Raw genomic sequence first — 132,599 nt, 5'->3', positions numbered from 1 at the left:
TGTGAACAGGGCTCTGGCTAGGCCACTCCTCAGCAGCTCTTGTTGCTTCTCCCTTGGCCCTGGCCAGCAGCTGGAGTGCAGAGACCAGCAGGCCTTACCAAGCCACAGCTCCAGGCCATGCCCGTCAGCAACGTTCTTCACTGTGACTCTCTGGGAGGTGCCCAGGGCGGAGGGTGACTCCAGGATGGGATGCCTTTGCAGTGGGTGATAGTCATCAAGGACCAGTCTCAAACTTGTAGTGGCAGGCAGGCGCCCTCCCTGGGGAGCCCAGAGCCCATGGGAACACCACAGTGATACTCAGAAGTCCCTGAAGGCAGCTGCCCTCTGCTGCTCACGGCTGTGTCATTCACGCAACAGCAGAGGACATGGCAGGGAGTTGACCAGGGGGCTGATGATGGCAGTCAGCTACTCCAGAACCACTTACTTTCCCCAGGGAGAGGCAAGGGAAGAAGGCAAACCTGACAGTGCAGGGGGCAGGGGATACTTGGCCCAGAGGAGAGAAGACTGTGGGGGTGAAGAGGGTGGTGGTGCAAGAGCTGGATCTCCAGCAGGCTGTCCGGGGCAGGGGACAGGACCAGGTCTCTGGTGCCAAGCCTATTAAGTCCTGTCTCATTTGCTGAGGGAATACCTGCGGGGGACCACCACAGCAGACACCTGGGCTAGTGACCACCAAGACACCACATGCACTCCAGGTTGAGCCCCAGAAAGAACTCTGTAGAAACAACACAGGGCCTGCTGCGGGGAGCTGTACGTCCTCCCTCGGGAGTGCCTCCCCTCTAGAGGTGAGCAGTGGCTGCTTCCGCGGAGGGTGGGAGAGTCTCAGAAGCCAGAGGAGGTGGGTGGGAGTCAGAGTCTCGGCATTCTTCTCCACCCAGAGTCTAGGGTTTAAGGCTGGAAGGATATTTATGGAGGGCAATGACTTTGTAAACAGGACCTAGCAATCTATCTTCCATCTTTGCCCCATGTCCTCTCTGCCAGCCAAAGTATTGCCCTGCCTATCCAGAAAGAAGATGGAAACCCTTCCAGTGAAATTCCACGTGACTCCTTCAAGCACAAAGACTGGAACTGAGACTGATGTGGGGCAGAGTTCCTCGGGATCCTCCAAGGCCCTGCTCTGAGCCACACATTCAGGACGGCTTGCGAGGCAGGGGTCTGGCCAACGGCCGTCCTGGGCCCCACCACCAGGGGTCTGCAGCTCGCCACTTCCTCAGCCACTGTGGAGCTCCTGTCCCTCGCACCTTCCAGGCTGCCCCCCAGGAAGGGGGCCTGTGGTCACTGGCAGTGTGCCCTGGGCTGGAGAGGGCATGGGGCTCTCCAGGGATGAGGGAGGCCTTACGGAGCCACAGAACCGAGCTGCAGCTGGTGGCGACAGGGAGAGGGCCCTGTCAGGAATGAGAAAGGAAGAGAGAACAAGGTAGGTAAGTGTCAGTGGCTGCAACTGTGGCTGGGAACCTCCCTCCCTGGGGACTGACCCCTGGCGGTGTTTGCTGGGAGTGTTCTCTAACCACGTGGCCTAAGTTCTTTCATAAACAAGGCAAGCCCTCAGCAGGGCTCAGAGAGAAGGGGGTTGAAAAGGGAGAAGAGTGCTTGGTGAGTGGGAGGAAGACGCTGACCATGGGGCCCAGGTCGGGGAGCCCCTTGGCACCTCGGGAACCCCAGCCCAGGAGGTTTCACTGGAAGAGGGGCTGGGCTTAAGTGAGAAGTGAGATACACGCGAGTTTCCGGTGAACCAAACACCTCAGTTTGCTGCTCAGATGAGGTGTCAGAAAACACTCCCAGTCACTTGGCGAGTTTCTCCGAGGCTGGCCCCCTGTCCTGCGCAGGATGAGAAGGAGCGGGCCCCAGGGGGACCAGGCCCATATCTTATTTCCTTGTGACAGAGGCAGCAGCTTGAAGCCTGGCCTTCATCTGGCCAAGCGGCTTATCACTTTTTCATTATGGTCAAAGAGAAACGTCTTCTGCTTATGACCTTCATCTAGCTGGCCCGTTGTAACATACTGCAAACCTGTTCCCCACCTCGCCTGCCTCCCTTCTAAGAAGGCCCGGCTGGGGCCAGGCTGACTATGTTCCAGACAGGACTGCCTGGCCAGGGACACACTGGCCAGCTCCTATCTGGCCTTTCTAGGGGTCCAAGCTGGGGTCAGGACTGGTGGCTGTCTCCTCAGCTGCCCTCCCCCACACTCATAAAGCCCCATTATCTTCATTCATTTCTCAGCTCCACCCAAAAGCAAGAGGGCAAGGGTTTGCAACAAACTTTCCCAGATCAACTGATTTCTCGGCAGCAAGGGCGGGCCCCATGACAAAGCCATTTGAAATCCCAGAAGCAATTTTCTACTTACGACCTCACTTTCTGTTGCTGTCTCTCCCTTCCCCTCCACTATACCTTTTCTTGTGGAAAGTGATTCTCTCACAGTGTCGTTCAGAAACACCCCCAGCCATGTGCTGCCTGCCCGGGCAGATGCTGCTGTGTGGTCAGAGGTGACGCAGGCACCAAAATTAAATATAGCAACTCTCGTCAGCTCCGCTCTCTGCATCACTACGGACAAGCGTGTGGGGGCCGGCACCACTTCCCCAAACCCTCAAGGGAGGAAGGCCTGAGCCACCCATGGCATCCCCTGTAGACCCACAGCTCGATGGCCTGTTGGCCACATGGTCCACGACTCCCTGCCCAGCCCAGGGCCCTGTGCCAGAGGAGCTGTGGTGATGCCACATTGGAAAAAGCAATTTTTATTTACTCTTCTTTCTTCTGATCTGTTTCCCACATTTTCTATAATGAGCATGCATTCATTTTCCAGTGGGAGACAAAGATAAATTTCATTTTAAAAAAGCAAAAAGAACAAGAATGTGATGTCTGCATCATGGAGGGAGTGTACCGAGACAGGCTGGTGAGGAGACTTGGCTGCAGCATCCCCCCGCTGGACCAGCACCAGCACCCCTCAGACCAGCCTAAGTCCTCCCTCGGGAGCCGGCCCCCTCAGGAGAGGAGGTGGGGGTCTGCAGGGGCCTGCAAGGCAGCCCCTCAGCCAGGCAGGCCTGGCACTGCAACTCCCGCAGGCTGGCACTTTTGGAACCATCAGATCTCGCATTGCCAAAGACAGGGGAAGGTGCTGCCTTCGTGGGGGTCTTCGCCAGGCCCTGGCCTGCCAGGGCACAGGAGCCAGTGGGAGTGGGAAGGGAAAGGGTGGGCCGCCCATCTAGCTCTGAGGCTGAAGTGACATTAACACTATAGGGACAGATGGAGAGCATTCCTGCAGCCTCCTCAGCAGCTCCGCCTCTCTTGGGAAAAAGATCTTCCACCTGCTTCTGAAAGGCGAGAAGCCAGCGGCCTGCAGAGCTACTTCCCCACAGCTCTGCAAAGCAGTCTACGCCACTGCCTGCCTGCCTCAGCTCCCTCCTCCCCTCGGTCCCTGTGCCCTTGGATGGGGCCCTCCATGTGTCTGTGCTCTGGGTCCCATCCCCTCCCCTCTCAGGGACACAGGCAGAACATACAGCTCAGGGTGAAACCAGCCCTAGCTTCAAGCCCCAGCTGTGTCCCTGACTTCTAGTGTTGTTACTTCAGCCACGTCTCAGTGACTCCGCGGAAATGGAGCTCCACTCATTCATTCGACAAGTATGGATTGAGGCCTGGCCTGGGTGTCAGACCCTGTTCTAGGTGCTGGGGGTCCACTAAATAAAACAAGGTTGCCTCTAGCAGGGAGACAGAATAAGCCAACAAGAGAGCACTCAGTGTGTCGGGCGGTGGTAACCACTACCGAGGGAGATAGAACAGACCGGCGCTGCACGGCAGGGAGGGCGCTGTGTTACACGGGAAGGTTGGAGAAATCCTCCCCATGCGATAAAATGAGAACAGAGATCGGGATGAAACAAGGGGAGGGGACAGCCGTGCACAGATGGGAGCAAAGTCATAAAGGGAAAGGGAACTGCAGGTGCTAAGGTCTTGAGCAAGAGCAAGCTGGGGATGCCCTTCCCAGCACTCACGGGTGACCCTCGGGCTGGAGTAGAGGCTGTGGCGAGGGCAGCAGGCGCCCAGCAGGGCTGCAGAGGCCAGGACTAGGCTTCACTTTAAATGGGATGGAGTGACGTGGTCTGACACGCATTTGTTTTTTTGTTTTTGTTTTTTTGTTTTGAGACGGAGTCTCACTCTGTCACCCAGGCTGGAGTGTAGTGATGTAATCTTGGCTCACTGCAAGCTCCACCTCCCGGGTTCACACCATTCTCCTGCCTCAGCCTGCCGAGTAGCTGGGACTACAGGCGCCCACCACCACATCCGGCTAATGTTTTGTATTTTTAGTAGAGATGGGGTTTCACCGTGTTGGCCAGGATGGTCTTGATCTCCTGACCTCATGATCCGCCCACCTCGGCCTCCCAAAGGGCTGGGATTACAGGCGTGAGCCACCGCGCCCTGCTAGTCTGACTCACATTTTAACAAAGTCACCGTGGCTGCTGTGTGGAGAACGCAATGTCGGGGGGAGGGCGAAACAGGGAGATGAGCACCAAGGCTCCTGCAGAGATGCTGGTGGGGAGCGATGGTGCATTTGGTAGTGGAGGACTGGAGAGGGATGTGTGTGTAAGACACATGTATACATTATACTGCTACTGTATATATTATTTACTTAAATAGTATATTATAAATGCATATAGATATAAATATATAATATATACATGTGCATATATGTTAATATTATTGACATTTGCTACGCAATTACATTTTTTAAATCTTCTATTACAGAAAATTTCAAATATACACAAAAGTCACTCCCAAGCATCCACTGCCCGGCGTCAACAATGAGCAACTCATGGCCAATTTTGTCAATTTTGTTCCATCTCTACGCCTGCCCCTTCCCCACCACCACCAATCCGAGATGTCACATCAGTGAAGGGAGAGGCTTTGGGATGGCCTGGAGGTGAGTGTGTGAGGTCTTCCTGTGTTGTGTGTGAACAACTGCAAGGACGGAGCTGCTGCTCGCTGAGCGGGAGCAGCCTGTGCTGATTGTGTCCCATTCAGAACGCAACTGTCCACCACCGATGCAGCCTGCAGCCCAACACAGCTGCCCTCCCAGATGCCCATACCGAGTTCCACCTCATCTGGCCCCTTCCTGTGCCCCCACTGCACTCAGACATTTCATGAGGTCACTGATTATCAACTCATCACTCCGTGCAGCAATGCGTGACTCACCTACGAGGAACATCGCTGCCACTGACCAGTGCTCCTCCTCTCTGGGCCTCTCTCCTGCTAGGACTGTGCGCCCTGCATCATCACCTTCCAGCATCATGGGAGTCCCCTGGCTCATTTCTTGTCCCCTGTCTTCTCTCACCCCCTGGCCATATCGTTAGGTCAACAGGAGCAGAGGAGAGCCAGGGTGACACCATTTTAAAATCGACTCCATCTTAAAACTAGCTAGGCATATTCCTTGCCAGTCACCACCCATGGTCATGAGATGTTTACGCCAAGGAAGCAGTTTAGTCATGCCCGCAAGGACAAACTCCTACAACAGCAGAATGTCCGGGTGTCCTGAAGTCTCGTAACAGTATATGCTTTCAAGATAGTTACAGTAATGCTTTGATGTACTTACTCACTAAAAGGCCAAGGATAAAACGTTCTTTAAATCCACAAAGTACTACATTTTGTGACACAGTCAGCCCACCCACACACAGACATAACTTAGCTTGGCTTTTGTATAGACAAGACCCCTATATAAGAAAAACCTTTAGTAGACGACGCATTCCTGCTCGTGCTTTCTGAGGATACCCTACTCTGAGTTGCTTTCAATAAACCATCCCTTCTTTACTGCACTCAACGACTCACCTTGAATTCCTTCCTGTGTGAGATCCAAGAACCCTCTCTTGGGGTCTGAACCAGGACCCCTTTTTCCAGCAACACTGTGTTCTTCCCCGCAGCTTAGTCAACCTCCGTGTCTACTGCCTGCAGGCTGGACCCTCCCCGGTGCTCAGAGCATGGCCCGCAGCAGCCCCTTAGCTGGTGGCTCCCACCTGCCGCCTGCCCTCCTCCCCTGCCTCCTCCCCAAGCCAGAGACCTGGAGCCACCTGCGACCTCCTGCTCTCCCTCACCCCCACATTCAGTCACTTCCAAGTGCTATTAATGATGATGGTCGTGGTGATGGTGATAGATGGCATTTTCTGAGGGCTTGTGACATGTCTGTCACCACACCAAACACTTCATATTTGTCACCTTCTGTAGTAATCAGCCCAGTTTTACAGAGAAGCCTGGACAGGGAAACTTTTCCAAGGTAACCCAGAGCTGGGATTCAGAACCAGCTAGGTCTGAACCTGGACACTGTGGCACCAGGACACCAGGTCTTAACCTGGACACTGTGCTGGGACAAATGACGAGAGCCCACAGCTCTCCCTGCCACCGGCCCACCTGATTCATGCCAGCTGCCTCTGTCACGGGTGCCTGCAGTGCTCTGGCTGGGTCCCCTCAGCCCATGCTCCCCTGCTGGGAACCCTCTCTTCAGTGCCCCCGGGGCCTTCCACTGGCTGTCCCCTGCCTGCACTCACCCCACCCTGCAGCCCCTGCTCCTGGCTAAAGCGGCTCATCCCTAACTCTGCTTAAGTGCCCCTCCCTCAGAGAAGTCTCACCTTTTTCCATGACAAAGCCTGTGGGGGTTGGAGGCACTCTCCTGGGTGCTGACCTGCAGGACTGATCGAAGAGGAGAGAGGTGAGACTCACCTGACTCAGGGACCACAGGAATGGCTGGGACAGCAAGCATCAATGGACGAGGCCCATGGAGACTGGGCTGCATTGCGCGACCTGCATTCCTTTCTCCGAGTTGAGTGCCGTGTTTCTGACTCCTTTGAAGCAAGCATCTGGCTTCTCCAATTAGATGAAGGCTGACAGGCTGTGGAGGGGAGGGCAGCAGACACCATGTACCTGGTCATTCAGACTGGGGGTGTCCTGAGCAGACTCACGGTGTGGGGGTCAGGTGGGGGGTGTCCTGGAGCAGACTCACGGTGTGGGGGTTAGATAGGGGGTATCCTGAGCAGACTCACGGTGTGGGGGTTAGATAGGGGTGTCCTGGAGCAGACTCACGGTGTGGGGGTTAGATAGGGGTGTCCTGGAGCAGACTCACGGTGTGGGGGTTAGATAGGGGTGTCCTGAGCAGACTCACGGTATAGGGGGTCGGCAGAGGCAGCAACTTTGGGATCCCGGCACTACAGCTCAGGGGTGGCTCACTGAGCGGGTCAGGTCTTCAGGGTTCCGGGCCCAGCCTGGAGCCTGCCCCTCCAGCCCTCCTGACATTCTTAGAAGCACCTACTTTCCTGCATGAAATCCTCTCCTGACTAAAGCACCCGCAGCCGTGTCTGTTCCCTGTAATGAATCCAGACACTGAAGCAGGCGGGCTGCAGTGTGGGGATGGCAGCCCACCAGAAACAAGGACGGCAGCTCAAAGACGGAGAGGGAGCACATCCAGGAGGAACCTGTGCGGAGGGCCCATCTGGCCAGGTCTCCACTGCCCTGTCCACACTTGGGCTTGCCTAATAGACGAAGCATCATCAGTCATTTCAGCAACTCAAGATACGAGTCATCATCATCATCATAGCACTTACTGTGTGCCAGGCACTATTCTAAATACTTGAAAACTTCAACGTATTCATTCCTCAGAGCAACTTCATGAGACAGGGACGGCTATGACCTCCATTTCACAGATGAGGCTGAGTAGCGTGCCCAACGTCACACAGCCGGGAGGCACAGCAGCCAGGCCTGACAGACCACCTGGGCCCAGCGTCCACGCTCTTAGCCACCGTGTGCTACAGCAGCCTCTGTTAACAGACCCCCTTTCTGGATGACCCATGCCAAGTACTTTCCATGGAACCGCTCACTTGCTCCTCACAAGGAAGAGTCACATTATTCTCATTTCACAGGTGAGAAAACCGAGACCCAGAGAGAGTTAATGATCTATCCATGGTCACAGAGTTGACAAGGGCTCGTTTGCTGGACTCCTAAGCCAGTGCTCATAACTGCTACGTTCCAGGGCCTGAAGGGAAAACTCTGCATCCATAGAGGAGCCAGCGCCGGTTCTCAGCTCTCACACAGGGGAGGGGAAGGGGCCTGTGACCCACACACCCAGACACAGCACAGTCTTCAACCTCCCTCCTGAACTTCGGTGCCCGTCCCACCACACCCTACCAAGACACTGCCCGTGGCCCTGCAGGCTCGGAGACTCCTTCGCAGTGGTTGTGGTGGAGATCACTGCCCTCCTCTTTGTCCCTGACGATGCAGGCACCCACCTTCCCCATTTCTACCCACGTGCCGCACCTGCCATGGTGCTGTCCCTGCAGGTGAGGATGGCCCATCCCCCACTTCTGCCCTCTGGGGAGACTCCTGGTCACTCTCGAATGTTCTGGACAGTTTATCCTTTCATCTTTGGCCCCATTCCACCATTGACACAAACAAAACAAGCTGGATTCTGCTTCTGAGCTAAAGCTGCCCACCTAATATTCCCTTTTCACTCACCAGCTCTGCCCTCAGAGCCTCAAGCCCAGGTTCTGCCTATTAGTGGGTGCTTAGAAAAACACCAGCTGGACACATAAATGGCTGTTCCACTGCCCGCCAGACACTCCAGAATCCTGCCCTCCCCACCAGCTCCCCTTCTGCACCCCCGACTCTCCTTGAGAAGCTATTTGGCAGAAGCCCTCCAGCAAGTCCGCAGCTTGACGAGCTCCCTCCTGTGTTAACTGGAACCGCTGCTCTACTGCATTCCACATAATAGTTCATCGGATTCAAAGTCCCCACCTGCCTTGGAAGCAACCACCTGCTCTTCTCATAACTCTCCCCCAGTGTGTGCAGCAAAGAACCAACTTTACCCAAGAAGTCTGGCCTTTGTCCTAGCTCTTGGGAGGTCCCACCAGCTACAAACCCTTGGAGTAAAGAATGTGGCTAGTCCTTGTCGCCAGTTCCCAGGAGGTAGCCCCAAATTCCTAGGGATTTCCCAAGTGATAGGAGTATCTTACTATTCATGGTAAACCCTGAGAGTTTATGCCAGTGAAGTGACGCATGGTGGGCCCTAGGTAGTTTTTGCTGACAATATGACCATGGAGGGGCTGGCCATGCCACTGAGGTTTTGTGATATCAGCCTGGCCTCCTGGAAGGAAATCTGGAAGATGAGTTCAACCCAGTGGCCAGTGATTCCATCAACCACACCTACGTGATGAGACTCAAATAAAAACTCTGGACCCCAAAACTCAAGTGAGCCTACATGCTTGGAAATACTCAGCATTTTGTCACACATCAAAGTGCTGAGAAGGTGATGCCTCTGATGTCACAGGGGGAAGACAATGCGAGTTTTGTGTTTGGGCCCCTCCTCCATCTCGCCCCTGTGTCTCCTCTTTTGGCTGGTTCTGATTTGAATGCTTTTGTTATGATAAAACTGTGGCCTTACATACAGCACTCTCCTGAGTTCTGTCAGTTATCCTAGTGAATTCTGGAACCTGAGGGATAGTGGAAACTCCCAGATTTGCAGCCAGTCAGTCAGCAGTGAGGGTGGGCTGGGGACCCCTGAATGTGCAGCTGGCAACTGAAATGAGGGCAGCGTCATGGGGGACAATACCCCTCACCTGTGAGGTGTGGCTCATCGCAGGTGCTTTGGCATCTGAAGCCACTGCATTTAGTTTGGTAACTTTGCTGCCCAGTCCCAATGGAAGGATCCTAAATATGGTCTAAGGACCTTCCTGATACAATTATCCAGATTCTCTCCTTCACAGAACGTGAGGCACTGCGATAAGATCCAAAACTATATATACACAGTGGAATACTATGCAGTCTTAACAAAGAAGGAAGCCCTGTCATTCACCACAACATGGATGAACCTGGAGGACATTATGCTAAGTGAAAAAAGTCAGGCACAGACAGACAAATACTACATGATCTCACACATATGTGAAATCTAAAAAAGTCACACTCAGGGAGGCAGAGAGTAGGATGGTCACCAGGGGCTGGGAGGGTGGTGATCAGGAAGATGTTGGTCAAAGGATATAAAATTTCAGTTGGGAGGAAGAAGTTCAAGAGAGCCACTGTACAACATGGTGACAACAGTTGATAACAATGTCTTGTATACTTAAAAATTATGAAGAGGGGCCAGGCGCAGTGGCTCACCCTTGTAATCCCAGCACTTTGGGAGGCCGAGGCGGGTAGATCACCTGAGGTCAGGAGTTCGAGACCAGCCTGGCCAACATGGTGAAACCCTGTCTCTATTAAAAATACAAAAATTAGCTGGGTGTGTTGGCAGGCACCTGGAATCCCAGCTACTCAGGAGGCTGAAGCAGAAGAATCGCTCGAACCCAGGAGGCAGAGGTTGCAGTGAGCCGAGATTGTGCCATTACACTCCAGTCTGGGCAACAGAGTGAAACTCCATCTCAAAATAAATAAATACATAAATCACAAAGAGAGTAGATTTTAAATGTTCTTACCAACAATAAATATGTGAAGTACTGTATAATTAGCTTGATGTAGCAATTCCATAACATATGCACATTTTAAAACATTATATCACACAGCTTAAATATATAGGTAATATTTATTTGTCAATTTAATAATAATAGTGAGGGAAGAAAAGATCCAAAACAGAGGCAAAACCTTGTCCAGGCATGGTGGTTCACACCTATAATCCCAGCACTTTGGGAGGCTGAGGTGGGTGGATCATTTTGAGGCCAGGAGTTTGACACCATCCTGCCCAACATGGTGAAAACTGGTCTCTACTAAAAAAGAAAAAAAAAATGCAGATATTAGCCAGGCGTGGTGGCATATGCCTGTAATCCCAGCTACTCGGGAAGCTGAGGCTGGAGGATGCCTTGAGCCCAGGAGTTCGAGGCTGCAGTAAGCTATGATCACCACTGTACTCCAGCCTGGGTGACAGAGTGTGGGGGCTGGGGGAGTGGTGGGGGGTTCGGGGGGTGGAAGAGAGGCAAAACCTTAGCAACACACATTTTTAGATGATCCTCCAGAAGAAAGTCATAGGGAGGCCCAGGCACAGTGGCTCATGCCTGTAATCCCAGCACTTTGGGAGACCGAGGCGGGCGGATCACGAGGTCAGGAAATCGAGACCACCCTGGCTAACACGGTGAAACCCCATCTCTACTAAAAATACAAAAAATTAGCCGGGCGTGGTGGCAGGCGCCTGTAGTCCCAGCAACTCGGGAGGCTGAGGCAGGAGAATGGTGTGAACCCGTGAGGCGGAGCTTGGAGTGAGCCGAGATTGCACCACTGCACTCCAGCCTGGGTGGGTGACAGAGCGAGACTCTGTCTCAAAAAAAAAAAAAAAAAAAAAAGGAAATTCATAGTGAAAAGAAGGTCAGAGACCAAGGGAAGGGAAGGTTCCAGGAGAAAAGCAGGGGGCAGGCAGGGCCCAATAATCCTGCTGCTCATGAGCCCTTACTGGGAGGCTAGGTGGGCTGTGCACAGGGCCCAGGCACCTGAGTGAATGGCGGGGTCCTTACGTTCACGGCTGGGGTGAGGCAATGAGCACCTTATTGTGTCCACATGAATTCAATAAAAAACAAGCAGAGCGGGTGGTGGGGCACTGACAAGGAGAGCTGATTTGCAGGTTGGTAAGACTGTAGCTCTTTTTCCTAATTAGCTGAGGATGTGTTTAGGTTCCATTCAAAAAGTGGGCATTGTGGCCAGGCATGGTGGCTCACACCTGTAATCTCAGAGCTTTGGGAGACCGAGGTAGGAGGATCACTTGAGCCCAGGAATTTGAGATGAGCCTAGGCAACACAGTGAGACTCTTATCTCTACCAAAAAATAAAAATAAAAATTAGCCAGGCATGGTGCGGTGGCACGCACCTGCTACTCAAGGGGCTGAGGTGGGAGGATCACTTGAGCCTGGGAGGTCGAGGCTGCAGTGAGCCCTGATCACAACACTATATTCCAGCCTGGGTGACAAAGTGAGACCCTGTCTCAGAAAAAAAAAAAAAAAAGTTATTCCTGAAACCTCAGAATAGACTTACCTTGCCAAGGGCTTCCTTATGGGTAAGGACCTTATGGACCTGCTGGGACCCAAACTAGGCCTCACCTGATGTGACCTGTCCTTCTCTAAACACCTAAACTTGGGAGAACACTGTCCCCCAGTGCTGGGGCAGGAGAGTCTGCCTGTTATTCTCCCTCTACGCAGAGAAAGAGCCCCAGATCAGCTTTTCCACGACAGGACAGTTTCCAAGATGCCACCTGTACTTGGAAGAAGCCAGGTTAAAATATTTTTCAAGTCAAACTTTCTTGATATTACTCTATCTTTCCCCAGGAGAACTGCATTACAACAAATTCGGACACCTGTGGCCTCTCCCTTCTATGCAAAGCAAAAAGCCAGCAGCAGCCCCAAGCTGATAAGATTAATCTAAAGAGCAAATTATGGTGTAATTTCCTATGCTGAAACTTTGTAGTTAATTTTTTTAAAAGGTTTCATTTTCCTATTGGTCTGATTTCACAGGAACATTTTACCTGTTTGTGAGGCATTTTTTCTCCTGGAAGAGAGGTGCTGATTGGCCCCAAGTGACTGACAATCTGGTGTAACGAAAATTTCCAATGTAAACTCATTTTCCCTCAGTTTCAGCAATTTTAAATCTATATATAGAGATATCTTTGTCAGCATTGCATCGTTAGCTTCTCCTGATAAACTAATTGTCTCACATTGTCACTGCAAATTGACACCTATTAATGGGTCTCACCTCCCAACTGCTTCCCCCTCTGTTCTTCCTGCTAGCATGTGCCGGCAACTTTGTCCACGGACACAACTGCCATAACGCCTTACGGGAGATCATCAAAACTCTGAACAGCCTCACAGAGCAGAAGGTGAGTACCTATCTGGCACCATCTCTCCAGATGTTCTGGTGATGCTGTCAGTATTTCTAGGCCATGAAAACGTTAACAGTTGCTAGAGAAGTTGGAACTGGTGGTTGGTGGCAGCCCAGGGCACACAGCGAGGCTTCCCCTGCCACTCTTTTTTCTGAGGGTTTGTAGGAAGTTTCCTCAGTTGGAGGGAGTGAGAGATGCTCATCAAGGACTGCTCTGTCCAGTTGGAGGTTAACTCTGTCTCTTGCTCTCTCGTTTCTGCCTGGACCAAGACTCTGTGCACCGAGTTGACCGTAACGGACATCCTTGCTGCCTCCAAGGTAAGAAGCCGCCCCACGGTCTGTTTTAGCAAATGGGGAGATCCATCCCCAAGTGTCTGAATAAGAAACTTGTCTAATGGAAAACGAGCGGGCCCAAATTAACTCTAAGGTGTTAGATGTTTTCAAAGAACGAGAAGTCTGATTTTTACTCTTAAGCATGTTTTGGTCTTTCTGGTTTCACTTGATTTAGAAGATGTGTAATAGAAAGCTTACATGCTATAGTCCTGACTCAGATCCCGGTCAAAGAAAAGCCCTCTTGGGTTTTACTTAGCTTTGGCATAGTGCCTGGAACGTAGGAGGCACTCAATAAATGCCTGTTGAATGGGAGAATTTTTCTGGCCCATACATTTCTGAAAAACCAAATACTCTCACAGAAACAGATATTGAGATGACAGGTTGAGGGAGCTTTCATTTTGTCTAAGAGACTTCCTATGGCAACAGAAAAGGTATCACCAGAGCCCCTCCTCTTCCACAGCCTGGCCACCTAACAGCCCTCTGGGTTCCAGGGCTGGCGGTCCAGGGCCCCTCAGCTTGCTCTGGCAGGCCGAATTCCCCTCCAGCTCGGTCCGGAACCATCCTGCTGGGCAGCATCCAGCACATCCCTGCTTCCGGCTGCCGGGGCACCTCGCCTCTCTGCCTCCTGTGTTGCCTCACCCCCACCCCTCTATCTGTAGTGGGAGGAGATAGATTTGACAGCTGATAGTGCATTTTCTCTGACAAACACATGACTACAGCCGTATCAATAGTTTTGTGCATTTCAGTTCCTGTTTTCATGGAAACACAGGGCTGAGAATGAAAGCCCCAAAGCCTCAATTTCACAGTGGTCTCCTAACTACTGCTTTCCATGCAAACTAGGCGGATGATTTGGCCAGGAGTGAAGCCCTGTGTGTTGGGCAGGGTCACACCCTGGCACCCAGGCCATAGAACAGAGCCCATCCTGCTTCATGAGGGAAACTGCTCTTCGGGCCTTTATCTGGACTATCTCATTTCATTAAAGGTTATCCCAGGAGTTCAATACAGGATGAGAATCCTGAAGGGCAAATCCACACTTTGTTTTTTTTTTTTCTTTTGAGATAGGGTCTTGCTCTGTCACCCAGGCTAGAGTGCAGTGGTGCGATTTCAGCTCACAGCAGCCTCCACCTCCCAGGCTCAAGCTATCCTCCCACCTCAGCCTCCCAAGTAACTGGGATGACAGGTCTGCGCCACCACGCCTGGCTAATTTTTGTATTTTTGTTGTAGAGATGGGGTCTTGCCATTTCATTTTGCCCAGGCTTATCTCGAACTTCTGAGCTCAAGCAATCCATCCGCCTCGGCCTCCCAAAGTGCTGGGATTAGCCACTGCACCTGGACAACAGTTTGTGTGTGTGTGTGTGTGGGTGTGTGTATATACACACACACAAATTTTCTAAGTCCTTCCAACCGAGATGGCTCCTACTAGAAGCCAAGAGTCCACCAGGTTGAGCACTGGGTCTCTGGAGGCCTGTGGCACTGCTGAGAAGGCTCTAACAAAGCCAAGGGAAGGGCCACCTCACTAGAAGCCAGGCCTGGAGGAAGGCTGAGGGTTGAGGGCCTGGAGGTGAGACTGCCTATGGTTTTAGACCCAGCTCTGCCACTGACTAGCTGTGTGGCTGGCCTTCGGCACATCTTCACACCTCTCTGCACCTCAGTTTCCACATGTGAAGATACGAAAGTGATTCTGAAGGTGATTGCAAGGTTGATTGGAATCCAGTTCTTGAGTTAGTGGAAAGTGTTATTGTGAGATGATATAACCCTGATTAAAAGCAAGGACACGTTGCAGAGAAGCGATGATTCTAAGAAGGAGGTGCCCAGGTTGGAAAGGATCGAACCCTCCAGGATGCCGAGCCTGGGGCTATCCATCTGGGCTCTTTCTGGAAGACCTCCAGGCGCAGGCCAGGACACCACTGCCCTCCCGTCCTTAACTCCCCTCTTCACTCAGTCCTCACTCACCTCCCTCTCACACACACAGACATCTCCTAGAACAATCCCCACTGCCTGCCTTTACTTTTACCTGTCTCATTCGCCTTCCCCCAACTTCATCCTCCTGGAGTTCTCAATCTCACTCTTCTACTCTTTCTTCCCCTCGAAGATTCATTCAGCACTGCTTACTTACATGTTAAGATATTTCAGAACAGTGAAATGTTGCTATTTTCAAAAACCTACACAGGTGGTATGCAGAGGGAAAGGTACTTCTTTACGTTCCCAAAGAAACATCTTTCCAAAATCCAGCCTATTGATTTTATTTCTTCGGGGTAACAAGAATTTTAGTATCTCTAAGTTGGGTAGCATTCTACTCTTGGCAGTTGCTGGAAAGAAGGCACTGATCTAGGTCCTGGGCTTCATAAGTAACACCTGTTGGGGTGTCTATGCAGTCAAGGCTGTCTGAGGAACAGCAAAGTGGGAAGAAGCAAGCTGGCTGGTCGATGAAGGGTTTCTTGGGTGGACGAGTAGATGGAGCTATTTCCTACTTACCAAAGAGAGCTAAAGTTCATAATTCTACAGAGAGTTCCATAATGAACCTCAAATATCTCTGTTTTTTGAAGGAGTTTCTCATATAGAGCACCAGCTGACTACCCTGGGCAGGACGGGAGATAATGAATGCGGTGCCAGTCGGGCTGGATTTGTATGGTCCTCAGTGAGGCTGGTCAAGAACCAAGTTAGAACTCTCACAGAGTCACTGCCACAGAAAAAACCTCCCAAGTGGCTGTTTCCTGACATTCCCGGGAGGGACAGACTTCCTTCTCAGTCACTCCCTAAGCAGTTCTGAACGGTGAGGTCAGCCAGGCTGTCAAAGTGCACTCCCTGAGCCACTGGCAGACACACTCAGCGGCCAGAGCTAGACAGGCAGGTGGAAGGAGTCCGGGGTCACGGCAGGGACGGAGTGTCGCCCCCTCGCTGCGATACCAGAGCAACTAAAACGTAAAGGCCTCGCACTAAAGCTGCCCTTAGGATGTATTCTTTTAAAATTTTTCCATTTAATGCAGACTCTTTTCAATTCTTATTTTATCCTTGTTTCCTTTAGAAAGTCCTTTGAAAAATATCTTCAGAGGATTTTTTCCTATACTATGTGGCCATATATGGGTCAAAATTAAGTTTAATTTCCAGGCTCCAAGCCAGCATTTCAGAAAAATCTCACCAAGGTTTGTGGGAAAAGAAGCAAAGGCTTTTTGGCCTTCTTGAATCTCACTGTTCCCTCTGCAGCAGCATGCATGTCTGCCCACCTCCACTCAGGTACCACCTGCCGCCCCCCACCAGCTCCTGTGTCCCCTCCACCTCGACTCGCCCACAAAGCCCAGAGAGGTCTGTTTCTTGGCTCCAAGAGCCCAAAAATACTGACACACTCTTATATTTCCAACTAGAATCAGGAACTAGGAGTGACTCTCAGTCAGTTCATTAAGTAAATGTCTTTCCAACCGCTCTGCCCATGGGACGTCACGCCCCACAAAGGAAAGGGGAAGCTCCCGTAGCCTGGGATTCTGGTGCCTCAATCTGGGTCTAGATCTTCCTGAAAAAAAAAAACGTTAAAATATGAACTGCATTCCTAGAATTTAGCCTATATAAATAAGAGGTGAACACAAAGATTTATATAGTTTACTCACTGCCACTTATTTACAGAAACAAAAAGCTGCTGTAAATAAGGCAAATTACAATTGTAAAGGGGCCTGACAAATGACAGCACCACTATGCAATGCGTTTCTATGCAGCTCTCAAACCCATGTTCTCAAATACCACCGAAGGGCTTAGGAAATGCTTATAGTATATGTAAAGAGTAAAAAAGTTACAAAACAGTATCAACAGTTGATCCCTATTTTAAAAAGTGTTTTTTCAAGTGTGATGATATTTACCAAAATATTAACAGCAGTAGTTACCTCTGGCTGATGGGATGAGTGAATGTACTTTTGTTGAATATATATTAATTTTTTTTTTTTTTTTTTTTTGAGACGGAGTCTCGCTCTGTCGCCCAGGCTGGAGTGCAGTGGCGCAATCTCGGCTCACTGCAAGCTCCGCCTCCCGGGTTCCCGCCATTCTCCTGCCTCAGCCTCCCGAGTAGCTGGGACTACAGGTGCCGCCACCTCGCCCGGCTAGTTTTTTTTTTTTGTATTTTTCTTAGTAGAGACGGAGTTTCACCGTGTTAGCCAGGATGGTCTCGATCTCCTGACCTCGTGATCCACCTGTCTCGGCCTCCCAAAGTGCTGGGATTACAGGCTTGAGCCACCGCACCCGGCCAAATATATATTACCTTTATAGTCAATACATGTTACCTTGATCATCAGAAAAAAAAATGTAACTGTAAGAACTTGAAAGTTGCTTGGATAGTGCTGCTGATAGAAATCCCTGAGGATCTTGTCACTGTTCTGATTCAGAGGGTCTGGGTGGGGCACGGGTGGTCTGAGATTCTATATTTCTAAGAAGCTCCCAGTGATGTCCATGCTTCTGGTCATGGACCACACTTTGAGTAGCAAGGGACCAGAGCATGTCAGGGAAGAGGCTGGGGATAGCTTTATCTGAACTGGAGGAAGGAACTAGGCTCAAGCTAAGAACCCTCTCCAAGTTCTGCATCTTTGTTCTTCAGTGAAAAATGAGAGGACAGACCAGTTCAGACCAAGACAAAATCCCTCTCCTGGGTTCCCAATGACTTGTCTCCCTGCGTGTCCATTCCCTTCTCTAAGGTTAAGGGCCCCAGGAAGAGCCATGTGGTCAGACCCTCACAGTTGCCAGCATTCCAGGGAGATTCTCACTTCGCACCATTTGGGGTGCAGAAACTCTGCCCAATGCTCAGCTCAATGGCACCTGCTCCCAGAGCCTCTCCTGATCTCCCAGGACACCTATCCCCAATCTGTACACTTATACCTTGCTGCCTGGGGTAATGTCTTAGCTCCTCACTTGGACCATGTGCTGCTCTCCTCTCCCATGGGGAGGGCCAAACGGATAGTGCTGCCCAAAGCAGCCGAGTCCAGGCCAAAAGATGTGAATTCATTTATTCAACAGGCAGGCAGGATTTCCAGGGAAAGCTGGATTTTAAAACCTTTGGGAACGAGAGCAGAACCTGACTGAGAGCTCATGTGGGCACTGTCCATAGCAGAATAGCTCATGGGGTATAGAGATACGGACGCGGAACGTGGGCTGTAGCGACAGATGGTCCTGCGTTCTAGTCCCCACTGTGCCCTTTCCTTGTGGGGTGGCTTTGTTCAGGTACCTTTCAGCAAAATCCTCCGAGAGAAAGGAAACTGGGAGGTTCTGGGGAGAAGGCTGCTGCGTTTGCAATTGGGAGAGGTTGTTGACACAGGTTTATGTCTGTGGCAAGCAGCCTTCCTTCAGTGGAATACTTGAAGACAGGTCTGTGGTTGAGCAAACTCACCTCCATTTGTCCCCCTGGAAAGAAGAAATCACGAGGAAAAAATCTCTCTCCCACCCTCCAAATGGAGCTGGCACATGGCTATCTGTGGCATTTGTCTTTCCAGAACACAACTGAGAAGGAAACCTTCTGCAGGGCTGCGACTGTGCTCCGGCAGTTCTACAGCCACCATGAGAAGGACACTCGCTGCCTGGGTGCGACTGCACAGCAGTTTCACAGGCACAAGCAGCTGATCCGATTCCTGAAACGGCTGGACAGGAACCTCTGGGGCCTGGCAGGCTTGGTAAGCTGCACTGTATTCCTAGCAAGCTGGCAGCTTGGCTCCCGGTGGACAGCAGCCTCACTTCTAAACACTCCTCCTTAGGAGCTGCAGCACCCTTGGTCAATCCATTCATTCATTCACTCATTCACTAAGTATTTGCTGAAGTTCCATAAGTGCTGGGTGCGGTTCTAGGTGCTGAGGACGTGTCACTAAAGACACGCAGGCCAAGTCCCTGTTCTCGTGGAATGTTCTAGTGGGAGAGTTAGAAAAACAAACATGTAAAATGATGCCCAGTAGTGATACATGCTACAAAGAAAAACACAGGAATAAAGAACATAAGGGTCATGGGGGAGGGGGCTGACTTAGGAGCTGGTGACATTATCTGAGCAGATATTTGAATTAAGTGAGGGAGCAGGCCACATGACTAACTGGGGAGAGGCCATTCCAGGCAGAAGGAGGAGCTATGCAAAGGCCTTAGGATGGAAATGAACTTCCTGTATTCAAAGACCAGTAGGAAGGCCAGTGTGGCTGGATCACAGTGAGTGAGGGGGAGTTTCTAGGACAGCAGATCACACAAGGCCTTGAGATTCCACCACGAGTATGGCAGGGAACACCTGCAGAGCTTTGGGCAGGGCAAAGACTGTACGATCTGATTTACATGATTTAAAAGGGTCAGTCTGGCTACTGTGTGGTAAATAGGCTGAAAGGGGGAAGCATAGAAGCAAGATGGTCTGTTGGGAGGCTACCACAGTAAACCAGGCTAGAGATATTGGTGGCATGGACAGGATGGGAACAGTGAATAGATTTGGGATATGACTAAAAATAAAACCAGAAGGATTTGCTGACAGATCAGTTGTAAGGGGTAAGATACAGGGGAGGAAAAGATGACCTCTTCGTTCCTGCCTAAACCCCTCTGGCGATGGTCAGTACTGTTTACAGAGAGATGGAAGACTAGGGGCAAGGCAGGGCTGGAGGTTAAGCAGAAGATCAAGAGTTCCATTTTGTACATTGTACATGTAAGGTGGCTATTGGACAGCCAAATGAAGGTGTTGAGAAGATGGTTAGAAAAGTCTGGAACTTAGGGGAGAGGTCAGAACTTGCAGGACAAAAAGGAGAGTCCTTAGATAGATGCTATTGAAAGTCTGAATGACAGAAAGGGAGAGATCAAAGGCCTGAGCCTGAGATCAACACATGGAGGTCAGGAGAGGAGGATCCAGTAAAGGGGCCTGAGGAGTAGACCAGTAAGGCAGGAGAACACTGGAGAGTGGGCGGTATCCCAGGAGGCCGGTAAGGACACTCACAGAGGGAGGGTCGACTGTTTCAAATGTACTGAAAGGTCAGGTCAGGTGAGGACTGAGAAAGGCCCCTGGGTTTGACTGATGGAGGTCATGGCTGAGGCTGATGTAAATGGAGAAGCAGGAAGGAAAGTCCAGCTGGAGTGGGCTCACCGAGGATGGGGCGGTGAGAGAAGCCAAAGAAGGAACAGTGAGGGCAGAATACTCTTTGAAGGTGTTCAGCTATAAGGCTGCAGAGAAACTGAACCATGGCTGCAGGGCGGTTATGGAGTGAGGGAAGCTCTTTTAAGGTGGAGGGTATACCCAGCATGCTAATGCACCTGGGGGAATGGTCTGGTGGAGTAGGGAGAACTGAAGAGAGGAGAAAGAGGAGGAATCATTAGAGGGCAGAAGTCCTTGTGGCCCAGAGCAGATGTTATCTAATATCGAGTGGAGGAATTAATTGGCTTTAGAAGAGAACAAGGACATGTATCCCTTCTTTGGGCCTATCACCTTGTAGACAATGGGATAGGTCATGGGATAGGAACTTGGCACAACACATGTTCTCTTTTAATTCTCTCCATTATCTTATGAAGCAGGCACGTAGGCAAACAATTGTCCCAACTTTACAAAATAAACTGAAGCTTTTATAAATTAAGTAGTACGTTCTCAGCAATACAATTAATAAATGGTAGAGCTGAGATTCAAACTGAAGCAGTGGCCTGGGGGTAGCATCTGGAATCCTTCGCACCTTTAGGGCTGCTGTGTTGCAGTGCTGCTGTTTAATGACAGGAGGGCCACATGACTGAATCTCTCTCAGCAGTCTAGGCAGCCATGCAGAAGGCCCAGTAGAGCACAGGCAGGTCTGAGCCAGCACCTTCAAGTTCCATCCTCTGAGCAAGCACCTAGCTGTGACACACCTCTCCAGAGACTGCACTCCCCGCCGCCCTGCCCACCCCAAAAGCAGATAGGTAATGGTATACAGTAACCATTTCTAGAAGTGTAAGTAGTATGCACCCAAAACAGGCAAAACCTGCTGGCCTAGTGATAGAGACTCCCCCCAGTCAGGCTAGACTGGAGGCCTTGGTTTGGTAAGTGTTCAGGTGGCAAGTGCCAGAGTAGGCTTGATCAAGTAGACAGGCAGGCAAGACAAATGCTTACCAATGCAAGCTAATTAAATGTTTCTTTTGTAGAACTCCTGTCCTGTGAAGGAAGCCAGCCAGAGTACGTTGGAAGACTTCTTGGAAAGGCTAAAGACGATCATGAAAGAGAAATATTCAAAGTGTTGGAGCTGAATATTTTAATTTATGAGTTTTTAATAGCTTTATTTTTTAAATATTTATATATTTATAACTCATCATAAAATAAAGTATATATAGAATCTAACAGCAATGGCATTTAAGGTATTGGCTATGTTTACTTGACAAATGAAATCATGGTTTGCAACTGTTAGGGAAATCAATTTAATATACCAAGAGACTATAAATGCTGTGGGAGCAAAACAGGAAAGACCACTTCCCCCTCAAGGAGTTCCCTCTCGAGTTAGGGATATAACGCACAAGATAATTACAGAATACAAGGCCACACAAGATGTAAATAAGACACTGTGGGTCCATGAGTGCTACCGATTACCATATATTTCTGAACAGAAAAGGTATCAACTGGATGTCTAAAATGTTCTTCCCCCATTGGCACAAGGATTGTGACACTGAGTCTACAGAAAAAAAGAAGCAATCCTCAGTACACCACATGGCTCTACAGTGAATGATATTTAAAGTCATAATAATGTAAATTATCTTGACTCTCAAGTCTTAGAACCAACCAATAGACAAAGCACAGAAGAACTGATGATGATTAGAGAACAGACTACAAATGGCGGAACAATATAAGAACACGGAACAATGTAAGAGCTATAGCTGGAAAAGGCTGGGAACTGAAAGCAGAAGAAAAGAAAGAGAGGTGGGCACTGCTATCTCCAGCTTGCAAGGAAAAGGGGGAGTTAAATAACACTGTCTACGGTGGATGGAACAAGAACACAAGGTTTAGGGATTTATCAAAATTACAAAGGTAATAGAATGAAAAATAATTTACTATAAAAATTTGGAAGAGGTAGAATAAATTAGGTAAATTCTCTTTCTTCAATAGGGAAATAAATATATGATATCTAACACTGATAAAGCAAAAAAACAGTTAGTAAAAGTGGTCATAGATTGACAGTTGTTGCAGCTGGGGATGTGTACAGGGGGTTGATTATACTATTCTGCTTTTATACGTAATTGAAAGTTTTCATAATAAAAAGAAGAAAAAATAATAATGAATGAATCAAGAAATCTTTGGAATTATAATGATAGTCATGGAAAAACTAAAAACAAAAAGGAAGATGGTTTGCTGGGAATGGGACTTGGACTAAGGAGGGGTGAAAGAGGGCTGGAGACTTTTGGCTTTCCATTGTAAGTGTGTGTGTGTGTTACCACGTGCATAAATGAAGTTTTTTCATTAAAGAAGAAATAACATTTAAAAGACAGTAAGTGTTGGTGAAGACGCAGAAAAATTGGAGCCCTCCTACATTGCTGGAGTGATTGAAAAATGGTGTAGTCACTTTGGAAAACAATTGGCAGTTCCTCAAAAGGATAAAATACTTTATGGCCCAGCAATTCCAATCCTAGGTATATACCCAAGGGAACTAGGAACACATGTCCACACAAAAACCTCTCCACAAATGTTCATAGCAACATTATTCATAATAGCAAAAAAGTAGAAGTGGCTGGGCACAGTGGCTCATGCCCGTAATCCCAGCACTCTGGGAGGCCGAGGCGGGAGGATCACCTGAGGCCAGGAGTTCAAGACCAGCCTGGGCAACATGGAAAAACCCTGTCTCTACAAAAAACTAGCTTAGCATGGTGGCACATGCCTGTAGTCCCAGCTGCTGGAGAGGCTGAGGCGGGAGGATGGCTCACGCCTGGGAGGTTGAGGCTACAATGAGCTATGCCTGCACCACCATACACCAGCCTGGGCAACAGAAGAAGACTCTGTCTCAAAGAAAAAAAAAAAAAAAAGCAGAAGCAACCAAAATGTCAATCAACTGATGGATAAACAAAATGTGGCATATCCATACAATGCAATATTATTTGTCAATAAAAAGAAACGAAGTACTGACACAGGCCACAACTCGGATGAACCTTGGAAACAGTATGTGATGGGAAAGAAACCGAATGTGGAAAACCACGTATGGTATGATTCTACTAATATGAATTATTCAGAACAGGAGAATGAATCCATGGAGGCAAAAATAGAATATTGATTGCTACAGGCTGTGGGCGGGGGGCAGGTGTGGAGGCAAGGGGAGTGACTGATAATGGGGGTGGGGTTTCTTTCAGGGGTGATGAAAATATTCTGATATTAGATAATGGTGATGGTTGCACAATTCTATGAATACACTAAAAACCACTGAATCGCACACTTTAAAAGGATAAATTTGGTAGTAGGTGAATTCTATCTCAATAAAGCTGTTATTTTAAAAAATTTAAAAGGGGAAAAAAACCCAAGCGTCATCAAAACTTGCCTTTTGAAGACTTGTTCTCTGCAAGAATATGGATCTAGTAACAGTGATTGAGCACTCTCTTTTCATCCTCGCTTACAGAGATGTGACAGAATTAATACGAGTACTAAAATTACACCAAAACATGTAACATCTTTTTAACCCTTTCAAAATAAGGGAACAAATCAAAAGCTTCAAGTCTCACCCTGACCACAGCCAGTTTCACCCTGCCCACATAAAATACCAGCATGCCAAGGGCAATAAGTAGCTATGAGAGTCATGGAGGCTTCTCAGGCCAATCGGAGAAGACACATACTGTAAATTTTAATTTCCTTTCTTCTTTGATTGAGGCTCATTTGCATTCAATGGCTAATGTGAGCTGTAGTCTGCCACAGGATATGGGTAGTGGGTTACAGTTTGTATATGAGGACAGGATGGTAAAGGAAAGTAGGAAGATTTAGATCAGGCCATGGAAAGGACACATGCTGACTCTAGGCAGGTCTGTCGCCACATAAGCTTCATTAGGCAAGACGCAACTCACATTCCCATTTACTCCCAGTCAGGCAGTCCTGGACTCTGGATGCAAACACGCAACAACAACAATCCTTTGAATTTCCGAAGAGAATGAGAACACAAACTGAGGTGGATACTTACAAAAACAGTGGGTGAAAAAACTTCAGGATTAAGTGAAAGTTAAGATGCTTGTCATCTGAGCACATTTATGTAACAAACTCAGCCACAGCCCCTGCCTGCTTCATGGGACATGCCTTTTGTCTGCCTGTGGAATATGATATCCACAGCAAGACTGAACATTTCCCTCCTGGCTATCAATCAGCTACCTCTACCTTTTGCCAATGAATAAACTATCTGTAACTGGCATCTAGGGGGTAATAATTATTTATTGGATAAATGAATCAAAAAATTATTCAGCTCAAATCTATGGCTTTTATTGACACATTGTTGGGCTACAGTTACAAAGGGTCACCTCTGTTACAAATGCCACAGGGGCTCTGCTTGTTGCTGTCCATGTCATTGACCCTGCTCTTGGTTTTTCTCTGCCCTCCTCCACATAACCTCAGGGTGCCCACATCATCTAAGGATGGGAACCTCAAGGCTAAGTACAACACAGAGCTTTCTTATGGAGCTAGGCACAGACTGGCCTATGACACACAGGGCTGGCTTCTCAGTTCCTAGCAGCTTCCACTAGGAGCAAAGCAGGCACTTTCTCTAGTCTTGGAGCTGATTTCTAGATTTAATTTATTAGCTCAAGTTGAAGTTCCATTCCCAGGGGGAGTACTAAAATCCCCAGTTAGCTGTCACGCCCAGCGTTTCCTCAACTGGGCTTTTGCCCTAAGTACCCAGACACCCTCTCCTTGGCTCTCTAAAGTGCTTTTTTTTTTTTTTTTTTTTTTTTTAATGAGACAGAGTTTTGCTTTGTCACCCAGGCTGGAGTGCAGTGGGGAGATCTTGGCTCACTGCAATCTCCACCTCCTAGCTTCAAGCAATTCTGCCTCAGCCTCCTGAGTAGCTGGGATTACAGGTGCCTGCCACCACGCCTGGCTCATTTTTTTGTATTAGTAGAGATGGGGTTTCACTGTGTTGACCAGGCTGGTCTTGAACTCCTGAGCTCAGGTGATCCACCCACCTCGGCCTCCCAAAGTGCTGGGATTACAGGCATGAGCCACCGCACCCAGCCTAAAGTGGCTATCTTCTAATCCAACCTGTCAACTTCTTCCTACTCCAACTTTCAGTCTCTAAGCTGTCTACTCCTTCTAGTTTCTGATTAGCCAGTTAAGCCAAACAAAAATTTGTTTTGATGTTTTGTCTGCTCACCGCACACCCAGGCAACGTGAATAAGGGGACACATTTGCTCCCTCAGTTTATACCAATCAGGAGTGCAAGCAGAACAGCTGAGAAGAGAGGGCGGTTACTCCTCTGGCTGATGACCCTTTCCACCTCCGGGACACAGGTGTGTATAACATCTGTTCTCCCAACCACCATCCGTGACTTGCTCCCTCTAATCCCTCACAATCTCTCCAGCAGTTGTTTCCCTCTTTTCTTTTTTCTTTTTGAGATGGAATCTCACTCTGTCACCAGGCTGGAGTGCAGTGGCGTGATCTCGGCTCCCTGCAACCTCTGCCTCCCAGGTTTAAGTGATCCTCCTGTCTCAGCCTCCTGAGTAGCTGGGACTACGAGTGCATGCCACCATGACCAGCTACTTTTTCTGTATTTTTAGTAGAGACAGGGTTTCACCATGTTGGCCAGGATGGTCTTGATCTCTTGACCTCATGATCTGCCAGCCTCAGCCTCCCAAAGTGCCAGGATTACAGGCGTGAGCCACCGTGCCTGGTCCAGCAGTTGTTTTTCTAAAACACAAATAGGCCGGGTGCATAGTTTGAGTAATCTATGATTGTGACACTACACTCCAACCTGGGTGACAGAGTGAGACCCTGTCTCTAAAAATAAAAAACAAAACAGGCTACCTGGTGAATAGCATAACTCATGGTGGGGTAGAAATCAAGGCCAACATAGTATTTCTGTAATGACTCTGCTGCTTTTAGGTTGGGTTAGGCAATATCCTCTTGCTAAGATTAGTATCGACTCTGAGAAATACTTTATTCAGTTGTAAAGTCCCAGTTAAATTCCTTTGCACAACTGGAGAAATAAAGCCTTTGATTAAAAACTAAAATTTCCCCAGCCCTCTAAAAAGGGATGGGGGAGGGGAGCAGGTGGAGAGGAATGTGTGATCTGTCATATTCTTTAGTCAGAGCCATAAACGTGTTTGGGTAAGACAATCTGATGTTCTGATAACGTTGATAAAAGTCACTTGAAGATTGGGTCACAGGAAGCCCAAGATAAATGCTGAGAGGAAACAGGTTCTTTTTGAAGTAGCCTCTTCGTAATCATTTTCCCACACATTTGTTCAACTTCCGAAAAAGGACTGAATACCTGATCTGCTTTGCAAACGAAACAGTTTAAGAAAGAGAAATTGAGATAATAATTAATAAATGTGTTTGGAAGGCTCCTCCAGCTTGCTTTAAGTTCAGGCTGTGGCTTCTGAACTGTGTTAACTTCTCCTATAAAGGCACAGGCTAACAGTGGTCTTCAGTGATTTTTACTCTACCTTGTTTTAAAAATGGATTCAAAGTGATTTATTGGAAAAGATTAAGACAGAAAATAACATTATTAGGACGAAAGAAGAAAGGGAGTAGGAGGAAATGATGATCCAGAGAAAAATAAGACTATAAGCAGGTCATCAGATATTACAGTCCTATCAGCGAAAGCACAATGGAAAATGCATATTTTACCTCACTCTTTTTATACATGCAGGGAGAAAATAGTCTGATATAATAATCTGGTACTTAGCTTTAAAAGAAATTTTTCTTGAGAGTCTTCACAAGATGATCGGATGGACAATGTCTTCAGCAGCATCCCGACAACACAGGCAGTAACAGGTTTTGTAGGGCAGTGGCTCAATGGTATTGCTTGATGAAACTGGACACCATAGCTCCAGAACTCAATTGGAGAAGAGGGGCAAAGGGGGCAAAGGCAGCGCAATTTATTATCTTGTACATGCCAGGGCAGGCCTTTAATTCTGTCTTCATGTTCTACACACAGGTAAGAGTTTTACATAAGCTGGAAGTGGTGGAAAGGAAGACCCCTGGAATGGCCAGAGGAGTTTCCGCCCCTACAAAAAACACATTTAAAAAAAGTCACTTGACGCCAGGTGCGGTGGCTCACGCCTGTTATCCCAGCGCTTTGGGAAGCCGAGGTGGACAGATCACGAGGTCAGGAGTCCAAAACCAGCCTGGCCAATATGGTGAAACCCCATCTCTACTGAAAATACAGAATTAGCCGGGCGTGGTGGTGCGTCTGTAATACCAGCTACTTGGGAGGCTGAGGCAGGAGAATCGCTTGAACTCGGGAGGCAGTGGTTGCGGTGAGCTGAGATTGCGCCACTGCACTCCAGCCTGGGTGACAGAGTGAGACTCTGTCTCAAAAAATAAAAAGTAAAAATAAAAAACTAGCCAGGTGTGGGGGCATGCACCTAGTTACTCAGGAGGCTGAAGCAGAAGGATTGCTTGAGCCCAGGAGTTGAACGCACCACTGCACTCAAGCCTGGGCAATAGGGCAAAACCCTGTCTTTAAAAACAAAGTCATTTGAGATACAAAATTACAGCTAGATAGGTCTAGTGTTTTTACAGAACTGTAGAATGACTATTCAAATAGCTAGAAAATACTGAGTGTTCACAACACAAGCAAATAATGTCTGAGAAGATGTACATGCTAACTACCCTGATCTGATCATCATATATTGTATCAAAACATCACAATGTACCTCATAATATAACTATGTATCAATTAAAAAATAAAAATTTTAGGCCGGGCGAGGTGGCTCACGCCTGTAATCCCAGCACTTTGGGAGGCCGAGGCAGGCGGATCACGAGGTCAGGAGATCAAGACCATTTTGGCTAACACGGTAAAACCCCGTCTCAACTAAAAATACAAAAAATTAGCCAGGCATGGTGGCGGGTGCCTTTGGTCCCAGCTACTCGGGAGGCTGAGGCAGAAGAATGGCATAAACCCAGGAGGCGGAGCTTGCAGTGAGCCGAGATCGCACCACTGCACTCTAGCCTGGGTGACAGAGCAAGACTCTGTCTAAAAAAAAAAAAAAAAAAATTTAAGTCCTTTGAAACTTGTTGACAAATCAAAATTTCTCGTTTTCTACTTTGAATTTCTTAAGCCTGCCAATCACAGTGCCTGGTAAACAATGTTTGTCAAAAGAACATGATTAACAAAAACTCAATTGTTACTGGGTTGGAGATACTTTAAGCTTCTGAATGAGATCATGGCACTGTTACCACTAAGTAACGGTACCTTTCATAGAATACATTCTACATACACACTTCCTTAAGTTAAGACCTGAGAATTGGTTTCTGTTCTCAAACACCTAATGAAAAGGATAACAAAACTCAGAAGTATTTTTGGGGCCAGGTGTGGTGGCTCACACCTGTAATCCCAGCACTTTGGGAGGCCAAGGTGGGTGGATCACCTGAGGTTCGAGCCCAGCCTGACCAACATGGAGAAACACTGTCTCCACTAAAAATACAAAATTAGCCAGGCATGATGGCGCATGCCTATAGTCCCAACTACTCTGAAGGCTGAGGCAGGAGAATCACTTGAACCTGGGGGGCGGAGGTTGCAGTGAGCTGAGATCGTGCCATTGCACTCCAGCCTGGGCAACAAGAGCAAAACTCCATCTCAAAAAAAAAAAAAAAAAAAAAAAAAAAAGTGTTTTTGGTGAAAAATACATTTTATCAACGAGAAGAAGCTTATTTAAAAACGTTTGTCCAGCTGGGCACAGTGGCTCAGGCCTGTAACCCCAGCACTTTGGGAGGCTGAGGTGGGTGGATCACCTGAGGTCAGGAGTTCGAGACCAGCCTTAACAACATGGTGAAATTCCGTCTCTACTAAAAATACAAAATTAGCTGGGCGTGGTGGTGCATGCCTGTAAACCCAGCTACTCAGGAGGTTGAGGCAGGAGAATCGCTTGAATCCGGGAGGTGGAGGTTGCAATGAGCTAAGACTATGCCATTGCACTCCAGCCTGGGCAACAAGAGTGGAACTCTGTCTCAAAAACTAAACTAAACTAAACTAAAATTAAATTAAATTAAAAGAACATATTTCTCTAAGGAATCAACCTAAATGTCCATCAATGACAGACCGGATGAAGAAAATGTGGTATATATACACCATGGAATTTTATGCAGCCATAAAAAAGAATGAGATCATGTCTTTTGTGGGAACATGGATAGAGCTGGAGGCTATGTATCCTTAGCAAACTAACACAGGAACAGAAAACCAAATACCGCATGTTGTCACTTATAAGTGGGAGCTAAATGATAAGATCTTATGAACATGAAGAAGGAAACAACAGACACTGGGGTCTACTTGAGAGGAGAGGATGAGAGGAGGGAGAAGAGCAGAAAAGATAACTATTGGGTACTGGGCTTAATACCTGGGTGATGAAATAATCTGTACAACAAAATCCCATGACATGCGTTTATCTATGTAACAAACCTTCACATGTACTGCCAAACCTAAAAGTTTAAAGAAGTAAATAGCATCTCTCCCAGATTTGCTTCATGATTTCTGCTTAAAAGACCCAAAACATTAAGCATTTCTGGGTGTGAAATTACACAGGCCTCTTTTAACCACAAATTGAGATGCAAAGCACAAAGAACATGCTCATTAATATCAGGGTGGAAGTAAACACAAAGATAGTTGAGAAAAGCAGCAGATCACTACTACAGGCATTAGGTAAAAGATTTTTATTCTTATTTAACCATGCTGCATGTATACATACAATATCAATATATACAACTTGAACAAATACAATTTATACATAAAATACAATGAAAGCGTGGCTTTTGAAATTAATGCAACCAACTGTACAATTTGTAATTCTGGCCAGTATACAGTATTATAGTAATGCTACTGAAGTTATTCATTATTTAAATTAGTCAGACTACAGTATAAGTTCAAAGGCACTAGAAACATCTATGTTTTCTTCTAGTATTTTTAAGAACAAAAAATAAAAACAAACAAATGTATACACTAGGAAATTGGGCAGACATTGGTGTACTTAAATGTAAACGTTACCCATTCCTTAATTCACAGCCCTGTAGGAAAGAAGACTTTCCTTAAGAGTGAAGGGGAAGGATATTAAAAACAGACTAAAAAGAAACAAACAAAACAAAAAACAACCAAAAACCATAATCATGGTTTTAAAAACATGTTACAGAGGAAGTATCACCACCCCCTCCCCCAAAACAACCTTAAATGTTTGCTGCAAAAAGAAAACAACAATAACAACAACAAAAACAACTCCCTTTCTCCAGAAAGGAAATGAAATGGCTTGTCAAATGGATTCTATTCATGGGGCAAACATGGAGATGCAACCCTCCCCTTGATTACTCATCTCATGCTTTATAAGAATCTAAACACAAATAGGAAACACTATGATAATTTTAACATCCTATTAGTATATGTAATTGTAAGGATTATTAAAGAAGATACTATAAACCAATAATTCTACCAATGCTCCTTTTAATAAATAAATATTACTTTTTAAATTAAAGGGAAAAGAGAATACCCATTCAATAACCTATTTATATGTATGTGCCACTCATTTTAAATCTGCATATTTATTTCAAAAAATGAGCAAGTATGTTCATCTATATTGTCTCATGAAATTAACACTTCATGAGATACTTCATTTATGGACAAAACACTTCATTTATGGACAAAGACACAGTAAATGTGAGGAAACTATAGAATTGCTATGACTGGAGCTAAATGAATAGCTCTGAAGTCAGTGTCCCATATTTGCATATAGATATTCAGACCAGGCTTGAGGCCAGGTGTGGTGGCTCACACCTGTAATCCCAGCACTTTGGGAGGCTGAGGTGGGTAGATCACAAGGTCAGGAGTTCAAGACCAGCCTGGCCAACATGGTGAAACCTGGTCTCTACTAAAAAAATACAAAAAATTAGCAGGGTGTGGTGGCGCCCGCCTATAATCCCAGCTACTCAGGAGGCTAAGGCAGGAGAATCGCTTGAACCCAGGAGGCGGAGGTTGCAATGAGCCAAGATCGCGCCACTGCACTCCAGCCTGGGCGACAGAGTGAGACTCTGTCTCAAAAAAAAAAAAAAAAAAAAATTCAGGCCAGGCTTAAATATCAAATTTTTGGTATTTCTGAGATGGATATTTAATGTCCATCTGGTATGATCAGTTTTAACATAATGTTTTTTTAAAAAAACTGCTATAGTAGGTGGGGTGTGGTGGCTCAAGGCCTATAATCACGCCTGTAATCCCAGCACTTTGGGAGGCTGAGGCAGGGAGATCACTTAAGCTCTAGGAGTTAGAGACCAGCCTGGGCAACATGGCAAAACCACCTCTCTACAAAAAAATACAAGCATTAGCCAAGCATGGAGGCATACAGCTGTAGTTCCAGCAACTCAGGAGGCTGAAGAGACAGAGGTTGCAGTGAGCCGAGATCATCCCACTGCACTGCAGCCTAGGTAACAGAGCAAGACTCTGTCTCCAAACAAACATCCCTGCTATAGCAGCCTGCTTTAAGAAATTCTCAATTGACTTTCTATAGATCGGCTTTTTATTTAGACTTTTTATAGGTTTCTTTTTATTATCATGGTAGGGTAGGATAGAAAAAATATCTAACATACTGGCTTAAATTTCCATGTTTTAAAGCTTGATTTAAAAGTTACTCCTTTCCTATTAACTGAATTGTAAAGGTTAGAAACATGAATTTTTAAAAAGAAGCATTTTTTTTTAAACTGGTAAAATTAAGATATCTTTAGAGTAATTACTAACAGAGTTAAATGTGTATCATCAAAAACATTTTATAATTACCAAAATATTCTGATTACACAAAGCTTTTACAAGACACATATTTACCTCAACTCTTCACAGTATTTAAACAATGCCCCATGGAGTTAAGTAATAAACTTCTAGCTATCTTACATACCACAAATAAATGCTGCCAGTGAAATGCAATTCTAATCACCTAGAAAATGTTCACCACACACAGGACATTCAGTATTCCAATTATGGAATGGACTTTAAATTTATGGATACATTTTTATTACCACCTCACCAGTACTCCACCTTCACTCACCCCTACTCTATACACAGCTTTGTCATTTAAACTAGGATTTAACAAAACTTATTAAAATAACATTAATTTAATAAATACTAACTTATAAAGTCTCAAAATATTTTCAACCAATGTGTTTCAGGGCTGATTACATAATTTTGAAAACCACAAAACATATATTAAGTGGTTTAGGAGTAGTATAACTTTACTTTATTTTATTTTTATTTTTTGAGGTGGAGTCTTGCCCTATCACCCAGGCTGAAGTACAGTGATGCCATCTTGGCTCACTGCAACCTCTGCCTCCCAGGTTCAAGCGATTCTCCTGCCTCAGTCTCCCAAGTAGCTGGGATTACAGGCGTGTGTCACCACACCCAGCTAATTATTGTATTTGTACTAGAGACAGGGTTTCACCATGTTGGCCAGGCTGGTCTCAAACTCCTGACCTCAAGTGATCCACCTGCCTCGGCCCCCCAAAGTGCTGGGATTATAGGCGTGAGCCACTGTGCCCAGCCAGGAGTAGCATAACTTTAAAAAAATAAATAAAAATTTCATAAGCAGCCAACAACAGAAAAAAATAATTCTATTACAGCTTACTTTACTATGAAATCAACATAGTTTTTATCTGTAGAGGAATATGGTCTAGCTGGATTGCTCAATAGAAGAAATTCAGAAAATAATATTTTATTTTTAAAACAGAAAAACAAAATAAAAAGTGTTTTAAAGGCAAAGTATTTAAAAGATATTTTTCTTGCTTAGCTGTATTTTCTGGAAAATGGAGACCCTTCTCAACTGGGAGATATAAAGTAATTCCCACCAAATTTTAGAACTCAAAGAAAAGCATCCGTAAGTTACACTTCAGAGTGAATTTTTAAAAATACACATGCAGCAAAGGTAACTGAGCAGTACTTAGCTTTTAATTTTCTGCAACAGTAGATCCTTTATATTTACGTACAATTCAATATTTCAAGAGAACATGAAACCAGAACATAAGATGTATTTGATTTGAACTCAAACTGGCAAAAAAAAGTTAGGAAAGGTTCAGATGAAACATTTTCAACTTTTTAAAAAACATGTATACTCGCAAAGATTGTTAAATTATAAAATTTTCTACAGAACATCAGTAAGATCAGTCATCTCATACTTAAAATGCAACAAATGTTAGACATTAGAATGTGTTTAAACAGGCTGGGTGGGTTAGTGTTAGGACGGAATCATTTCTTAGATGTACAGTCCAAACATTCATATATAACAGCGTAACATAGGACAATCTGATCTGCTTCTTTGTATGTGCAAAACAGGACACAGTTTTTTTTTTCTATTTTGAAATTCTAGTTACCTAAATATACAGTAGTTGGATAAATAACTAATCGATTTACACACACATCTAAACTGTAACTCTCTATAATATGAACTGCTCCCCCAACTTCCCTGCACAGTACAATTGTTGAAGAGTAGTAGTACGACAATTTGAACAATCACCAGTTGTACAATTTTAATGTTATATTAATATATGTAGACTAAAAGTTATTAAGCAAATTATTATTTCCAGTCTTATTCATTGATCTACAGTTTCCATCAACTGAAATTATAGAGAAGTCTTCACTGTTTTAATTAAAGATTTTGTACAGGCATGAGAATATCACTAATTTTTATTCTGACTTTAAGTCTGTAACATTTACTGTAGTAAAGAGTCAATTACAGTTTCAGGCTTTGCAGAACGCTTTCTGTTTGGAGAAGAAAAAAAAGCAAGCATGAACGCTTTCCTAAAAGACTGAAATGCAAACATTTTACATTATATAGAAAATATGGGGTGGCCTGTATAGAGTCTGGAAACAAGCCAAAATTTGACACATTTGACCATGGTAAGTGTTCAACTAATGCTCACCTTTTCAGGCTACAGGAAGCTGACTTAGAGTAAATGCAAGAGGATGGCAGCCCACCCCATTATGCCAGATAGTGAGGGATAGGACAGGTGATAATTTCCAAGACTGGACTAGGTCATGTGGCCAGGCCAAGTGAGCTGCATGCTTGCCAGATTTGAACCCCCTGATTATCTCTTCTGAGGTACTCGAAAGGTACAAGTGCATTCAGAGGAAATCAGAAACAAATCATCTCAGGCAACACCTCACAGATGCGTATGTAGGGACTTACGGAAATGCTACCTTAATGTATTATATTTATTGCAATTTTGACCAACCCATCTAATTATGTGTTTCTAATGAGGAACATCACATTGAACATATTATATAATGTAATATAACATCAATAAACCATTTAATGCATGTATTCATCCATGTTTATGGCTATCATTTTCTTAGGGTTTCCATGGTTACAGCAGGCCAATTCTAGTAAACAGAGATGGTGAGTTTGGCTTATATAATATTGGGCTACACGATCTTTTTAATGTTAAACTAAAAAAATGACATATCTTAAAATGGGTGTTCTGGAAAATGTATTCAAATATCTTATCATATTATTTATTCGTTTGCTTTAGGGTCCATATAGTTTAAAAAAAAAAAAAAAAGTAAAACCGAGAGATCTCAAGTAAATAATTCCAATTTCTGGCTCTTCCTTAGAAAAGAGAAGATCCAGGCCAGGCACGGTGGCTCATGCCTGTAATCCTAACACTTTGGGAGGCTGAGGTGGGCAGATCACCTGAAGTCAGGGGTTCGAGATCAGCCTGGCCAACATGGCAAAACCCCATCTCTAGTAAAAATACTGAAATTAGCTGGGTGCAGTGGCAGGTGCCAGTAATCCCAGCTACTCAGGGCACTCCAGCCTGGCAACAGAGTGAGACTCCATCTCAAAAAAAAAAAAAAAAAAGAAAAGAGAAGATCCAGAAACAATGAGCCCTCTATTTCCATAGATAACTAGGAAGCCACTCACTTTAGACAGGACTGCTCACCACTGCCAATTTTTCTCCTACGCTGAGGACAAATGTCTTACCAATTATCATCACACTTGCATTGTCATTTTATTAAAAATGGAAAAGTAAAAGATACATCTAAAGGGACTCGTGTTTCTTAGAACCGATTTGCTTCACTCATAATATGCATGGCATGTGTTGGTATAGGGAAGTTTTTAACCCCTCACCTAAACGCTAAAGAATGTAAAAATTTGTACATTTTTAATATTCAACTGTTTGCCCAACCCTGAGTTCAACTTCCCAAATTTGTAAGTGTTAAGTCATGTCTATGAGATTATGTAACACAAAAATATCAAAACCATACAACTTCATCCCACATGTAACTTGAAAGTCCATGCACTCAAAGTAGGGAACAAAGCAGCTTATTATTTTCTACATTTCAGGAGCCCCAGAGTCTTAAAATCGGCTTAAATAAACTGAACAGTCCTTGATGTAGGAAAGGGAAAGGAAAAAATAAGCTCCATCCCAGGACTCCCATATCCCGATTTCCCTGAGCTTATGTGATGATACATGCAGGCTACCCAACAGTCAAAAACAGTGCCCAAAGGAGAGGGGAAAATGTCCAAGGAAGTTCTCCTTAGCTGGTGACTGAGGAAATCAAGGTTCTTGGGGTACTGTGACAGAAAAACTAACCAGCTGAATACAATACCTTGGGAGACCAAACAGGCAAATTCATTAGCATTTCATAAGAAGAATTAGTCTAAGAATTAAGGAATTAAACCCATTATACATTTTGGAAATAACAGAGTGAATTAAAAATAAATTCTATTACTCAGTAACCTAAGAAGTTGGAAGACCTTAATTCTTTGGCCAGATTTTATTTACTCAAATTCTAATACACAAGGAATTTGATTTTTTTTTTTTTTTTTTTTGAGACCAAGTCTTGCTCTGCCACCCAGGCTGAAGTTAAGTGGCATGATCTTGGCTAACTACAACCTAGGTTCAAGTGATTCTCCTGCTCAGCCTTCCGAGTAGCTGGGATTACAGGCACGAGCCATCATGCCTGGTTAATTTTTGTATTTTTAGTAGAGACGGGGGTTTCACCATGTTAGCCAGGCTGGTCTCAAACTCCTGACCTCAAATGATCTGCCTGCCTCGGCCTCCCAAAGTGCTGGGATTACAGGCGTGAGCCACCGCACCTGGCCAGGAATTTGATTTTTAATAAATCAGCTAAAATACGTATTATGTTTTAACTAAATAAATGTTAACTTCCTGTACATGTATCTAATTAGAATACCTCAATGCCTTCATTACATCAGATTCGAGGACAGTCCTTACCTTCTCCCTGTCTTTGGCCTTGCTTTCCCCTTTGAAGTTCGTGGTCTTTCTAGTTTCATCAAAGACTGACGCAGACTCTCCTCAGTATAGGCAAGATACACATGAGAAAGGTCCACTTCAAAGGGCTAAAAGAAACAAACAAAAAGCACTCTTAAGGGAAAGAGTTAAGCCAGATTTGGGGGAAGATTTAAAATACTGAATAAACTCCCCAAAAAAACCTGCAGAAACTAAAACCAAAGAAATGTCTAACGACATCATCTTCTACTTCCGGTATCTAAAACGTACTCACCAAATGTTGGTGAGTTAAGAAGCCCTGACACACTATAAATTTCCTTCCACACAAAGAAAAACTGCTGCTGTTTTTCTTAAAGCTGCTCCCTCTTCTTTTTTTTGAGATGGAGTCTCGCTCTGTCGCTCAGGCTGCAGTGCAGTGGCACAATCTCAGCTCACTGCAAGCTCCGACTCCCGGGTTCACGCCATTCTCCTTCCTCAGCCTCCAGAGTAGCTGGGACTATAGGCGCTCACCACTATGCTCGGCTAATTTTTTTTGTATTTTTTTAGTAGAGATGGGGTTTCACCATGTTAGCCAGGATGGTCTCGATCTCCTGACTTTGTGATCCACCCGCCTCGGTCTCCCAAAGTGCTGGGATTACAGGCGTGAGCCACCGCGCCCGGCCTGCTCCCTCCTCTTCTTGACCTATGACTAGAACTAGTTTTGAAAAGAAAGAAAGACACATTCTAGTCTCTACCCATAACCCTACGACCCAGAGTGGTAGTGAAAAGAGGACTCCAAAGAGTGACTCCATGCCCTCTTATGGTGGGAACAAGCCTGACATCAAGACTGATGGTAAACAGAACGGTCCTCCTCATCACCCCATCCTAGAGCCTTTATTCCCAAAAGATCAGCCCATTTTTCAGCACAGCTGATTAACAGATATCAGGTTGATAATACAATTTAATGACTCATATTCCTATAAAGAAACAACTGTAGTTTTGTGTTTTTTAAAGAAGTACTCTTACATCTTTCTCCTTTTTATCAGGTACTGGGGTTTGCTTCCTCATGTTATTTCCTGTATAGGCAACACATTTCTTAAAAAAAGAAAAGGGGGAGAGAGAGAAATGTCTTAATTAGTAATCAATACTGTGAGTTAGGCAACTAACTGAGAAATCCTAATATTACACTAGTAAAATATGATTTCAATGCTGGAGCAGAAAGGGTCCCAGAGGTCACTTAGTCCCACATAGCCCCTGACCCTGACCATTTCCACCCAGACCATGATCTGTATGTTACAATTAATTACACAGAATTAGAAAAATATTTTATCTGCCCTACTGGATTCTCATCTGATTCATCCATTGGACCACGTTCCTCCCCGTTGTAGCCAGCACAATATCTAGACCATAGGAAGTACTCTCATGAAAGAATTAAGGTAATACTCACTAGCTGCCATTCTCCTATGTCTTCATTCCAATGGACATAGTTTTCAATCATTTCCTTTTAAAAGGGTGAAAGAGAGCCTATTTTTAATATTTAATAACATTTAAAATATTGAAGTCATAAAACTAAAATCTTAATAACATTGAGTAATAAAAGTCTCAAAACATTATATACTGATATAACCTTTTTATAAATTCTAAAATATATATTTCTTAGGAATGGATGTAGATGCAATAAAACTAAATAAAAATGAAAAAACAACAGAACGAGAAACTCTGGAATCAAGATAATGATTACCTTGGGTTGGAAGAGGCAAAGGAATGAAATAAGGGAAGGGGAAACTGTTTGGTTAGAAGTAGGTTATTACCAGGGTCCTAGCTTTTGTTTTGGGTGATGAGTTCATTACAACATTACAAAAATAACTAAATAAAAGCAGGCCATCCAAGGACCAATAAGGGTAATATACCATGAATCCAGGATTAATTCCATGTACCTAAGGTCCAAAAAAAAAAAAGACTAAGACTTATTTTCAGACAAATTTCTTAAAGTTGCATTGAGATTCAAAACAGATTTTTAAAAAAATTGGCCAGGCATGGTGGTTCACACCTAGTAATCCCAGCACTTTGGGAAGCCAAAACGAGCAGATCACCTGAGATCAGGAATTCAAGACCAGCCTGGCCAACATGGCTAAACCCCATCTCTACTAAATATACAAAATTTAGCTGGGTGTGGTGGTGCACACCTGTAATCCCAGCTACTCAGGAGGCTAAGGCATGAGAATCGCTTGAACCCTGGAGGCGAAGGTTGCAGTGAGCCAAGATCGCACCACTGTACTCCAGCCTAGGCAACAGGGTGACTCTGTCTCCCTGACAAAAAAAAAAATCATAATGTTAAAGTTTACCAAAATGTACTGGAAAGACAAATTTTGGATTAAAAAAAAAATAGAGGCTGAGATTTTAAAATTATACTACTACTAAGAATTAGCATCCATCTGGAGATGAATGATGGTGCAGGTTGCACAACAATGTGAATGTCCTAAATGCCACTGAACTGCACACTTAAAATAGCTAAGATGGTAAATTTCATGTTATCTACATTTTACCACATACACACACACACAAAAGAATCAGCATCCACATCAGGGAGAAAAAGGTACCATTTATTTTACTTGTACGATACTGGGGGCTGAATGTAGGAATGGGACTTACACCTTGATTCTGATTGCATATACATGAATCTGAGTTCATCTAAAAGGCTAAAAAATTCTCATTGAGATCCTTAGATACTCAAACACAGATTATGTATTAAGAAAAGTTAACAACTAAAGTGAAAAGTGATGGCATTTGTTCAAAATATTGTACATTCAATAACTGAAGTATTAAGTATTTACCATCAATTAAATTAGAAATCCTTGTTCCTTAACCCCAGTCAAGTGACTATCTGGGGCAGAGAACTTCCTTTTTACCTGATAATCCCGAGGTATAAAGTTATCAATAATAAGCATCTGAAGTCGAAGCTCCCGGCTAAGTTGCCGAATATTCTCCAGTAGGCCTTCAATTTCCCTCTGATGCTCTTGTTGAAGATCAGCCATCTACCAGAAAATCCATAAAAATATTATGAACAAACAAGACTTTCACTACAAAACAGCACCATCTCGCATAGGACGCTTGTCTAAGAGACCTTGTGAGAGCTTACCTAGTTCTTTTATAAAAGTGATAAACAGCGTGACACTATCAGCATCTATTCTACACTATTTGTTAAGGTTGAAAAGAAACAACTTAGCCTAATAGATAAAATTAAAAATTGCACATAAAGGATAAATATTTTATTTCTTTTAAATTATAAGCTCACATTATGATTACTTATAAATTCTTAATCAAACTCCTTTTTAAAAAATTCAGAACTGCATTAGTAAGTAATTTCTAAGAGAACCAACCTCTGATTTTGCAGCCATCAGCATAGTCCAAACTTTCTTTAACTTCTTGGTCTTTCCCTGTGCTTCCTCTTGCAAGCTGGTATATTTTTCTTCAATATCCAAGCGTTCTTGCTATGATAAAAATTAGTAAACTTCAGAATTTTCTTTGTAAAATCAAATATCTAATTCTTTAACAAATGACATAAATGATCTTAGCAACTCTGATCTTCAAAGCAAACCATAAACATGCTTTAAAATTTCAATACGATTATAGATATTTAGGTTTCCACTAGAAAAGTTAAATCTCTCCGGCAAAATACAGAACTAAAAACAGAAAGTCACATTACCTCTTTTTCCTCAAGTTCTCTGCGAAGTTGCTCTGCTCTTTTCCTCCTTTCTTCCAGTTCCATGTTAGATTCTTCAAGAAGTTTCTCTTGTTCCTCAGCTTTGGCCAACAAATCAACCCCACCAACAATTACCTTCTTTTCCAGGGCAGATAATTTTTCCAGCAAAGATTGATGCTCTTGTCTGTTGATTAGAATGAGGATACTCTATATTCACGGATCATCTATTAGTCTACTAATATCATTTCCCAAAATTTAACAAAAATTTGGATATACAATTTCAAAATACAAATATAATTATGTAACATCTCTACCAAATTATACAACTGTGTAGTATCAATTTCTAATTTAAAGTGTAATTCATTCTAATTCATTGATATGTTCTCCTATCAAGAGGAAATAAAATAATCAAAACAGATCTAGTTTTTAGACATACACTATATACAATAGACCCTTCTATCCAAAAATAGTTACACTGGAGACAAAAATGAAGGTTTTAATTACTATTCAATTTTCCTATTTTATATATCCTATGAAAAAACAGAAATTTAAATCATGAATTCATCTCAATCCAATAATACTCACTGGGCTTTAAGAAGATCTTTTTCTCGTTTCTCTAATTCAGCTCTAGCCTTGTTTCTTTCTTCTTCTTCCATGTCGAGCTTTGTTTCAAGTGCTTTTCTCTCCTCATCAATTTTTGCTTGCATTTCAATCATCTTGTCTGGGGATACTTTCTTTTTCCCTATTTGAATCATTTAATTGCAACAATCACTAAAATGAGTCAATATTTCAGACTTATATAAATTACCTCCTTCAATGTAGAAATGCCTACACTCCTCAATAATACAAAACCAATTATCAATATTTTAAGGAAATCAAACTAATAATACCATGCATTTCCATTTATTATGTTCCTAGAAGAACTTTATAACTCATTACTAAATTCAAACTGTTGTCCAATTGTACAATGATAACTAAGAACAAAAGTGAAAGAGAAGCAAAATAGATGAGCTAAGTAATAGGAAAAGAAAGATTAACAGGAAAGCCAAATTAAAAAAAAAAATTTATGTCCCCAGACAACAAATACAGGTTTTAAAAAAAGCAACATGATTCTTCAGTTACTTTTTCTTGACAACCAAGTACAAAATCAAGCGACTCCTTAAAATATCTTTCCCAATTTCACATAAAACAAGTGAATAAAAGTCATATATAGGTATAAAACGCACAGATAAAAATATCAAGCAGAATTTATATCAAGTAGTTTTAATATATTTTCCGGAGTTTTTCTAAAACTTTTGTTAAATAACATTAAAGTATTTTATTTCACAGCATACTTTCAAAGGAAAAAATTCTATGCTATGTAATTATGTAACAGTTACATACACAGTAATTAACCAAGTATTCCACTCCTCAGCTGAGCTGTCAAGATATATCATCATACACTAAAGGAACAACTAAAATAGCTTGCTATTATGTCAAACTCAAGACTCGAAGGCTCCCTAAGTCAGAGTAACCATGCCAAGTGTCAAATGTAAGTAGAAATGCTACCAAATAATAAAGCTGGAATACGGCTTCCAATTGATTATTTTTGCTAATAATGTCTAATAAAGTATTTTACATCCATGTAATAGGTGCTCAAAGAAAGTTTATTAATGAATTTCAAAATCATAAAATCCAAATAAAAAAAGAGAAAATAAAACTAGCTTATTAAACTGGTTATGAAACTGAATCAAAGACAATTCATTTCTGGTCATACAGTTTCTTAGAAACATACATTCCTTCAGAAAACCAATAAAATTTTTCATAGAATTGGTCTGAGGCTCTCCTAGAACCTTTCTGTCATTCTTAACTTCCTTCCCAAAGAACCACAGAAGAAGAGGGTAAATCATAAGAGTTTATAAATTGTTAATGTCTCCACCCAAAAGCTAACCCCCCACCACCTAACAAGGTAAAAGAACTGAAAAACAATTATGATGGAGATATATAACTGAGTATATTCTTTCAGGAACTATGAAATGAAGAATCATTAATAGGCTTTAACTCTTCAGGACAAAATTATGTAAAAAACTCAAGGGTTTAAAATACATTACTTCTATAGAACTCTAAGTCCAAAGCAAACCTAAGGCACGAGACAAATGAAACAAAAGAGTAAATAAAAGCACTGATCCAAATTCATGCTTTGGTGTGGTGTGATTAATTGCATTCCAAAAGTCAGGATGTAGACTGATTCTATTTACTGGCTTGTTTGGCACAGTCATCCATATTGAATCTTACGAATTAGCTATTAAAAAATAACTTTAAAATAATTTAACTACTATTCCCATAGTACTTCCCATTAGTTATACTATGTCTTAGAAATTTGAAGCTACGAAGTATCAGTTCAGGTATATAGTAAGTATACACATTTTAAAAAGTGTAACTTGCTTTCCACTTCAGAATTATAAGTACTTAAAGACAAAATGGGACATACATTAAGATAAAAATAATAAATGCATGAAGACAGTGATGCTAACAGTATAGAGGAAATGATCTAATCAACTTATGAACAGGAGTATGTACAGGCTTCAAGGGTTCTAATTGTTTTAATAGTTAAAAACAGTTTCAAAACCCATTAAAAAGCAGTAAAATAAAAAGATATTTTTAATAAAAAGATTTTATATGTAGAAATACAAAGACACATAACTGTTCATGAATTAATACATTACATTAGTAATTTAAAACCTTTCAGGTATGTTTCCAAACTGATACTTTAGTAGTAAAAGTCTTATTGTGGTCTTGTAACACTTTCATGAAGACAATCAAAGAGATATAGCCAGGGTTAGTTTCAAGAGCCTAATATTTAAGTAACATATTACTTTAGCCAGAATCACTCTGATACATCATTATATTTCTTCACAAATAGTATTTTAAGCTAAATGTGAATATGTACTAACTCTCCTAACCAGGTATTTAAAAATGTGACATCACTAAAAGTCACTTTTACATGTATTTTTTAAAAGACTTTTTTTAAAAGAAAAACCTTATTAAACAAACCAAACAAAAAAGAAATCTATTTCTAACAATGCATGATAAAATTCAGCACAGAATTTCAGGCAAATAAATATTTTTAAAACTTAATGCCATAAACAGCATTTAATTAAACCAGACATAAGTAGCAACATTTTTTTATTGCCCTTTGCCATGTGCTCTAATATTGTGAAGGTAAACTGGCCAGGGTAAGTTAAAGGGGAAGAACTTCAGGGCAGTCCTAACTGAATTAATTTCATTTTTATTACACAAGCACCCACGGCATAACCAGGCATCTGATTCCTGGCTTTTTTAAAAAAGGAGAAAAATGTTTGAATGTGAAATAATTTACACTTGTGTTTCCAAAATTTGGCTTAACAGGTGTTTAAGAATTTAGGAAAAAAAATAAAGTTATTTTTAAAAGCTAAAGTTGAAAGATTGTTAAAAATACAAAAGATAGATACTTACCTGGCAAAAAAAAAAAAACTACTAAATTTTAAAAATTTAATGTATTTAAATAACATAGTTCTTTATAGGATAAATAATTGTACCATGTGGAGTGCAAATCAATCACACCAACCTGCTTGATCTTGCAATAAGAAGTAGTAAGCAAATCGCAGACAGGAAGCATATGCACAGAGATGAGGAGGAAAAAAAGGAAAACATTATTTCTCTTGTAAAACAAAGAAAAATACATAATAGCATTCAAGTGTAGAAGTAAAAATCAAATCGTTACCAAAACTGAAATAGAGCCCATGTAAAAAGAAAGCATATTCAACACAATGAGAGATGTCATTTAAGGAAGAATATTAAAGTTAACTTAGTCTTAGATTATAACTCAAGCCAATCTCAAGAGCTCACACTGATTCCCCAAGTCCTGCAAAGGTCACAGTTCAACACCATGTGGTTATGCTAACAGTAGACATGAAATTAGGAGCCTGCTAAGATCTGGGAAGTAATCTAAAAGAGCAAAACAGAAAATTAAGCCAATTTTAACAACTAGTATGTTTAAAGTGACAAAATTCACACTGTCCATATCAAAAATGTCCCAATTCAATATTTCTTTTTGTATATGGATCTATTACAGGCATGCTTCACTTTAAGAAAATCTAACACAAAAACCTGAACCAAACAGATAAATTAGATTACAGTAATTTCCCGATTATTTGATTAACAGAAAGGTCCAATGAAGAATTTTTAAAGACAGCAAGTTCTCCCAATACATCCGATTTCCCAACCGGATTAAGGGCTTTTTTTTTTTTTTTTTCCAGAAAATAAAATTATTACGTAAAATGAAGTATACCTGTACAGTGACAAACTTACATTCCTTCTATTAGTAGACTGCTAAGGGTAATTACAAACAATGATTCTATAGGAGTCAGTGTCAATGATTCAAGCAAGAAACACCTTTTAAAAAGGCCATTCAGATATTTAAAAGGGAGGGTACACACCATTTACACAGCAACCACATGCTAGGACAACCACCTCTCCACTCTACCAACACGCCCACATTACAACAAAAAAATTATGTGCTAGATATGCAAATAGGAATTAAAACTTCTTAAACAAAGTACAACTCATTTCATAACATACTTTCACATAACTACTCTTTAATAATTAAGTTTTAAAACAGAAAACTAAATTGCAATGCCTCCCACTCAAATATTTTCTCATATTTCACAGTTTATTATACAAAGTAATACCTCTATGTGGTTTCTAATGCAATTCCAAGTATTTTACAAATTATCCTTTGAAATGAATTGTTTTGGTAACTTGCCTATGAATTGTCAATAGAGAAAGAAATTTCTAATATTTTTGGAATTCTTCTTCTAGAAAGCTAAAAGCATAAGAACAACAAGCAATTATTTTTGTCATTCGTTTTGAAAGGGTAAGTATACAGATAATGCTTTAAAAGACAGTAAGCTGCAGGCTGGTACAAGAAAGCAACACTACTCCCCTTCTGAAAATAAAATATAAATACATTAAGTAATACTTTTCAACTTAATTAAACTAGATTTTAACAAAAGCCTTTAAGTTTGAAATAAGTCTAGATGGATCCTGCATAAACTCGTGATTCTGCATTCGCTAATCATACCTTAGAAAATTTATTAAAATCAGCTGGGCGCGGTGGCTCAGGCCTGTAATCCCAGTACTTTGGGAGGCCGAGGCGGGCAAATCACGAGGTCAGGAGGTCAAGACCATCCTGGCTAACACGGTGAAACCCCGTCTCTACTAAAAATACAAAAAGGAGCCAGGTGTGGTGGCAGGTGCCTGTGGTCCTAGCTACTCAGGAGGCTGAGGCAGGAGAATGGTGTGAACCCGGGGGGCAGAGCTTGCAGTGAGCCAAGACTGCACCACTGTACTCCAGCCTGGGCAACAGAGGGAGACTCCGTCTCAAAAAAAAAAAAAAAAAATTCTTAAAATCTATCAGGTAATTTAGAAATATGGATAAATGTCCATTTGAAACAAAATGCTATTCAATTCATTTTTACTTGCTTCAAGCTTTACATTTTTCTTTATTTGGGAGCCTTTAATCTTAAGCTACCAATAAGAATAGGACACCAAAGTGTAAAAACTTGCAACATTACGACATGTTATAATGGGCATTGGTGTACTTCAAATATGATTTGTACTTTTAGATATGTAAGATTTGATGTTACGTGTCCATTATTCTGAGCAGGATTAGAAATGTGTCATGAAGCCTAAAAAAGAACCATAAGAATTATTCTTTTATACAGCTTACTAGCTCTCTTTACATTATCTCAATTGCAAAAGCATGAATCTCTCTTCCATTGTCTCAAACATAAGCTAAAGCATATGTTTTAACAATTATGATTAACTGGAAGCAATGAAAGGGGGAGGAGGAATCATCACATGCTTTGTTCTACTGAGGAATCCAACATGTATTCTTCAGGTAATGACAGGGAGTGGTGCAGCAGCATTGCTCAAATGAAGCCCATGGGTTATGGAAAAGCCAAAGCTCTGTTAGAGAATGTAAGAGCTACCACTCACTAGGCAAGAACTTATCCAGAGGTTTCTCTATGACAGAACATGTGGAGTCTGAACTACTGCTGCTGCTACTGCCTGGAAAACAAAGAAATGAGCCCAACGGGAACCAAAGAAAGAGGAAACAAGAAAACGAACACATACACAGAGAAAAATTCAGTTTTGAGAAAAAAATTTTAAAGGACAACCAAGCTCTGTATTAAAGAACCAAAATTTACTTTCCTAAAAAACCAGTCTTGGTAGTTTATCCAATATTCTCTACTTTACAAAGCCATACAGGGGAATTAGAAAGTGTACTGCTTTAAGCAACTACTGTGGGCAAATTCTACTGGTCACCTAAAGCCTAATCATTCAAAGGGTTGAAATGAGAAGAGTAAAAAATAAATAAGTCATTTGGTGAGATTTTAGTCTATTGAAACTATTTAGGTTGATAATCTAAAGGAATGGAGTTTTAAAACTTAAAGTCATACGAAATATTATAGGAGTGATATATTAGCCTTCATAATAGGTTAGTCTGTCTCCACTTTCAGTCTCTCCCCACCAAAATATCAAACTATCAAATATGTTTAAGGTTGGATAGCAAAACTTTCAAAAGGCTCATTGAAAATTTTTAAATTTCTAAGCCTGGAAGGAAGATATATTACTGTTAAATGTTTTAACATATTAAACAGTGGCATTTTTCTTTTTAATTTTATTTTTAACAAATCTGTTATCAGCTTCTGCTTTGAAAATAATCTACTCTGTGAAAAACTAGGTGTGAACAAAAAAAAATTTCTCTAAGTCAGACAAACATTTTCTGCAAAAGGACAAGATAAGTGTTTGAGACTTTACAGGCCATACAGCTTCGTGCGAAAGCAGCCATAGAGCATAGGTAAATAAATGAGCATGGCTGTTTCAATAAAATTTTATTTACAAAAACAGGTGGTCAGCTGGATTTAGCCAGCAGATATTTTGCCAACTTTTGCTATAAATCATTATTTTTCTGTCTTTTAAAGTTACAAAATCTTTACATAGTTTTTAAATTTGGGACTTCTAATCAAGCAGTGATGGATTTATTTTCAGCACGATCATTTTAATAAGACAAACAAAATATGCACCAGCTTGAAAACAATGACCACATTAATGGAAGAGAGTTCTGAAATAAATATTTATGGTAAAAAGGTTTGAAATGTAGGCCATTATAATATGTCTATTTCATTTGCATATTATCTATATTCTTATCATAATAAACAGTCTTAATTCACACTTGGCAACAAATCCTCCAACAAGGTGAGAATGAGAATACATTTTATAAAGAAAAAGAACTAAATTTAAAAATGGAATTCCTCATACAAATTTACTATTTAAAAATTCAATGACTTTTAAAGACTAATCTTGTTTGCGGAAAAACTCCACATTATCCTAATTTCCTTAAAACACTTAGGTTTCAGCCAGGCATGGTGGCTCATGCCTGTAATCCTAGCACTTTGGGAGAACGAGGCAGACAGATCACGAGGTCAGGAGATCAAGACTAGCCTGGCTAACACGGTGAAACCCTGTCTTTACTAAAAATACAAAAAATTAGCCGGGCATGGTGGCACGCGCCTGTAGTCCCAGCTACTCGGGAGGCTGAGGCAGGAGAATCGCTTGAACCCACGAGGTGGAGGTTGCAGTGAGCTGAGATCACGCCACTGCACTCCAGCCTGGGCGACAGAATGAGACTCTTGTCTCAAAACAAACAAACAAACAAAAAAACTTAGGTTCCTAACACAGATATAAGTCCCTACATAAAACTAAAACCCACAGGAAATTTTAAAATGGCATACCCACTATTATAGAGTCTTACAATTCTAAATGTAAAAAACAGAACATATTTTCAAAGTCAGCTATAAACAGATCAATACAGGAGAATAAATGCAAAGTTAACTAGGTAAATGGCATACACCTTCTAACTGTTATAATAACAACTAGATAATTGTTATCTAATATATTAAACAGATAACGGCAAAATAAAAGTCATGCACTCTACCACCTTGTGAAACCACCTAATTTCTACAAATCAGAATACTAATCAGAACTTACCCCTTCTTTTTTTCCTTTTCTCTCCATCTTCTCCAATCTCACCCTCTTCATCATCATCTTCCTCTGACCCACTGATATCAGAGCCTGATATTTCTTCTCCTTGGACAGAAATTTAATAGGATGTTTTTTATCCTGTACCAAGTCATTAGCTATTTAGGATATACCTATATCAACTTTCTTCCTTAGGTTTTTGTTGCTGCAAACAAATTTAAATACTATTTAAATGCTCCTAGAGAGTATAACAGATATGCCAATCTCAGACATAGATAAGATGTATAAAAAGACTTTATTTTTCAAGTCTCTAAAGAGAAATTAAATTCTGACCCAATTAAAATTTCAAATCATTCTGGATAGGCAAGGTGGCGCACGCCTGTAATCCCAGCACTTTAGGAAGCTGAGGCAGGCAGATCACTTGAGGCCAAGAGTTTGAGACCAGCCTGGTCAACATGGCAAAACCCCATCTCTACTAAAAATACAAAAATCAGCTGGCCGTGGTGGGCGCACCTGTAATCCCAGCTACTTGGGAGGCTGAGGCAGGAGAATCACTTGAACCTGGGAGGCAGAGGTTTCAGTGAGCCAAGATGGCGCCACTGCACTCCAGCCTCGACAATAGAGTGAGACTCTGCCTCAAAAAACTAAATAAAAATATTCAAATCATTTAGTTATGTATAATTTTAAATATATACATAAATTATGTGATAGAGTTACTAATTCAGTCTTTAAAAATGTGACCACTTTTGAGGAGCAATTTCTTCTAAAACAGCTTCCTGTTTAAGATTTCAAGAAAGTCACTCAATCTGTATTTTTAAGAGACACAGAACTGTCATGTAACAGTGATCCCACTATTAGGACTGTATCACAAGATATTTTCAAAAAAAGAAATGCTTATTTGCACAAAGATAGTGCTAACTACACATTAACTTAAAGATAAAAAACAATAAAAAAGGAATGATTAAGCCAAGAAAACAGATCAGCACTGTATCATCCTCACATTAGCTATTTTTAAATGCCACTGTTAACATATGAAATGTCTAACAAAATAAAAGAGGAGAAAAAAGTAAAATATACTCTAATCACAACCAAGTAATAATTGTACCTGTAAGTACAAGATGGAAAGGAACACAGAGTACTGGGAGAAGGAATCGCTGAAAAATATTTTGTTCTTTGGGCTTAGAAACAATGACATCTTGATAGTAATGAGCATAGCTAGTGCCCAAAACTGGGTTTCTAAATACCACTCTCCTACTAAAGGGACCAAGAGAAGTTAATGATTTTAAGGTTGGGCAAGGAAGACACAAGATAAGCCTTTTGTAGTGCCAAAAAGTAACCAAATGCTCAAAACAACTGAAGAGCACATGCTGAAAGAATACAGGAACTACTCTGAAGGATTTCCTAATAGCCAAAGCTGGGACAATTCAAGAAACAAAATAATGATAATACTGGATTATAATCCATGATCTAAATAAGATAAATACTTGAATAAATAAATAAATGGGAATGAAGGGGCTGTTCTTCCTCACAATAGAATCCTAAACACTAACCAAGAAGAAATGATGAGAATAGAAAATAACATCGAGCAAATGCCACAGGATTATTGTTGCAGGCAAGAACTATTGATGAATACTAAAAATAGTAGGAGAAAGTATGACGAGAAACAGGACCTTGGCAGTCTCAAAGTATCCCCAATGAGATATTATTAATTACAAATGGAAAAAAAAACCAATAGATTTGCAGTGGAGAAACTTTGCAGGGTCATTATAAAAGAAAAGTAGACAAGCCCAAATTAATGAACATTCAACAAATATATGACCAGTACTCTTCAAAAATGTCAAGATCAAGAAAGACCAGGGAATTATAAGAGACTGAAGAACAAGTGCGCTAGACATCGTCATTAAGAAGTCATGACAGGGCCGGGCGTGGTGGCTCATGCCTGTAGTCCCAGCACTTTCAGAGGCCGAGGCGGGCAGATCATGAGGTCAGAGGATAAAGAACACCCTGGCAAACATGGTGAAACCCTGTCTGTACTAAAAATACAAAAATTAGCTGGGCATGGTGGCACATGCCTGTACTCCCAGCTACTCGGGAGGCTGAGGCAGGAGAATCACTTGAACAGGGAGGCAGAGGTTGCGGTGAGCTGAGATTGCGCCACTGCATTCCAGCCTGGCGACAGACAAGACTCTGTCTCAAAAAAAAAAAAAAAAAAGAAAGGAAGAAAGCATGTCAAATAAATGCAATGTGTGATTGTGGATTGTATCCTGGACCAGGAAAAAAAAGGCACTGGAAGGAAAACTGGCCAAATTTGAATAAAGTCCACAGATTAGTTAATAAGACTGTATCGATGTAAATTTCCTGGTTTCAATAACTGTTGTATGCTTATATAAGATGTTAACATGAGGTGAAGCTGGGTAAAGGGTAGATAGGAATTCTCCATATCACGTTTGCAAGTTGTATTTAAGCCTAAAATAATTTTTAAGTTTAAAAATTATTCTTTTAATGCTATGCTTTTTTATTGTTGATATTATCAACTCCATTAACCGGATTATAAAAAGAAATGTCATAAGAGCAAATATAAAGTGAAATGTACTAAAAACAGTATTATCATAGAATCCAGCAATTCCATTGCTGGGTACATACCCAAAAAATGGTAAAACAAGAATCTGAACAGGTATTTGTATACCCACGTTCATAGCAGCATTATTCACAATAGCCAAAAGGTGGAAGGAACCAACTGTCCATTGGTGGGTGAATGGATAACAAAATGTAGTATATACACAATGGAATATTATTCAGAATTAAAAGGAAGTCCTAACACATGCTACAACACAGATGACCCTTGAAGGCATTATACTAAATGAAATAAGCCAGTCACAAAAAGACAAATGCTCTGTGATTCCACTTTCTTTTTTTTTTTTTTTTTTTTGAGATGGGAGTCTCACTCTGCCACTCAGGCTGGAATGCAGTGGCATGATCTCGGTTCACTGCCACCTCCACCTTCCAGGTTCAAATGATCCTCCTGCTTCAGCCTCCCAAGTAGCTGAGATTACAGGCGAGAGCTACCATGCCCAGCCAATTTTTGTATTTTCAGTAGAGATGGGGTTTCACTATGTTGGCCAGGCTGGTCTCAAACTCCTGACCTCAAGTGATCCACCCCCCTCGGCCTCCCAAAGTGCTGGGATTACAGGCGTGAGCCACTGCACCCTGCCGATTCCACTTTCATAAGACACCCAGAGCAGTCAAATTCACAGACAAAGCAGAATGGCTGTTGGCCAGGATCTAGGGGAAGGGAGGAATGGATAGATACTGTTTAATGAGTACAAAGTTTCAATTTTGCAAGAAGAAAACTGGAGATGGATAACTGCAGAACGATGTGAACATAACACCACAGAAACGCAGACTTAAATGTGATTAAAATGGTAAACTTTATGTTGTGCAAGTTTTGCCACAATTTTTTCAAAAGGAAAAAATTCAGGCACTTGCTATAATATGGATGAACCTTCAACGTTCTGTTAAGTGAAATAAGCCAGTCACAAGAAGACACTCTATGATTTTACTTATATGAGGTACCTAGAATAGTCAAATTTATAGAGAGAGAAAGTAGAACAGTGGTTACCAGAGACTAGGGGGAGAAGAGAATAGGAAGTTACTACTTAATGGGCACAGCGTTTCTGTTTGGGATGATGAAAAAGTTCTAGAAATGAAGAGTGGTGACAGTTGCACAACAATGTGAATATACTTGATGCCATTAACTGTACACTTAACTAACAATGATTAAAATGATAAATTTTATGTCATGTATATTTTACCACAACAAAAAAATGTAAAACATAAATTCAGCAAAATAAAAGTATGCACTCACCATTAACATCGCTAAGAAATTAAAAATCTTTAAAACATACTGGCTATAAATACCACCTAGTGGTCACATTTAAAATACCAAATTTCATTATCTAACAGTTCTCTTACTGCTTTTCCTCAATAACTTTACTTGTTTACTAAATAAGTACCTTCTCTAAACATTTGTGATGCTGGCATCTCTGAATTTTACCTCTGATCTAGTCAGTCTCCTCACAGACTACAAAGGTGCTTTGAAACCAAAGCCCTCTGTTTACCTGGTTCACGAAGGAGCTCTGTACCTATCAGAAAGGATCTGTTTCTTGCATTAAGGTGCAAGGAATCACTGAGCACTTAATGCCTGGGAAGCATCTCACTCTCATAAATAAGATCTTCAAATTTTCCAACTTTCTAGCATCATGATGTTAGAAAAAAATTTCCAAAATAGAATCTCATGTTCAAATTTAGGTATGAAAGGATATTGTAAAGGTGACCTCATGCAATGCATTTTTCCTTATAGCAAACTTGGTTTACTCACGACTGTCTAACATCTTTCTTTACCTCAAACAATAGTGAGCTCATATTGACTGCAATGCCAGAATTCTGGTCATTTTCACCTAAATACATACATGGCAGAATTTGCTCTTATACAGAGACAAATAAACACTCATTCTTTAACAAGTGGTCATATGAAATCTATAAAACATCATGGGAATGTTTAAAAACCATATATACAAATATTATGTAATTTTACTTAAGCTTAATATGAAAATGCAAAAGTATGTAAGTACCAAGTCACTTTCCAGAAATATTCATTTAACTACCAATGTTAGAGGCTCAAAAAAGGTTTAATAGAGGGCTTTTGTTACAACACTTAGTGGTTCAACAACATATTTTTAGCCAACATAAAGATTAATATTTTGAGAAAAAGTTACCTTCTTCAAGTTTCTTTTTCAGTTCTTCTATTTCTTTCTGGAACTGACGCAGCAAAGCATCCTTTGGATCTTCATTAATTCTAGCTTTATTTTTAATATTCTTAGCACGATTGGCATACCGTAATGTACTGATCGTTTCATCATAATTGTAATCTGCTGGCCCAATATTTGCACACTATTGAATTAGAAATATCAAACAAATCATTTTACACTTGACACAGTTAAAATTAACACTACCATTACAAATACGTCAAAAGCTGTTTAAAGCACATATGCATCCTTGGCCTTCTTGAAGATAAGAGTGTCAACCACATGGGTTTCCAAACGACACTATTATGGGCTAATACACATGCGTGTACCACAGAAAGGACAACCACAGTCAAAAAAAGGAAAATAATCAAGTTAAAAAAATGTGATACATATCAATTATTGGCATAAATTAGAATCTTAAATTTGCCTGATGTTAACTGTATCACCAATTGAGTCTTACCATCATGGTTTTTGAATTTCCTCCTAAGGAATCCTGAAGAAGACGAGTCAATTTAGAGTTACGATAAGGTACATGAGTGCTTTTTCCATCAACCAAGGCAGAAATTACATTACCAAGGGTGGAAAGTGAAAGATTGATTTTCGTAGCTTCCTTTAGGCGCTGTCCAGTAGCTCCAGTTTTTGCCTGCCTTTCTGAACCCTAGCAAAAACAGAGATGAAAGTAAAGCTAAAATGTTTGAAAAAATAGAATATTCTTCCCAAGGTTTTATTAAAAAGTAATGTAACAGTAAAAACCCTGATACGATGCCTGAATTCACTTCAAAATAATATAGGAAGGGAAGAAGTGGGTGAGAGTACATGAAACAAGATTAGCCATGAACTAATTGTTGGAGCTGGGTGATCAGTGTATGGGGGATCACTATACTATTCTATCTACTTTCATTTACATTTAAAATGTTCCATAGTAAATAATAAACATACACAAGTAACAACTTAAAAATCATATGTAAATTATACCTTTTCACTTCAATTTTAATTCATTTATAAAATAAATGGATCACAAGAAAGAATTATTCCTTAAGCAGCGTCTTGTTACTTACAGCAAGATCTACAAGATGGAGCTTCCCCATCCTGACATGCATGTTACCATCAACGCCTTTTTCACTGCATTCTATAGTAATTGTAAAGATGGCATGGGAACGGGAACTATGTTCATTCATATTAGTTGCACCAACAGAACCTTTAATAAATAAAGGAAATCCTTAAAAAGTGTGACAGAGAGTACCTTTAAAATAAATTAAACATCCCGAACAGTTTAAAATACTTAATTTTATCACAATCAAAAGCCAGAGAGCATGGCTAAATCATAAAGGCATGAGTGTGTACTTAGCCATTACATGAAATTTATCTTATACTTTGTTGATAACAAACAAATTTGTAAGGTTTCTCATATTAAAGATGTAACTTTAGCAAAAAATAATTTCAGTCCCAAGTAACACTGCCTAAAAAATAACTAATTTACACCCAAAAAAACCACATTAAGTAATTGGAAAAAGTATTGCTGATTTAGCTGTCTAAAGAGAATTATGCATGTTGGTGTACTGTAGGAAGTAAAAAATAATAATAAAGGGAATTTTAGCTGTGCGAGAATTTTAGCTACTTGGGAGGCTGAGGCACAAGAATCACTTGAATCCGAGAGGTGGAGGTTGCAGTAAGCTGAGATTGCACCACTGCACTCCAGCTTGGGTGACAGAGTAAGACTTTGTCTCAAAAAAAAAAAAAAAAGAATTATGTTCTGGGCATATAAACCACAGGAACACTTGCATGTGTATGTTAAATAATACAACAATATTCAGTGCAGCATTAAAAAAAGGTAGATCTAAAGACATGGGAAAATGTCCATAACATATAAATTTAAAAAAAAGCAAGTTAGAAAGGAATACATAATCCTACTTCTGTAAAAAAACAAACAAAAAAAAATCCATTCAAAATATGCAAAGTGTTTGCATGTGTAAATATATGAACATATTGTGTAAACAAAAAACATGTTTTTTTACAATAGACCTGTATTAGTTTTTTTCTTAAATTCCAAAGTATTTTAAAAGCATTGTTAATGTTACTCAGTGCCAAAATTATCTTCCTACTATACATTCATGCAGAACTTTTCTATGCAAGCTTTGATTTTAGAATTTAAACATTAAAGGGGTACTCTTTAATGAAGAGACCAAAAGCTCCCAATAACTACCTGAGAATTAAATTAATTTCATTCTATGAATGAAATCTTGTGTTAACAATTTTTAATTAAATAACAAATGATTAACATATTTCTGGTATTTAAATTTTTTTAATAAAAGCATACAGAAAGCATAAAGTGAGAACTCCTGACATTCCTTTTCCCCAATTTTATTTCTCCTTCCCTAAAGGTAACCACTACTATCTGTCCTTTCATTTTGTATTTTATATACACACATGTAGACACAAACACACACACAGTGCCCAAATAAACATATGGTTTAACAATTTTTCACATATAAATAAATGGGGTAAGGCAGTACATACACACTGTTCTACAATTTGCTTTTTTCCCCCACTGACAAACGTACTTTGAAATTCTTCCAGGTATGTACAGGCACATTTAACTGATTGGGGTTTTTTTTGTTGTTTTGTTTGAGACAGGGTCTCATTCTGTCACCCAGGTTGGAGTGTAGTGGCACGATCTCAGCTCACTGCAACCTCCACCTCTCAGGTTCAAGTGATCATCCAGCCTCAACCTCCTGAGTAGCTGAGATTATAGGCGCGCACCACCACGCCCAGTTAATTTTTGTATTTTTAGTAGAGACAGGGTTTCACCAGGTTGGCCAGGCTGGTCTCAAACTCCTGGCCTCAAGTGATCCACCCACCTCGGCCACGCACAGTGCTAGGATTATAGGCATGAGCCACCACGCCCAGCCTGTTTTTTTTCTTGTTTTTTTTGAGACAGAGTCTTCCTCTGTTGCCCAGGCTGGAGTTCAGTGGTGCTACCTTGGCTCACTGCAACCTCTGCCTCCCAGGTTCAAGTGATTCTCCTGCCTCAGCATCCCAAGTAGCTTGGATTATAGGCATAAGCCACCATGTCTGGCTGATTTTTTTGTATTTTTAGTAGAGACGGGGTTTCTGTATATTGCCCAGGCTGGTCTCAAACTCCTGAGCTCAGGAAATCTGCCCACCTTGGCCTCCCAGAGTGCTGGGATTACAGGCATGAGCCACCTCACCTAGCCTAACTCATCGTTTTTAACAGTTTTATTACAGTCTATGGTATTTTTGTGCCATCATTTACATAATCAGTGTTTTGTTGACGGTTATTTAGATTGTTACATCTGAAAATATCTTCCAGAATATGTCTAAAATTAGAAACACAGAGTCAAAAGGAATGTATTTTAAAATGTCAACAGATACTGTTAACATTGCCCTTCAAACAGGCTGCACCAATTTATATTCCATCCTCAGTGCCCATTTCTTCAAAGTTTCACCAACCTACATATCCTTCATCCAATCTGATGGGTGAAACATCTCTCTCTCTCATTTTAGCATTTTCCTGATTACTTGTGAAGTTAAACAGCCTTTCACATACTTATTGCTGTGTTTAGTTCTTCTACAAATAAAATACATATTTTTCGCTAATTTTTCTATTAAGATTTGGTCTTTTTCTATTAATTGGTTCATAAGAATGTAATTGATTTTTGAAGTTTTTTTGTTTGATTTCCTTGGGTTTGACAGATCTATGGTCAAGTCATAGAAACTTATAAAAATTTTTCATTTCCTATTTCTCATCTTTTACCTCTAATCTTTTTTTTTTTTTTTTTTTTGGTTGCTGTGTTGCCCAAGTTGGAGTGCAGTGGCGCGATCTCAGCTCACTGCAACTTCTGCCTCCCTGGTTAAAACGATTCTCCTGCCACAGCCTCCCAAGTAACTGGGATTACAGGCACCCAACACCACTCCCAGCTAATTTTTGTATTTTTAGTAGAAACGTTTCACCATGTTGGCCAGGCTGGTCTTAAACAAGTGATCCACCCACGTCAGCCTCCCAAAGTGCTGGGATTACAGGCGTAAGCCACCGTGCCCGGCCTTTTCACCTCTAATTTCTAATTGCTATTAGCTGCATCACCAGTACTAGATTTGAGGCATCTGTATAACATTGCTGAAGCTTCTTACTCTTCTTTTTTTTTTTTTTTTTTTCGGGAGGGAGTCCGGTTTGGCCCCCGGGCTGGAGTGCAGTGGCCGGATCTCAGCTCACTGCAAGCTCTGCCTCCCGGGTTCACGCCATTCTCCTGCCTCAGCCTCCCGTGTAGCTGGGACTACAGGCGCCTGCCACCTCGCCCGGCTAGTTTTTTGTATTTTTTAGTAGAGACAGGGTTTCACCATCTTAGCCAGGATAGTCTCAATCTCCTGACCTCGTGATCCGCCCGTCTCGGCCTCCCAAAGTGCTGGGATTACAGGCTTGAGCCACCGCGCCCGGCCTGCTTCTTACTCTTTAGACTAAAAACTTGACACAATTACTAAAAAGAACGTAATATTTTAATTTAAATTTTGTTTTGCTTGTCAACAAAAAGGAAGCATTATAGTGCCTACTTAATGCAGACTACTGGCCTAGGTTTTTTGGGTTTCTTCCAGGTAGGTTTCTTTAGGACAGAGGCTCCCTATTGCCCAGGCTGGTCTCAAACCCCTGACCTCAAATGATCCTCCCAGTTCAGCCTCCCAAGTTGCTGGAATCACAGGCATGAGCCACTGTGTGTGGCTATGGCTTAGGTGTGATCACACACTCTACCACTTAGTAGTTATAGTACTTAGACAAGTTACTTAAACTAAGTCTCACTTTCTTCATTCATAAAGTAAGAATTTAATATCTTCATAGTCTCCTGTGAGGACTAAGAGAGCATTCTTATAAAGCACTTAGCACAACACTCTCCACTAAGAGCTCAATAAACATTACCAATTTTACTATTATAGCTACCAAGAGACAGCCGTATAAGAGTTGCATAGATTGGCACTACTAAAAAGAAACAAAATTTTGCTTGGCATGGAAAATGATTTGTGCTATCTTTCATTCATATACGCTCTCTACATGGAAAATAATCAAAGTGGAATGGTTTTCAAGAAACCTAAAAATTCCAGTCTCTACAGGGCAAAGTGCAATACCAAATTTGCTTCTAAACCAGCCTACTTAACACACAGATGCTTAATCACAATTACACGTATACTATACTTACGATTTTTGTGGCCTAGCGTCATAATTCTATCCATATCATCAGCATTATTTACCACATAAGCTGATAAATCTTTGATATAAACTCCCACATCAGGTCTTTCTTTAACCTAAAAAAAAAAAATTAAGACTTCATAGTATATCAATAACTCTCCCACAGTTATTTATTGAGGATCTCCTGTGTGTTGGACACTCTACTAGACAGGGGGGATATAGCGATGAGTAAGATAGACACTGTTCCTACATGCATGGAGATGTCAGTCTATAGAAAAAACATACAAATGAAAAAGTACACACAAAAATTATTTTATTTCAATTGTGATGACGTGAAGAAAAATAAAGAAAAAGTACAGAATACTAAGCTAGTTAAGGAGATAGGATAAAATTCCCCAAGATGATGTTTAAGCTAAAATTTCTTTAAATAAAAAGGAGGTAGACAGTCAATTGAGGTAGGAGAAGAAGAAAACGTGCAAGAACCCTGAAATAAGAAAAAACTAGGCAGTGAACAACTAACCGAAAAAGACAATGTGGTTGGAGAGAGCAGGAAACAGGGAAAAACAGGTGAGACATCTGGTTATACAGGAAGGCAGAGACAAGTTTAGAATAGTTTTTGGTCTTTAATGGTAAGAATAATTTGGAGAATTTCAAGCAACTGAGGGAAATAATCAGATCTACGGTATCAATGTTAAAATAGGATCTTTCTGTGAATTACCTTATGAGAATGTTTAACCAAATTTGAAAAAGATATTTAGGATGGATTTACCTAAAATACAAGTGGTGTTGTATAAACAAAATTCACTTTCAAGGTTCAGAGTCACCTCTACAAACCAACAGAATGAAAAGTGAAACTGAGGCAGAAGTCTGTGGCTGCCAGTGGGAAAAACCAGTCCACAGGTAGGAAAACCTCATAGACATCAAAGACAAACGAAAATGTGATAAACAATTCCAGGAGAAAAAGTTATAAGCGCAGACACTCAACATTCCAGTTGTTGATTTTCAATGTTGTGTGTGTGTGTGTTTTGTTTATAACAATTGTTTATAACAATTGATAAGATACATTTACAAATTAGGAAAAATCCTTTATCTGTCATGGGATATAAATTAAGTCCTAATTTTATTAGTAGTAAAAAAAAAAAAAGTGTGATGATCTCTATAAACCAGTGGATTTCAGACCTTGCTCTGAAAAGCCCTAGATGGTCCACGGTGGCACTGAGGGGGCCACTGTAGGAGTTCAGGGGTCTTCAGGCCCAGAGAAGTTCTAAAGAGAAGGGCACTTTCATGAATTTTACACATTGAGCTTCCACATAAGGTCTGGTTTGATGAAAGTGTTTAAATGTTTTACACCTTTTAAAAGGTTTGAAAACTACTGGTCTGTATCAATGCTTCTCAAAAAATCTGTGATAAGGGATGTATATATTTGTAATACAATAATTTTGTAAAATACAAAAATCATGCACTTGGATGCCATGGCAATGTCAAATTGCTATGAAAGTTTTTAAGCAACTACTCTCAGTTTTTGTATTCATTCTCACTGCAGACTGAAAACAGACATTCTTCAAAGTGACATCTGTCTGCAGACTAGTGGTCTTTTCCAATCACTATATGATACTAATTCAAAATTCGATTAATAAGTATATTCAACTAATAACTGATTAAATATGAAAGATGAAGAAAGAAAATATAATTCCAAATCTGTGAAAGTTAAAAAACTGGATGGAAATGCTACCAAAGAATTTTTATCATAAAAAACATAGAAATTCAATATCTACGACAAACACAGTTTATAACAATGGATCTCAATGGAAGCAGTTACCCTCTTGTCCTAGAATGTTTTAGAAATTTGCGTAAGAGTTTCTGGTTCACTTGAGGACACTGTAGTATTAACAGGCAGGGACCAGGGATACTAAATATCCTGAAATAAGTGGGACAGTCTCACCCAATGAAGAACTGTCCCACACAATTCTGAATGTCCTACCAGATATTCACATGGTAAAAAAAAAACTACTTATAATTATTTGAGTCTAGACCCAGATAATTATATCTGAGTCTGTCATATGTAACTTTATTTCACATATAAAGACAAAGTGCTTTTCCATATAGCAATAATATGAGAACACAGAAAAACTGAGGAAAGAATTGTACTTTATTTTGCTCCAAACTCTACCAAGAGCTAGTCACTATTTTAAAAGACCATGTCATTGGCAGTAACACCAATCAAGGGGTTTAGATCAATAATACAACATACCTGTTGACACTGCATTTGTAGCTGTTACAATTTTGATTCTATATGCCTCTATTTTATTATGTCATCAAGTGTGGTCACATCTAAGCATTTACATACCTAAATACTAGCATTTATTTTTAATTACTTGTACTCTCCTTTATATTACGGTAGGGTAGTATATGAATTTTTTTAAAGTATGTGTATACGCAGATTTTATTAATGTCACTTATGAATCTTATTTCAGGACAGTCAAAAGAGCATTACAAAATGTACGTTATTTAGGAAGAAGCCCTGGGTCTAACAGAGTTGAGAATTATTGACAAGAATCTTCCTGAGAATAAATCTGATCTATAATTACTAGTACAAAAATGGAAATGTTCTTTCCAAATGATTTTTTCCTAGAATTTGCATAAGACAACAAATTTTTTAGGACATGAAAGCACAGAATTAATCACAACTAAAGTTGAAAACTAGCAACAAAGAATTTGTTTCTATATTTGCTATATAAATGGTATCAGAGAATAAGGCTTCATGAAGGTCCAACAAGCACAAACAATCCTTAACACTGTAATACATTGCTCCAAAAACTCAGTTTATGCAGTCAAGTCAAAAAGAAAAAAAAAGCTAATGTTTATTATTTTATGTCAGGCACTGATTTAAACACTTTGATCTGTTAGTGTTGGTAATAATCCTATGAAGTAGATACCATTATTATTTCTATTTTTATAGCCAAACCAAGGCTCACAGATATTAAGTAACTTGCTTAAGATCAGAGCCAGAATTCAAGCTAAGACGGTAGACTGCTAGAACCACCTTCTTAATCCTAGATGATACTGCCATTCACTTGCTATGTGACCTTGAGCAAGTCAAGAAATTCCTCTAAATTTCAGTTTCCACATCACTGAAATCGAACTGCTGGGAAGATTAAATGAAATTAATTATTTACTACTACCAACAACCATCAATTACTGCACTGAATGCCTATATCACATTACAAGACCTCAGCAACGCTGGCTGCTGTTCTACACATGCTCTATACTATTCTACAATGGCAGCTACTGCTGTTCTACATGTTACTGTACATACGTTATTCTCCTCTAATTTACTGGTGATGCAATCCAACTAAAATTCCAGTATTAACCTTTTCCTTGCTGTATGTCTCACATCTTAAAGTACTAAAGTATGCAGCAATATCAAATTTACCAATCATTTACCACCTGACTCAGCAATCCTGCTTCAGTAATTTATCCCCAGATATGTCTGCAGATGTATGACATTATATATGTACTAGGTTATTTAAAATATAAAAAGCAACTTCTGTTTAAAAAAAGAAGGGGGACCTTAATTTAGTAAACATTCTATTGCTTTGGAAAAAGTACTCCACCAATTTCAATTATCCTTACCTCTAACCTTTGTGTCTGATCCTTGCCCAAAAGGTCACGAACTTCTTCATTATATATTTCCAAATAAGACACTCGAACCAAAAATCTATAAATAAAACATCATTTTTAAAAAGTCGAGGAGAGTGGAATATTTATAAGAGCCGTTTTAAAACATGTTTATAAAATTTATACCTATGTGCCTTTTCTGTGTTTGTACTTCTCAATACTAGAAAATAAAAGAATTCCCTTTTACCTTGTATCACCCTCCGCTTTTGCAATATGACCAAATATGTGAGCAAATGAATTGGGAATTATTCCTCTAAGTTCAGGAACAGCTCGAACACCTTCCATGGTAAAAGTTTTGCCTGTTCCAGTTTGTCCATATGCAAAAATAGTCCCTGAAAATGATGAAGAGAATCAGTTACTTCTTAAAGTCTAATGCTACAGAACTATATCTCTTAAAATTAATTCCTTTGACACTGTGACGTAATTTCTTCCCTGGATTCAAAATTTATTCTCGCACAAGTTTCACCTTTATTATCAACAATTACACCGTGTACTCTGTACCCCATGCACAAAGCACTGTTACAGCACCAAAGTCAATGAGAAATATTCCTAATAATTAATAAAAAGCATCCCAAGCCCTAAATGCAAAAATCTTCCAATATATCTAATTATGAGACATTTCTTATCATGTATATATAAAGTACTTATTGTGGACATTAAACTGGAGAAGGCAGTATAAGCACAGCAAAAGAATACAGGCTCTAGAGCGGAAAGACCTGTCTCAAATCACATCTGCCACTTTTTAGCCACTGACCTTGGACAAGTTATCTACCCAGAGACTGTCTCCTCAACAGTAAAATGGGAATAAGAAAACTCACCACTGATAGTAAGAACCAAATGAGACAATTTCCTTCAAGTAACCAACACAATATCTCATAGAAAGTATCAGTAAAATGATAGCTTTTTTTCTTAGTCCTAAAATAAATGTGTTTTTAAACAATTGTTTTAAAGTAACAACTGTAAGAAACAGAGTTAACAAAAAGATGACAATACAATTTATTACAGGTAATTACAGATAAAATCTCAACTTTCTAAATACCTAAATTCATTCATTCAACAAATATGTACCACACCTGAGTTTGGCATTGTGGTAGGCACTAGAGACAGAGTGACCAAGACAAACGCAATCCTTAATCTTATGATGTGTATAATCTTGGGTTTATCATGATAATGAGTATTCAGAATGAGAAACACGGAGTTCAAGATGGGAGTCAGGGACATCAACTGGGCAGAGGAATTGTAGTGGGAAAAAAGGAGAGGAGGTCAGGGAGGACTTTCCAGAAGAGGTAAGGTTTAGATCTGAAATACAAGAAAGAATCAGATAGGAATAGTGTGGACAGTAAAAGGCAAGAAAAAGAATGGAAATTTTGAGGACCGAAATGAGACCAGAATGGAAGAAACAGAGATGGAAAGGGAAGGTGGATGCAGGCAGAGCTAGAGAAACTGACAATGTCATAATCACACAGTGTAATAAGGACCATATTAAACTTTTTAGACCTTATCCTAAAAGCAACATGAAGCCATAGAATGATTTTTCAATCAGAGGAGTGACATCATGATCACTATGGCTATATTGTGGATGAAGAATTGGAGAAAAGCAAGGGTAGATATGGAAAACAGAGGGCTGGAGTAGTTGGCCAGGACACAGTATAGTAAGAGAAGATAGCCTTGGATGTGATGGCATATATGAAAATGGTTCCTCAACTATTACTACTCTATTCAGTTAACCTCAACTTTTCTCAGACTTTTTTTTGTGAAAATAACCATAACACTTTTCAGACTTTTCTGTGAAAATAAATGAATCATACCAGAAGCCATTTTTTACACACGGGAATAAAAAAGTCTCAATTTTTTCAAACTGACTAAATATTTCAAACTCTGCTATTAGGAATATAACACTACACTCAAAGAAGTGGAAAATATCATGAACTCATAGACTGCATTTCAGAATAGACACATTAAATTATTAAATAAAAAATAAGCTTTATAAGGACAACATAAGCTATCACTTACTGATAATTTGCTATGTGCTAGGTTATGTACTTTACTTTTTTTTTTTTTTTTTTTAAGAGATGAGGTCTTGCCCTGTCACTCAGACTAGAGTGCAGTGGCACGATCATAGCTCACTGAAACCTCAAACTCCTGGGCTCAAGAGAATCCTCCTGCCTCAGCCTCCTGAGTAGCTGGGATTACAGCTGTACCTCCCAGTTATGTTTGCATTCTTATTTAACTTTCATCCCAATTCTAAGAGATAGGCATTATTTATTATTATTAATATTATTTAAAAATAATAAACAATGGCCAGGCGGGGTGGCTCATGCCTATAATCCCAAAACTTTGGGAGGCCAAGGAGGGTGGATCACTTGAGGTCAGGAGTTTGAGACCAGCCTGGCCAACACGGTGAATCCCCACCTCTACTAAAAATACAAAAATTAGCCAGGTGTGGTGGCGCACACCTGCAGTCCCAGCTACTTGGGAAGGTGAAACACAAGAACTGCTTGAACCTGGGAGGCGAAGGCTGCAGTGAGCCAAGATTGCACCATTGCACTCCAACCAGCACCACTGCACTCTAGCCAAGGCGACAGAGTAAGACTCTGTCTCAAAAAATACAATAAATAAATAAATAAAAACAATAAAGTATATTCTGGGCTGGGTGCCCTGGCTCATGCTACAGTCCCAGCACTTTGAGAGGCTGAGGTAGGAGAATCACCTGAGCCCAGGAGTTCAAGACCAGCCTAGGCAACCCAGTGAGACCCCATCTCTACAAAAAAATTTAAAAATTAGCCAGGAGTGCATAAAAACGAACGAAATAATGGCACTGGCAGCAACCCGGATGGGACTAGAAACTATTATTCTAAGTGAAGTAACTCAGGAATGGAAAACCAAACATCGTATATTCTCACTTACAAGTGGGAGCTAAGCTAGGAGGATGCAAAGGCGTAAGAATGATACAATGGACTTTAGGAACTCAGGGGAAAGAGTGGGAGGGGGGTGAGAGATAAAAGACTACACACTGGGTACAGTGTACACTGCTTGGGTGATGGGTGCACCAAAATCTCAGAAATAACCACTAAAGAGCTTATTCATATAACTAAACATCCCCTGTTCCCCAAAAACTTAATTGAAATTTAAAAAAAATTAGCCAGGCACGGTGGGATGCGCCTGTAGTCTCAGCTACTGGGAAGGCTGAAGCGAGAGAATCACTTGAGCCCAGGAGGTTGAGGCTGCAATGAGTCATGACAGTGCCACTGCACTCCAGCCTGGCTGACAGGGTGAGACCTTGTCTTGAAAAAAACAAAAACAAACAAAAAACAACAACAAAAAGAAAAACTATATTCTGGGTCATAAAACAAGTCTTAATAAATTTAAAAAGATTCAAGGCACATAAAGTTGCTCTCTAACTAAATTGAGATTAAGTTAGAAATCAATAACCGAAAATCTCTAGAGAATCTAAAAATATTTGGAAACTAATACATTTCTAAATAATCCAGGATCAAAGAAGAAATCAGGAGGTAAAATAGTACTTTGAACTACATGAAAATGAAAACACAGTATGTCAAAATCTGTGGGATGACACTAAAACAGCACTCAGTGGCAATCTATAGCATTAAACTCCCATATTAGGAAAAAAGGTCTCAAAACAATGGCCTCAGCTTCCATTTTAAGTAGCAAGAAAAGAGGAAAGTAAGCCCAAAGTAAGTAAGAGAAAAAAAAAATAAAGATCAGAGCAGAAATAGATGAAATAGGAATCATAAAAACAAAAAGAAAAATTAATAAAACCAAAAGCTGGTTCTCTGAGAAGACTGGTAAGATTGATAAACTTCTAGTCAGACTAATCAGGAAAGAAAAGACGTAAGTTACCAATATCAAGAATGAGAAAAGTTATACCAGTACGTTCAACATACTAAAAGAATAATAAGGGAATAGTATAAACAACTTTTTGCCAATGAATTTGACAACTTAGATGAAACAGACTAATTCTGTGAAAGACAAGCTACCAAACCTCACTTAAGAAAAAACTGACCAGGCACAGTGGCTCACGCCTGTAATCCCAGCACTCTGGGAGGCCACGGCAGGCGGATCACCTGAGGTCAGTAGTTTGAGACCAGCCTGACCAACATGGTGAAACCTGTCCCTAATAAAAATACAAAAATTAGCCAGGCATGGTGGCGTGTGCCTGTAATCCCAGCTACCCAGGTGGCTGAGGCAGGAGAATCTCTGGAACCCGGGGAAGCAGAGGCTGCAGTGAGGCGAGACTGTGCCACTGCACTCCAGCCTGGGCAACAGAGCAAGACTCTGTCTCAAAAAAAAAAAGAAAAAATAGATAACCTGGCCGGGCATGGTAGCTCATGCCTGTAATCCCAATGCCTTGCAAGGCTGAGATGGGAGGACTGGTTGAGTCCAGGAGTTCAAGACCTGCTTAGGAAACACAGTTTCTTATCTCTACCAAAAAAAAACAAAAATTAAAATTAGCTGGGCATGGTGTGGTGGCACACACATATAGTCCCACCTACTCAGGGAGCTGAAGTGGGAGGATTGCTTGAGCCCGGGAAGTAGAGGCTACAGGGAGCCATGATCACACTACTGCACTCCAGCCTGGGCGATAGAGACCCTGGTTCAAGAAAAAAAAAAATAATAATAGAAAAAATTAGCCAAGCATGGTAGCACACACCTGTAGTCTCAGTTATTGGGGAGGCTGAGGTGGGAGGATTGCTTAAGCCCAGGAAGTCGAGGTTGCAGTGAGCTGTGATTGTGCCACTGTACTCCAGCCTGGGTAACAGAGTGAGACCCTGACTAAAAAAGGAAAAGAAAAAATACATAATCTGAATAGTCTTATGTCTATTAAAAAAATTGAATCAATAGTCGAAAACCTTCCCATAAAGAAAACTTCAAGCCCAGATGGCTTCACTGATGAATTCTACCAAACATTTAAGAAATAATACCACTTCTAAACAAATTCTTCTAGAAAACTGAAAAGGGGATACTTTCTAACTCATTCTATGAAACTAGAATTATCACAATACCCAAACCAGAAAAAGGCATTAGAAGAAAACTACATACTTGCATCCCTTATGAACATGGATGCCAAAATTTTTTTAATTTAACAAATAAATCTAACAATATATGAACAGAACAATGCATCATGACCAAGTAGCAAAGCTAGTTTCACATTCAAAAATCAATCAATCTCATTTACCATATTAACAAACCTTTAAAAAAAAGATTATTTCAACAGGTGCAGAAAAAAATGATATTTGACAAAATATACAATATACAATCCAAAAACTCTCAGCAAACTAAGAACAGAAGGGAACTTCCTCAAACTTACAAAGGGTATCTGTTAAAATCTACAGACATCATCATACTGGCGAAAGAATGAATGCACTTTCCCTAAGATCAGGAACAAGACCAAAGTGTCCACCCTCACCATTTCTAGTCAACATTTACTGGAGGTTCTAGTCTCCAGGTGCTATCAGGAAACAAAAATAAATTTAAGGAGATTGGAAAGGACAAAGTAAAAACTGTCTTTACTTGCAAACGACATTTTTTTTTTTTTTTTGAGACAGAGTCGTGCTCTGTCGCCCAGGCTGGAATGCAGTGGTGCGATCTCGGCTCACTGCCACTCCGCCTCCTGGGTTCACGCCATTCTCCTGCCTCAGCCTCCCAAGTAGCTGGTACTACAGGCGCCCGCCACCACACCCGGCTAACTTTTTGTATTTTGTTTAGTAGAGATGGGGTTTTACTGTGTTAGCCAGGATGGTCTCGATCTCCTGACCTTGTGATCCTCCTGCCTCAGCCTCCCAAAGTGCTGGGATTACAGGCGTGAGCCACTGCGCCGGGCCCTTTTTTTTTGTTTGTTTGTTTTGAGAGAGTCTCGCCCTGTCGCCCAGGCTGGAGTGCAGTGATGCGATCTCAGTTCACTGCAACCTCCGCCTCCTGGGTTCATGTGATTCTCCTGCCTCAGCCTCCTGAGTAGCTGGGGCTACAGGTGCCTGCCCGCCACCACGCCCGGCTAATTTTTGTATTTTTAGTAGAGATGGGGGTTTCACTATATTGGCCAGGCTGGTCTCGAACTCCTGACCTTGTGATCCACCCACCTCGGCCTCCCAAAGTGCTGAGATTACAGGCGTGAGCCACTGCACATGGCCAGCAATTCATTACTTTTTATGTCTGAATAATATCGTATAGATATATCATATTTTGTTTATCCATTTATTAGTTGAACATTTGTTGTTTCTACTTTTTAGCTATTACAGATAATGTTACTTTGAACATTCTTTTACAGATTTTTGTGTGAAAATATGTTTAGTTTCTCTTGGGTATATACCTAAGAGTGGAATTACTGGGTCACATGGTAACTCTTTAACGTTTTGAGGAGCTGCCAAACTTTTCTACAGTAGCTACACCATTTTCTCTTCCCATTAGCAACGTGTGAGGTTTCTGATCTCTTCACATCTTTGCCAGCACTTATTATTGTCTTTTTGATAACTGCCTTCTTAGTACCCACAGTTGATTTTTGTATATTGACCTGGTATCCTGCAACTTTGCTAAACTTGCTTATTAATTCTAGTAGTTTTTTTATGTTTTGGATTTTTTGTAAATTTTGTAGGATTTTCTCCATGTAAGAATATGTTGGCCAGGCACAGCAGCTCACACCTGTAATCCCAGCACATTGGAGGCCAAGTCAGGCGGATCACGAGGTCAGGAGTTCAAAACCAGCCTGACCAACATGGTGAAACCCTGTCTCTACTAAAAATTTAAAAAATTAGCCAGGCATGGTGGCACACGCCTGTAATCCCAGCTACTTGGGAGGCTGAGGTTGCAGTGAGCCAAGATCGCACCACTGCAATCCAGCTTGGGTGACAGAGCAAGACTCCATCTCAAAAAAAAAAAAAAAGGCCGGGCGCGGTGGCTCACGCCTATAATCCCAGCACTTTGGGAGGCCAAGGTGGGCAGATCACGAGGTCAGGAGATCGAGACCATTCTGGCTAACACTGTGAAACCCCATCTCTACGAAAAACACAGAAAATCAGCCGGGCGTGTTGGCGGGCACCTGTAGTCCCAGCTACTTGGGAGGCTGAGGCAGGAGAATGGCGTGAGCCCAGGAGGTGGAGATTGCGCCACTGTACTTCAGCCTGGGCGACAGAGTGAGACTTTGTCTCAAAAAACAAAAACAAAAAACAGAAGGAATTGCTGATATATGTTTATATGTTACAATACGGATGAAGCTTGAAAACACTGTAAGTGAAATAAGTTATTCACAAAAGGCCACATAGCATATAACCCCATTTACAGAAAATGTCTAGAACAGGCAAACTCATAGAATAGATATAGACAGTAAATTAGTAGTTGCTGGGTTGGGGGAAGGGAGGTGGTAATGGATTGGGAGTGACTGCTAATGGATGCAGGGTTTCTTTTTGGAGTGATAGAAATGTTCTGGAAACAGACAGTGGTGACAGCTGCACAACATTGTAAATGAACTAAAAACCTATGAACTGTAAAATGTAAAATGGTTAAAATCATAAATTTGATATTTGAATTTTATCGCAAAAGCTATCTAAAGAAATCAATTTCATCTCTATATATTAGTAATGTACAATCCAAAATTGAAATTATGAAAGCAATCCTATTCACAATAACGTCAAAAAAATACTTAGGAATAAATTAATCAAAACAAGTATAAGACTTGTACACTAAAAGCTACAAAATACAGATGAGAGAAATTAAGACAAATAAATGGAGAGAAGCTGGACAAGGTAGCTGACATGTGAAATCACAGTGCTTTGAAAGGCCTCAGTAGGAGATTGCTTGAGCCTAGGAGTTCGAGACCTGACTGAGCAACACAGCAAGACCCAGTTTTTACAAAAACAAAAAAATTAGCCAAGTGTGGTGGTGCACAGCTGTAGTTCTCGTTACTCAGGAGGCAGAAGGGAGAGGATAGCTTCAGCCCAGGAGTTCAAGGCTGCAGCAAGCTATGACCGCACCACTGCACTCCAGCCTGGGCAACAGAGCAAGACCCTGTCCATAATTAATTAATGTTTCAACGTTTTAAATGGAGAGAAGTATCATGTTCATGGGCTGATATTTTATCGCAAAAGCTATCTAAAGAAATCAATTTCATCTCTATATATTAGTAACGTACAATCCAAAATTGAAATTATGAAAGCAATCCTATTCACAGTAACAAAAAAAAAATTAGGAATAAATTAATCAAAACAAGTACAAGACTTGTACACTAAAAGCTACAAAATACAGATGAGAGAAATTAAGACATAAATAAATGGAGAGAAGTTGTCAGAATGACAATTCAACACAATCCCTATGAAAATCCTAGTAGGATAAACTTCAACAACATTATTTGATGTGGAAAAAAATAGATAAACAAGGTGACACATTATATGACATTTCAAGAAAAGGCAAAATTATAGTGACAGAAAGCAGATCAATGGTTGCTTGGGGATGGGTCTGCAAATGGACATAAAGGAACTTTTGGGGATGACAATGGTGTTCTAAAGCTGGATTGTGATGATGGTTTCATAACTATACATTTACTACATTCATCAAACTGCACAGTTGCAATAGGTGAATTTATGGCACGTTAATTATGTCTCAATAAGGGTGTTTTTTAAAAAGTAAATATTCACTTACCATTGTAGCCTTCAAGTACAGAATCAATAATAGGTCTTGCAGTTAAGTTATACACATCAAGTTGTTTACTCTCTGGTCCAAAAACAGTATCAAAAGTAAATGTCTTTGGAGGTTCATTGGAGGAATCAGTCTTATGTACAGTGATAGTTCCCCTCATCTCATCCACACTGACAGCCTGTTTGTAGCACATTGATTTCTCTCTCTCATTGAGGGGCCGGCACCTAACAACAACCTTCACATTATCGCAGCTTTCTGGCTTCTCTGATTTACTGATCTGTTGGAGATAATATTTACAAATAATGAAAAGAACATTTATTTTTACCCTCAACAGATTAAATGTATAAATTTTAAAAGGCTACTTTGCCACCTCCGTGCCTCACACACATTAAATACTTTGTATTTGTTAAATGCAATTAAAGATCTTACATATAGGTGAAATGTTTATTAAAAGATATAAAAAGGAAAATAGTTTCTTTTAAAACATAAAAGGGAGAGAAAATCTAGTTTACATTTCTGGCAAAGGCTGTACAAGCAGAAACTGAACCAGCATATTCTAGATTGTCTTTCTGCCCAAAAGTCTCTGACCCAGCGTTTCCTGCCTGTAGAAAAACACATGTGACTATGGTTAACAACTTTAACTCAAGAATATAGTAGGACCTCTGTTTCCCCCTGAGACTTTAGTTTTATTCCCTATCATGCATCTGTAAAATGGTTTTTATTATGTAATATATCCATACATGCCTTCTCTACAGAAGACAACAAGATAAAGACAGAAATGAAAGTCTAATGGCAAAGAAAAATGCCTTATATTACCTAACCTTATGAGCATTTGTGCATGTAAAGTTTCCATTTCTGAATTTTTTTTCTTATTTTTGAGACAGAGTCTCACTCTGTCACCCAGGCTGGAGTGCAGTGGCATGATCTCGGCTCACTGCAACCTCTGCCTCCCAGGCTCAAGCGATTCTGCTGCCTCAGCCTCCCCAGCAGCTGGGATTACAGGCGTCCATCACCATGCCCAGCTAATTTTTGTATGTTTAGTAGAGATGAGGTTTCATTCTGTTGGCCAGGCTGGTCTCGAACTCCTGACCTCAAGTGATCCACCCACCTCAGCCTCCCAAAGTGCTGAGATTACAGGCGTGAGCCACCGCACTCAGCTATTTCTGAAATTTTATGATTAAGAAAATATAATGAAACACAATTCTATTATTGAAGTGAAAAGGACAGTTTAGTTGAACAGATACTTGTTAAAGTCCTACTGTTTCAGATTCTCTTCTAAGCATTAAAGAGAAACAAATATAAGCCATTGTCATTGACTTTGACATTGTCACTGACAAGTAACACATTATATCAGTACAATACACTTCTATCTATCTCTACCTTCATCACACTCGTCTAAATCACCATCATCTTGGCCGCGGATTACTGCCTCCTAACTATATTCCTGAATCTAATTAGATTGCCCTACTGCCTATTCTCCAAATAGCAGTTAGTGTCAACACAAATCTAATCATGTCACTCTCCTACTTAAAAATTCTTCAGTGGTTTCCCATAGATCTCAGGACAAAAACCAGAATCCTTAAGGTGGTCTGTAAGGTCTGGCTTCCACCCATGTCTGCTTCTCTGGGCTTATCTCACAAGATATTCTGCCTGGCTCATCCATGCCACAGCCACACTGAGCTTCTTGGCCTTTGCTTGTCACCAGGCTCCTCACCACTGGCCTTTCCATGTGCTGTTTCTTCTACCTAGAACCATCTTCAGCGGCCTCTTTATTTAGCTAACATCTACTTATCCTTCAGAACTCAACAGTCACTTCACCTGGGAAAACTTCCTGACGAGGTCAAATACTCTTATAGGCTCAGAGAGCACCCTGCTCTCCCCTTCCTGGACACAAATTTTACTTTTGCTTGTTCCTTATTTGATTAATGTCTTTCTGTCTACACCAGAAGTTGCAAACACGTAGTCAAGAGGCTGAATTCAGCCCACAGATTTCTTTTGTTTGGTTCATAGTATTTAAAGAGCTTCTGAATTAGTTGCTAAAATTAAGAAATTTCACAAAAATAATTTCTAAAGTCTCTTCTTGGGAGGAAAAAAAAATGACCTGTTATCATCTGCAGACCATCATTCTTACATGGCAATACTTTCCAGTTCACCAGAATCTACTTCTCTCTATTGTAGACATCCACCCACTTCATTCATTAAGATTTTGTGTCTTATTTCTGTAAATATGTATGATTTTCACCTCTGCCCAAGAAGGCAGGCCTCTCTCTTTCCAAGTTCAAGAACCTGAACCTGACTGGTTTTGCTCAATGTTGTATTTTCAGGGCCTAGCACGTGGTTGGTGCCCAATATTTATTGAATTAAAAACTTGAAAGCAGTGAACAGGTACAAATATAGAGCGTTTAACCTTAAATGTCAAGCACTGTCCTTCCAGTCTCCTGTGCATTATTTCACGCGGATAACAACCCCATGAGGTAAAGTTTACTGGGGAACTAAGGACCCAGACAGATTAATTAACTATGCCAGGCTTCACAACCGCTAAATAAGCGGCCATGGCTCAATTTTCCTCCATGACCCCTAACAAGGGGTCTTACAAGGCCCCATTATTAAGTTCACGATAACAATCTGTGAAATCCTGGAAGATACACATAACACCGCCACACACACAAAGACACCTACAGGTTTCATTCTGCATCATAAGCTAAAGCGCCACAAGAGAAATGACAGCTCCAGGCTAGGAGAGTCGGAGTCTGCGGCTCGGAATAGGGGCAGGCAGCCTTCGCTCTGCTGCCTCCCTGAGCTTGCTCCGAGGCGCAAAGGCCTAACGAGGTGTGGAGCATCCAGAGACCCTCCGTGGCCACCCCCAAGCGCCCCGCTCAGCAGGCAGGGCTGCGAGCCAGAGAGCATCCTCCAGCACAGCGCCTTTTTGATAAGCGGCGCAGGCCCCACGGGATGCAGCAGTGACCAGGGCGGCAGGGCCTGCTCCCAGGTCCCTCTCGAGGCCGGCCGGACGTCCCCGGCCCCGGGGCTGACTAGCCAGGCTCTCCAACCACCTCCGCCGCACTGCCGAGGCTGCCCCGCCCCACCCAGGCCGCCAGCCTGCTCCGCGCCTCCATGGCAACGGCCGCGCCCCCGGGCCAGGCCGCGAGGATGAGAAGAAACCCCAGAGGCGAAGCGATTCTCCTCACCGGCATCTTGGCTCCCTCCCGTGCCCGGCGGACGTCCCCGCCCGGGGTGCAGCGCAACGACACCGGGTGCGCAGAAAGGCTGGCCAGAGACTATCGAAGCACCTCCTTAGCGTTCTCGAGACTGCGGCTTCCCGGGCGAGAGCGCCCAGTGCGCAGCCGCATTCCGAGCTCGCCCCGCCCCAAGCCCAGTCTCAGACGCTCACGGCCCTTGAATTACGCCTGCGCGGAGGCTTTCCGAGTCCATCTCCTAGGACTCCAGACAGAGGCCGCGCGTGCGCAATGCTGCCATTCTGCTGCGCTAGAAATGCGGCCCGCACTGACGCGGAGATAACCTGGCAGCCCCGGATTGGGAGTAGTAGCAGCTCTTAGGCCCGTCTGCTGGCCCTTGCAATACCCGGAATGTTAAAATCAGTAATAGCAATTGTACATTTTCTCTCATCCGAAGAGTTAAAGACCTCACCTACTTGACCTCGCTTGATTGCTAACTTCCTCATGACCTGCCTTACCATTAGAAAGTGAGCTCTTAAGGAGGTTGTTTAGTATTTTCACATGTATCTCCAGAGCCTACACAGAGCCTGGCACAGAGTGGGATTTTTATACGTGTTGGTCAAAGAACCAATGATCCGTCCATCCTCTTTCCAGTCCACTTGAATGTGTAATGGGCAATTCAAGTTAGTCATGTCCAGAATTGAAATCTTGATCTCCCATCAATTGCCCCACTACCCCACTCCACCCCCATTAAAAAATTAAAAAGGGCTCCCTCTCATCCTTCTCAGACTTCCTTCGTCACAATATGTGGGAGCTTAATTCCGACAACTGCTCAGGTCAAAACTGCAAGCTCTTTCATGTGTATGAATATTCTATCTTTAAATACAGCCTGTTGTATCTGTCTTCGTAGTGGAACCATTTGGCCACTTCTCCCACCACCATCGTCTCTCACATGCATTACTACAATCGCTCAGAACTGGTTTCCTTGATTGTGTCCTTATCCCCTTTCAGTGTGCTGGACAAGAGCCAGAGTGCTGGTGCTAAAACATGAATCAGTTCTTCTCTTTTCTCTGGTCAAAACCCTCCATTGATTTCCCGTCTTACAAAGCTAAAGCCACAAGCCCTACAATCCTCCCTCTTGCTTCTTCTGCACCAGCCCCACCTGGCCTCCTTGCATCATCCAACATTCCCGTCGTGCTTCCATCTTAGCATGCAAGGGCTGTGAGCTTGCAGTAGGAACTGATGAAAATAATGGTAAAGCATTTTACATAGTGCCAGTGTACTGTTCTACATGCTTTCTTTTTTAAATTCATTTAATCCACACAATAACCTTTTGAAATAGATACTGTTTATTATTATTTTACAGATAAAGTAATTGCGGCACAGGACTATTAAATAACTTTTCCAAGGTCATACATACAAACAATGACAGAGTCCAGGTCCAAACCCAGGCAGCCTAGAAAGCTCTTTCCCTAAATAACCACCTGACCCACTCACCTCCTCCAGAAAGTCTTTGTTCACATAATCCCAGTGAACCCGAATATGATTTCCTTATTTAAAATTCCAACCTTCAGCCCCAACTCTTCTTTTTTTCCCTCCCTACTTTATATTTCTCCATAGTACCTACCACCATTCAATATTTTATATATGTACGCACATACAAGCTTTACTGAGATATTTACACACCATACCATACAATTCACCGATTTAAATTGTAGAAGTCAATAGTTCCTACTATATATGGAGTTGTGCAACCATAACCTAGAACATTTTTATCATTTCAAAAAGACACTCTACACTCATAAGCCACTCCTCCTTGCTCTCTGCAACCCTCCTCCCACCCCACTGCCAATATTCCAGACCTAGACAACCCATCGATCTACTTTCTCTCCCTATGGATTTGCCTATTCTGGACATTTCATATAAATGAAATTACACAATATGCAACCTTTTGTGAGTAACTTCTTTCACTTACAATGTTTTCAAACTTTATCCCTGTTGTAGCATATATCAGCAATTTGTTACTTTTTATGGCTGAATAATATTCCATTGTATGGCTATAACATGTTTTTTACCTATTTGTCATTGATGGATATTTGGTTTATTTCTACCTTTTGCCTATTATGAATAATGCTGCTACAAGTTTTTGTATGAACCTATGTTTTCCTTCCTCTTGGTTACATATCTAGAAGTAGAATTGCTGATCATTTGGTAATGCTAATGTTTAACATTTCGAGGAACTGCCAAGTTGTTTTCCACAGTAGTGCACCATTTTAAATTCCCACCAGTAACATGTAAGGTTTACAATTTCTCCACATCCTTGCCAACACTCACTTTTGTGTAAAGTAGTATCTTGCTGGAGTTTTTATTTATTTTCATTTCCCTGATCATAATGATGTTGAGCATTTTTTTTTTCATGTGCTTTTGCAATTTGTATAACTTCTTTGGAGAAACGTTCATTCAAATCCTTTGACCATTTTATTTGTCTTTTCATTATTAAGTTGTAAGAGTTCTCCGTATATTCTGAATGCAAAGCCCTTTTCTTTATTTATTTATTTTTTTTTTTTTGAGACGGAGTCTGGCTCTGTCACCCAGGCTGGGGTGCAGTGGCCAGATCTCAGCTCACTGCAAGCTCCGCCTCCTGGGTTTACGCCATTCTCCTGCCTCAGCCTCCCGAGTAGCTGGAACTACTGGAACTACAGGCGCCCGCCACCTCGCCCGGCTAGTTTTTTGTATTTTTTAGTAGAGACAGGGTTTCACCGTGTTAGCCAGGATGGTCTCGATCTCCTGACCTCGTGATCCGCCTGTCTCGGCCTCCCAAATTGCTGGGATTACAGGCTTGAGCCACCGCGCCCGGCCTGCCCTTTTCAAGTATATGACATGCAAATATTTTCCCCCATTCTGTGGGTTTTCTTTTTACTTTATTGATATCGTCCTTTGAAGCACAAAAGTTTTAAATTTTGATCAAGTCCAATTTACGTATTTTTTCTTTTGTCACTATGCTTTTGGTACATATATAAGAAACCATTTCCTAACCCAAGATCATGAAGATTTACCTAGAGTTTTATAGTTTTAGCTATCACATTCAGGTCTATAATCTATTTTGTGGGGTTTGTTTTTGTTGTTGTTTGTTTGTTTTTTGTTTTTTGTTTATGAGACAGAGTCTTTTTCTGTCACCCAAGCTGGAGAGCAGTGGCGCGATCTCAGCTCACGGCAACCTCTGCCTCCTGGGTTCAAGCGATTCTCCTGCCTCAGCCTCCTGAGTAGCTGGGATTACAGGCATGAGCCACCACGGCAGGCTAATTTTGTATTTTTGTAGAGATGGTTTCTCCATGTTGGTCAGTCTGGTCTCAAACTCCCGACCACAGGTGATCCACCCACCTCAGCCTCCCAAAGTGCTGGGATTACAGGCATGAGCCACCATGCCTGGCCCTATTTTGAGTTATTTTTTGTATACAGTGTGATGGAGGGATTCAAATTCATTCTTCTGTATGTGAATATCCAGCTGTCCCAGAACCATTTGCTGAAAAGACTATTCTTGTCTATAGCCATATCACCCTGAATGAGCCTGATCTTGTCTGAGAAAACTATTCTTTACCCCATTGAACTGGCACCTTTGTTAAACTGATCATTAATGCAAGCATTGGTTTCTAGACCCTCAATTCTAGTCCATTGATGTATACTCCATTCTAATATCAATACCACACTGTCTTGACTACTTTATGTTTGTAGTAAGTTTTGAAATTAGATAGGGTGGGGCCTCCAACTTTCTTCCTTTTCAAGATTGTTTTGGCCATTTTGAATCCCTTGAATTTCTTTAAGAATTTCAGGAACACTTTGTCGATATCTGCAAAAAGACAGCTGGAATTTTAACAGGGATTATGCAAAATATATAGATTAAATTGGAGAGTATTGCCATTTTAACAATTTAAGTCTTCCTACCCATGCACACAGAATGTCTTTCCATTTATTTAGGTTTTCTTTAATTTCTTGTAGTGATGTTTTATAGTTTTCATTGTATACATTTTACATTTTTTGATTATATTAATATTTTTCCCAAATATTTTATTTTTTGTTTGTTTGTTTTTTGAGATGGAGTCTCAATCTGTGGCCCAGGCTGGAGTGCTGTGGCACAATCTCGGCTCACTGCAAGCTCCACCTCCCTGCCGAGTTCAAGCGATTCTCCTGCCTCATCCTCCCGAGTAGCTGGAATTACAGGCACCTGCCATCATATCCGGCTAATTTTTGTAACAAATATTTTATTATTTTTATGCTGTTGTAAATGAAGCTGTTTTTTAAATTTCATTTTCAGATTATTCATTATAGTGTACAGAAATAAAATTGACTTTTATAGTACAGTGATCTTGTACTCTGCAACTTTCCTAAACTTTTTTTTTAGTGGATTCCTTAAGATTTTCTATATACGGCCGGGCGCGGTGGCTCAAGCCTGTAATCCCAGCACTTTGGGAGGCCGAGACGGGCGGATCACGAGGTCAGGAGATCGAGACCATCCTGGCTAACACGGTGAAACCCCCGTCTCTACTAAAAAATACAAAAAACTAGCCAGGCGAGGTGGCGGGCGCCTGTAGTCCCAGCTACTCCGGAGGCTGAGGCAGGAGAATGGCGTAAAACCCGGGAGGCGGAGCTTGCAGTGAGCTGAGATCCGGCCACTGCACTGCAGCCCCGGCAACAGAGCGAGACTCCGTCTCAAAAAAAAAAAAAAAAAGATTTTCTATATACAAAATCATATCATCTGCAAATAAAGACGATATGATTTCTTTCCAAGCTGGATGCTCTTTCTTTCTTTTTCTTACCGAATTGCCCTGGCTAGACTCTCCTGTACATTGTTGAACAGAACTGGTGAACACAGACATTCGTGTCTTATTCATGATTTCAGGTGGAAAGCATTTGATCATTTACTATTAAGTCTGATGTTATCTGCAGGTTTTTCATAAATGCGCTTTACACCGGAAAATTTTTTAGTTTGTGGAGTGTTTTTTATTATGAAAAAGTGTGTGATTTTGTCAGATGCTTTTTCTGATAAAATGTGTTTATGTCCTTTATCAGATACATATTGATTTTTAGATGTTAAAACCAACCTTGTTTTCTGTTCTGGCGCTCTCTCTCTCTCTCTCTCTCTCTCTCTCTCTCTCTCTTAGAGCATCAGGGTGATACTTGCCTCGCAGAATAAGCTGAGGATAGGGAGCAAGTTCTTCTTAGAAGGGTAGTAATTTCATCACAAAGGTCCCACCTTCATGATGTCTGAGAGCCCCAATTTCCTCCCAAAGGTCTCATCTCCAAATACTGTCACATTGCAGGTTAGGGTTTCAAAATATGAATTTGCAACAGGGTGTGATAGTTCAGTACTGTAATCCCAGCACTTTGGAAGGCTAAGACAGGAGGAACACTTGAGGTTAGGAGTTCAAGACCAGCCTGGCCAACATGGCTAAACCCTGTCTCTACTAAAAATACAAAAATTAGCCGGTCGTGGCGGCACGTGCCTGTAGACCCAACTACTCGAGAGGCTGAGGCAGGAGACTCTCTTGAACCCAAGAAGTGGAGCTTTCAGTGAGCCAAGATGGCATCACTGCACTCCAGCTTGGACGACAGAACGAGACTCCGTCTCAAAAAAAAAAAAAAAAAAAACAAAAAAAAAACAAGAAAAAAAATATGAATTTGGGAGGGACACAAACATTCAGTCCATTACACAGCCCTAGCAGACTTAATACAATTGTTTAGCCCATTCACATTTAACGTTATTATTGATAATATTAGATGTAAGTATCCCATTTTGCTTTTTGTTTTCCCTTCCTTCCTCTCTGCCTCTTTCCCTTCCTTCCTTCCTTCTTTCCTTCCTTCCTCCCCTCCTTCCTTCCTTCCTTCTTTCCTTCCTTTCTCCTCTCCTTCCTTCCTTCCTTCTCTCCTTCCTTCCTTCCCTCCCTGCCTCCCTCCCTCCCTCCCTCCTTTCTTCCTTCCTTTTTTGAGATGAGGTCTCACTCTGTCACCCAGGCTGGAGTGCAATGATACAAACACGGCTCACTGCAGCCTCAACTTCATGGGCTCAAGCCATCCTCCTGCCTCAGCCTCCTAAGTGGCTGGGCCCACAGGCGTGAGCCACCATGCCCTGCTTTTTTTTGGTAGAGATGGGATCTCTCTATGCTGCCCAGGCTGGTATCAAACACCTGGGCTCAAGCAGTCCTCCCTCCTCGGCCTCCCAAAGTGCTAGGATTGCAGGCGTGAGCCACCATGCCCAGCCTGCTTTTTGTTTTTTAATATGTCGTATTGTCTTTCTGTTCTTCTGTTCCTCTTTCACTGGTTTTTCATTACGTGAATCTTTTATAGTTTAACATTTGAATTTCTTTAATTATTGGTTTACTATTTTTTAAAGTTATTTCCTTGGTGGGCCCAGTGGCTCATGCCTGTAATCCCAGCACTTTGGGAGGCTGAAGCAGGCGAATCACTTGAGGTCAGGAGTTCGAGACCAGCCTGACCAACATGGGAAAACCCCGTTTCTATGAATAATGGAAAAATTAGCTGAACACAGTGGCGTACACCTGTAATCCCAGCTACTCAGGAGGCTGCAGCAAGAGAATCGCTTGAACCCAGGAGGCAGAGGTTGCAGTGATCCAAGATCGCGCCATAGAACTCCAGCCTGGGCAACAGAGCAAGACTTTGTCTCAAACAAACAAAAAAGGCTGGGCACGGTGGATCACACCTGTAATCTCAACACTTTGGGAGGCCAAGGCAGGCATATCACAAGGTCAGGAGTCTGAGACTCGCTTGGCCAATATGGTGAAACCCCGTCCCTACCAAAAATACAAAAATTAGCTGGGCATGGTGATGGGCACCTGTAGTCCCAGCTACTTGGGAGGCTGAGACAGGAGAATTGCTTGAACCCAGGAGGCAGAGGTTGCAGTGACTGCACTCCAGCCTGGGTGACACAGCAAGACTCCATCTCAAAAAAAAAAAAAAAAGCTCTAGGGCTTCCGATATAGATCTTATCAAAATCTATACTTCTGATTTATAATAATTGAATTCCAGTGACATATATAAATGTAACTCCTGGCCGGGCCCAGTGGCTCACGCCTGTAATCCCAGCACTTTAGGAGGCCAAGGTGGGCGGATCACCTGAGGTCGGGAGTTCGAGACCAGCCTGACCAACAAGAAGAAACCCCGTCTCTATTAAAAAATACAAAAATTAGCTGGGCGTGGTGGCACATGCCTGTAATCCCAGCTACTAGGGAGACTGAGGCAGGAGAATCGCCTGAACCTGGGAGGCGGAGGTTGCGGTGAGCTGAGATCGCGCCATTGCACTCCAGCCTGAGCAACAAGAGTGAAACTCCGTCTCAAAAAAAAAAAAAAAAAGGAAAAGAAAAAAAATGTAACTCCCATATACCTCTGTTCCCTCCTCCTCTTTTTGTGCTATTGTTATAGAGATTATACTTACATATGTTATAAACCAAACAATACTTTGTTATAACTTTGTTATAAAATTTTAAGTATTTTAAATATTCTAAAGTAGCCGAGAGAAGAAAACAGAGCCAAGTTTGTATTTATAGAGTTTGTAATATTAATCTTTTTATTGACTATTTCTTGTTCTCTTCCTTGTTTCCTGTGGATTCAAGCCACCATTTGGTGTTATTAGCATTTTATATGATTCAGTTTTCTCTCCTTTCTTAGTGCATACAAATCATACTTTTTTAAAAACTTTTGTTGCTGGTTGTCCTACAGTTTGCAATATACATTTATAACTAATTCAAGTCCACTTTCAAGTAACATTACACTGCTTTCCAGGCAGCACAGGTACCTTACAACAAAGTATTCCTAATTCTTCCCTCCCATGCCTGGTATCATTGTTGTCATTCATTTAACTTATCCATAACCTATAATCATCAAATACATTATTATGATTTTGAATAAATGATTATTAGATCAATTAGGAATAAGAAAAACAAAAGTTTTACTTTACTTTCACTTATTCCTTAACGTTCGTTCTTCATGTAGCTCGAAATTTATGACCTACATCATTTTCCTTCTCTCTGAAAAATTTCTTTTAACATTTCTTGCAAAGCAGGTCTACTGGTGAGAAATTCCTTCAGTTTTGTTTGTGAAAGTATTTCTCTTTCACTTCTGAAGGATAATTTTGTTGAATACAGAATTCTAGGCTGGTGGGGTTTTCTCTCAAAACTTTAAATATTTCACTCCACTCTTCTTGCTTGATTTCCGAAGACAAGTCCAACGTGATTCTTATCTTTATCCCACCTTATCTTATTCCCACCTCACCCTACCCTGCTCCTGCTCCCAGCTTTGCTCGCTCTTTCTTTCTTTCTTTCCTTCCTTCCTTTTTTTCTTTCCTTTTTTTTGAGATGGAGTCTCCCTCTGTCACCCAGGCTGGAGTGCAGTGGCATGATCTCAGTTTACTGCAACCTCCACCTCTTGGATTCAAGTGATTCTTGTGCCTCAGCCTCCTGAATAGCTGTGACTACGCCACACCTGGCTAATTTTGTACTTTTAGTAGAGACGGGGTTTCACCATGTTGGCCAGGCTGGTCTTGAACTCCTGACCTCAAGTGATCCTCCCACCTCAGCCTCCCAAAGTGCTGAGATTACAGGCCAGCTTCTTTTGAGATTTTTTTTTAATCTTGATTTTCTGCAGGTTTTTTTCAAATTTTATTTTAGATTCTGGCATATCGCGTGATACTGAGATTTGAGGTATGAATGATCCTGTCACCCAGGTACTGAGCACAGTACTCCATAGTTATTCAACCCTTGTCCCCCCCCTCCCCCCCCGCTCTGGTAGCCCCCAGTGTCTACTATTGCCATCTTTACATTCATGTGTACTCAATGCTCATTTATAAGTGAGAACATGTAGTATATGATTTTCTGTTCCTGTGTTAATTTGCTTGGGATAATAGCTTCCAACTACATCCATGTTTGCTGCAAAGGACATGATTTCATTCTTTTTGATGGCTACATAGTATTCCATGTTGTATATGTACCACATTTTCTTTATCCAGTCCACCACTGAAGGGCACCTAGGTTGACTCCATGTCTTTGCTACTGTGACAAGTACTGTGATGAACATGCAAATATATGTCTTTATGGTAGAACAATTTATTTTCCTTTTGGGTATATACCCAGTAAAGGGACTGCTGGGTTGAATAGTACTGTCTTAAGTTGCTTGAGAAATCTCCAAACTGCTTTCCACAGTGACTGAATTAATTTGCATTACCACCAGCAGTGTACGAGCATTCCCTTTTGTTCTCTGTAGCCTCACCAGCATCTGTTGTTTTTTGACTTTTTAATAGTAGCCATTCTGATTGGTGTGAGATGCATTACTCTGATGATTAGTGATGTGGAGCATTTTTTCATGTTTGTTGACCGCTTGTATATCTTCCTTTGAGAAGTCTGTTCATGTCTTTTTGCCTGTTTTTTGATGGGGTTGTTTTTTGCTTGTTTAATTAAGTTCCTTACAGATTCTGGATATTATGACCTTTGTCAAATGCATAATTTGCTAACGCTTTTCTCCCATTCTGCAGGTTGTCTGCTGACTCTGTTGATAGTTTCTTTTGATTTTCTACAGTTTAAATAGGAATGTCTAGGTGTAGTTCTTGGCATTTATCTTGCTTAATGTTCTCAGAGCTTCCTAGATTGTGGTTTGGTGTTTGGCATTAATTTGGGAATATTCATTCTCAGTCGTTATTGTTCCACATATTTCTTCTGTTCCTCTCTTTCTTGTCCTGCTGGTATTCCCATATATTTTTAATATGCATTTAATGTAATGAATTTTTTAAACAAAATATAACTTAGGACCCAGGCATGGGGGTGTGCACCTGTCTCAGCTACTTGGGAGGCTGAAGTTGAGGGTAGCTTGAGCCCAGGAGTTTGAGGTTGTAGTGTGCTGTGATCACACCTGAGAATAGCCACGGCACTCCAGCCTGGGCAACATAGCAAGACCCACCCCTAAAATTTATGTGTGTATATATATACATATATATGATTTGTATGATTTTCCTTATTATACGTTTATAGCTATATATGTATGTATAGATACATAAACAAATATTTTATATATATATATGAATGAATGAATCACCTTGTGAGGGAAGTAGTATCACTTTTTTTTTTTTTTTTTTTTTTTGGAGAAGAGGTAGCCAAGGCTCTGAGAGGTCACGACACATGCATGAGGTCACACAGCGCGTCTGGAATTCCATTTCAAGCCTGTCTGAGGAGGGCGCTCTCGCTGTTCCTTTGCCTGGTCTTACGTCCCCAACTGTGTAATATGAGGTAAGACCCAAGGTCTGCGGCCGGGAGTCCCGGCCTAAGGCTAGCGCAGTCTCCAGCCGCCCCACCCGCGCAGGGAGCACTGCCGGCAGGGTGGAAGAGGCGTGCGGTAGGCAGCAGCGGGGATGGAGGGAAGGGTGGGGGTCCACCGCCCGCCTGTGCGCGCCCTGTCCTGCCGCGTCCTGGGTGCGCGCCGCGCACCTGCGGGGCGAGTGCCCAGGAAGCACGGCCCGGTGCGCGAGGGGTAGCTCCACCGGGAGCGTTGTGGGTGGGGCCCGTCGAGCCCGCCTCCCTACCTCCCCCGGCGGCGCCCCAGGCTGCAGTGTTCGGGGCGCTGGGTTATAAAATGCCGGGTTAAGCAGCGACTCAGACTTAGGATCCCGCTCACGACATGGCCTCGGGCGCTCGGTTCCCGCCGCAGCCGTCTAGCTCAGAGGTCAGAGCAGTCCAGAGCCCAGGCGGGCGTCCAGGCGCCGGCCTGGAGGAAGCAGCCCTGGGCGTTCCTCTCCCGCCGTCTCCGGAGGCCCCTCTGCCTCCGAGCACCCGGAGCAGGCGCCCTGGGACCAGCCAGCCCGGAGCGGCTTCCCTCCACGCGGCGTCCGCGACAGTCCCCCTGTGGCCCCAGCGCAATACGGCGCCGGCCGGGAGAACCGCAGACCCGGTCCCCGCCGCCGTCCCAGAGCAAGCTCCGCGGCCCGCTCCACAGTCCCTCAAGCCGCGCAACCTGGAAGGCGTCCTTGACGAGCGCCGGCTGCTCTGCCACTTGCAGCTGGCCCAGGACCGCGAGGCGCGCCTGTGGCGGGGCGGCAAACCCCAGGTACCCGTCCCTGCTGTGTGGCCCTCCTTGCGCGCACACGGCAGGCGGATGTGGCCTCCACCTGCACCAGCGCTCCGGTGTTCTGCACCTGGAGGCCGGGCGCTTCCCCAGGTGTGGCCCCTCAAGAGAGGCACGAGGCTAGACCCACCAGCTTCTCTCTAAGAGGGCGTCTTGATAGCAGGGACTTCGGAAGAGGGCCTGTTTGAATCAAGGAAAAGCGAGCCCGCGGGGTGGGGGTGATGGGTGAGCCGCTGCGCCAGCGGGGCGCTTACTCCCAGCGGGCCTGCAGGGCAAGGGACTTCTCACTGCCCGCTGGCACCTTAAGCAGGAGGCTCCTGCTGCTGGGGGACCAGGAGTGGCCGCTAACGACCTTCCTCGCCCCACCTGCTCTTCTTCCTAGCGGGATGAAATCTGCAATGCCTTCGAGGGAGTCGTGCTGTGGCTCCTGAGGCTTCAGAACATCTTTTACTTCTCTCAGTCCACTTTTAACCTGGCCCTCACCATCTTCAGCCGCCTCCTGATTTCAGTGAAGGTAGGGAGGCCTCTGAGGGACGGTGGCAGATGGTGAAAGAAGAAACTAACCTTTGCTCCCCATTCCTGCTTGAGAGGTGAGGGGTTCCAGATGCTTAAACCAAGGTGTGTAAACTAACTTGCTTCCAGTGGTAGAGCTGGTTTTGGAACCTCTCCACATCCCACACTGGCTGTCTCAGGGTCCTGTGGTCATCAGGGTCGGGGCTTGGGGAGCGTGAGAGGAAGTAGCTGGGAAAGGGCTTCCTGTGGAATGAGGTAGGATGTGCTTGTCTCGACCTGTCGAGGGCAGCTTGAGGCTAGGATGAGACTGGGTTCCCTGAGAAGCTGCTGTATTTCACCTCCAGTCAGTCCCGAAATGAAGGAATACTGCCCAGTCATCTGCAGTTCTGAAATCAGGAGCATCCTCATTGGTCAGATCTAAAAATGGCACTAACATTCTGTCTTGTGGAGAAATGGAGCCTTTTAAAAATGGAAAAAAGCTTATTAAAACAAACGGCTGGGCGCAATGGCTCATGCCGGTAATCCCAGCACTTTGGGAGGTCAAAGGGGTGGGGGTGGGGGATCACCTGAAGTCAGGAGTTCGAGACCAGCCTGGCCAATATGGTGAAACCCTATCTCTACTAAAAATACAAAAATTAGCCAGGCGTGGTGGCCCGTGCCTGTAGTCCTAGCTACTCAGGAGGCTGTGGCAGGAGAATCGCTGAAAATCAGGAGGTGGAGGTTGCAGTGAGTCAAGATCATGCCACTGCACTCCAGTCTGAGCAACAGAGTGAGACTCCATCTCAAAAAAGTATATTAAAAAAAACAAACACAGATGCTTTTCCGTTTGTTTCTGGCATTCATATTCTGCTCAAATGTGTTTGTTCCATACCGCAGGTAAAAGAGAAATACCTACATTGCGCCACAATTACTTCCTTGAGGCTTGCTGCAAAAGTTAATGAAGAACAGGAGGTATGCATCCTTGGAAGTCCACACTGGGCTGCACTTCAGGTATAGGGGTGTAATATTGGAGGACTCCAGTTTCATGATAGGTCTGTGCCCTTCATGTATGGTGGATGTTTTGGAAAAGTCACCAACTTGCCAGCATCTCTGCTGTCCCTTCCATCGGCTTGTCAGACTTTGAGACCCCCACAAATGAACAAGTAGAACAGCTGAACTGTCCTGGCCCACCAAACCTAGAGACCTGAACTCTTGACAGATACATATGGCCTCACTGGTTGATGCCAGATGCTACCTCTCTCTAAACATGGGCATCTGGTGTTGAGCAAGGAAAAAGGCCTCCCAAACCATGTGACCTCACATCCACCCCAAGCAATTATGTCTAAGAAAGCTGCCTGAGACTTGAGGACTTGGCTGTGTCAATGAAGCTGGTCTTTGGGAACTCTGGGACCCCTGAGAGGGACAGGAGGGCCACGTGCTGGGGGTAAAGTACAAGGGCCCATGAGTGCTTCAGGCATGCCTGAATGGCTGAACTGCACTGTGCCATCTGTTCAGGAGGAGATCATCTCCTAATACCCTTTCCAAACTTTCCTACCTCCCTCCAACTTTTCCCATTTTGGGGATGGTGAAATCACTGCCATTGCCACAGGGGTCACCCTTAGCTGATCTCTGGGTCTGATGAGGCAGGGAAGAAGTTGTGTGTCCAATTCCAAACCTTCAATAAAAATGTTTTAAACTCCTGTTTATTAGAATAGAATTAATGCCCACGTTGCTTTTGTCCAACTAAAAATCAAGTGACCCTTTTTCTGGATGTTATAGTAATACTTCTGTCTATCTAAAAACATAGGATCAAACCTTTAATATACTTGGTACTTGAATGTTTACTCATAGACAAGTCTCATTAGTCCTTCTGTGGGAAAAGCCATAGATTTGCCAGAACTGAACCACCTTCCATCAAGGTTGAAGGAAGTCTGCAGTTGTGATGCTGAAAAACCCATAGGAGGTTTTATCAATGTGTCTATCTGTACAGACTAGGAAGCTCAAAAGCATAGTTTTTTCTGTATGCCCAGTACCCATGGTAGGGATCAGGAATAGGGATAGGCAGAACCCATGGCTCCTGGAAAGCTTTGGGTGAGTTCTTGCAGCTGAACAGGGGAGATGGCACAGCCCCAGCCTCCAAAGCACTGTTGGGTATGAGCTAGTATGTAGTTGGGGGATCAAGACCTGGTTTCAGAGGGGGACCATGTAATGTTCACTACAGAACCAGCTGAGGATTTGACAGATAGCCAAGATCTGGTTTGGTATTTCTTTCAGAAGCATTTTCTGTGGCAGGCCACAGGAAGACACCTCCACTAAGGTCATGAATGCCCAGTCCCCATGGATAAGAAAACAAAAGCTACTATGACATGATGTAGGGCTTTGGCCTCTTTATTTTCTTTTTACAGTTTATTCCACAAGTAAAAGACTTCATAAAGCACTATGGCTCTGACTATTCCCCGAATGAGCTGCTAAGGATGGAGCTGGCTATTCTGGACAGACTGCACTGGGACCTCTATATTGGGACGCCGCTGGACTTCTTGACTATAGTGAGTAAGGAGGTGTTTACAGAGTCTACCCTCAACTCGTTTGTGCCTTTGGAACAGCTGTTTACAACATAGGACGGCAAAGCACAGGCGTGTACACGCCCTTGCACATGCACCACAGTGAGGTGACCCACAAGGCTCATGACATACGGGAGAGTGAAAAGGTATCTTAAATCCAACACAGTTCCACCAGACTCCCACTTCTAAAGGACATTAAATTAACTTTACAAAGATTTTTAGACGGCACTATTATGGTTTCTCTTTTAAATACACACTGCAAAAATATTTAACTTTCCATTCTATGAATACTGTACATAAATATCTGTCTGCTTTTGCTACACTTTACACACATTCACTTAGCTGTCTTTAGTCAACTACACACAATCCTTATTGAGGCTTTAGACCATATTGATCTGGCACTTAAAAAAATATCATACATTAGTTTGTATTTGTTTTAGTTGGGGGAATGATGGTCATCCTTAAGGATATGATTCTGTTAGTAAGGCAAAATTATGCAACGTGGAAATCTCATGGGGTTTTGGTTTGTTATGAAGCATGAAGATTAAATTACTAAGGGCTGTTTCATTATGAAAACTGGCCACTGTTGCCAAGTTGCAGAGTTTCTTATGATAAGCAGATACAAGTAACTTTTCTGCTACCTTGGTCTTGAATAGTATGTTTCCATTTTTCAGAATGGAAACATTGTCATCTAGGTACTTTCCACTGATAACGATGATGTCACAAAGTAGACTCTTCTTTTTTTTTTTTTTTTTTTTTTTTTTTTGTCTCTGGGGTGGAAGCTCAGCTTGGCCACAGAGTGGGCATTAAGCCTCAAGCCCCTTACGGAGCCATGGATAGGAATGAAAAGGGTTGGGCAACATTTGATGTTCCCTGATGGAAATTCAAATTGTTTGCACTTCTGGTCATTGATATATGAAAAGTATGGGGTTTTCTGTTCTAACATTAAAAACCATGATCTCCAGTTCCATGCCCTGGTGGTCCTGAGCTGGCCCCATGTGTTGGAGCTGCTGCCTCAGAGGAATCCTTCCCTCCACGTCGCATCCCTGACCAGGCAGCTGCAGCACTGTATGGCGGGCCACCAGCTGCTGCAGTTCAAGGGCTCCACACTGGCCTTGGTCATCATCACCTTAGAGCTGGAGAGGCTCATGCCCGGTTGGTGTGCTCCTATATCTGATCTGCTAAAGAAAGCACAGGTAGACATCAACTTTGCCCCAGACCAGGCTCTGTGTTTTGCCCCTTTAGCTGATGCACTCTGACCCCAAAGGGGTACCCTTTCCCCTTGTGGCCTCTGGAAAATGTTCTGGCCATAACCCTGGAAAGAGTCTGCCCAAAGGCTAGGCTTTCCACACTTGGCCATGCTGTATGCACTAGAGATGGGACATGTGTTCTCTTCACTGGACCAATGGGAGTGGTCTCTGAGAGTGCTAGAATCTTTATCTCAATGGGAGCCCTTGTAGCCAAGAGGACTGGGGGGTCAGGGGGATGTCTGGCTTAGGAGGAAGCAACCCTGAGCTTAATACTGGGGAGCATAAATGTTAAACTCCTTCACCTCTCCTTTGTACGAGCGTGTGGTACCAGGTACAGGGGTACCATGAGGCAAGCATTCTCGGGGCACAAGGAGGAGGGGGAGGTGTCAGAATCCCTCAGAACAGATAGGTTAGGATGGAATGCATGGTTAAACTAATGACAACTTTACTGAGGTTGGAAATGGATGTCCCTGAGATGGCAGGATTAGTGGTCCTTAGTTGGGTGGTTGGACCTTCCTGAACTTGCTTCATGCTAACATTTTGGCACTCAATTGCCAATTTCTTAGAATGTATGATGGTTCTGCTTGAAGATGGCCACTCTATTCTAATACAGGTTGGTGATATGCAGTACAGCTGCTGCAAGGAACTTGTAACACAGCAACTGAGAAGTTTTCAGTCATCATCCTGCACAGACAACTATATGTCACCTGCCAACCAGCCGCTCTGCCTCCACCCTGGGGCCTTCAGAGCATAATGTGAAAACTCCTTGCTTGGACTACCATGAGTTCTTTGGCTTGTTATTAATCCTGTAAAAAGGGAAGGTGGCTCTGGAAGAGCAACTGAGAAAAAGTTCCCAACTAAGCCCTTGGAAAAAAAATAAAGTGAGGAGGGGAAAGGCAGGCTGGGGTCAGTAGAGATCAGGGTGGTCTGATAGACTATGACCCTGCCTTCCCTTTTTCTCCTCTGGGCCTGAAGCCAGGGAGTATGAATGAATGTTCAAATGGCAGCTTGTTTTTCCTTCCTTCTCCAGCAAGGGTTGGCATTGGCCCCTGAGAGCACTGGAATACGAGACCAAGAGGCAGGCCTGGCTCAGGGCTGAAGGGTTGGGGCTAGTTCTGACCAGTTCTTGCTGCTTTACCTGCCAGAGCTGGCCAGGTCCTTCCAACTTCCCAGGCTTATCCCAAACATATATGCGGTGCTTCCAGTCCCAAACTACCCTGCCTGCAACTCCTAACATGGGACAGTCTCTGCAGACACATTTACCTGACCATGGCCATGACTTATGTCTTCTTTTTACAAGGACTGGATTATAAAGTATGCTTTGTTTAATGTAACTTGAGCAAGCTTTAAGCATATCTTTCCTTTGTTACTCTTAAGCAAAGTGTTTTCAGTTATTAGTTTAACTAGAGGGATTTTGTGCTAACGAATGGGTATTGTAGGCTAACACCTGTGATGGAAGGCACAGCTCTGAGTGCTTTGTTGGGATGAGCAGGTTCTGAGGCCAAGCCTGCTCCAACCACAGTGCTGCCAGGAGGAGGAGCCAGCTGCTTCTCTCAAGCTGTGCTACCACAGAGCCATTCTCTGAGCAGGAGAGTGCAGCTGACACAGATGCCAGCTGGGGCTGTGTAAGTTGTGTTGGGGACATGAATGACTGAGCTACACATTCAGAGGTGGTTTGTGAAGTCTTCCACTCTGAACTATGGTGGCTGTGTGTGTGTGTGTGTGTGTGTGTGTGTGTGTGTGTGTAAATGTGCTAAGCCATGGTGTGGGAAGGGAATGATCTACTAGGTGCAAAGTGGTCAAGGGCTAGATATACCATAATTGTCTATATTATAGAGTTAGTATACATCTCTATTTTTTCTTGACACACTTTTGCTTGCTGGAGCTTTTGTTAAAATTAAACTTTAATTGCTTCCAATCCTGTATGAATCTTATTTTGAGCTACCATGCATTTAGGCTTGTGAGAGTCAGATATATGTGGAACACTATCTCCTAGGTCATATCAAGAACTCTCCTCTAGTCCAGAACCCATCTTACAGATGGAGATGCTGAGGCCATGCTGCTCACAGCTTCCAGTGGCGGCCGTGAGTGCCCTCTGCCTCCTTCCAGTGTAAGTGGGACCACAGTGCATAAGGCAGGAGGACATCCCGAGGGCCCATACCAGGTTGGGTGTCCCGGGCTTTGGGGAACTGCTGGAAGACATCTGCTGCTTAACCAGGTGGCTCTGGATGTGAGCTAGATTCCGAGAGCTATTCCAACTCAACCTCTTGGAGAAAGCAGAGGGTAGACCTGTGAGTCCCAGGACTGGGATAAGAGACAACCTTCTGCTCTGACTTTCTGTAAATGATAGAACTCTTCTATAGGGAAGCTCACTTTTGAATTGCCAAAGTCCCACTTGTGGATTTTAAAAAGTCTTATCTGCTTTTCAAGCTTGCCTTGAGGCCCCAGATCCCATCCTATTTCCCTCTAATATTCTTTTCTGACATTAGGAACTCCTATCCCACCTCAACTCAGAGATTGGGAAACACTTCTCAGGGAGAAATATGGATACAATCCATTTTCCTTTTGACCCCACCTATAGAAAGGCAGGGATTGGTGAAGAAAATGGAGATGGAAAAAGCTCAGCGGCAGATGCTATGGCAGAAAGAAAGGTAGGTGGGCTCAGGGAGGGGGCATCATAGACCTGTCTTAAACTTGTCCAAACAGCACTTCCCTGAAATGAATGAGCCAAGTCATTTGATGATGTTTCCACCACCTAGGAGACCCTCCTCCCTCTGGCTTCCTGGAAAGTCTCTGTACTTCAAAGGTTGGTGAATACTTTGCCTCCCTGCTGCCTGCCTTCCCAAAAGTAGAGCTGAGCTATGCCTGCATTAGGGATGTGTTCACACCACTCTTCCTGCAGGGATCCCCGTTTTCTCATTTTGGTCTTCCCAAATCTACCTAGTGCTCAATGGAGAAAGCTCCTTAAAAAAAGAAACCCACGTACTTTTTACCACCTTTCAACCACCAGTCTGCCCTTCCTCAGCCAAACTTTTGCCTGTCCCCTAGGGCTATCTACCTCTAAAAAACAGTCTCAGGTCCACCAGCCCACATCATCAGGCTGCGTACTTTAACCTGGCCACACTTCCACTACTCTTCCATCATTCCATTGAGATGCCAAGGAGCAGCTGTAGCTCAGGAATTAAGGGTACAGATTACCAGCATTCAAATCTCAACTCCAGTTACTTGCCGTGTAACCTTGGGTAATTAATTACTTAAACCTCTGTGTTTCAGCTATAAAATGGGGATGAATGGTCCCTAATCATAGGATTAGGATGAGGATTAGAGGAGTTAATGCATGTAATGTGGTTCCGAGCAGTTCTGACACTCAAATATTAGCAGTCCCATGGGAAGCCTTTTTGCTAAGGAGGAACGCTCCTCGAGGGCAGGTGCCCCTTTTCTCATGTCCTGCACCCAGTTGTCCAATAAAGATTCGTGGACCACAGACTGCACCTTTACCTTTCTGTGACTTTCCTGTGACTCTTCCCTCCATCCCCCACCTATCCAAGAGCCTTTCACAGATGCCTGTAGCAGGGTTTCCTATTAAAACAATTCCTACAGAAGTAGATCAACCTCCACAAAATTCAAAGAACAGACAAGCTGTATTTTACCACAGTTGTAGCAGATTAATGGGCTCAGGAAACTTGTTAAATCAGAAAAGCTACTGCCCAAAAAAGACACCACAAAAACTCAAAATAAATGCAAAATTTAATGGAAAAAAAAAATGAGTACAAAGTGAATGGAAAAGAACAAAAACAGTCAATGCAGGAGTAAATGAATTAACACGTGAAGCAATTTTAGAAAAGCATGTTAACATAACAGACTAGCAAGCCACACTCGGGCCTCGTATCCATGAGCCCCACTTAACAGGGAGCCCACATTTAGACATACACAAACATATATGCAGTCAGTATGCACAATTACAAACCACCTAGATCAGGTTACCCACAACTAGAAAGACCATATATCCCCATTGGCCTGGGACAGGTCTGGTTTATGCCTATTGATCTGGTGTAATTAATAGCATCCCCTTTCTCTCTCAATAGTCCCAGTTTGGACAACAAATTATATGGTGATTCTTCTACCCCAAACAAACATGGTTTATGAAAGACATGATAGTAAATGCCAACATGATCCTGTAAGACAGCCCTATTAACGCCAACAAATAACAATGAGAAAAAGAAGGGTAAATGAGACCCTGCAGACAGGGTCACATTCTATGAGAGCTAACTTATGTGGCAAGTTTTAAGCTCACTTTATGCACCGTTTAATTTGGTCTCAGCTAAAGATGACAAAATTCCAAACACAAACAGCAGGGGGAGAGGTGCAGTGAGGCTTGCTAGAGGGACCTGTGGAGGCAGCTCAGACTTGAGAAAACGCAAGTCTGTCAAGTGTCCCTGAAGATACCGGGAAGGCTTAGGCCCACAGGCAGGCAGCCAGCCACGAGTATGGCCTTTCAGTATACCCGGGATGCAACCCGCAGGCCACAATGGACGAATGGCCAAATCTGCACACTCCAGAGCCCCAAGTTGGCCCATGAACCAGGAATTCTCATTTCTTATGTGTCCAATGAACCTGCTGGGTCACCAGGCCTCATCTTCAGAAATATGTCAGCTGAGAGAGGCTATCTTAAAGGTCATGCTCTGACCCAAATGCATACTTTCAGACATAAAATTACCCTAGAGATGAGCCACTGGCAGCCCACATTTGCCCTGGATATATGCCAAGTTTACCTTTTTAGATACCCTCACTGAAGCATCAGTTTTCAGTTGCAACCAGACGTGGACTTACTGTGAAGCTAATGAACCTTAATCTTCAGGGCCCCTTCCAAGACCCTGTACCTAATTTTACATTAACATTGTTTTTCTTAAAGAAGTCTGTCTAAATAATTCAAGCTTTCAGCCCCACAAAATTTAGATCCACCCCGGTCATAGCATAAAAACTTGGAGAATTGTCACTAGAACCTGCTCTGCTGCTGGAGCATGGAGCCCCTCATAGGTAAAGGCTGCCTCTTCCTGGCCGTGCCTCAGTGGACGTACACAGCTCACCCGTCCGCCTCTCCCTGAGCAGAACATCATCTCAGGAAGGCAGGAGGAAGCCAGGACTTGGTCCTGGAAATCAATAATGCAAGCCAGGCAGAAAGGGGGAAATGGTCATGAGAAAGAAGACAGGGGCATGAAAAGCAAACTACCAACTCCACAATAAATTAGCACGGCTTCCTGAGGCTTCCAGCCAGGGAGTATGCTAGACTGTGAGCTCCTTGAGGGGAGCGTTGTGCATTCCTCTGGGTAGCTCCAGTGCCCAGCACAGTGCTTCAACATTAAAACTACCCTCCCTTTCGTCTAGTCATTTTCCATCTCCCATTTTACCAGGCCATATTCTCAACACTGACATTCTCGGTGGCTTGTAAACCAACAGGAGCATAAAAGAATCAAAGCTGCTAGTACTTCCTTAAAATGTTCCCCTTTAGAGTGCAGTTGAAGGGGAAAGCTCCTTTGCTGCTCACTTTTCCCCTCATTGTCTGTATACATCAGACACCTTCATCTCTTCACCCTGTGACCCAGCCAGGAAAGAAGCAATGACTTTGAGGTAACAACCTTTTTCCCACTGAGTACTCTTTGCATTTGGAATATGCAGGATTTGCTTGGGAGTCTTAAATGGAGTCAAACACTTAACACACATACGGAGTTGGTCCCTGTTTACAGGTAGCATCTCTGGGGCACAGACAACTGCTTTGGGCTGCTGTTCCATTTACATTCACAGTAAAAACACTGGACATGGTTTTGTTCATATTCCAATTCCATCCACAAAGAAATGCCAAACACTGTCATTACAGGAAGTTTATTACCCAGCTCTCCCTGTATATATGATAGGCATACTTTATACATAAGAAAGGTTTAGCGGTATTTTTAGTTTTTAAAAATCAGGAAATCTGTGTTACTTATGAAAATAATGGGAGAGGATATTATTTGTCTTGATGCTGGTGCCAAAATAAATACTTAGAAGTGTTTTAAAGTTATTAAAATTAAGCTCTAGGTTAGAAAAATTAAAATGAGGGGAACTGGGTGAATTTTGCAGCATGTATACCAGACCACGCAGCTGCACCTAGGGCACCACATGAGTTGCCATCTCCACGCTGAACAATTAGGCCTAGCATCCCGGCTGGGGCCTTCGCTGGAGCGGCACATAACAGCTCCGTCAGGGAATAGTGACACTGTAAATGGAAGACCAGCCACTGGCTCTGAAAAAAATAAACCTCGTCAGTTTTGGATTCCAGCATTCCTGGCTTTTACGTGTTTGCATAGAGAGGGGTGGCCCGCCAGGCCTGGGGCAGCCTGGGGCCAGGGTCGGGTAGGGGAAAGCAAAGCTGTAAACACTGGAGTCTGTACCGGCTCCCAGTCCGTCCTCACACCATGTTATGGGAGAAGGGTCACAAGGTGTAACTCAAGCAACTTAACACATGAAAGTCTAAAGTCCACTCTTGACATGTAAGTCTGTACGTGCGTTAACTGAAAAATAAAAATAAAACAAACAGAACAAAAATAGACACATTAAAAGATATGCAGACCAAATCAAACAGAAGCAAAAGACAGCAAGATGGACACTGCGAAAGGGCAGTCAGTTTGGCATTTGTGACGAGCAAAGCAGAGAATTCACTTCTGTTTGTGGCGTCCCAGGCTGAGGGTCAAGATCTGATTCAGAAGAAATTTTGCAAAAAATTTGGATTCAAATTTAAAGAGTAAGTATAACCAATCAAAACCACTCAAATAAATGGTCATGAAAAACACCCCTGCCCCCATTCCAAAAATGCACTCCTGACTCACACTAGTCCCTTGACCAGGGCGGCAGGAAGGAGTATTCCCAGTCACCCCACCTACCCCACTCCTGGCCTCCATAGGGTCGTCATGGGAAGAGAGTTTTCTCTCCCAGGGACCAAACTGACTGAAGCTTTCTAGCAGGTCCAGAAAACAGGGAAGACCTGTTTTCCAGGCCCTGGCCAGAGAACATATCATGGAGCCCTGGCCACATGGGAAAAGCAGGGAGACCAGACACTAGTGACAAGCCCCCACCCCAAGGGCTGTGCTGATGTCCTTTCAGCCTGCCTGCACCCACCTTCACTGGCTCTCACACGCTGAGCTGGCCACAGACCCTTGTCTACAGTTTCTGAGTGGTTTCTCCACAGCTTATTTCCTAGGGAATCCTGGCTATCTTTTCTTTAACAAGATGGCAGGAAGCAGAGCAAAGTCACTTTGGGTGCCAGCACCTGGGTCATAGACTTCCACCCCCTCCCAGGAAAATCCTGCTTTCTGAGCTGCCAGCTTGCAATCTACACAGGTTCCAACTCGCAGAGCCCCAGCGCTCACCAAGCCGAAAGATGGGCGTGGGAGTGGGGCTGGAAGCAAATGCAGAGCAGAGGGGAAATTCATGGCTGAGGGGAGTGTGGGGCTGGGGTCCTCCCTGGGGACAGGTAGGGGCACATCTGTCCCAGCACTGTCAGCTGGGGTAGTGCCACCAGGCATCAGGATGAGGGAAACTACAAAATGGAAGAGGGTCTGTCCTGAAGCAGAGGACAGACCTTAGGACTGAGAATTGGCAACCAGTTCTGAAATGCCTGGTTCTGTCCCCGTTTCCTCCAGCAAGAAGTCCTTTGAGTTTTTTTCCTTGGTATGTGTGTGCCTCTGTACATGTGTGTACTGTGTGCTGGTAGATATGTGCCTGAGACTGTGTATGTGAGACGGGACAGGAGAGAAGGACAGTGTGTGTCACATGTGTATGCACATGTGGTTAGGAAATGCCATATTGGGGGTGGGGTGGGGGCAGGGCTAACACCAGAAGAAACAGCCCAGGGCCACAGCTAACTATGCGCTTCATGGCCCTAATGGCTAGGCTTCATTGCCACCAAGGAAGGAAGGGCCAGCGCATATACACCCCCAAATATCCCAGGAGGAAATGGATCCCAAGAATGAGGGCCAGGATGGGTTCACCTGCTTAGTTCCTGGGTTGGTAAGAGAAAGATGGTACCCAAGATAGGCCAGGGCAGGGAGAAGGAGGGATGTATGGAATCCCCATAGTGTGACATGGCATGGCTGTGAATGAGATGGGTGGACGAGGGAGAGCCCCAGAAGCCAGAACATCTGGACTCCAGCTAAGGGTGTGGAAATAGGCTATGAGGATCACCAGGGAGAAGTGACTCAGAGTTGTCCCCACCTGGCCATTCCGTTGACTGCACTCCTGGTGCTGGGAAAGGCCTCCCTGCCATCCAGTCTTTCTCTCCTGTCTGCACTCTGCAGGAACAACTCCAGCCTCTACTTGAGGGGCAGCTCCTCTCCCCAAAAGAAACCACAGAGGCCCTGTGGGAAGCTGCTTTCCTCCCTTTAGCGCTGCGGACCCTTCAGAACAGCTGTGTGGTGACCACAGTGTCCAGGAGGCTGGTGTTGGCTGGCGCGAGTGCCCACGGTTCTCTGTCACCACCTGCCAGCCAATACAGGCCCCACACCACTGCCCCACAGACTGAGGAGGGATGCGCCACAGCTGTCCAAGCAGAAACCACTGCAGCTTTTGGAATCTGGTCAGCTGGAGATGCTGACATTCCCAGGTCCTGTCCCTCCTCTGGCCTGAAAGACCATTCCCAGCATTCCCAGAGCCCTGCAGCTCTGCCCTTTCCGGGCTGCTCCTCGCCCCTGCAGCCCCACCTTCACTACGCTGCAGCAGGGCCACAGCTGCCAAGGGGGCTACAGGAGAGCGAATGGGTAAGCAAGAAATGGTGGGGACGGGGGGGAAGAGACGGAAGGGGGAAGAGGAGGAGAGAAAAAGGGAGAGGGAGGGGTAGCACAAGATTGCCTGTGCAAGCAAGAGTGCATGACTATGAGAGCGATCCAGATCGCGAGACACTGGATCACTAGTGAAGGAAAAAGAAAGGCAACCAAGAAAGCTGGGGAGAGAGCCACTGAAGATGAGGGAAAACAAAACAGGAAAGGGGCAAGAGAGGGCGGGAGAAGAGCGAGAAGGGAGGTGAGGGACAAGAACGAAAGCAAGAGCCGTGGCCTGCCACCTACTTCTTCTTGTCCTTGTCCTTCCTCAGGGGCTGCTGTGAGGTGGCATGCAAGGCCTGCGACTGCAGGGCCTCCACCGCAGCCTTCCGGCGATTGAAGGCATTGGTCTCCTCCTCCAGTTCCCGGCGTTTTTCCTCCACCTTGCGCTTCTCCTCCTGGTGGACCCGCTTCAAGTGCTCAAACTTCTCATGGAGCTGGCAGCAGAAAGGGGGCAGAAGATGGGGGGAGCAAGAAGAGGAGGGCTTGAGCCTGGGCCAGGAAGGCACCCCCACCTCTACCCTCAGCCAGGCCTTCCCTCCCTCAGCATCCCCACCCCAGCCCCCAGCCTGGCACATACCTCCCTTTCCTTCTCCTTCAGCTCCAGCTCTGTCTCCTTCACTTTGTTGACAAACATCTGTCTCATCTCCTCCTCCTTCCTCTGCAGCTCACTCAGGAATTCCTTCCTCTTGGCCTCATATGTCTCTTGTAGGCTGTGGAGACGCACAGAAGAGAGGCCAAGGATGGGATATGGAGGAATAGGGTAGGGCAGAGCCAGAGAGGTAGAATCATGTGGGCACGAGGGGTAAGAGGATGGTGGGGTCCCCCAGGGAACAGATGCCAGGATGGTGTGTCTGGCCACAGCTGTGAAGACAGGCTCACTCTGGCTCAGGCTGTCACCTGAAGGGCTGGCTGTCACCATCGCTGTCCTGAAAGCCCATCTCCTCCAACTTGCAGCGCCGGTAGAGCTCGTAGTGCCGGCTGTGGGTCTGCTCGCGGAGGTCTTCCATGTTCACCCGGATCAACATTTCCCGCAGCTTCACGAAGTCGCAGTGATTCTCATTCTCCACTGAAAGCAGGGAGCCGGTGGGGTATCAGGCAGGCATGCAGGCGGGCAGACTCCAGAGTCAGGGTGGGCACACAGGTGCGCATGAGGAAGAAACAGCACAGGGTACTACAGGCAGCAGGGCAGGCCAGGGGACACAGTTCTACCCACAGCTGGGGATGCACTTCCCATCCACACTCACCCTGCACCACTCCCCAGGGGTACTGCCGCGCTCGGACCAGCTTGTTCCCCACCTTCACCTCCTCGGTGCTGCCCACTACGGCGAAGGGCAGATGTGCCTGGAAAGGGGCCCAGGTATGCGTAAGCCCGGAGTTGACACAGGCTAATGGCAGACTCTCCCTCCCTGCCCTTGGGTCCTAGGGAGGGGCAGCCAGACCTGAACAAAGGCTCCAGGGCCAGATGCTTGCTTCCTGGCTCTCCTCTTGAGAAATGTCCCAGAACTCCAAACAGGGGAGTGGGCTGAACCCTCAACCCCCTCCCTGGTGCTCCTGATTCTCCAGGCTGTTCTTTCAGCCCTCAGGCCTCCCAGAGGCCATTAGAGCTCCCTGAAAGGACCTGTGAGCCTGGCTCCCTTCCAGGTTCCCAAACCCTTAAGCCTGCTCAACTCCTTCCATTTCCAGGCTCCTCCATGAGTCCAGATCTTATGACACCCAAACCTGGGGTCCCCAGTGTAGGCCCACTATCAGATTCCTCCTGTCCCCTGCCCACAGATGTAGGACTGGCCAGCTCCAGATGCCCACCCTTCTGTCCTGGAGAAGCTAAGGCTGGAATCCTGGGGAACAAGAGTCTCCTGGGGCTGTGTCAGATCTGTGCCGGCTCCTCACCCTCTGGCCCCAGGGCACTGAGGCCCTCGCCCAACGCTCACATTCATGACTGCGTTAATCTCTGCAACAGCCTCGTCATCCGTGGGAAACTGGTAGATCTGGACCCCGTTGCTGACCAGCTCGCCCATGATCTTGATCTTGAACTTGTGCAGCTCGCTCTTGGAGATGGTGTCAGCCTTGGCGATGATGGGAATAATGTTCACCTGACAGGATCAGGGGAGAGGACAGCAGGCTGGTTGGCTCTTTTGAGCAATGGTTCCCATGCCATGCCCAGGATATGGCTAGCCATGCCCAGGCCATATCCCTGGGCAGGGGGAAGGAGGCCAGAGAGATGGAGCCACTCCCACAGGCAGCCATGGTGCAAACCCAGCCACCTGTGGCCATTCTGATGGGTTTCAACAATTGTCTGCAGTGCTTCTTCCAGCCCTGGTTCCCCCAAATCACCATCCAGCCCCAAAACTGGTCCCCCTAGGCATACCCAGCTTTGACCCAGAATCCTCTGAAGGTCCTAATTGGCCTGGGGCCTGACAGAAGGAGTGGTCGGGGGCTGTGCTCCCCACTAAGCAGGTAAAAGGACCCATCAGCAGTAGCCATAAGAAGATCCCAAAATCTCCCACACCCAGGCTATCCCGTTTTTCACAATAAAAATGAACTCCTGAGACGGGAAGGCAGTCGCGTGACAGCTGACAAGGGCTGTGGGGCCACATGCCCTTCAAAATGCACAGCTCTTCTTGCCCTTCCCACAAAGCTGCCTCCCTTCTCTACCCCTACAGTACCCACCCCTCATTCACATCCCAATTCTGGGCCTTAACTCTCCTCTCCCTGATGGGCTCAGAAAGAACTAAAGCACGCTTATGTCAGGGAGGAAGGGGGAAGTGAAGGGAGGAGCTAGGAATTAGGAATTGAGAGATAGAAAATGAGCAGAGAAGAGGCTGAGATGGGAAAGGAGGTTCCCTGGGGTGAAGGGCAGCAAACACTATTGGGAGCGGGCGGGGCAGCAGGGCTGAGAATGACAATGATTCAGCTGCAAGCAAGGGGCTCAAGGTCAGACCCAGGGCACAGGACTCTGGAGAAAGAGCCCAGAGCAATGGGAGCCACTGGAGCAGGAGGGACAGACGCAAGACAGAGAGAGGACCAAGCCAATAGGGGGCCATCCACAAGCCCCCGACGAGATCCCTGAGGACCATGGTGGACAGGCATGAGGCAGCCACCCACATCGCATCGCAGCAGAAGACTATGGAGCCTGTGACAGCGGATGGGGACAGGGATACCTTGCTGTCTAGTTTCTTCATGGTCACCAGATCCAGGGACTTCAGGGAGTGCCCCGTGGGCGTGATGAAGTAGAGGCAAACGTGGATCCTTGTGTCATGGTAGTCGAAGAGCGAGCGGCGGATCTTCAGCTCCTCCTGCAGATAATTTTCAAACTGCGCATCGATGTAGTCAACTATGGGCCTGTAACTACAGACAGCTCCATCACCCAGGAGGCTGCCAGCTGAGATCAGGGGCTTGGGGCTTGGGGGGCTCAGGGCTCGGGGCCAAGCCAGGCTGCCCCCTGGCCTTTTCTTTCTGGGAACAGCTTCTGCCCGAGGATCCCTGACTGGATACAGGCAGCTGACCCCTTCTCCAGACACCTAAAGGAGTAACTGGTCTGTTGGTGACCACAGAGCCTCAGATACTCCCCAAGAGGCACTCCCTGGCCCCTGCAGTGTGAGGGCTGGGCTACTGGTATGGGGACCAATGTAGGTGGGGTGGGAAGAGGCTGGGTGGGGCCGCCCTTCCCGCCTCTTGCCTCTCATCCTTATTGATCTGATCCCCAAAGCCCACGGCATCCACAATGGTCAGCTTGAGCTGCACGTTGCTCTCCTGGAGGTCATAGGTCTGGGGCCGCAGGCGCACGCATGCCTCGTGGTGACTGGCTTCCTCAGTCTCGAAGGTCGTGTTGAAGAGCGTGTTCATCAGTGTGGATTTGCCAATGCCGGTCTCCCCTGGGCGGTGAGGACAGGAGGGGAACAAGTGGGTGTTACAGGCTGGAACTGGGGCTGTCCTTGGCTGGTGGCTAGGCCAGGCAGGGCTCAGGCATCCATGGCCCCTGGACAAGAGAAAGGGGCAGGTCGCCCACCCCCATCCCTCATCACCCCCATTCCCCAGGAACTATCTTTTCCTGTGGCCTCAGAAATAACCTGTGGAAGGAAGAGCCAAAAGGTGGACTTGGACAGAAGACATAGCTGTGTGTGATGTGTGATGTGTTCCCTCAAGGAGCAGGGAAGAGGCAGAGCCGTGCAGCTGGGTAGACACCACTGCAGACCCAGTCTTACATAACCTGCTGTACACAACACATAACCTGCTGTACACAACACCCTTCCCAGGACCAGGGTGGTCACGGGACCAGGAGGGCCAGGGTCTAAAGCCACCAGTGGCTCAACCCATGCGCCCTAGACAGCCCTAGCTCCACATGGCTTTAGCTGGGGGAACTCAGGATGGGCCACTTCCTGAAGGGCACCTGCAGAGGGACCAGCAAAGCACTTTGTACCCTTCTGGGACTCCCAGGGAACCTCTGAGAGCCTCTCTGCTTGGGGCTGTATTTGTTCATATGCGTGCCGGAGCACTTACCACCGGATATGGTGATGAGGGGCAGAGCTGTTTACCATAACGTCCTTGACACAGGGTAGGAAGCAGTAAATGAATACATGTTTTTTAAATGAACAAACAAATGAATAAATGAACCTAAATCTCTGTGATAAACACCCACAGTTTACAAACCACTTTCATGTGCCCGATCCAGTAACTTCCTGACAATGCTGTGCCAGGCCCTGGCTCTAACTCCATCCTTGACCTTGGCAGAGACACCAACCAAATCCTCATCCTGACACCCCCAAAGTTTCACTCTGCCTGGGAAGCCCCCTTGTAGCTCAACAGGGGGCCAGAAGCACCCCCTCTCCCAGGAGGTTCTCACCCACCCTCGGTCTAAGGCCAGGCCCTGACACTCACCCACACAGAGGATGTTGAAGCTGAAGCCCTGAGTAACCGACTTGCTGACCAGCTGGTCGGGGAGGCTGTCGAAACCCACATGGCCGCCCAGGGAGAGGCTCCGGGGCTCTGGCTCTGCATTCTGCCAAGAGAGAAATAAAACAAGACATGAGCCCACTGGAGAAGAAAGGTCAAGGCTGCGGGGGCAGGCGCTAAATCTGAGTTAAAACAGCGAAGCAGCCCCGTCCGATGTCTGAATTCTCAACAAATCTCAGACACACCCTGAGTACACCCAAGCCAAGTTTCCCAAGCCAACTCCAGGCCAAGTTTCCCCAGAGGGAGCCCGATGCCCCCAGGGAGAAAGGCCCTTCCACTCTGTGACTTTGCTTCACCTGGGATGGCCAGGGATGCCTGGCCTGAGGGCTCCATCTCTCCTGGTGTAGGTGGCCCCAGGGGCTGTGGCTGCTACCCATAAGGGCCCACCTGTTTTCCTACTCAACAGGAGGCCCCAGATGCTCCCAGAGGCACAGATTACAAAGTGCATCTGTTCCTGCAGCCAGCTCTGAGGAGACGGGGGATGCTGCCTCTGCCTAGTCCTCCCAGGCCCTCCCACTGAGGCAGGACTCAAGCAGGGGCAGGTCTGGTCTCACCCCCTCACACACACGTGCTCCCTTAGAGGGGCCTCCTCTATCAGCTGGGCTCGTGGCCCTCCATGCTCACCGCTGCTCCTCACACACCCACATGTGGGACTCATGCATGGACCCTGCTAAAGGAGCTGGCCCTCACTCAGACAACCCCCCACTGGGGCTCAGGGGTGGGTTCCAGAGGGATCGAGACTCTGAGGCCTCCTCCCTTCTGCCTCAGTGGTGTTCTCTAGAGATCCCCAGCTCCTGGCTCTTGACTCCTGCCACCGTCCCACCCCTATCTCAGTCCTGGTTGTCTAGACAGAAGGTTCCAGGTGAGAATGTGGAGGCCTGGCCTTAGCAGAGAGCTGGGCGGCAGGCCCCGAGTGAGCTGGGGCCACTGGAGCCGGCCCAGCGCTCTATAAAAGGAAACCACAAGGACCTAAAGCAGAGGGTCATGGTCACACTCCATCTTGTGTGGCTGGTTTCTCTGACTCCCTGGAATGGGGTAAAATGCTGCCCGAGGGAAGGTTCCCAGGCTCAGCCCCTCTGGAGGGCAGACCTTAGACAGCTCCATGTTGTGCAGAATCCTGCCTCCTCCATTCCTGAGCCCCGCTGCCCTGAGACAGCTGGAAAGAGGAAGGAGAGGAAAGGAAGGAGAGAAGGAGAGGAAAGGGCAGCGGATTCAGAGTCTCTCCTGCCCATAGCTGCGGGGCGGGCAAGCAGGTCCAGCTGAGGACAGCCCAGGAGATAGGGCCAGTGGCAGATGTAGATACAGGCTCAGGGTCAGGAATGGACGGGTGGCCCTGGCTCCTGCCCTGCAAAGGCATCTCTTCAGCACCGGAGCAGCTGACCTTCGCCACAGCCCACTGCCTTGGCCTGAACCCCTCTGGCCATCCTTCCCGCCCAACCAGAGAACCTTGGCACTCAAAGCCAACCTTCTCCACAATTGATGTCTACCTCCCCACGGCAGCCTTGCATCAGTGACTCCCAAGTGTGGGTGCTGGCAACCTAGACCCCACATGGCCTCTCTGGGCAGTTGTACCATCCCCTCAAACAAGTCAGGGCTAACCCTAAACCTGCTCTCTCCCATTCAACGGAGCCTCTTTTCTTATAGCTGACCCTTTCTCCCCATCACCTAGCCCCAAAGCATCATGTCCCAATCTCCCCACTCAAGCCCAGGTCTCCTTAGGGCTGCAAACGTAATTGGACAAGGAGGTCCCAAAGGCAGCTTCCTCTCATTGGTGCCCACATAAAAGTAGTTAATGAAGCCTAGGAGGTGCTGGGCCAGGTCCAAACCCCTTAGCATGGCGTTCCAGGCCTTTCTCACTGGCCCGGTTCCAGCCCAGCTGGTAACTCTGAGCTCCCCTTTCAAACTCTACCCCTCCCCTGGGCTCTACAGCTTACTCTACCTTTTCCTTGGCACCCACTCTCACCTGGCCCCCAAGCACTTACATTCCAGACCCCTCACTTGGCAGTTATCCTGTTTCCTAGTACTACTGGTTATCCTTTTTTAATGCATATTGATTCTCTACCTATTCTATAAGCTTCTTGATGTTGGCTGCTGGTTGGGGAGGTCAGGTTTTCTATTCTTCCCTCCCTCCCATTATTATGCCCAACATGCTGGACAACGCTACCATTTACAAGTTACTGAACATGGCCCCCAACTGCTATGGCATCGGGGCACCTGCCCACCTTACACAGGGCTTCATTATTTAGTCTCTGTTCCACCTCCTTATGGCAGCTTGAGGATCAAATGGAGGACACAACAGTTAGTCTAGAGCTTTTTTCTTTACAGGCAAGACTGAAAATCTCCAAAATTTAAGGCGTGCTGTGCTTGCAGAGAAGGCTATGTGTTTATTCATCCTCTTCTTCCAAGGGGTGACACAATCAGGATGCAATCCAACATCCTGTAGTCTGCCGCCAAACCACCAAGTCAGCTGTGTCTGGAAACCACACACACACACACACACACACACACACACACACACACACACACACGGCCGCAGAGCACTTACTGAGAAGCAGAGGCCATTCCATTCCTGTTTTCCCCTGCTTTCTTACAGGTCTAGTCTCCAGAGGCTAAGTGTAGCACTGGGGATTGTTGGGGCAGGTCTCACATAAACTACCTATCCATGCACGGCAACTGCAGAGTGGCCTCCCCTCACACAGCTCGAGTCTTTCTGTGGAAGTGTGGGGTAGAGGGAGGTCATCATCCCTAAGTTGTTGCCCAGACTATACTCTGTTATTGCAGGGGCCACACATCTGGGGCAATATCTGTTTAGTAGCCCTAGGGAACAGGCAGGGAGCATGCATGTACACACACGTACACACACAGAATGGCCACTGGCTCTGATGGAGACAGTGTTGTTACCTTGTCCCAGGAGACTGATCTGACCTCCAGGCTTTACCAAGGGGTAACTCTCAATAATGCCAACTCCCTGATCATAGATTTGGCATCGACATGTGATCTAAGTTGCATTACTTGCTCCAGGGTGCCTGCCCCAGGCATCTCTACCAACCTGAGTGGGGTTACAACCTAGGAGGAACCAGCAGCCTCTGAAGGACCTCCTGCACATCTCAGCTACCGTGACTCAGAAATAAAGTCAGGTCTCCCAGTGGCTACCAGAACTGCAATTTGGTGGGTAAGACCACAGCTCTAACTCCTGGGGTGGGAGCCCATCAGCATGATCCCATCATTGGTGCAGGTACAGGCAAGTGACACAGGTTGAGCCTTTATGACCATCTTGAAACCATTAGGGGAGCTAGCCTAAGGCTTCAGTCCACTCACAGGATGGCAGAGCCAAGAAAATCACAGAGAAGAGAGGAAGCCAGTGTCTGCCCTATCTCTGCGCTTTTCCGCTTACCCCTGGCCATATCCTCTTTATCACTGAGGCTAGTTGACTGGTATCATTTATTACTCGCAACTGAAACATCTTCAGTGCCATAGGATCCAAAGTAAAACTCTTTGGATGCAGAGGAACAGGGAGAAAGCAAGGAGAGCCAGGAAAGGAGGGACAGTGTGGAAGGTAAAACAGCTCAGTGTTCACAACCAAAGGAAGGAATGGATGTCTGAGATGACACCAACACCTCACTGAGGACCACCATACGTGAACTAAGCCAAGTGATTTACACCCAGGCTCTCACTTAGTCCTTTCTCACTGTGGATGACAGACTCCACGATTATCTCCGTTTTACAGGGGAGGAAACTGAAGCACACAGAAGCTAGGGAACTAACCAGGGCAGAGCAGGGACCTAAGAGTAGACCAAGCTCTTGTCCCAAACCACTCTGCTACACTGCCTCCCCTGTTCTTAGCAGGCTCCCAATTCATTCATTCAGTCACTCAACACACACTCACTGGACATGTCTGCTGTGTGCCAGGAACTGGGATGGCTGCCAATGAAAAGATGAGGACATCAGATCCTTAACCTCAGAGGGCTAAGCCTAAGCTCAAATGCCTTTAGAAGCCAGGCAGGTAACATATATAGGTGAAGGGCAGCAGCACCCTAATAACAATGGCAACAACAGACATAACTAACATGTATTGCATGCTTGCTATGCGCAACCCTAATTTAATCTCATGTAGTCCACACTTCGGCCCTATGACATAGGCCATAGAAGCCTCCCCATTGTCCAGATGAGACAATAGAGGCATCAAAAGAGTGTGTAATTTGCCCAAGACCACACTGCTCAGGAGAGCAAAGCCAGGATCTGAATGGAGACAACATGACTGTGAAACCCACGCTTCTAGTCACATCACTCTCTGCCTGCTGGATGAAAGACAGCAGCTAATTCAGCTATGTGTGGGAGCTCCCGAGGAGAGGTGGGAATGGCGGAGAACTGGAGAGCCTGTGCTTATGCTCAATCCATGGTGGCCGCAGTTCCACAACTCGAGCCAACTGTGGGAAAGCAGGTCTAGTGTTGCCAAATCTTCCCATTTTTAAAGAGAACCCAAAAATCTCTCTCTATATATAGAGATATATATGTATATGTGTGTGTATATATATATATGTATTTTTTGAGACAGAGTTTGGCTCTGTCACCCAGGCTGGAGTGGTGTGATCTCAGCTCACTGTAACCTCCGCCTCCCAGGTACAAGCAATTCTCATGCCTCAGACTCCCCAGTAGCTGGGATTATAGGCACGCAGCCACCACGCCTGGCTGATTTTTGTATTTTTAGTAGAGACGGGGTTTCACTATGTTGGCCAGGTTGGTCTTGAACTCCTGACCTCAGGTGATCCACCCACCTTGGCCTCCCAAAGTGCTGGGATTACAGGTGTGAGCCACCATGCCTGGCCCAGAAATCTATATTTTTATGTGAAATTCTATAATTTTTAAAGATTGACAAGCAATACAAACTGAGAATACCATGAGGGCCCAATACAACATGTCAGTGAGCTAGTGTGGGCCAAAGGCCTGCCGGTCTGTAAGCCGGCTCTGGTGGGAGTGAGCTGGAAGGACCCTGCAGCCGGGCTCCATTCTCAGGTCAGGAAGCCCCATGGCAGACTGCTCTGTGGGGAGGAGTCTTCAGGCAGGACAACTTAACTTGGACCCCAGAGAGAGGTGGACCCAAAGCCTCTGGCTCATTCCACACACCTAGCTCCCTGAGGTGCTCACATGGGTGAGTGTTCTACATGTCTTCAAAGTCTCAGGATAGAGAGAGTTGGCTCTCTGTAGAGCTCTGAGCTCTACATATGCAATGAGAAACTCCATGGGGCCATTACCCCCTCTCTAATCACTAACAAGCTTTTGGCTCTTAAGCCAGGCCCCAGGCTTCTGTGTCATCATTTCTTTGGCACATCAAAGACCACAACCAAAATAATAACTTCTCAGGCCGGCTGCGTGCCTCCATGCCCAGCCGTTCCAAGACAAAGTGGAGAACAGCATTTTGTTATGCAGCCCAGTGGATAACTAGGACGCCCTTTTCCTGATCAGGAAATGCTCTGTCTGAGCCTCCTAGAGCAGCCTTCATCACCAGCCAAGAGGAACTGCCCCTTTTACCAAGAAACAAGGTGGGATCTGGGAAGAAACTGCATCTCATGGTTGCCCACACACAAAAACAGGTTTTTTTATCCAGAAGGAACTGGAAATCTATTGAATATCTAAACCAACAGAGCCGGGGAAGCTGTGGGTGAATAGAGACGCCTGTGATCCAAACCCCCAAACTAGGCTGACTGTTGCAGTGGGAGTAGAAAGAATACCCCACCATAGGTGGATTCGCTACTGAATAATGAACAAAGAACAGCCCCCAGACCCCAGGCCTTCCAGAGCCCTCCAGTGCCTTGGACTTTGGATGCTTTTCTTCCTCTGGGTTCCCATGCCTAGCACCCACTCACCAGTGTACCCCGTCAGGCAGACAGGAAGCCCACTCCCCAGGGGAGCTCCAGCCCTGGGGATGGCCCTATTAAGTAACTGAGCAATGGACCCAGGAGTCAATGGACCACTGGGAGCCTTCCCCACCCATGTTCCTGGCACAAACTATGCTAGCCCCGGCTCCAGCTCCTTCCAGCAGGCTGGGCCTTAAATAGCCAGAGCAGAGGCCTCTAGCCAGAACCCATGGTCGCAGTCATAAGCACAACTGTCCTTGAGCCTGAGAGGAATCCTAGGAATTTTCCCAGGAAAGGCTTCGGCTCTGGTCCCAGGATTCCACAGCAAGCCTCTAAGCCCAGGTCAGAGGTTACGGGAAATAACCAAGGAGACATATGTGGGAGGGTGGGGGTAGGATGCTGCTACCCCGGGCCAGGAAGGAAGAATAGAGGCAGGATATACCTGTCCCAAATCACGAGGACACCTGGGAGCCAAAGCATCTTTCTCCTACAGTAGCAACAGAAAACTTGAGAGAAGATTTAAGCAAGGATCACCCTCCATGGTCCCAACATGATGGCAGTCAAGGTAACAGGGAGATGGCAGCTGGGCTGCCAATCATCCTCACAAGGCCAGTCCTACTGCACCCATCCTGGGAAGAGAAGGAACTTTGGGAGCAAAACCATCCCCTGACCCTAATACTCCACTCTCTCTGCTTCTCTGTCTCACTAAGAGGCCCTGTCTTTCCTTTCTGCATACAACCAGCCAGGCTGGAGCTTATTAATTTGGGATAGTATGTTTCACACTTTTCCCATCAAAATCAGACTTCCAGGAAACTAAGAGCACAGTTACTGGTAGCTGGGCCAGTACTCGCCACCCCAAACCCCAGGCCTAGGACAGACACATTCTTGGCCTTTATTGTGCTGCCTGAGAGGGAGTGGTCTATCCCACCACAGAGATGGGGAAGGCGCTCTGGGCTGCAGAATGTACTCGAACTCCAGGCATTCATATTTTCTTACTTAGCTCAGGGACTCCAGCGGCAGCCACCACTGCCTTGTAACAGGGAAAGCCACGAGTGGTCTGGATATCACTGGCAGGAGAAGGCAGTCTCTGTTTCACAGCAAATGAAACCCCTTGGAGGGAGAAAGTGGGCAGCAAAGGTGCCCCGCCTTCCGTCCAACCCCAGGATGGATGCCAGTGCTGGAAAGGGACAGAGGAATGCATAGGCACCAACGTGGGTTGGCGGAGGTATGGGGGTGGCACTGCTATACTTCTCTGCTGCTTGTCCTTTCACTCCAACACCAGGCAGAATGTCAGGTTTGTACCCAGGCCCAAGAGGCAGGTCTGACAAGTGGGCTTGGGTCCATACCCACAGCCCCTTCTGAACCCCAGGCATCAGGCAGCCCAAGCCCTGGAGGCCCCTCAGAAAACAGCCAGCCACCTGCCAGTAGACATGGGCCCCTGTACCTTCCTCTGCTGGTTCTGTCCCTCTAATTTGACCTCTAGGATAGGGAACACCTGAAAGCCATGTGTCCTGACGAGAATATCTAATTTGCCCCAAGAACATGTAGGGCAACTGCACGCAAAGCCAAGATGCCCCCTGCCCTGTCCTCCACTGCCTCTTCCCAGCCCCAGTTCTTATAGGAGCTCTGAAGTTTCAAATGGCTCCAAAAGAAGCCAACAGAGTGCCCCAGCTCTACCACGAGGGCATGGAGACCTTGGGAGGGTGTCTCTTCCCCAGTCAGATGTGTCTCCCTCCTGTCTGCATAGCTCTGCATCTGGTTGTCTGGCAAAGCTTTTGCCTTGGGGGCCATGCCTGGGGATCCTGAAACTCAAGCTGGCAGCACAGAGGCAGGAAGGCTGGGGAGGCTGCAAGGGACACACAGAGGCCAGCTGGCCCTCAGGCCCTTTGCTCTATCATCCTGCAGCTGCTCGCCTCTGGTAACTGGACTTGAGCCACAGAGACATTCGTGGTAGTTACTGGTAGTTACCAAATATAATATATGCTTCCACCTAGCCCATCCGAGGGCTCAAAACGCAAAGATATCCACCCTCTCTGTCATCACTGGTGTTGGAATTTGGATCTTGTTCCCCCTACCTTTACTGGCCAATGACCAAAGTCTGCATCCTCACCCAACCTTGGGCTGTTAGCATCAACAAGATAATGCGCTCAAAGCACCCACTGCCCTCCCTGCCATCCAAGGTTTTTGACACAAGTCAGACCCTTAGTTCCCAGGCTCCATCCAGTCTCCCTCCTCCTTGGCCCTGAGCTCATCTTCTCATTGCCATCCTCTCTGTTCCCATCATGGTCAGTCTTTTAGCATGTGCTCCCTGGGCTGCCAATGCTTCCCATCAGCCCTGCAGTTGTGACCCACTGCCCAAACAGACCTTCCCAAGGTGGGCACACACGGCACGGTCTGATGCCCAAGACAGAGGGAGGGCAGGCAGACTCACCTCCTGAGGGAAAGGGCAGAGCTACGGCTCTGCAGGTGGTGCGCACATGTGCCCTGAGAGCTGCACGGGCATCTCTTGCTCAGCTCCTGTTTCTCTTCGGCATGGCTCAGCAAGGAGGCTACTGGCCGTTTTTACAAGACGGGGAGATAGCACTCTGACAGAGACCTTGAGCCCCACTTGGGTGAGGGCTCTCAATTCCTGCTTCAGAAGGGACTAGGTACTCCCTGGAGAGCCCGCTTCTTGGGGGAGTATCAAGATTGAGGGGGTGACAACGGAAGTGACAGATGGTGCTGGGGATAAAGCAGAGATGGGGGTAAGTGACTGGCTGGGAAGAACGCCAATGTGAGGCTGCATGCTGCACGTTTCTTCCTCTCCCCCTCAGCTTCACTTTCTCCAAGCCCTAAAGGGTTGCTCACCACGGGGTCTGAACCTGTGAGATTCTGGCAGGAGAAAATACCGGAGCTGGCCCTCAGCGAAGGAAGGGCTGAGCCCCAGAGTCAAGATTCCAGTTAGGAGAAGGGGCACAGCAAGAGTAGACAGGAGTCTGGCTGTCCAAGGAGGGCAAGGGGCAACACACCCTCCCCAGAGGGCTGTTCCACACACCCACACACAGGGGATGCCCACCCTCACCCCAATACTGATCTAGGGTGGAGCAGAGCCCAGTCAGGATGCCAAGGCTGTTAGCCTGTGGTGTGCACACCATGCTATGTGAGGACATAGGAACCCAGCACACATCCATCTCAAAGTACAACTCTGTATGCTGTTTAAGCTCCAGGTCAGGACAATTCTCAGGACTGCAGGGCTAGTCTGACCACTGAGCTGGCCAGAGGGACAGTGTAGACCTGTCACGGCTCCATCACATCCCGGGGCTTGCAAGACACCTCAGCATATTTCCAAACATGCCACGGACTGCAATTAACCCTCCATAAACTCTTTGAGGAACCAGTGTGGCTCTGCCCATTTTACAGCAAGATAAAGGCAGAAATGATTTTCCCAAGATGACAAGCCAGGAGGGGTGAATGGAGTCCGGACTTAAATTCAGGCCAAACTCCACCCAAGGTCTCCACCCAAATCCAACCCTATCCAAGTCCTCCCAGGAGGCTGACAGCCCAAAGTGCAGGCGGTGTGGAAGGTGTCCATCCCTCCAGCGGAAGCTGGCATAGCAACCAAGGCCCTGCGCTCAGGCTCTATGCCCGTGCCTGAGTCAGTACCCTCTCTGTGCCCTGGCCACCCCGCAGCTAATACCCAAACTCCTCACAGGAATGGTCCGAGAGCAAACACTGGACCCCAGGGGAAGGCTTGTCCAGCCCACAGCCTGGCCTCTCAGCTAACCCTCTGAGGACCATCTCTGGACGAGCACGGATGGAAGCCCTACGGAGAGTGCCATGAACAGGGCAGATACATCCTCTGCTCCCTTCTTACATAGGGCGCCAGGCCTCACATCCACGTGGACAATAGGTAGCATATATTATTCATTGTGTCCTTATCACGTGCCAGACACAGCTCTAAGTACCGCCCCTGGATTCTCTTGTTGAATCCTCACAGTACCTCTAAGAGGGAGGTAATATTTCTATCCCATTATACACATGAGAGCACCAAGGGGTTAAATAACCTGCCCAAGGTCACATGGCCAACAAGGAGTGTCTAGGATTCCTATGAAGCTATCTGATTCTGGTTTCTCTACATACCTCTCCCACCTGCAAGATCAACTGTTAAACCTCCGGCCACGGACAAGACCCAGACATAACTTTCTGGTCAGCTGGGCACAGAAAATGCACACAGACACACAAGCAGAGACGCCCAGGCACTCACGGGTCTCTTGGCCTCCAGTTAATCAGTAGGTCTGTTAGGATTCAGGCACTGCCCTCCTCCGGTACATAAATTCCAATTTATAATACGGGGCGAAGTGAATCTCTGAGTAGCCCAGCCTCTGAATCTGTTCCTCATGTATTTAAACTTACTTAACTGACATACGGGCCCCCTCCCCAATGGGAATAAAACACCCAAGTCTAGAAATTATGAAACCAAGAGCTCCTGCTTTAGTCATGCACATTTCCAAAGTAGACCAAGAAATGTATTTTCAGATTAAAGGGAAAATTTACATATATAAATTCGGATGACAGTATTTATAGCATTAATTACATAAGCTCTGGCTCCCTTATTTAGCCCCAGAACCAATTCGTTATCGTTCACATATTCAGAGTTCCCCCCTCCCTCCAACAGCCCTGGGCCTCCCTTCTCCTCCTCCTCTTTCTCCCCCTCCTCCCCCTTCCAGCCGACCAGGGCCTCACATGCTGGCAAGAGGACACAGCTTCCTTCACTGTCACAGCCTAGCCTTCCAGACACACCCAGATCCAGCCTTAAACAGCGGGGGACGTCCCGACCCCACCCCCCCCCCCCCCCCCCCCCCCCCGAGTGAATTATGAAAACCTTGAGTAAGTTGGCTATCGGCAGGTTCGGGCCCAGTGAGACCCCTGCAGGGACCACCAGGGATGTTAACCTTCTGAGGACCTGGACTGGAGCCCAGATAAACGCCCACTGGGCTGAGTCTGGAATCCCTCCAGCTCCTGGCGAATGGCTGCCGCAGACCCGACCACTGAGGCCTGACCTGCCTGGAGTCGCACCCAGGATTCCGGCGTGGGGAGCGGGGGCAGAGAGGAGCTGGGGAGGAAGGAAAAGCAGGCCAAGGGTCTTCAGGACTCAAGTCTGAGTCCTGAGCTCGTGTGGGGGACTCCCTCGGATCCTGGGGGCTCCATCCTCCCCGGCTGTACCTATCCCGCAGCACCTGTGCGGCTAGGACTCTCCCCAAGTGTGCAGAAAGAAACACCCTGGGCGATAGGGTCCGGAGTGTCTGGGACCTCCCCTGCGGGCCCCACGGGCGCCACTCTGTCTTCGCACCTGCCCGGAGCCAGGCGGGTCTTTGCTCCTTCCAGCGAAAGGGGTTTGCCTTGCCTGCGCCCCACGAAGCGACCCCGACCAGCCGCCCGGCAAGGCAGGCCGCCCGACGCTCCGAGACCCCCAGCTAGCGCGACCGAGAGCCCACGCCGGGGTCCTCGAGCCGGCCCGGCGTCGAGGCCCGGCAGTGCGGCGCTGACAGCCCGCTTCGCGCCCCCGCCAGCTGCAGGGCGGCCCCTCCTGCGCCCCGCGCCTCCCGCGCGCACCGCGGCCCAGCTGGGCCCTCACCGAGAAGCGCTCCAGGTCGGTGGCCGCCATGGCGAGCTCCGCACCGGGCGGGCGGGCTGGGACCAGCGCAGGGGCCGCGACGGGGACCAGCCGGCAGCGGGACGCGCTCCGCCCGGGCGGCTGCGGCTGAATGGATCCAATATGGCCACTTCCTGGAAACTCCCCTTGGCGGCGGCGGCGGGAGAAGCCGCGGAGCCGCCCCTGCCCCCGCCCGCGGGACCGGCCTCCCCGCCCGGCCGGGCCACGAGCGCAGCCGGAGCCCCGCCGCTTGGACGGCCGGGGGTCTCCGCGGCGAGGCGGGAGGTGCCAGCTGCGGGGACTGCTGGGACTTGTAGTCCGCGCGTTGGGGAACCGGGACGGCAATGTCGGGGGGCTCGGGGCCGGTGCCCGGCGGGCCGCTGCGTGTCCCTGGGAGCCTGGGGCAGAGCCGGGGTGGGAGTCTCCTGGGTCTGCGCGCTGAGAAGCCTTTCCCGTGAGGGGGAAGTGGGGCACGGCGTGCGCCCTAGAGGTCTCCCCCACCAAGCCGTCTCCACCCGCTGGAGCCTGCAAACGTGATGGGACCACCAGCCAGACGGCCCGTCGGATCCGGGAGAGGCCGCAGCAGCCTAGTCTGCGGGGGTCTTGGGCCCCACCTGATGCTCCGGCCGGAGCTAGGGCGGGAACCCGGGCGGGACCCGCGCGTCCGGCCAGGCGGCCTTCCCGGGCAAGGCACTAGCCTTCGGCTCCTTGTGCAACCAACGAGCAGGATGCGCAGTTTAGGCTGGGATTCGTACAATAGAAAAGCGGAGCTCGACGGTCAAGGCATCAGATTACAAGTGTCCATCACCCTGCCTGTCCCAAGGGCTTGGGACAACGTCTTAATGGAGCCCCACCGTTGTGCGAAGAGGCCGACCGCTCCCAATGGGTGCACGTTCTCTCCGCTAATGTCACTGCTCAAAACGTTCGGAAAATTAACACTTAATGCCAGGGTCGGAGACCTCAGGGGGTTCTGTATCCTTCTTACTGACAATCCATACAAAAGCAGCTCCCAAATCTTCTGAAATCCTGTTTCTTTCTCTTCCCTCTGCCTTTCTCTCTGCTCTCTCTGGGAATATAGCAAGGTTTACCCCCTACCCCCAACTGGCCTAATCCCAGGTTGGTCCACCCTTCACACACACCCCTCACCCCAGTATGCTGAGAAGCAACCTGACCTGTTTCTCCGACTCAGAAACTTGTGCTGGCTGGAGGTGCCTAAAGACCACGTTTGACTTGGCACACCTGGCTTAAGAGGAGCCCCCCCGCTCTGCTGTTTGACCCCGTCAGCCTGATTTGGCTTTCCCCTCCTCATTCTCCCAGGCAAAGTGTAGCTTGTCCCCAACGTGAACTGGCTTCCCGCTGGACCTTCCTGACAATGTTTTCATTTTGCTCCTCTCTCTATGCTGCTGTTTCCCATGCTGTATTAAAGTTATCTAGAAGGAATAGGGCAGAGCAGTGGTTAGGGAAGCTGGATCTATGGCAAACCTTCCTGGTTGGAATCCTGCTAGCTTTTTAACCTTGGCTAGGCAAGTTACTTAACTATGGCTCCCTTCCCTGGTCCTAAAAAGAGAACAAATTTAGCACCTATGTTACAGGATTAAATAACATAAATAAAGGGCTTTAAGTTGTACTTAAAATATAGTGTTAAATAAAATCTCCCTCTCTAGACTATAAGGGCCTTAATGTCAGAGCCCAGAGAGCGTGTGGTCAATATTGAATTGATCATCCTAGATGTTTCTACTGTTGCCTTTTTCTTTTCCTATAACTAACAAGAAATCACGACCAACTGCCATCTGTATGGCAGTTCTGCATTACAACACTCTGGGACTAGCCCTAAATTATCTTTAAAATGGTCTTTTATCTCTAATTGGGAATATTTCAAAACATGTACTTCTCACAGTCCTGGCCAGTGGCCATGAGAAGGAAAAGCTCAGACTACAGGTGACTTCCTTCTCTTGGAATATATTCACTGTACTCTGTAGGAGTAAACAGGAGAATTTCCTCCTATTCCACAATGCTGAAATTTCTTTCTCATTTTATGCTGCTGCTGGTCAGAACTTATAAAAGAGTGAGAATTATCTATGAGGGTTCAAAAGGTGAATATAATGATCGTTTCTCACAGGGCAAAGTGTTATTTCTTATGGCAGCATTTTTGAGTGTTTCGTATACACCTAGAAGTGAGTTCATAGATTTTTACCACAAAAAGATTGGTCCCAATGCCAAATAACTGGGGAATGCTGAGTTCCACACACAGACAGGGTTCTGTAGAAGTCCTCAGAGCTTTTGATAAGCTAATATGCATTTTCTGTGCAAAAGAAAGGGGAATATACAGCTCTCCCCACACTTTGTTGCCCCTCGTCTCTACCCTGCATACATACCCAGCACCACACTGAACTTGAACATGACAAGGCTTCGCTTCAGGAAATGCTGCCCTCCAGGCCTCTTGCTTGTCTTTTACTTTTGTTACTTTTGTTTATACTTTCTTTTGTCATGTAGAAGTTTAAATTTTTGATGTTGTCAAATGTACTTGTTATTTTATTTATTGTTTTTACTTTGGCTTCTAAAAATAAAGACCCTTCCCTAACTTCACAAAGATACAGTGTTTGTGAGAAGAGAATAATTTTTCTTATCAAAATTTTTTTTAACTCCTTCACGTCTAGGCGATTTGTGTATGTGTATGCCAAACCAGTTGTTTCATCTTTCCCCGCGAATGTACAATGCAAATGGTATCACAGACGACATTTCTGTATGTGTGTGCAGGTCGTGCATCAGTTAGGATGACATTCAGCTGCTTCAACAAGATAGAAATGTCTTCCTTTCTTACACTGTCCAGGTAGGTAGTCTAGGGCTTATGCGACTCTCTACACACACTTTCTTGTTGTTGCTTGGCCTTATGTGGTCTTGCTCTGATGGTCCAATATGGTGATATCTGCATTTCAGGCAGCAAGAGGCAATGATAGTAATACAGTGCAAATGAGCCAACTCTCAGAGGATTCCAGAAGCTGCCATGTGGCACTTCTGCTTACATGCTATTGGCCAGAGCTGGGAAATTGGCTTTTTATTCTGACTATCATGCGCACAGCTAAAAAGTCTATAAAATGGATCGCACCACTGCACTCCAGCCTGGGCAACAGAGCGAGACTCCGTCTCAAAAAAAAAAAAAAAGTCTATAAAGTGTTATAGGAGAGCAGATGTTGGGAGGCTGCAGCCATCTCTGCCAAGTCTGTTACTGGACTATCCGTTCCAGTGAGATGCCTGAAAATCTTTTTTTCTAATACTTTGAATTTTTTGTTTATTAGAAAATTAAAATATAAAAAATGACAAGCAGCCGGGCGCGGTGGCTCACACCTGTAATCCCAGCACTTTGGGAGGCCGAGGCGGGCGGATCACGAGGTCAGGATATCAAGACCATCCTGGCTAACACGATGAAACCCCGTCTCTACTAAAAATACAAAAAATCAGCCGGGTGTGGTGTCGGGCGCCTGTAGTCTCAGCTACTTGGGAGGCTGAGGCAGCAGAATGGTGTGAACCTGGGAGGCGGAGCTTGCAGTGAGCCAAGATTGCGCCACTGCACTCCAGCCTGGGCAACAGAGCGAGACTCCGTCTCAAAAAAAAAAAAAAAAAAAGACAAGAAAATAATCAGCCGTACCCCACCAGAATCAGCCACAGATAATTTCTTAGCCTTCCACCCCTTTTAAAGAAAAATTGCATGTTTTTAAGTGATATATGTACATTTTAAATAATTTGAACAATACAGAGAAGTTTAAATTATCCCAATCCCACCACCCAGAAATCACCATCATGAACACTATATTTGTATCATTCCAGAAAACTTTCTATGTATATTTACTGATAGGAGGAAAGATAATAGAGATACTTTATAGGAATCTGGGCCATAATACAGATGCTATTTAAATTAAAAGTACTCAATTTTACTTGAATTTAAAAGAAGAAAAAGAAGTTGAAACTGAAGAAAGAGTTGAACTTCAAAGAATGTTTCTCAACCACAAGAGATATTACTTCCTAAAAGATACCTCTGAGGTTAAACAAAAATTGTAAAAAACACTGAGGTTAGAGTTATTTTCTTAAAATGCACATTTCTGTGACATATCAGTGTGTGAGTGTGTGTGTGTTCAGTGTGTTCATTGCTTTGAAAAATTAGCTCTCATGATTCTGTCCATCTCTGACCTGCTTCCTAAGTTTAGTTACATATTATTGTTACATTATCCATGTTTATAATACTCATATTCTGTTCTATAAACATAACTTCATAGTTAGTTGATAAATATTCTTAATTAAAATGAATTCAATGGTCATCGCTAGTCTTTTAACCAAGGCTTTTTTTCCGTTTACAAGTTCTTTATGTTTGTTCATCTCTTAATGGACTAAATTTAATAGTTAAGCTGTTTTTCCACGAAGTATTTTCGATGTTTAAGAGTATCTGTCTGTGCCTTGATACTGGAACCATATCTTGGCTGGGTGTAATATCCTTGAGTCTCATCTTTCCCACTGAATGTGGTAGGTTTTTCCTCTTTTACTTCTGGGAAGAAGCCTGAGGCCAGCCTGAATTTTCCTTTATAGGAGACATTTTTTTCTGCTTGAATGCCTAAAGAAATCACTCTTCATCATTTTTTTTTAGTTCAATAACTTAACTAAGACGTCTTAGTAGTAAACATTTCAAATCAAGCTTTTCCAGAATATAGTGTGTTTTTTCAATCTGCAGCTTTAGTTTTGAAATGTACTTGTTTGTTTCTCCATTAAAGGAATTCTCTTTTGGTTCTGTTTCTGGTTTTTCTTCTTCAGGGATCTTAATTAATTTTTGTATCAGATCAGCTGTATCTGTCTTTCATTTCTACTAATTCTAATTGCTTTAATCTCTTTGCCTAGTTTAGTTGCCCTATTTCAGTAATTTGAGTTTCAATAGGGTCCATTCTCTTTCTTGTTAGTTCTAATTTGTCTATAATAACATGTTTTTTGTCCTCAACTTGTGGTCTTTCCATCCCATTCTTGTGTTCTAGCATCCTGTCGTTGAGCCCCCACTTTAATAAATTTATTCTTAAGTCATTCCATAATGTGAAGCAGTTTCAAGAAATTCCTTAAGATTTTTTTAGGGGTGGGGAGGAGCCCTCATCTTTCACTCTCTGTTTTCCCCCTTATTTATCGTTAATGTCTTGCTGCCATGTGTTTGCATCCATTTCTTTTCTTTCTGGTTTGGTGGCTCTGTCCAGACCTTCTTTACGCCACTGTAACACAGCAGCAGGAAGAAGGACTTACTGACCTCTCCCCACTGTTTAAGACCCTATTTTTCCCTCTGAGCTAAGCAGAAGGCTGGGTATTTGGGTTCTCTACACTTTTTGGTAGTCTGGAGGGGAGAGCTGAGCTGAAGCAGCCTGGGGTCTTTGTTGGAATGCCTCAGCATGCTCCTGTCCTGAGAGCCTGTTTAATGCCCTGTACAGGCTCATACCACCTAATTGGAGCTGGAAAGCAGGACGCTATACACCTTTTCCAAGGAAGGGGCAGAACTCAGGGTCAGTTTCCCCATGGGGAGTGTTGTTCTGGAGACTTTATTTCCATCAGCCGAGTCAGCTCAGTGGCTCGTGCTCCCTGCTTTCCCATCTCCCCCCAGCATGCTTTTTAATACAGCTCATTCAGAAGAGGAAGAAGACAGGGCATGACTCACATCTGCTTCCTTTCAGATTCAGGAGCCATAGGAAGAATGTTCAGGTTTTGGTCCATTTCTGGGCACTTGGGGACAGGATAGGGAGCAGAGACGTGTGGTACCATTCCTTGCCACTCCAGAATCCTCTACAACTTTCTTTAGATGTCAATTTGGAAGTTTATTGTATTGGTTGCTGATAATAGATTTTAGTCCCTTGTTTTATTTACTTTCCTTGATTTTGTTAGGAATTGAGAAAGAGAAGTTCTGTGGGGAAGCATTCATCCATAATCTGTAAGCAGCAGTGTCCCTACACATTTTTAATTTATTTACTTATGTATTTATTTATTGAGACAGAGTCTTGCTCTGTTGCCCAGGCTGGAGTGCAGTGGCTCGAGCTCGGCTCACTGCAACCTCCGCCTCCCAGATTCAAGCAATTCTTCTGCCTCAGCCTCCCAAGTAGCTGGGATTACAGGCACCCACCACCATGCCCAGCTAATTTTTGTATTTTTAGTAGAGATGGGGTTTTACTATGTTGGCCAGGCTGGTCTCGAGCTCCTGATCTCAAGTGATCTGCCTGCCTAGGCCTCCCAAAGTGCTGGGATTACAGGCGTGAGCCACCATGCCTGGCTTTCTGCACATTTTTAAAGCAGCACGTTACCTCTGGCTTTGAGGTCTGACTTGTCCCAATGACTGCCGAAACAATACAAAACAAGAACAGACTCGAAGAGCCTACTAAATTCCAAAGTCCCGAGATGTCTCAGCTGGCAGGCAAACTCTCCCATTTTGAAAACCAGAATTCTTAAAAGCCAGATTGAGGAATTACAGTCTCATGGTAGTGTTGCCAGGTTGAGGCCTAGATCAGGAGTCCTGGCCTGATGGAAAAGTTCGCCTAGAGAGAAGGAACCATGTTCTTATGCCTGCCAGAAAGATTGACAAGAGTTTGCACTGAGGCTGGGTACAGGGAGCCATGTGGCACAGAAGGAACAGCCAGCAGAAAGCAGCCCTTCCCTGGCCTCTTGGGTTTCTGGCTGTCCTGTGCCTCGGAATTCCACAGTGGACCCTCATGCTGCAGATGGGGACAGGCTTCCTCCCTGCCTTTCACCAAAGCGTTTAGCATGGATGTCCTGGAGACAGAGCACCAGGGACACCTTGGAAAGCCCTGGAGATAAGAATCTCTGCCTTTTTTCATAGAAGAGGCACGCCTAGCCCATGAGTGCCTGGGTTCCCTGAGACAGTCCTGGGTCCAGGGTTCTCAGGGATGCAGCCAGGGTTTTGTGAAGCCTGAAGCTTGTGGGATTTGGAAAGCTTTCTTTTAGGAAAAGAATACACTGGCAGGGCATGGTGGCTCACATGTGTGATCCCAGCACTTTGGGATGCCATGGTAGGAGGATTGCTTGAGCCTAGGGGTTCGAGACCAGCCCGGGCAACATAGTGAGACCCCCATCTCTATGAAAAATTAAAAACTTAGCCGGGTGTGGTGGCACAGGCCTGTAGCCACAGCTACTTAGGAGGCTGAGGTGGGAGGATCACTTGAGCCCAGGAGGTCTAGGCTGCAGCAAGCTGAGATTTCGCCACTGCACTCCAGCCAGAGTGGCAAAGTGAGACCCTGTCTCAAAAAAATAATTTGTTTACTTTAAAAGAATACACTGTTTTAAAGACAAAATTAGATATGGAAGTAATTACTTATTTAGAATGAGAAAAGAACAGGACTTAGAAGGGACACGAGCAAGTGAGTGACCTGGAAATGCAAGCCTCAAGTTCCATGAGGTCCAGGGTGCCCTCAGGGAATGGGCCACAGATACTCACAGGTCTCCAGTCCCTGAGTCCACAGAGATCCCTGCAGCAATTCTATGGTCCGGAGCTGCCAGCAGGGGAGCAGACCCCACTCCAAGCCTGGACTGGAGGGCCTAAGGACAGGGCATTGACAGCACCTTTACAAGGAGCTCCACAAAACTTATTCAAAGATTCTGCCCATGGCCTCTCCCAGAACCCTGGGCCTCTCCCAAGTAGAAGCATTCTGCTCTTTTAACGTAGCTGTGGCCAAAATGAATTCTCTGGGCCAGGTGCAGTGGCTCATACCTGTAATCCTAGCACTTTCAGAGGCCAAGGCAGAAAGATGGCTTGAGCCCAGGAGTTCTAGACCAACCCAGAAAACATAAAGAGATCGCATCTCTACTAAAAATTTTAAAAATTAGCTGGGTGTAGTGGTGCACTCCTGTGGTCACAGCTACTCAAGAAGCTGAGGCAGGAGAATCACTTGCGCCTGAGAGGTTGAAACGGAAGTGAGTTATGATCAAGCCACTGCATTCCAGCCTGGTGACAGAGCGAGACTCCGTCTAAAAAAAAAAAAAAAAAAAAATTCTCTGGAAAAAAATATATCAACTGTCCAGTAACCAAACAGCTACAGTCTATAGAAGTGGAGGACTTTAAGATGCTCCCATTAGAGAGGCCACCCAGCTCATATCAGCATGGTCTCCATCTCTATAGCGATGAACAGGTGGGACACAAGCAGGTGAGAGGAAGCCCCACATGGTGACACCACTAGGCAGAGATGAGGAAGTTAAAGTGTTTTACTTTTTTGGAAAAATGTGACCTTCAAAGGGCATGAGGGAAGTGGAGAGAGAGAAAGAATGCTTCACGCTGTTTAAGGCGCTAGAGGAAGCCATCAGGAAAGGAGACAGTTAACTAAGGACAGGCAAATCGGCAAGGCAAGACTTAAAACGAGAGGGGTCTGCAGAGCAATGCTTTTCAAACAGGGTCCAAAGGGGCCACGGGGGACAAAGACTCATCTGGTGGGGCTCTACAACCTCCCCAAACAGTGCCGTTCTGCCTGCTTTATATATAGGGCTTTCATTTCAACAAAGGGTTTTTCTGCAGCTAAAAATAAGTCTGAAAAACCACCTCTCTGGGGGAAATGTATTCAGACAGACAAAATGGGTCTGGAAAAGGCTGCTGCTGGGAGGAGTCCAGGGAAACCACTGAGTCCAAGTCCAGACAGCTGAGAGGTAGAGTTTCACCTAGAACCAAGGGATCGGCCAGGGAGGTTGGAAGAAAGGATTCAAGGGAGCTAAGAGAAATTACTTGAAGTTGAATTAGAAGTAGAAATGATGGTAAATTCACAATAAAGAAAACACATACCACAAGGCTGAGGCCATCTGACTGGGGAATGAAAATGGAGAAAGCTAAGGACCTGATTAACATACAGAATCCAGTCTAGATGAATTCATGAACAAGAGGCCAAGGCCCAGCCCTCATCTGCTTGGTTCATATCACCGGTTTACTAAACGTTCCTCGCCTGCTGGGGTGGGGAGCAGTGGGGCTGGACTGTGAAGGAGTGGTAACCAGGCAGAAGCCTTTGGGGAAGTGGAAGAATGTTCAAGGGAATACTCCTCCGTTCATAGCAGAGCTTCTGCTGCAGGACTTGGGACTTGCTGATCCAGGACCTAGTGTGGTATGGGTTCTGGGACCCCACAGGTAAGATGGTATGGTGGTCAGAATAGTGCCCCCGCCACAAGACATCCACTTCCTAATCCCCACAGCCTGTGAATATCTTACCTTACATGGCAAAGGGCACTTTGCAAGTATGGTTGAATTAAGGATTTTAAAATGGAGAGATTATCCCTGATTATTCAGGTGGGCCCAGTGAAATCCCAAGGGCCCTTGAATAGGGCTGTGTTATAATAGGGAAGCGGAAGAGTCAGAGAAGGAGATGTGATGACAGAAATAGAGATCAGAGTGAGGCAGCCACAAGCCAAGGAATTTGGGCAACTTCTAGAACTGAAAATGGCAAGGAAACAGATTCTACCCTACAGCCTCTAGAAGAAGCATAGTCCTGCCAATACCCTGATCTCAGCCCAGGAAGACTGTGGGACTGCTGACCTCCAGAACTGTAAGACAATGAATTTGTGCTGTTTTAAGCCACAACGTTTGTGGCAGCAATAGAACCCTAATACAAATGGCACTGTGTCTAAGGGTGTGCTCTCTGAACTCAGCTATCTGGATTCCAATTCCAGGGCCATCACTTGCCAGCTGAGGGACCTCAGGTAAGTAAACTTACATTCTGTGCTCAGTTTCCTCATGTGCAAAATTAGGATAATAATAATTTCTACCTCATATGGTTATTGTGAGGATTACATGTGAAGTGCTTAAAACTATTTCTGACACAAAGGAAGCTTTTCAATAAATGTTAACTGCTGCTAATATTATTATTATTATTATATATGAACATCACAAGATTTATTTCCACCACCCTGCTTTCACCTTCCCAACCCTGGATTCAGAAATGAAGCTTGATCAGAAGATGAAGCACAAGTTCAATGTCACAGCTGTTAAGACTAGGCACCAGTATCCATCATTCACTCTCTCAACAAAGTATTTGTTGAGTGTCTATTATGTGCCAGCCACTGGTTCAGATGCGGAAGACATAGGAAGAGAGGAAAGGGGACAAAGGGCTTCTTCCCGGCATTGCTCTTCCTTTCATCAAGGAAGAAAATATTTCCAGATCCCCCACTAAAAACGCTCCCTGAGATCTCAGTGACCAGAACTGAGTCATTTGACCACACAGAAGATAAAGGATTGCCAAAGGTTGGCCTGGACTAATGGAATGTGTGTTGGCTGTATTGTTGAGAATATTTAAATTTACTGTAGCAGGCAAAAGAAAAAAAAAAAAAAACTAGGCAAAATTCAAAAAACTGTGTTAAGAATAGATCGTAAGTTGGTAACTTGAGAGACATGCTAGACATAGAAAACATGAAACATATGGGTGTCAGGCTTAGATTTAAAAGGATAGAACACACAAGAGTATTAACTGGAGATAGAAAGGGATGGAAACCCCCAGTTATAAGGCAGGGATCATGCTAATTTCAGATGGACAACTGTCATCCTCAAACTGGTCCCCTTAGAGACCTCCACTTGGATCCCATTCTGGTCCCTCCTGTACTCTTTCCCAGCTGCTTGGTAGGTAAATTATATGCTATGAGTCTAGCCTGATGTATTTGCCCCTAGGCTTCTTTGATAAAGTATGTTAGCTCTAGGCACCTTGTTTGCTGAGCCCCTTTGTTCAACCTTAACTCTTGTTTTCTTTTATCTTTCTCACTTTACTTATTTATTTTTTTTTTTTCAGGCAGGGTCTCTATCAGTCGCCCAGGCTGGGGTGCAGTGATGTGATCACAGCTCACCGCTGCAGCGTCGACCTCCTGGGCTTAACCAATCCTCCCATCTCAACCTCCCAAGTAGCTGGGACTACAGGTGTGTGGACCAGGCCTAGCTCATTTGTATCTTTTTGGTAGAGACAGAGTTTCACCATGTTGCCCAGGGTAGTCTCTAATTCCTGGGCCCAAGCAGTCCTCCCACCTGGCCTGCCAAAGTGCTGGGATAACAGGTGTGAGCCACCACGCCCAGCTAACTCTTATTTTCTTGTTTTCATAATCACACAGTCAGTGTGGACAGATAATGTGCCACATGGCTACCATGGTGGTGGGCGGGGAGAGAGAGAGAGAGAGAGAAAGAGAGTTGGGGGGGGTGGATAGAAAGGGATAGTATGTGAACCCTGGAACACAAGATTCAGGCAGTGTGCTCTCTTCACCTTGCTTACCTCATACTCTAACTGGGTTAACCTACCCCACCTCTTTCCCCTAGCTTCTCACTGTATGCTTTAAATTGGATCAATGAGCAGGGTGACTTAAGCATCTTCAATTGGTCTGTGAGTCTTTCTGTTCATGATCTCCAGACAGCTTGCCTGATAGGGTACGTGGAAGCTACATTGCATAAAGATAATTTCCCACTAGGGCTGGACACATTGCTATCTGGAAACACTGGAGTCTGTTAGAAAAGAAAAAGAGAGAATGGCTGTTGGGTAGGTGCCTGAAGGCACAAGAGTTCACTTAGTCTGGCCTTCTGACTCCAGGTCAGGCACGCTGAGTTCATTTTAGATAAAGGAAAGTATCTGTTTTTCTGATGAATTATGGATTTGGGGCCTGTAGAATTTGTTCTTATCTGTGGAGTCCCGCTTGGAGGGGAGGGGAAGGGCTGGCTCACTTCTCAGGATCCTGCTGGCCCAGGTTATGACTATAGAAGTTCCTCAACAATTGAACACTGGGGTCATTTACACAACAAAGATTTACTGAGCACTTACAGTGTGCCATGGGCATGAAGGTAAAGAAGGCATGAATGCTGCCTGCCAGAGTTCAGAATTCAACAGGCAAGCACACATAAAAAGTGTTAATTATAATAATACACAGACCAACTTACCATCCCTTTAAGAAATCTGCCCTCAGTCAAGCAAAATATGCTAAGAATAAGATAAAAGGGCAAAATACCAGCGTTACAAAGCCCAAATCCTGAGCCACCTGGTACCAGCAGCCCACTCCGGTCTCTCACTGCCAACTTTTCCTTGTTCTCACCAAACTCACCTTGCCTGCCCAGAGTGACATTCCTTTCGTTTTCTGCTGGCCTCCAGAACCCTGTGTCCTGGCCATCCCCTTAGTTCTTGCTCTCCTTGCCTCAGCAATCCTACTGAAGGCATACTGGTGGATACCTGATGGCTCAACCTGGCTCTCACCCTCCCAGTGTGTGCGTTGCCCCAGCAAATACTTCGCCCCCAGCCCAGGCTGTCTTGGTGGGACCCAGGCCATCACAAATCAGGAAGTACACTGGCCTGGTACCCCCTGCCAGGGATCCAGGGGAGAATGAGAGGAGGGAGATCTTCCCTGGAGATGACATTTGGGCTGAGGCTTAAATACTAATTTGGTCTGGTCAGCAGCAGTTTCAAACACAAAAGATGAGCCCACCCAAGACAAAGACACTCTCCAGGAATGAAGCCAGGGCCTTGGGGAGCTACATGAGCTCTTCCAGGCCACCACTGAGAGAATGACAGCAGGTCAACTCACATTACACGAAACTCATCTGCTTTCTCGGCATGCTCCTGAGCTGCACAGAGTTTCATGAGAAAGAAAAGTGTCACCAGCCCTGATGCCTGACAGCACTACATCCTGATGCTTCCCTGCTCAGCAGGCCTCCTAGAGCTGCCTGGAAATCCTGCACTTGTTCCTGGTCACCATCCTGTCCCTTTTCCACGGCAGCAGCCCCAAATATTAACCACTCTTCCTGACTCCAGCCCCCTTCACATTCAGTTGAAGCTTTGACCTTTTTCTTTTTCTTTCCTGAGACAGAATCTCACTCTGTCGCCTAGGCTGGAGGGCAGTGACACGATCTCACCTCACTGCACCCTCTGCCTCCTGGGTTGAAGGAATTTTTCTGCCTCAGCCTCCTGAGTAGCTGGGATTAAAGGCACCTGCCTTCACGCTTACCTCATTTTTAGTAGAGACGCTATTTTGCCATGTTGGCCAGACTGGTCTCGAACCCCTGACCTCAAATGATCCTCCTGCCTCAGCCTCACCAAATTCTAGGATTAGAGGTGTGAGTCACTGCACCTGGCCTTGATCTCTTTTATTACAAAGAAAACCTATTCATTGGGTCAAAAAACATTAAATAAAGACCTACTGTGTGCTGGCACCAGAGGGATAAATCGGGTGTGGTTCTTGCCCTCACAGTACGGTAGGAATTCAGAAAAGTACAGATGGTCATGATACCAGGGCAAGCTGGCTACTGTGTAACTGAAGGCGCTGGGCACTGGCCAGCCTCCGAAGCCCTTCCCCCAGCCCTCACCCAGCCAAGTGCCAGCAGCGCTGCCTGGACAACCTTTCCCTCTGGGCTCCAAGAAGTGCCCAACTCTGTCCCTGGGCATTCCATTTAACAGTCTTGGGTGATTTTTTTTCTTTTTTCCACATCTTAAATATCTCTCTCTCCTCCTTCAGTTACCCTCTTATCTGACCAATACCATCAAGTATCCTCCATCTAAAAAAGTCTGGAGGCCTCCTCCCCTGACAGGCCCTCCTTATGTCTCCTTCCCTTTTCTGTCCTAATCGAAACAGTTACCTACTTTCAACTCACTCATGTAAGATGCTTGTCAGTTATCAGTTGACAGTTGTCTTTTGTCTCCACAACTCCAAGGAAACTGCTTTTGTTGAGGCCACCAATGACCTCTTCATCATGGCTTTTTTCTTTTCTTTTTTTCTTTTTTTTTTGTTTTTTTTGTTTTTTTGAGACAGGGTCTCACTCTGTCACCCAGCCTATAGTTTAGTGGGGCAATCATAGCTCACTGCAGCCTCAGCTTCAATCTCCTGACCTCCTAGGCTCAAGCAATCCTCCTACCTCAGCCTCTTGAGTAGCTGGGACCACAGGTGCATGCCACCACATTCAGCTAATTTTTCAGAGATTTTATAGGCCAGGCACAGTGGCTCACATCTATAATCCTAGCACTTTGGATGGCCAAGATGGGTGATTCCTTGAGCCCAGGAGTTTGAGACCAGCCTGGGCAACACAGCGAGACCTCACCTCTCTAAAAAAAAAAGAAAAGAAAAACAGAAAAATTAGCCAGGCGTGGTGGCACGTACCTGTAGTCCCAGCTACTCGGGAGGCTGAGGTGGGAGGATTGCTTGAACCCAGGAGGCTGAGGTTGCAGTGAGCTAGAATTGTACCACCGCACTCCAGCCTGGGCAACAGAGCAAGACCCTGTCTCAAAAACAAAAACAAAAACAAAAGTCACCTTCTCAGTGAAGCCTTCCCTGCCACCCTATGCTCAACCCTCCCTGCATTTCATAGCCTTTTTCTTTGCTTTACTTTTTCCTCCTTACCACTTGTCACCTTCTTCTTCTTCTTTTTTGTTTCGTTTTTTTTTTTTTTTTAACAGAGTCTTGCTCTGGAGTGCAATGGCACGATCTCGGCTCACTGCAGCCTCCACCTCCCAGGTTCAAGTGATTCTCCTACCTCAGCCTCCTGAGTAGCTGGGATTACAGGCGTGCACCACCATGCCCAGCTAATTTGGGTATTTATAGTAGAGACGGAGTTTCGCCATATTGGCCAAGCTGGTCTCGAACTCCTGACCTCAGGTGATCTGCCCACCTTGACCTCCCAACGTGCTGGGATTACAGGCGTGAGCCACTGTGCCCAGCCACCACTTGTCACCTTCTAATGTACCGTGTATTTCATTTATTTATCTTATTTCTGTCTTCCCTACTATATTATCAGCTCCATGAGGACAGGGATTTTGCTGTTTTGCTCACTAATAAATCCCCAGGGCCTAGAACAGTGCCCAGTACTAGCAGGCCCTTGGTAAACATAAGGTAAATGAATGAAGTTGCTGGGTTTATTTAGAAAACCTCATGCATGGACTTTCCTCCTTGTCAGTACATACAGCTCTTCCTCATGTGTCCCATAGGGGTGGCCATAGCATAGTTTAGCCCTTCCTTAGATCTTGAAATTCTTTCCTCCCTTGGCTTTCCTGCCTCTCCAGAGGCCCATTCCTTCCTCTTCCATTTAACGGCTATTCCTTCGCCTGCCTTTTTGGGACTGGCATTCCTCAGGGTTCTTCCTGTCCCCTCTTGCCCTTGCTACACCTTTCCCATAGATGGGCCACCAACCGAAAGCTCAGGACTCCCCCTGGCTCAAGCCCAGATGTCTCTCTTGAGCTCCAGACCCTCATGGGCAGCTTCCTTTCAGGTGATCCATAAATACCTCTTACCTTAGAAACTTCAACTCATCCAAACTCAGTTTGTACCTTCTCCTTTTATCTTTCCTATCTTGACAAACAGAAACAGTTTTCCTCTTCTCACAAGACAAAAGCTATGCAGTCATCTCTGAATACTCTTTCTCTCATCCATCTGTGAAGGGTCACCAACTCCTGATTGTGCTCTTGGAAACATCTCCTGAGACAGGCTCTCTTCTCTCCCCACCCTTCCCCACACTGCCCTCATCCAGGGCTTTTTCATCTCCTGTGGAATCCAGCAATACTTCCTCATCCGTCTCCCTGACATGGATCTCTCCTTTTCTTTTCTTTTTTTTTTTTTTTTTTTTTGAGACGGAGTCTCACTCTGTGGCCCAGGCTGGAGTGCAGTGGCCGGATCTCAGCTCACTACAAGCTCCGCCTCCCAGGTTTAGGCCATTCTCCTGCCTCAGCCTCCCAAGTAGCTGGGACTACAGGTGCCCGCCACCTCGCCCAGCTAGTTTTTTATATTTTTTAGTAGAGACGGGGTTTCACTGGGTTAGCCAGGATGGTCTCGATCTCCTGACCTCGTGATCCGCCCGTCTCGGCCTCCCAAAGTGCTGAGATTACAGGCTTGAGCCACCGCGCCCGGCCCCGGATCTCTCCTTTTCATCACCCACATTGCCACCAGGAGCTTCCTAGAAGCTGAGTCAGCCACACATTGACTTCTGGCTGACTACACAGAGCTCCTTCAAATCATGAGTATAGCCCTGAACAAGGCAGGTGAGATTCTGCCTTCAAGGCGCTGAGAGTCTGCAGAGAGGCACTGAGCAAGTAGCTGCAATAGTTGGAGACGTAGTGATGTAGAAAGTAGAGAATGTGATGGAAGTACACATAAGGGGGGACTTGATCTAGTAGAGGCTTATAGGAGACCCCTTGAAGAAGGGGCACAGACTGCAGCAGGCATTAACCAGGCACAAAGTCTGTATGGAATGGGAGGTGGGAAAGAAGAACTATTTCAAGATGAAGGAACAGAATTTGAGAAGATCCCAATGTAAGAGAAAAGGAGACCCATTCCAGGAAGTGAGAAGAGCTAAGGGTAGAGGACGAGTGCTGAGAGATAGACCAGGGCCTCCCAGCTCAGGATCATCTCCTGTCTTTCCAAGATGCCATGACAGACATTGCTAGGAAAACTTCTGAAGTATATTCCTGTTTGCAATAGCGCAGAAAAGAAGAGAAGAGATCTGAAGATAAAGGATTACAACAGGTTTCTAGGAGATAGAAAGTGGAAAGGTGACTATTCATGGTTAAAGCAGATTGGATGGAGCTCAGAACCCTCACAGAGGGTCTGTATCCAACCGTTCAGACACCCCTCCCTCTGCACGCAGAGACCACAGATGCCATGGAGACCCAGCAGCAGAAGGGGACTGAACAGAAAGAGGTGAATTGACTGCCCACATATTGAATATTCCCCCTCATATCTCCCCAACCAAGCGTAGATCCGGGTTAATGTTCTTTAATTTATTTATTTGTATTTATTTTGAGACAGAGTCTCTCTCTGTCACCCAGGCTGGAGTGTAGTGGTGCAATCTCAGCTCACTGCAACCACTGCCTCCCAGGCACAAGCAATCTTCCCACCTCAGCCTCCAAAGTGCTAGGATTATAGGTATGAACCACTGCATCCAGACTGGCCTCACAGTTATTTTTAAGAAACCCACACCTAAACATGCCATGGCGAAATTTCAGAACTGCAAGATAAATAGAAGATCCTAAAAGCTTCCTCAAATGGAAATAAACAAAACAAAAAAAAGGAGGCCACATACAAGAAAAACAAAACTCGGAATGGCATTAGACTTCTCATTAGTAACATTGGTTACTTAGAAGAAAATGGAGCAACGGTTTAAAAGTTCCCAGAGAAAACTATTTTCAACACAAGCTGTCAGTTCATAAGGTAGAATAATGAAATGTTTGGACATTTTATTTTATTATCTTTTTTTTTTTTTTTTTGAGACAAGGTCTCGCTCTGTCTTCCAGGTTGAGTATGCAATGGGGTAATCTTGGCTCACTGCAACCTCTGCCTCCTGGGTTCAAGCGATTCTCCCACCTCAGCCTCCCAAGTAGCTGGGACTATAGGCACCTGCCACCACACCCAGCTAATTTTTGTGTTTTTAGTAGAGATGGGGTTTTACCATGTTGACCAGGCTGGTCTCAAACTCCTGACCTGATCCGCCCAGCTCGGCCTCCCAAAGTGCTGGGATTACAGGTGTGAGCCACCGCACCCGGTCTGCTCAGACATTTTAAAAGATATAAAGCTTACCTCATGTTTGAGTGTGGGAGAAAAGAAAAATAAGATCCATGAGGTTAAGTAAAAATCCTTAGTTTTCAATTTGATTTAGAAGTTTTGTAGGAGTTAATGATATATCTTATCTTTAAAGAAATGCATTTCTAGCTCAATCTACTGAAAAGGCCTAGAGAAATGATCGACCCAGTAACAATGAGAAACAAATGAGAGCAATGACTGTTCCAGGTCTACAGTGGAAAATATAAAAAATAGAAGTGGGACATCTTAAAGTTTCAGATATCAAGGAAGAGTTGAGGTAGGAGGCTTGGAGTCAACTAAAAGATGTTTCCACTGGCAAAAGAAGAGATAAATATTGAGAAAAAAATGTAAAACTCACAGGTTACCTTTGGAAGATGCTAGGGACTTATTATTTTTTAAAATGGTAAATAAAGGGAAAGAATCAAGAATTTATCCTACCTTTCCCATAGGGACTTCGGGATAACTAAATAGTAAATAAGGGGAAATGTCTCTCTAACATAGGAATCCTGCAACTAATAAATGAGTGATAATATAACTAGAATATCACCATGTCATAATCCCTAATAAAACAATGAATCTATTAAAGGACCATCAATGGCTGCTCACATCATAAAAAAGAGAGAAGCAGACATGATGTGCCTCCTTTTGGAAGCACACA

At 44.6% G+C, this 132,599-nt stretch overlaps 4 protein-coding genes across 12 annotated transcripts; 2 read left to right on the top strand and 2 right to left on the bottom strand.

Moving 5' to 3' along the window:
- The first annotated feature begins 12,435 nt into the window (after positions 1-12,435).
- IL4 (interleukin 4) lies at positions 12,436-21,418 on the top strand. The gene is made up of 4 exons (XM_023196413.3): positions 12,436-12,805; positions 13,078-13,125; positions 18,606-18,782; positions 21,229-21,418. The coding sequence occupies exons 1-4, from the start codon at positions 12,671-12,673 to the stop codon at positions 21,328-21,330; spliced, it is 462 nt and encodes a 153-aa protein (XP_023052181.1). The 5' UTR covers positions 12,436-12,670; the 3' UTR covers positions 21,331-21,418.
- A 4,493-nt stretch (positions 21,419-25,911) lies between these two features.
- Positions 25,912-73,951, bottom strand: KIF3A (kinesin family member 3A). Of its 5 annotated transcripts, none has more exons than XM_023196390.3 (18): positions 73,727-73,951; positions 70,542-70,815; positions 62,080-62,224; positions 61,848-61,932; positions 58,225-58,330; positions 54,079-54,218; positions 53,481-53,678; positions 52,991-53,165; positions 48,225-48,323; positions 43,738-43,746; positions 40,737-40,893; positions 40,155-40,335; positions 39,829-39,939; positions 39,358-39,483; positions 37,896-37,949; positions 37,475-37,543; positions 36,455-36,579; positions 25,912-27,089 (listed from the first exon to the last, which is right to left on the bottom strand). In XM_023196390.3, the coding sequence occupies exons 1-18, from the start codon at positions 73,730-73,732 to the stop codon at positions 27,047-27,049; spliced, it is 2,103 nt and encodes a 700-aa protein (XP_023052158.1). In that variant the 5' UTR covers positions 73,733-73,951; the 3' UTR covers positions 25,912-27,046. The 5 variants fall into 5 exon arrangements, with proteins under 5 accessions (XP_023052158.1, XP_023052142.1, XP_023052167.1 ...); XM_023196374.3 differs by lacking the exon at positions 25,912-27,089 and adding an exon at positions 29,891-33,974 and having other exon boundaries at positions 73,727-73,885; XM_023196365.2 differs by lacking the exon at positions 25,912-27,089 and adding an exon at positions 35,082-35,825.
- A 10,437-nt stretch (positions 73,952-84,388) lies between these two features.
- Positions 84,389-88,525, top strand: CCNI2 (cyclin I family member 2). The gene is made up of 3 exons (XM_023197985.2): positions 84,389-84,814; positions 86,222-86,296; positions 87,730-88,525. The coding sequence occupies exons 1-3, from the start codon at positions 84,389-84,391 to the stop codon at positions 87,940-87,942; spliced, it is 714 nt and encodes a 237-aa protein (XP_023053753.1). The 3' UTR covers positions 87,943-88,525.
- On the bottom strand, positions 87,690-114,711 carry SEPTIN8 (septin 8). 5 transcript variants are annotated; one of them, XM_023196323.2, is made up of 10 exons: positions 114,407-114,711; positions 102,863-102,983; positions 101,664-101,859; positions 101,146-101,332; positions 99,916-100,077; positions 99,232-99,328; positions 98,885-99,053; positions 98,565-98,697; positions 98,231-98,421; positions 87,690-89,066 (listed from the first exon to the last, which is right to left on the bottom strand). In XM_023196323.2, the coding sequence occupies exons 1-10, from the start codon at positions 114,434-114,436 to the stop codon at positions 88,901-88,903; spliced, it is 1,452 nt and encodes a 483-aa protein (XP_023052091.1). In that variant the 5' UTR covers positions 114,437-114,711; the 3' UTR covers positions 87,690-88,900. The 5 variants fall into 5 exon arrangements, with proteins under 5 accessions (XP_023052091.1, XP_023052096.1, XP_023052098.1 ...); XM_023196328.2 differs by having other exon boundaries at positions 87,690-89,063; XM_023196330.2 differs by having other exon boundaries at positions 101,146-101,326; positions 114,407-114,670.
- Positions 114,712-132,599: the final 17,888 nt, after the last annotated feature.

The sequence above is a fragment of the Piliocolobus tephrosceles genome, chromosome 4 (genome assembly GCF_002776525.5).
Source record: "Piliocolobus tephrosceles isolate RC106 chromosome 4, ASM277652v3, whole genome shotgun sequence".
NCBI classification, from domain to species: domain Eukaryota; kingdom Metazoa; phylum Chordata; class Mammalia; order Primates; family Cercopithecidae; genus Piliocolobus; species Piliocolobus tephrosceles.
This window is presented reverse-complemented; position numbering and strand designations above follow the sequence as displayed.

Coding starts and splice junctions, on each gene's coding strand:
- IL4 (XM_023196413.3), top strand. CDS start 12,671: ATGGGTCTCACCTCCCAACTGCTTCCCCCTCTGTTCTTCCTGCTAGCA. Junction 12,806..13,077: donor ACAGCCTCACAGAGCAGAAG/GTGAGTACCTAT, acceptor GCCTGGACCAAG/ACTCTGTGCACCGAGTTGAC. Junction 13,126..18,605: donor ACATCCTTGCTGCCTCCAAG/GTAAGAAGCCGC, acceptor TTGTCTTTCCAG/AACACAACTGAGAAGGAAAC.
- KIF3A (XM_023196365.2), bottom strand. Junction 62,225..70,541: donor TGTACTTGAAGGCTACAATG/GTAAGTGAATAT, acceptor CATCATTTTCAG/GGACTATTTTTGCATATGGA. Junction 37,950..39,357: donor TTATACCTCGGGATTATCAG/GTAAAAAGGAAG, acceptor CCCTTTTAAAAG/GAAATGATTGAAAACTATGT.
- CCNI2 (XM_023197985.2), top strand. CDS start 84,389: ATGGCCTCGGGCGCTCGGTTCCCGCCGCAGCCGTCTAGCTCAGAGGTC. Junction 84,815..86,221: donor GGCGGGGCGGCAAACCCCAG/GTACCCGTCCCT, acceptor TCCATACCGCAG/GTAAAAGAGAAATACCTACA. Junction 86,297..87,729: donor AAGTTAATGAAGAACAGGAG/GTATGCATCCTT, acceptor TTCTTTTTACAG/TTTATTCCACAAGTAAAAGA.
- SEPTIN8 (XM_023196323.2), bottom strand. CDS start 114,436: ATGGCGGCCACCGACCTGGAGCGCTTCTCG. Junction 102,984..114,406: donor CCGACCTGGAGCGCTTCTCG/GTGAGGGCCCAG, acceptor CTCTCTTGGCAG/AATGCAGAGCCAGAGCCCCG. Junction 101,333..101,663: donor CAGATCAATAAGGATGAGAG/GCAAGAGGCGGG, acceptor AGCTGTCTGTAG/TTACAGGCCCATAGTTGACT.